At 36.5% G+C, this 144,179-nt stretch overlaps 3 protein-coding genes and 1 pseudogene across 7 annotated transcripts; all 4 read right to left on the bottom strand.

The window, feature by feature from the left end:
* Nucleotides 1–34,973: 34,973 nt before the first annotated feature.
* Nucleotides 34,974–35,072, bottom strand: LOC132315333 (small nucleolar RNA R71; annotated as a pseudogene).
* Nucleotides 35,073–60,701: 25,629 nt separating this feature from the next.
* Nucleotides 60,702–69,407, bottom strand: LOC132311161 (uncharacterized). Of its 5 annotated transcripts, none has more exons than XR_009482870.1 (6): nucleotides 68,839–68,977; nucleotides 68,569–68,690; nucleotides 67,653–67,794; nucleotides 66,777–66,817; nucleotides 65,792–65,865; nucleotides 60,702–60,985 (listed from the first exon to the last, which is right to left on the bottom strand). XR_009482870.1 is itself a non-coding variant. In XM_059808926.1 (6 exons), exons 2-5 carry the CDS (start codon nucleotides 68,850–68,852, stop codon nucleotides 65,800–65,802), a joined length of 243 nt encoding a protein of 80 aa, XP_059664909.1. In that variant the 5' UTR covers nucleotides 68,853–68,906; nucleotides 69,000–69,407; the 3' UTR covers nucleotides 60,702–60,985; nucleotides 65,792–65,799. The 5 variants fall into 5 exon arrangements, 3 of the variants coding, with proteins under 3 accessions (XP_059664909.1, XP_059664907.1, XP_059664908.1); XM_059808926.1 differs by lacking the exon at nucleotides 67,653–67,794 and adding an exon at nucleotides 69,000–69,407 and having other exon boundaries at nucleotides 68,839–68,906; XR_009482869.1 differs by lacking the exon at nucleotides 65,792–65,865 and having other exon boundaries at nucleotides 68,839–68,974.
* A 6,136-nt stretch (nucleotides 69,408–75,543) lies between these two features.
* On the bottom strand, nucleotides 75,544–80,801 carry LOC132311160 (loganic acid O-methyltransferase-like). Its single transcript, XM_059808923.1, has 3 exons — nucleotides 80,670–80,801; nucleotides 79,825–80,484; nucleotides 75,544–76,908 (listed from the first exon to the last, which is right to left on the bottom strand). Exons 1-3 carry the CDS (start codon nucleotides 80,745–80,747, stop codon nucleotides 76,540–76,542), a joined length of 1,107 nt encoding a protein of 368 aa, XP_059664906.1. The 5' UTR covers nucleotides 80,748–80,801; the 3' UTR covers nucleotides 75,544–76,539.
* Nucleotides 80,802–85,968: 5,167 nt separating this feature from the next.
* Nucleotides 85,969–87,102, bottom strand: LOC132313854 (uncharacterized). Its single transcript, XM_059812794.1, has 2 exons — nucleotides 87,031–87,102; nucleotides 85,969–86,928 (listed from the first exon to the last, which is right to left on the bottom strand). The coding sequence occupies exons 1-2, from the start codon at nucleotides 87,100–87,102 to the stop codon at nucleotides 85,969–85,971; spliced, it is 1,032 nt and encodes a 343-aa protein (XP_059668777.1).
* Between the last annotated feature and the right edge of the window lie 57,077 nt (nucleotides 87,103–144,179).

The raw sequence follows: 144,179 nt of genomic DNA, 5'->3' as shown, positions 1-144,179 counted from the left end.
TCGTGCCAACTGAAGATAGGTTATTCTTAACAAACATTCATGATTTATCTTATTAAAATTGAATTGAATAAAATGTTCATTCATTTAATTCTTGTTCATACATAAGTACTGAAAACCCTAAAGTTGAATCAGTTGACTATATTGAGAGGTTCGTGGTGAAATCAAGCCCTAAGTACTTCTCTCATTGATCTCAGTTTATTTTATTTTGCTTATTTTTTTTTCATGTTATTGAATACCATCACAACAAAAACAATATTTTTCTAAATTAAAATAGCAATTAATTTTAGACTTGATAAACCACCACAGTCCTTGAGATTTGATACCCTCAAAGTATTGCTAACTCATTGAAGGAATGTCTTACTTTTAAAAATGATTATCTTGAAATTGAATTGAAATCTGAACAAGATAAATTGAAAGGATTCAATATGTGTAAAAACAGTTTGAATAAGATAATCAACATAAGTAAGGATGTGAATGATAAAACTGGATTAGGATTTGTTAAAAGTTCATCTTGTAGTCAAGATAAAACAACTTTTGCTAAACCTTTTGATTATCATATGGCTGATTCATGTTTGCCTGATACATCACATTTTGATATGTCTTATGTGCCTAAATTATTGCACTGCACTTTCTGTGGTAAAAATGGACATAACTCATGCCGTCACAGGAAAAAGAAAGTCTTTTCTAAAATTCATTCTCAAAATTCTCATGCTAAGAAAAAGGTGCGTTCTAGGAAGAAAGAGAATGTGGTGACACGTAAGAATTCTAGAGCTGAAAATTTCCCTAAGAAAGAGGTAAAGGAAGTTAGAGAATTTCAGGAAATGAGAGTGAAAACTATATGGATAAAAAAATCTAATTTGATCAATTATTTGCCTGTTGAGTCGATGGAACTAAGTTCCAAAAGGACTTCACCTTCAAACCGAGTCCTATGAAATTCAGTGATCATGGCTTGTGTTTAAAAGAAAATTTTGTTGCCATTGGATCACTTGCTAGGGTTTGGTTTAGGTTTGAGTTTCTGATCATAGTCTTCATAATATATTTGTAAAAATTCTTCTATTAAATTTATGATCTATCTTTGAATGCAAATTGAGACACATATTTTTTTTGTTTTTTTTTTTTTTAAATAGATTCTTGATTTGTAATCTATACAGTGAAAGTTGATTTGTATTGATTATGAGATTTTTAGATTTGAATCTCTTAAGTATATAACCTTTTGTGCACTAGTCCAAATCTAGAAAAATTTGATTGAAAATCTTTCAATTGTTGACTAGGGTATATTGATCACAAAAACTATAAAGGTTATTGTCTAAAAAAGAAAAATTGGAGCTTAAAAAAATGATGAATATATTCAGCATAAAAGAAAAGAAAATTTTGAAATTTACTGAATACTTTGCTAAGGAAAAGACTACCTATTGAGATGTGTTTGAAATCGCCAATTAGACTTTAAAGAGGAGCTAAATGAGTAAAAAGAAAGGTGGAGACAAGTTGAATTGGGGAATTATTGTCTACTCTTTAGAGTGAAAGTCACCTTGCTTAAAAAAATTACTCAAAGACACTTGAATTTTGATACTTTTTGATCAATATGGTTTGGACAATGATTTATCAATAATTGATTGAAAATTGATGAGATGAATTGCACATATACACTTAAACTTGTTAGATTGATTTCTAAATGTTTCATTAAAATTTGCAAGTTAAAATTCGTGTTGTGATTATTTCCTTATAATTGAAATTGATTGAATATTTTGTGGAGTCGAGATTTTCGTTCATAGATATCTCTAAAATTTTCTGAAAATTTGGATCATGTGTGGACTTGAAAGACTTCAATTGACTGCTCAATGATTTGTTCTTATTTTTGCTTTAAAAAAAAAAAAAAAAAAAAAAAAAAAAAAAAAAATTGAAAAACACAATGAAAAATTCAAAAAGATTTTTGATTTTAGTTTATATTTTTGTTTTTTCTCATTAATCATTGAGTGATTTATAAGTCTGAAAGAAAAGTTTTCTAAAATTTTTTTCAAGTCTTTAAAATGTATTTTGTCATGTCCCTACCGGTTCAAGGTGCAAAGTAGCAAGGCCAAATCATTATGGCACTTGGCTACCGGTACCACAAGTTTGGTACCAATTCGAAAATGGTCCTCGCTTTTCAAAGGCTAACTGCCCAGTGGGAACCGGTTCCCAAATTGGCTACCAGTTCATAGCAGCGTGAAAGGGCTTTAAGTAACCCATTTTTACCTTGGTGGGTATTATTGCACACATCTATTCTCTTTCCATATTATGCACTCTCTCTCTATATAACCCCATATATATATATATATATATATATATATATATATATCTTCATATATTTTTTCATTCTTGCATCATTCTTATCATATATTGCAAGATTGAACATGAATCTTGGTGCCGCGCGTTGCATTCGTGCCAAATTGATGTGATCGTGGTCAAGTTTGAATTTATAATAGCCACTACCACTACTAACTACTAACGTAGCAAGAGTAAGTAAGGATCGTCCCAAGGGATTTGCAGATTACTTAGGAAGCAACATCGGATTAGTAGGTCGAATAATCAAAAAGGGATTTTTTTTGGTTAATTAAGCTAATGGTTCAATTAAAATGTTAAAATGTCAATCTAGTGATTAGGGAATAAAGAATGAGAGAGAGGTCTTGCGGCTTAGAATTCACCACTAAGTTTCACCTCACCAAACACTTAGCATTTGCGAATTTAGGAGGATTTCAAGTTGTAAAACCAAGTGTGTGTGTATGTGTGTGATTAATTGAAAACTAAGCATGGATGACAAATAAGTATAAATTGTCTAATCAATCTAGTCAGTAGCACAACCTATCAAATCTAACCATTAACCATTTAATTAAACCACAATTAATACACTCACAAAAATCTAGAGAAATGTAGTACTTGCACGCATAAGCATGGATCATCAAATAACAAGAATGGATTGTCTATCTATCTAGGAATTTAAAGCAATTACACTACAACTACACTAATGACATAGAAATTAAACTAATTAAGCTAATAAAATAGTATAATCCATCAAGAATAAGAATGATTCATCAGATAAACCACAAGAGTAATCAATTAAGCACCGTGCATTGACCATCACTAGATTTATAATTTCAACACACGTAGACATGTATCAAACTCATAAAACCTAGTGTAAGCACATGACCATTAATTCTAGCATATATAGACATATGGATAGAAATAAATGATCAATTGGAAGAATTAATCCATGTAAATTATGTAGGAATTCAAGATCTATATATATTCGTGGTTAAAACATCAATTAAAACTAAAATCCCCAAAAATTACAAACAACTAAAGTTTAAGAGGCAAGCCTAGGGGCTATCTCTAGCCCCAAGAGAAGGATCTAGCCACTCATAGTAGTGATCATGGAACCCTCAAGGGTTTTTTTTCAATGTAGGCACCATCTTCTTCCTCTTTGGTTTTCTCCAAAGCCCTAGTTCTAGAGAAAGAAACTCTCTATTTCTATAATTGGTAAAATATGAAATTGAACAACCCTATACAAATTGGTTCATTTAATTTAAATACAAGCCTCTTTGAGTAGGCAACAAGTCAGAATTAAGGCCTTTGATTGGTGCAAACTCGTAGCTATAAGAGTTGGTAGGGTTCAGGAGTGCTCAGGAATTAAATAGCTCACTGCCAGCAGGGGCTTCGATCAATCGAACACGGCTTCGATCAATCGAACACGGCTTCGATTGATCGAACACGGCTTCGATCGATTGAACACTTACTTCGATCGATCGAAGCTGACGTGGCAAGATATTTTGGATAGCTGACAATCTTATCTATTGAGCTGGCATCGCCTTCTTTTCAATCGATCAGCTTCCTTCAATCGATCAAAATTTTTGTAGTGCAGATTTTCTAACTTTCTCTTGATTTTCTCCTTAGCTACAAAACTGAGCTAAAAGGCTAATTTTATCCTGTTTGAACCTTATTGACCTGAAATTAGGGATGCAACTTAGGTTGGGTAACCTAAAATAATCTGAGCCCAACTCGATTTTTCATGGGCTTGAACAATCATTTTTACAATTAGGGTTGTGCTTGGGTTGAAAAATCTCAACTCGAATTTAATTTAGGTTGGGCTTGGGTTGGAGTGCTAGCAACTCGAGCCAGCCCAAACCTGAATTATAATACTATTTTCATATATATTTTTACTTTTAAATACATTGTATATATTATTTAAACTATGATTACTTTTTTTTTTCTTTTCAACTTCTTTTGTTAAATCTTTACTAATTGTATGTTAACAACATTTAGGAGAATTAATTTTCTAAAAGTTTGTTTGTAATTTATTAAAAATCTATAAAAAGTCTTTAAACTTTTTCTTGTTTAAAAATAATTTAAATCTAAAATTAATTCAAGATCATATTAAATTTTTGGTGTAAGGAATCAAGGATTAGCCATATGAGCAACCCAAATCAACCCGAAGTTTTTACCCAGAATCTAAGCCCGGGTTACAACCCCGAATTTAAAAGTAGAAGGATGGGTTGGGCTTGGGTTGATTAGTTAAGGTTGACGAAAGGGTTAGGGTTGGGCTTGGGTTTAGAATTTCATATGATGAGTTGGGCTCAAGTTATACCTTAAACCCGCCAAACCTGCCCGAGTTGCAGCCCTACCTGAAATAGACAAAAACACAAATAAGAACTAAAATATGAAAGTAAGATAGATGAATGGACTAAAATACCCTAACTTAGGTGCTAAAATGCATTACATTTGAGCACTTATCACACCCCAAAACTTAGATATTGCTAGTCCTTAGCAATGAACTACAAAGAAAAGAAAGAAAGAAACAAATATACAACTATGAACTAGAAAGCAATGAAACGATAACACCACTTTTGTAGGGAACACGATTGCATTTAGCATATGCAACAAGTCTTTTAAACCCCTAGGTTACCCCTAGTGGACGAGGGAAGTCTCATGAGGATTTTTAGAAATGATACTCACAAGCATTAAACTCTTTCTCACTTAAGAGGCACAAGCATACAAAATAAGCATTGGGAAAAAATAACCTCAAGTATGCAATTTTTCAACCATCTCTCAGCAACTCTCCCCAAATCTCAACACCAAGCAAACAAGTATGGTCCTCCACACATCAAGACAATGATTATGCAAACCAAAACAACTCTAGAATCCTTTTAAAGTGAACCGACATCAAATATGTTGCTATCTAAGACAATTAAAGAAATGATCACATCCGATCTCAAGCTAGCACACAAATCTAGTACCGATCATCAAGACAAATAATGAACCTTTTATAAAAGCTTTATTCATCTAAGTGCACGTATTCTTTTCATTTTTTATTTTTTAATTTTTTAATTTTTTTAGGATCAAAGATGGAAGCATAGTACAATGTCTTGATCTATTAAGCTTTCTAGAGATTCATAAGGCGAACGTTAGGTCAATAACTCCCAAACTGGACAGCTTTAGGGCACTAGGTGTAGAAACACCGCTAAGGGCTTACAAACTCAAATCCACTATGCTACAAATCAAAACAACCTCCATCTAATCATTTCCCACTTCTCACCTTTTGGGAGAAGTCCTCACTTTTATTTACTTTTGCAAATTTGCATTTTTTTTTAATTATTTTTTTTTGAATTATTAACTTAGAGTTTGGACTCTCCACCTTTCGGTGCGAGAAATTCAGTACTTGATGAGGCTAGAATCCCAACTACTTAGTGAAATTGGTTTGTTATCCACCTTTGTCAAGAATGAAAGCTTTCAAAGCACTACTAGCTCAATTGGGATATAACCAAATCAATAGTTAACAAAGCATGTACCCCACAAATGAATGCTAGTGTGCACCTGTGCTAGTGTAGAATCCTAGAGTGAATCTCAAAACAATCACAAAATCAAGATGAAGTGGACCACAAATGCAAGTAAGATATTAATCTTTCAAAAAAATTTACTCCTAAATGGCATCCACAAGGCATACAAGGAGTATTGGATTTTCAAGTCAAGCAATTTTTAAATTCTAAGTGTTATGATCCTCAAAAGATCAAAACCATGGCTTAGACTCTCAATTTATACCACATACATAAAAATTAAGTGGGATATGTAAAATATGCTAACCCACCCCCAAACTTAATCTGTACATTATCCTTAATGTACAAAGACACAACAGATAATGGAAAAAGTATACCGAATGGGTGTAGTAAAAAGGACCCGGTAATGGAAGTTTAGCATTAGAAGGCGCACCCCCAAACTTAGATTCTGAAAACCTGTCTAAAAATGGTCATACTAGCAACTGTCAAAGCATATGCATCAACGATATAAACGAGAGGTGGAATGGAGAACTAGACAAACATCATGACATATAGCAATATAAAGCTTAGAATATCCAAAACCAATATCAATGACATCATAAATCTCAAAAATCTATGTATAACAAGTAAATTTAAAACTAATATCAATGATATTATAAATCCAAAGATCCATATATGCAAATAAATCCAAAATCATCATCCAAAAACCAGTGTATATCAAATGCAGTGCAAAATATCCCAGAAATAACAGTATATCAAAATATCTATGTATCAGAACAGGTAATGAGTGAAGTAGGGTGAAACATCCGGTGCCATCATGTCGGTAATAACCTAGAGCATGTCGGACATCTCTCGGCTATGTTGAGTGAGAGATGTCTGAATGTCTGTCCGCAATGTGACAATTTCTCTCCTCGCCTCAGAAATATCTGTCCTCAAATCAGATCGCCAGATTAAATCATCATGCCTTCTCAACAAATCATCATGACGCCTCGTAATGTCCTCGTGCTGCCTAGTTATGTCAGCTCTAAAAGAAATAAAGTCTGTATGCAGCTAAATCAAATCAGATCTATAGCTGGAGTCTAAACTGGCATGACGGGATCGAGTGTCGGCCTATAGTATCGGCTTTGTAGGAGGGACATATGAAGGGCTAGCCTGCTGGTCATATGCATTAGTTGTCGGTTGTCCTCATCCATACGGAGGTGCTGGAAGAACAATGTAACCAACTGAGGATAGACTACAGTGTCTGCCGGAGTCATAATAGTATCGATGCCCTTGCGAGTGAGCTCATCAAAAGATCACTTGGTCTGCTCTAACTCAGCAAATAAGTCCCGGTCAAATCTGAACTCTGGCTCAAGTTTCCTGTTGAAGTAAAATGGTGTAGGCACTGCTCTGATAATATGACCTTATGCCTTCATGAAAGATGGCTCTAAATGGGCTGATGCAGATGCGGTAGCCTCAGAAAATGAAGGTAACTCCTCCTCAGGAGATGGAGGAGGCTGTGGAGATCTAGCTACTCGCTTTTTGGCAAGAGTCTTCTTTTTACGCGGCATCTGTAAAAGCAACAAGTAGAGAAATCAGTGCACAAGTATAGAATGAGGTAAGCATCTGATAAGAAAACACAACGTATACCTGAATCAAGTAGAAACAGAGAATAAACACATAGGAACATGCCTGCGCAATAAATGATCAAGATAGCTTCAAGAATTTTATTCAACATACTTCAACTAGACAAGAATATATCAGGGCACAATAAGCAATCTTAGGTATGCAAAACAATGCAATGATGGCATAGAGGGTATAACAGTCACTTTTGGAAACATTTTAGCAAAAATGGGGACAAAAGGACAAGCATAGGCTGTGATGTGCATAAAGGATGCAACGTGCATTCACAAACCTAAAACTTAAGAAGATTCTGTAATTTCATGACAAGTAGACCTTAGGATGACATCACATCAATTCCTAAGCAAGAATGTCTATAAATTCAACATTTACATCCAATAGAGCAAGTAGGATAACATGGAGGATATAATCATGGCAACTGTCAACCTAGGACACAAGAAACATGTATATCATGAAATAAAGACTAAGTGAATTGTATAGTTGCAAAACACTTTAATCTTAGGTATGTTATGATACACAAGTTCAAAAATGAATCTTGGACATGGTATGCAACTAAATGGCATGTATTTGAATAATGCACAAAGTCAAACTCCAGACAAAGAAATATCCCGTACTTTAATTTAACAAAATCAACATCCTATGATCACTCATGGCTCATGACCCCCTCTAAGCAATAAATAAGCAAAGAATGATCACTTATAGCTCGGACCCCCTTTAAAGATTAAAATGAAGCAAAGAATGGCAAAGACTAAGAATAGCAAGAAACTTACCCTTTTTGAATCAAAACATGTCCGGCAAAGAACTTCAGTCTTAAGCCTTTACTTGGCTTTCAAGAAATGGATCACAAATGTATAATAGATCAACTTTCCAAAACAAAGCAATATACCCCCAAACTTAGTTCAAATGACAATTTAAATTTGAAGTTAAGTTCAAGAATAGATGCTAAGGCCAAAGAACAACAATGACATCTCAAACATGCATTTTGAACTTCAAACATTTTCAATTCCCTTTCCCAAACTTATTCAAAGATCAATGCCAAAAAGATTTATTCAAAAGACACACATAAACTCTTAAAACCATCAATGTGAAAAAAGTGTGGGCAAAATTTGTATATATAAGCAACAAGTTGCCAATTATTTCAAAATGCACACAATTATTAAAAAAAGATCACATTTGACAAGTTTCGAGCTTATTAAGCAATATTGGAACATTAACTTAAAAAAGTTGGGTTGGAATAGCAATTCAACACAATTATCAAGAAAGTTCAAAATCCTGACAAGTTAAGGTCAAAAGATATCAAACTTATACCCTAGCATGACAAGAATCAAGAATTGAGCACAAACAAGTTCAATAGCACTTAGCACTTGCATTTGGATAGAAAGGGAACAAATGGAATAAGTTTCAACTCATTTAAGGACATTTTGGTTAACCTTGGAAATTTCGACACTTTTGGGGCAAAATTAAAATTTTTAAAATTTTGAGGTCCAAACATTCAAACGCATTGTAGAAAAGCTTCATAACAAGAATAATGCATTGAAAAGTTGACAAAGAAATGAATTAAACAACTCAACTTCTCATTTTCAAAACAAAGTTCAAAAATTCCCTTTTTAACATTTTAAAACCAACAAGTGTGATCATAAAGGTACTTCAAGCATTCAAGAATCAATTTGTTAAACCAATGCACCTTAACCATTAGCAAGAAGCAATTTAAGATTAAAAACTTCCAAATAGGTTTCATTTGAACTCCATTGAAACATTTATACATGACTTTGCACTTTCAAGTTTCAAAAGCACAAATTTCAAATTCAAGCCAAACTGTCATGCATTTAGAACAAACATCCATGCATTTCATACTCAAAACAAATGAACCAAGTTGAGAAGCATGCTCACAAGTATTCAAATCAATATGCCATTGCAACTTTAAAATTTTCAAGAAATTTTCAAGTTCAAGAAGTATCCATTTTCAATTCAAGTTTCAAAACAACTTCAAAACCATTTTGGTATTCATGATTCATTTCAAATTAACAAACATCCATTTCATTTTATGACATTTAAATTCCAAATTCAATCAAGAACTTCACATTCCATTTATAACTTGGAATTTTCAAAATAACTTTCCAAAAATTTTGTTTTTCTTTTCCAATTCAATTCAAACATTGAACTTTAGAGTTCTTTTCCAATTTTAAATTCAATTCAAGTTCACAAAGTTAGACCACATACCATTTAGAATTAAAAACCATAATTCAAGTTCATTTTTGCAAAATTTTGGCATGGATTCCCCTTAAAAATGAGCATTCACAAATTTTTCAAACAAAGAGATAAACATAGAAGCATATATACATTCAACAAAAATCAAAACTCTATTCAACACAGCATAAGGGACACTACCCATAGCACAAATCCACATTTTTAAGCTCATTCTCCTTCTATACTACAAGTCAAACCATATTCCATCCTTTATTCAACAAGGTACACAATCCATTGGTCCATTCTCAGTCCATTTCTTTTTTTATTTAATTTTTATTTTATATATATATATATATATATATATATATATATATTTTATTTTATGATTTTTGAAAATTTTGATTTTTCAAATTTATATATATATATATATTTTATTTTATGATTTTTGAAAATTTTGATTTTTCAAATTTGTGTAATCCTTGATGATTATAAAAATATATACAACATATATTTAAAATAAAAATAATAAAACTAAAAATGGAATAATGCAAAAATAAAAGAAAAATTAAAAAAAATAAATAAAAGAAAAATGAATAAACACCTACCCGACTTACAAATGAGAAGAGGTAATGTAGAGTGATTTTTGGGGAGAGAACGAGTCACCAGAGTGAGAACCGAATCCACCTTGGCCTAAATCGGCTGGAGACGAAGAGAATGAGAAATTCGGAGAGAGATTTGAGTTAGGGAGACGAAGGAGCTTGGCCCCTTTGGGTAAAAGCTTCGTCGGCTTCAATGGTGTGTGATGGCGATGGTGGGTTTAGTCTCCTTCGCCGGCGATGATGGGAGAAATGGTGAGGGTTTAGTTCTTCGCCGGAGATGGTAGGTAGGATTGAGATGAAGGATTGAGAGATTGAGAGGTGAAGAGGTTTTGAGAGGGTGAGAGGATGAGAGTTTCAGGAGAGAAAGAATACCGAGAGTTGAGGGAAGTAGAGAGAGAAAGAAATAAGAAAAAAAAGAAAAAGAAAAAGAAAAGAAGACAGAGAAAAATAAAAATGAATTAAAAATTAGGGTTAGAGGGAAGGCCAATGGCCAAAGCAATTTCTCAGAATTTGAAAAGACGCATTTTTGATCGATCAAAATAGTTTTCGATCGATCCAACACTTTATTTGATCGATTCAAATGGATTTCGATTGATCCAAATGAGCTTCGATTGATTGAAGTGGAAGATGAAAAGTCATGAATTCAAAGGGTTCGATTGATTGAAGTGGGACTTCGATCAATCGAAATGGGCTTCGATCGATCGAAAAGACACTAGAAGTGCAGGAAATGCAAGAAACAGCCCAGAAATTGGAATTATCAACTTAAATCATATCTAGACGACGCAACAAAGAACAAAAACAAGAAATGAGGGGGAAATAGGGTTAGAAACCCTACGAAGTACTAGTCTTTAACGTCTCTAACAAGACGTTGGGCTCTTTTAACTCTGATCAAAGATCTTGTAAGACATCTCCTTCTCCACGGGATGAATGGAACTTCGAATCCCACCCAACAAATCATTCCCTAAGGAAATTATTGGATTTGGTTTAAGTACTTTCAATGGTTTTGATTAACAAAACTTTTGGGCTTTCATGCCCATTCAACATTGCAATTCAAGACATCTTTTGAAAATTCTTTTAAAGGAAAACCATTTGATTTTTTGATACAAAGTAAGGACTCATTATTTTCAACTTCATTTTCAAAACACTTTTCTACAACACAAATCTCTTCATGTTTGTCCATAGCATTGGGGGTTGGGTTAAAGATGTTCAACTTCACCTTCATGTTGCCAAAAGAGATCTTCATTATCCCTATCCTACAATTAATGTTGGCATTAGCGGTTGGCAAGAAGGGACGGTGATGAGCGCTGAAAAGTGCGTATTTAAACCCCTTAAGTTTAGGCATTCTAGCACCTTTATCTATCTTACTTTACCGTTTTAGATTGATTTCATATTATTTCCATTTTCATGCACTTATCCTGAAAATAAGCTAACTCAGCCAAATAAGAGTTTAATTGAAGCAATTCTAGGATTAAACAAAGAAAGGAGCAAAGTGGAGAAAGAAGGAAGCAAATGAAGCCAAAGGTGGGAAGCAGCAAAGTTCAATCGATCCAACTTCAAGGTTCGATCGATCGAATAATGATCGATCTCAGCACTTCAAGATAGATCCAAGCCTTGACCCAAAGCAAAAAGTCCAAAGTTCGATCGATCCAACACCACCCTTCGATCGATCGAACACTTTTATTCTTATTCAATGATTGATCCTATCCACAGTTGTACCACCCACTAACCACTTTTGTCCTTTTTCCCAAAAATTTCTCCCAAAATATCTCGGATTTGTCTTTCCTAAAAAGCTCAACCAGTTAGATCGATTCAGCCTAAGTTCGATGGATCTCAGCCAGTTCGATCGATCTAAGTCCAAGGTTCGATCGATCGACCTTCCTTCAGTGCGAAAAAATTAAATTTCCAGCTTGTTCAATCCGTCCTCTATCTAATCATTAGAGAATATACTTTGCACGACCCCAGCTCATTTTGTGTGTCACTTGACCTACCTATAAAAGGAATATGATGCACCTTTTGAGATATACACAATTCTAGGGTTTATTATCTTGGAGAGCAAGCTTAGAGGAAGAGGAGGCTAGAGACACCATTGGAGACTCTTCATCAACTAAGGAGCAAATTTCTTCCATGGAGTTAGCCCTTAAGGGTTGGAGCAACATCACCATAAGTGGCTAGACATCCTCTTGGGGCTAGAGTTAGCCCCAAACATGTTTTCTATATCTTAATCTTGTGTATTATTGAGGGATTAGTATTGTAATTAATGTTTTGACACTTTTACATATATAGATCTTGTTTATTCAATGATTTATGTGGTTTATTGCTTCCAATTGATCATTTCATTCTATCCATATGTTTATGTATGCTAAATTAGATGTTCATGTGCTTGTCTCTAGATTTTGTGTTATTGATGCATGTCTATGTGTATTGATACTATAGATTTAGAGATTGTCAAAACATAGTGCTTAAGGGAATGCTCTTGTGTTTTTCTTGATGGTTCATACATATTCCTTGATGGATTGTGCCTCTCCCCAAGTTTATTTTCATGCTAGTAGTGTAGATGTAGTGTAGTTGTAGTGTAGTGTTAAATGGGAGAACAATCCATGCTTGTTGTTTGATGATCCAAGCTTTTGAATACAAGAAGTATATGTCTCTAACCTTGTGTTGTATTTGGATTGTGAGCTTAATGAAATGATTAATGACTTGTTTTGATCTATTGTACCTTTCACATGTTGTGTAGACAATATATGCTTCACCGCTTAGATATATTGGGTATTTCACATGATGTTTAGACAATACATGCTTAACTAGTCATCCTTGCTTGTTGAATTAACCAAATACACACTCACCAATATTGCAACACACCATTTGCCCTCATTAGTCACTTACCAATGGTATAGAAATGCATTGCTTAGAGGTGACCTGTAAACCCCAAGATTTTTCTCTCTCTTACTTACTCTTAATTACATTCTTTGTTATCACTTAGTTTAATTTAGTTGCTCTCTAATCAGCCAACCAACCAATTGCTTGATCACTCGACCTACTAGCCCTAATAGCGATTCCACGACCTTATTCGATCCTCACAATCCCTTGGGACGATCCCTACTCGCCCTAGCTATATTTTTAGTGAAGGTAGTAGTGGCTTCTATAGATGTAAAACTCTTGGCCCTCGCCTTAATGCACACACTCTCTCAAGCTTGGTGGTAGTGCAGCCTCCGATCCCATCAGTTTTTTGCGCCGTTGCTGGGGATTGATGGATTGATTGATTGATTTGATTTGGCAACGTCAGATTTGTGGAATTGATTAGGATTAGTACTCTTTTGATCGTGTCTTTACTTTACTTTTATTTTTCTTTTTGGTTACTTATTATGTTGTTCTTACTTAACTAGGTGTATTGTTGGAGAGGAAGCAAGCAAAGGAGCATTCAAGCTAAGCAGGCAAAGAAAAAAGCTAAAAATTAAAAAAATTTGCTAAGCTAAGCTTTAAATTTGGAGTTGAAGTGCTAAAGGACCTTTGTGAGACTTTCTTTACTCAATCCCTTAGTTAAATCGTCGGCTGGCGTGGAGGCTTGTTCTTAATTGTTCTTGCATCATTGTTGTTAAAGCATGGGAGTATGAATTAAGTGTTTGTGGAAGAAGTCTAATTGCATCGTTGTGAAGGCATAGTGTTTGTCATTCTTTGTGCTTATTGTGTTTTGCATTGTGCATGCATGGACGTCGTTCATTGAGACCAACTCTTGTCCCTCTTGATTTGCATCTTGAATCCATCATTAGAAATCCTAGGGGAAGAGGAAGTTCAAATAGAACCAATCTATCAATGGATGATCATAATGATGATCATGTTGAGGACCTTGGTCACATAGACCAACAAGGTATCCTTCATCCTAATGTGCACAATGAGAACATACAAGTACTATTAGGCATGCTTAGGCCATTCATTCACCAACCACCACAGCAACAAGGACAAGTTCCATATGGAATGCCAAGGCCAATGTATGCTCCACAACCTCCCATCATCAATCAAGGAATTTAAAACCAAGATGTTCATGTTGCACCTCAAGTAGCTAATCCACCTCTTGCTTTAAGAGACCATTATGTGCCTAACGAGTATAATGCACCTACATGCCTCCAATTGCCTCCATTTAGAGCACATCATTATGAAATTAAGCCACAAACCATTCAAATGCTTCCTAACTATCATGGACTTCTAAGTGAAGAACCTTACAAGCATTTGGATGAGTTTCTTGGAGTATGTTCCACCGTAAAATATATGGACATGCCAGAAGAGGTTTTAAGACTCAAACTTTTTCTATTTACCTTAAAAGACAAGGCAAAGTATTGGTTTAACAATCTTAGGCCTTTTTCAATCACTTCTTGGCAAAAATGCAACAAGAGTTCTTGAAGAAGTACTATCTGGTTTCAAAGACCAATGTCATGAGGACCTCAATTCGAGAATTTTTACATGGGGATGGAGAAACGTTTCATGAGGCATGGGAACGCTTCAATGAATTGCTTAGGAAGTGTTCACATCATGACATGCCCAAATGGAAATTGGATCAATATTTCTTTGAGAGCTTATCGAACAACTATAAGGGTATGGTTAATGCTTCCATGGGTGGCTCATACATTGATAGGCATGAGGATGACGTGTGGCATCTTTATGAGAGCATGAGTGAAAATTCTTTGCATAGAACACTATCATCCAAGAATGGTAGAAATTCACAAGGTAGGAAGAGTGTTGGCTTACATCAAGTCGACCATTCAAATGAAATAGCCGTCGAAATGAAGTCTTTATCTCAAAGGTTTGATCAATTTTTAATTAACCAAAACTCGGTGAACCAAGTATCTTCCTTCCCTAACCATTCTCATCGTGCATCAAATGAAACATGGATGACTTGTTCTAGTGTTCTTCATTTTACTTATCATTGTCCTCATGGACAAGTGCAAAATGAACCTAATGAACAAGTCAATGCAGCTTTTGTGAACCAAGGGAACATCCTTATGGTACTCACTATAATCCAAGTTGGAGGAATCATCTGAATTTCTCTTTGAAAAACCAAGGAGAGGGCTCAAACCCTTCCCAAGGCGGTTTTCAAGGGAAGTATATTCCACCTCCACTTCAAAACTAAGGATCCCAAGGTTATAGACCTTATCAATCACAAGGGAATCATGTTGCTAATTCTCATTTTCCTAACCAATCTTATTCCCAAGGAAATACTAGAAGTCCCGCCTTTGAAGAAAAAGTTTTGAATGCTTTGGACACTTTAGAGGCTAACACACAATTGCTTCATTCTCACTCTCAATCTATTGCGAAGCTAGAAACCCAAGTAGAGCAAATAACAAGCACTCTTAATGCAAGAGAGAAGGGAAAGATGCCCATTAATGCCCCACCTAAGCAATAATGTGTTGTGGAAACCCATTCCTCATCAGAAGGCCACACTATTGAACATGTTAATGCGGTGACTACCTTGTGGAGTGGTAGGATTGTGAACAATCAAGTTGAAATGTCCAATGAAGAGAGTGAACCGGTGCAACCTCAAGTTGTCACCCGTCCCGTTTCACATCCCATTCCTCCTTCATTGCATATACATGATCTTGTGAATGAGAAAGTCTTGAAAAATGTGTTTGAAAAAGAAGTTTTAAAAAATGAAGTTGAAAAAGTTTTGCAGAAAAATGATTTGAAACAAAATGAATTAAAAACTTCTTTCGTTGAAAATTCTGAAAAAGTGTTTAAACCAAAAGTTCCATTTCCGGATGCCTTAAAAGGATCCATTTCAAAAGACAAGCAAAACGCAAAAACCAATGAAATTATAGAAATGTTTAGGCAAGTGAAAGTTAATCTTCCACTATTGGATGCAATTAAGAAAATTCCGGCTTATGCCAAATTCTTGAAAGACTTGTGCACCCAAAAGCGAAAGAACAAGAGCCAAGCACCAAGAAAAGTGGTTTTGACTGAGCAAGTAAGCTCAATTTTGCAACGTACCACTCTTCCAAAGTTTAAGGACCCTGGTTCACCCACTACATCATGCATTATTGGTGATCATATCATTAATCGGGCACTTCTTGACTTAGGAGCAAGTGTTAACCTTCTTCCATACTCGGTTTATGTCAAATTGGGCCTAGGTGAATTGAAACTAACGTCGGTAGTTTTACAACTTACCGAACGATCCATTAAGAAGCCTTGGGGTATAATTGAGGATGTTTTGATTAAGATTGACAAATTTTTCTTTCCCGTTGATTTCGTTGTCATAGACACGGAATCGGTCCCCAATCCTAAGAGTTAAATTCTCGTTATCCTTGGCCGTCCTTTCTTGGCAACCGCTAATGCTAACATCAATTGTAGGACGGGGATAATGAAGATATCATTTGGCCACTTGAAGGTGAAGTTGAATATCTTTAATCCCACACCCAATTCATTTGACAAATATAAAGGAGAGGTTAATGTTGTAGATAAATATCATGATCTTCAATGTTAAGGAAATGAGCTTTTGTGTAAGACCAAAACTTCAAAGGGATCATCTTCAACCTTGCATTCTCAAAGTCTTGTTTCAAATTCTTGATTTGAAAGGGCATGGAAGCCCAAAGGTTATAATTGCATAGACAAAGGATCAAAAGTTTCTTTTGAGCTTGATCCAACAAGGTCATCAAAGAACCATTTGTTGGGTGGAGTTCAAAGCATCTATCACCCCAACAAGGAGGGGATGCACTATAAGATCTTTGATCCAGGCTAAAAGAGCCCAATGTCTTGCTAGAGACGTTAAAGACTAGCAACGACATTTCGTAGGGTGTCAAAACCCTATTCCTCCCTCATTTCTATCTTTCATTTCATTTCTTGCAAAGTCTAGATACTTGTTTTTGGTTCTCATATGCATTGAAAGGAGCTTTGGTAAGGATTGCATGAGCTTTCATGTCATTATTGAGCATTCTGCATAGTTCAATCGATCTCAAACCTGAGTTCGATCGATCGAACTCCATTCTGCATCCAACACTTAGAAAATTTTTCGACTTGTAGAAACCTGCATCCAAATCACCTCTCTGTCTCATCGATCGAAACATTCCAAGATCGATCTGAACTTCTTCGATCGATCCAACTTCCAAGTTCGATCGATCTTCAAGTTCCAACACTTAGCCAATTTTTTGAGCCAAAAACCTGCATATTCTTGCTCTCTGTCTGATCGATCGAACTCTTGTTTCGATCGATCTCAGTTCTTCATCTCATTATTTTGACTTTATTTTGACTTTTCAAATTTTAAAAATCCAAAAATATTTTTATTTTTATTTTATTTTATTTTCATTTCATTTCATTTTTCAAAAAGTTTTCAAAAATTCAAAAATATTTTAATTTATTTAGTTTTTAATTATTATTGTTTATTCAATTAAAATACAAAAAAAAAAAACCCAAAAATATTTTATTCTATTTTATTTTAATTCTAATTTTTAATTTTAGTTTTTCATTTTTCAAAAATTTCAAAAATTTTAAAAATCCAAAAATACTTTGAAGAGAGTTCATCAAAGTTCGATCGATCTCAGTTGAAGTTCGATCGATCGAACTCTGTCGGGAATGTTTTTAAAATAGACCTGGAGGGTCTCAAGATCGATCATTTAGATCGATCCAACCCTCCAAACCCCAACCCCTCTTCGTCGCCACTGTGCAATCTCATCTCCCTCATCTCTGGCGAGTTCTTCGGCGAGATCTAAGCCCCAATCTCTCTCTCTCTTCTCGGATTCATCTTCACTCGTTCATATCTCCATTTTTCTTATCAATTTGGGTAAGATTCGAATCCATCCTCTGTGATTCAAGCTTCAACCTTGTGTATACATGACTTAGATGTTGCATCCATGCTTTACTTGTTGCATCCATGATATTGAGATGATGAAACCACCATTTTTGAAGCTTTGAAACATTGTGTGCACATGTATATATATATATATATATATATATATATAGATATATAGATATATGTTTTTATGTATTTGTGTATTCTGATTTAAATTGGGAGTTTGGGTTTTGAAAAGTGATGGAATTGATTGATTTGTTGTGTTGATGGGCCCACGAACATGTTCGTGTGGGCCCTATGCTTCCAAAGTCACAGATCTGTGACTGTTTATATTCGTCACACAGTTCGATCGATCAAAATTGTATCTCAGATCGATCTTGAGAGATCGATCGAACTCATGTCTCAGATCGATCGAAGTTGTGAGATCAATCTCACTTATTTTCGATCGATCCAACTTTTGTGATCGATCTCACTCCTTTTTGTGATCGATCGAACTTCACAGATCTTACACACACACTTCATTCTTCATATCTTATGTTCATGCTGTCTCATATATGCCCAATTCCTATGATATTCCACATTGTATACATTTCATACTTACATTGTTTAGCATGCTTCACATCCTGCCACTTGCATAGATTCATGTCATATCTGTTTTGTCTATTTTTACTTGACATACATGTTTCTATATTGTGCTTAAAATTTCTTATTCTGGCACTAACTCCCATTGTAAGTTTTTCTTTCTCTTTTTGCAAGCCATGGTTAAGAGGAAGACCGTTGCCAATAGGCAATACGGGCCTTAATGCCATATCAGACCACGTACAGAGGAGCCAGCAGAGCCCTCTCATGCACAGGAGGAGCCAGCACAGGCTACCCCACCTCAGTCACCATCTTATGAGGCTGGGGATGACCATATGCCATCTACCTCTGTGGCTCATCCTGCATTTACTCCATCACCATCTCCACCACATGCTGGAGCTGAGCATTCACCAGTACTATCTCCACCAGCTCAACCAGCTCAGGAGCGTGATAGGCCCGTGCCTAGATATGCACATATGGCAGTAGACCATGAGTCGGTGTTCGACATAGACTTTTTCTTCAGATCGGTGCTGACCCGATCAGCTTACTATGACATAATTCAGAGGGGCCTGGCAGCTATTCTTGCCCTAGTCACAGAGCCAGTCTACCTGCAGCTGGTACGGTTGTTTTACCAGAACCTCCGACCATCCCCGCGTACCACAGCAGAGCTGATCACTTCTGTAGATGGCTATCAGATCACCATCACAGTGGACTCACTAGCCTGCTCTTGCCACTGCCCACACAGCTGTCCTCCAAAGCTTCAGGAGACATATCCGAGGCTATACGGGCCTTTATATGTCGACATGGCAGTCTTTCTTACAGGTCACCATGCCGCTGGGGAGACCTTCGCCACTCAGACATTCCTTCTAGATGACCTTTGGTTCACTGATTCCGTGCTCTTCCGGAACATCTACTTGGCCGAGCATAAGATTCAGAGGATGGGAGATTATTTGATAGCCCTCTACGCCTTCTACACCGGGCACTGGGTGTCCATTCCCGCGCTCATCTGGAGTGTGATGAGGAAGCTATATGATGAGTACATTAGCAAGGAGACGCCCAGACGGGCTAAGTCTCTCCCATTCAACCACCTTATCACCTAGATTCTTATAGACCAGCGTTACCTTATTCATCCTCGGGAGCACCCCGAGAGAGGTTCCCGTCACTTTCTGAAAAAGGACTGGACCAAGAGCTACAACGCCATTATTACTAGACTGTAGGACCACGCAGTAGTGGCTGCAGAGGAGCTAGAGGCTAAGGAGAAGGCAGAGGCAGCAACTCAGGCAGCCGTAGCAAATCCCATAGTGGATGATGCACTAGTCGATCTAGCTGCTGAGCATATAGATATTGACTTAGAGTGCCCTACAGTTGCCACAAAGCAGTACTCTCCAGCTGGATCGCCCATTCACGAGCAGGACCAAACTTAGGAGCTTTCTTCTGATTTATCTATGCCTGAGATTCCAGATCTGACCCCTGGCTTTAGAGTACGCCTATAGACTCTTGAGGATTCTGTTGTTGCCATACGAGCTGATTTTGCTGCCTTCCGCACGGATATCGCGACTATATTCTTAGATCTATCCAGAGATATCTGCGGAGCCCAACCTGCCCGTCCTACCTCATCCTCCTGAGTTCCCAGTTCCTTCTATCTCATGATCCCTCTCTACTATTAATACTTTACTTTTGTCACTGTACACTATTATTTTTGCAGCCGGCCTGTCGGCTTTGATATTTTTGTTGTACCTGCACTTTATCTATTTTATATATCTGTTTTTGCTATGGATGTCATATGATTATATTCTCATATCTGTATGTTTGACTCCATCAGGTGCATCACAGTGACTTCAGTGAGAGAGTGCTACCCGATTTTCAGGACCACCCTTATCCCTCTCTCATCTATTCTATCTGTTTATCCCATTTACACTTGCATGTCCACTGTGCACTAATTATCCCATTTTGTTATCTGATAAGTTTATCTAAGTGCCAATTTTCAGGACTATAGTTCATCCCGAGTTTGGGGGGGCCATGCCACCCACTTCAGATACTTCAGTCCCGATCATTCTTGCTTAGTTGCACTGGTATACTCTTTTCCTTATTCTCTTGCACATTGAGGACATTGTGCCATTTAAGTTTGGGAGGAATGGTGCTTTGTAGTGTTAACTTTAAAATTCAAAATTTTGAGCATGACTTGTGTATTTGAGGGATATTTCTATAATTGGTCCATATCTAGCTATGCTTTTGATCTTTTGAGGACTATATTGCTTAAAATTTAAAAATTGCTTGACTTGAGAGTCCAATACTCCTTGTATGCCTTGTGGAAGCCATTTAGGAGTAAATTTTTCGAAAGATTGATATCTTGCTTGCATTTGTGATCCACATCATCTTGATTTTGTGATTGTTTTAAGATTCATTCTAGTATTCTACACTAGCACCGGCGCACACTAGCATTCATTTGTGCGGTATATGCTTTGTTAATTATTGAATTGGTTATATCCTAATTGAGCTAGTAGTGCATTGAAAGCTTTCATTCTTGATAAAGGTGGATAATTTTCACTAAGTAGCTGGGATTCTAGCCTCATCAAACACTGAATTTCTCGTGCCGAAAGGTGGAGGGCCCAAACTTTAGGTTAATATTGAATTCAAAAAAAAAAAAAAGAAGTTGCAAAAGCAATAAAAAGTGAGGACTTCTCCCAAAAAGGTGAGAAGTGGGAAATGATTAGATGGAGGTTGTCTTGATTTGTAGCCTAGTTGATTTGAGCTTGTAAGTCCGTAGGGCTATTTGAATGCCTAATACCCTAAAGCCATCTAGTTTGGGAGTCATTGACCTAACGCTCGATCTCAAGAATCGCTAGAAAGCTTAATAGATCAACACATTGCACCATGCTTCCATCTTTGATCCTAAAAAAAAAAAAATAAATAAAATAAAATAAAATAGTGAAAAGAATAAGTGCACCTAGAACAATAAAGTTTTAATAAAAGGTCCACTTTTTGTCTTGATGATCGGTACTAGATTTGTGTGCTAGTTTGAGGGTAAGGATGTGATTATTTCTTTAGTTAGCTTAGATAGCTACACATTTGATGCCGGTCCACTCAAACAGGATTCTAGAGTTGTTTTTATTTACATGATCATTTTCTTGATGTGTGGAGGACCATACTTGCTTGCTTGATGTTGAGATTTTGGGAGATTGCTTAGAAATGTTTGAAAAATTGCATACTTGAGGTAGTTTTCTCCCAATGCTTGTTTGCAATATTGGTACCTCTTTTGAAAGAATGAGCTTAATTTTTGTGGGTACCATTTCTGGAAACCCTCACGAGACTTCACTCATCCACTAGGGGTAACCTAGGGGTTTGAAAGGCTTGTTGCACATGCTAAGTGCAATCGTGTTCCCTACGAAAGTGGTGTTATCCATTTATTGTTTTCTAGATTCATATTTGTATAGTTGTTCATTTCATTCGTTTACATTCTAATTCATTGCTGGGGACTAACAATATTTAAGTTTGGGGGTGTGATGAGAGCTGAAAAGTGCATATTTAAACCCCTTAAGCTTAGACATTCTAGCACCTTTATCTATCTTACTTTACCGTTTTAGATTGATTTCGTATTATTTCCATTTTCAGGCACTTATCTCGAAAATGAGCTAACTCAGCCAAATAAGAGCTTAATTGAAGCAATTCTGGGATTAGACAAAGAAAGGAGCAAAGTGAAGAAAGAAGGAAGCAAATGAAGCCAAAGGTGGGAAGCAGCAAAGTTCGATCGATCCAACTTTAAGGTTCGATCGATCGAACAATGATCGATCTCAGCATTTCAAGATAGATCCAAGCCTTGACTCAAAGCAAAAAGTCCAAAGTTTGATCGATCCAATACCACCCTTCGATCGATTGAACACTTTTGTCCTTATTCAAATGATTGATCTTATCCACAACTATACCACCCACTAACCACTTTTTTCCTTTTCCCAAAAATTTCGCCCAAAATATCTTGGATTTGTCTTTTCCTAAAAAGATCAACCAGTTGGATCGATCCAGCCTAAGTTCAATGGATCTCCAGTTCGATCGATCCAAGTCCAAGGTTCGATCGATCGAACTTCCTCCAGTGCGAAAAAGTTAAATTTCCAGCTTGTTCAATCCGTCCTCTATCCAATCATTAGAGAATATTCTTTGCACGACCCCAGCTCATTTTGTATGTCACTTGACCTACCTATAAAAGGAATATGATGCACTTTTTGAGATATACACAATTCTAGGGTTTATTCTCTTGGAGAGCAAGCTTAGAGGAGGAGGAGGCTAGAGACACCATTGGAGACTCTTCATCAACCAAAGAGCAAATTTCTTCCATGGAGTTAGCCCTTGAGGGTTAGAACAACATCACCATGAGTGGCTAGACATCCTCTTGGGGCTAGAGTTCGCCCCAAGCATGCTTTCTATATCTTAATCTTGTGTGTTATTGAGGGATTAGTGTTGTAATTAATGTTTTAACACTTTTACATATATAGATCTTGTTTATTTAATGATTTATGTGGTTTAATGCTTCCAATTGATCATTTCATTCTATCAATGATCTTGTTTATTCAATGATGTATACTAGAATAGATGTTCATGTGCTTGTCTCTAGATTTTGTGTTATTAATGCATGTCTATGTGTATTGATGCTATAAATTTGGAGATTGTCAAAACATAGTGCTTAAAGGAATGCTCTTGTGACTTTCTTGATGGTTCATACTTATTCCTTGATGGATTGTGCCTCTCCCCTAGTTTATTTTCATGCTAGTAGTGTAGATGTAGTGTAGTGTTAAATGGGAGGACAGTCCATGCTTGTTGTTTGATGATCCAAGCTTTTGAATACAAGAAGCATATGTCTCTAACCTTGTGTTGTATTTGGATTAATGACTTGTTTTGATCTATTGTGCCTTTCACATGTTGTTTAGACTATATATAATTCATTGCTTAGATATATTGTGCCTTTAACATGATGTTTAGACAATACATGCTTAACTAGTCATCCTTGCTTGTTGAATCAAGCAAACACACACACACACCAATATTGCAACACACCATTTGCTCTCATTAGTCACTTGTCAATGGTATAGAAATGCATTGCTTGGAGGTGACCTCTAAATCCCAAGATTTTTCACTCTCTTACTTACTCTTAATTGCATTCTTTGTTATCACTTAGTTTAATTTAGTTGTTCTCTAATCAACCAACCAACCAATTGTTTGATCACTCAACCTACTAGCCCTAATAGCGATTCCACGACCTTGTTCGATCCTCACAATCCCTTGGGACGATCCCTACTCGCCCCAACTATATTTTTAGTGAAGGTAGTAGTGGCTTCTATAAATGTAAAACTCTTGGCCCTCGCCTTAATGCACACACTCTCTCAAGCTTAACGGTAGTGCGGTAGACCGGTCAAACGGCCAAGGATAGCGGGTATTTGGCTCTTAGGATTACGAGCCAGTTCCGTGTCAGTGACAACGAAATCAACCGGGAAGAAAAACTTGTCAACCTTATTAAAAATATCATCTATGATACCCCAGGGCTTTTTAATGGATCGGTCGGCTAGTTGTAAAACTACCGACATCGGTTTCAAATCACCTAAGCCCAATTGAACATAAACCGAATAAGGAAGAAGATTTATGCTTGCTCTTAAATCCAAAAGAGACCGATTGATAAGATGGTCACCTATAGTGCATGATGTGGTGGGTGAACCTAGGTCCTTGAATTTAGGAAGAGTGTTGTGTTGCAAGAGAGAGCTCACTTGCTTGGTAAGAACAACTTTTCTTAGTGCTTGGCTTTTGTTTTTCCTCTTACGAGTGCATAGATCTTTCAAGAACCTGGCATAAGCTGAAATTTGTCGAATTGCATCCAAGAGATGAAAATTGATTTTAACTTGCCTAAACACATCAATGATTTCATTCATTTTACCTTGTTACTTTTCAAAAGATATGGATGCTTTCAAAGCATTTGAGAATGGAGCCTTCGGCTCAAAAGATTTTTCAAAAACATTTTTTGAAACATTCTCAACAATTTTGTCCTTTACACTTAATGAAGGAGGAATAGGATGTGAACGGGACGGGTGTCAACACTAGGTTGCACTAGTTCACTCTCTTTGTTAGACTCACCAACTTGATTGTCAATAACCCTTCCACTTCTTAAAGTAGTCACCGTATCTACATGTTCAAGTGTAGGACCTTCCGAAGGGGAAGTGGTCTGCAGGACAAATTGTCGCTTAGGTGGTGGGTTGCGAGGCATTTTTCCTTTCTCTCTCGCATTCAACGTGCTAGCTATTTGCCCTACTTGGTTTTCTAGCTTTGCAATTAATTGGGATTGAGAATGAAGCAATTGAGTATTTGCCTCCAAAGTACCTGAGGACAATAAAACTTTATCTTCAAATACGAGACTTCTTGAATGACCTTAAGAGTATGATGGTTGATTTGGAAAATGAAAATTCGAAAATTAGTTTCCATTTGGTGCTTAGTATGATGGACGATAGCTTAGAGAATTTTGGCTTTGCATGTGGGGTGGAACATACTTACTTTGGAAACCACTTTAGGGTGGGTTTGAGCCTTACCCTTGGCTTTTCCAAGAGAAATTTGGATGGTTTCTCCACCCGGCATTATAATGAGTACCATAAGGATTATTCCCTTGATTCACAAAAGTTGCATTCACTTGTTCATGGTACTCATTGTTCACATGTCCATGGGGGCAATTGGAAGTAGTATGCAAAACACTTGAACAAGTCATACATGATTCATTGGAATGGTGATGATGAAGAGAAGAAAAAAACACTTGATGGGCCGAATTTTGGTTGATCAAACCTTTGAGATAGAGACTTCACTTCGGCAACTATACCATTAGAATTATCTAATTGAATAAACTTGAATTCTTCCTTCCTTTTAAATTTCTACCATTTTTAGAAGACAAATATTGGTGCATTGAGTTTTCACTCATGCTTTCATATAAATGCCACACATCATCTTCATGTTTATCTAAATAGGAACCTCTCATTAAGGCATCAACCATGCCCTTATGGTTATCCGACAAACTTTGATAAAAATATTAAACTATTTGCCACTTAGGAATGTCATGATAAGGACATTTCCTAAGCAAATCATTCAACCATTCCCATGCCTCGTGCAACATTTCCCTATCCCCTTGTGAAAATTCACGAGTTGAAGTTCTTATGACATTAGTTTTAGACATAGGATAATACTTTCTCAAGAACCCTTGTTGCATTTCTGCCCAAGAGGTTATAAAAAGAGGTCTCAAATTGTTAAACCAATATTTTGCCTTGTCTTTTAGGGTTGAATGGGAAGAGTTTTTACCTCAAAACTTCTTCCGGCATGTCTGTATATTTTACGGTGGAACAAACTTTAATAAATTCATCCAAATACATATATGGTTCCTCTTTAGGTAGCCAAAAATAATTGTGAAGCATTTGAATAGTTTATGGATTGATCTCATAATGATGTGCTCTAAAAAGAGGAAGACGAATGCATGTTGGTGCATCGTCCTCATTAGGCACATAATGGTCTCTTAAAATAATGGGAGGATTCACAATTGGTGGCTCTACATAAGCCCCATTATTAACTTGGACATTAGGAGGTGGAGGTGGATAGTATGGCCTTGGTATTCCAATTAGGACTTAACCTTGTGGGAATTGAACTTGTGGTTAGGGAACAAAAGGTCTAGGCATGCCTAAGGGAACTTGCACATTGTCATATTATTGCACATTAGGGTGAAGAATACCTTGTTGGTCTATGTGACCAAGGTCTTCAACATGGTCTTCAATATGGTCGTCCATTGATGAAATGGATTCACTTGAATTGCCCCTACCCCTTGGATTATGAACAATAGACTTAAGATTAAGATTCAATGGGACAAGAGGGCGATTTAGAGACCTACCACCATGCATGCATAATGCAAATCAACAACAAATAACAAACAACAAATAGTAAACATTTCTCTTCCACAACACAAATCAATCAACAACAACAAGCCTCCACATACAATGATCCCATACTCCCATGATTTTTCAATAAATGTAAGAAAAGTAAAATGCCTCCACGCGGGCCGACGATAAAGAATGAAAATAAATGCCTCCATAAGGGCCAACGATTTAACTAAGCAAAAGGAGTTAGAATAGCTCACAAAGGATCCTTAAGCAACTTCAAGATATTTTTAAGCTTTTTGTTTTGCTTTGCAATTTTGTTATTTTTGTTTTTTATGCTTTTCTTTACTTGCTTTCTTGCTTTGAGATTCCTTTGCTTTGCTTCCCTTGTCTCCAAGTACCTAGCCAATCAAGAGTAAGCACAATAAGAAAAAAAAAATGAAAATAAAGTAAAACAAGGATCAAAGGAGTACAAATTCCTAATTAATACCTAGTAATGCATTGTTAATCCCCGGCAATGGTGCCAAAACTTGGTGTTACGTGTCACATACGCGCCAAATTGATATGCTCATGGTTAAGTTTGAATTTATAAAACCCACTACCACTACTAACTACTAATGTGGCAACAGTAAGTAGGGATCGTCCCAAGGGATTTGCAGATTACTTAGGAAGCAACATTGGATTAGTAGGTCGAATGATCAAAGAGGGGTTTTGTTTGGTTAATTAAGCTAATGGTTCAATTAAAATATGCAAATTAAAATGACAATCCAGAGATTAGGGAATAAAGAATGAGAGAGAAAGGTCTTGTGGCTTAGAGTTCACCATTAAGCCTCACCTCACACCAAACACTTAGCATTTACCAATTTAGGGGGATTTCAAGTTATAAAACCAAGTGTGTGTGTGTGTGTAATTAAATGAAAATTAAGCATGGATGATAAATAAGCATAAATTGTCTAATCAATCTAGTGAGTAGCATAACCTATCAAATCTAACCATTAACCATTCAATTAAACCACAATTAATACACTTACAAAAATCTAGAGAAATATACTAGTTGCACTCATAAACATGAATCATCAAACAACAAGAATGGATTATCTACCTATCTAGGAATTTAAAGTAATTACACTACAATTACACTAATGACATGGAAATTAAACTAATTAAGCTAATAAGATAGAACAATCCATCAAGAAATAAGAATGATCCATCAAATAAATCACAAGAATAATCAATTAAGCACCATGCCTTGATCATCACTAGATTTATAATTTCAACACACATAGACATGCATCAAACTCATAAAACCTAGTGTAAGCACATGACCATTCATTCTAGCATACATAGACGTATGGATAAAAATAAATGATCAATTAGAAGAATTAATCCATGCAAATCATGTAGGAATTCAAGATCTATATATATTCATACTCAAAACATTAATTACAACTAAAATCTCCAAAAATTACAAACAACTAAGGTTTAGGAGGCAAGCCTAGGGGCTATCTCTAGCCCCAAGAGAAGGATCTAGCCACTTATGGTAGTGGTCATAGAACCCTCAAGGGTTTTTTTCAATGTAGGCACCATCTTTTTCCTCTTTACTTTGCTCCAAAACCCTAGTTCTAGAGAGAAAAACTATCTATTTCTATAATTGGTAAAATATGAAATTGAATAACCCTATACAAATTGGTTCATTTGATTTAAATAAAAGCCTCTTTGAGTAGGCAACAAGTTAGAATTAAGGCCTTTGATTGGTGTAAACTCGTAGCTATAAGAGTTGGTATGGTTCGGGCATGCTCAGGAATTAAATAGCTCACTGCCAGAGGGGGCTTCTATCGATTGAACATGGCTTCGATCGATTGAACACTTACTTCGATCGATCGAAAATAACATGGCAAAATATTTTGGACAGCTGGCAATATTATCCATTGAGCTGGCACCACCTTCTTTCCGATCGATTGTAGCTTCTTTCGATCAATCGAGACTTCCTTCGATCGATCGAAACTTCAATAGTGCAAATTTTCTAACTTTTTTTGGATTTTCTCCTTAGCTCCAAAACTGAGCTAAAAGGCTCTTTTTAGCTTGTTAATTTGAACCATATTGACCTGTAATTGACAAAAACACAAATAAGAACTAAAACATGAAAGTAAGATAGATGAATGGACTAAAATTCCCTAGCTTATGTGCTAAAATGCATCACATTTGAGCACTTATCAAATCATCTCTTGGATCTTGAGATTTGAAGATTGAAGCTTGAGTTTTGAAGAAATTTTGTGGAGTTTGGGTTTTTGACAAAAACTTAGAGGACTTGGTTGAGATTAGATCTTTGGGTCACTTTGTTGAAGATTAAGACTTGGTTAGGTTGTGATTGAAGATTTGTGCTTGTTGTGTTGTAAATTATTGGGGGTTTTGAAGATTCAAATCAAACTTTTCCAAGAACAAGTGTTGAAGCGTATTCCAAGTGTTTGACAAAATTACCAAGTGAACTCTGGGGCAATAAACCAAAATAGTTTTTAATATAAGATGGCTCCAAAATTGTCTAGGAATGCCAAAGGAAAGGGAATTGTTACTCCTCTACCTTCCAAGAGAGCTCGAACGACGATTTCCATCCGGGAACCATAAGAGGGTTCACATGCTTTAAGGGATGAACCAAGTTCGCCTATACGTTCTTCCTCGCCTTCATTGAAATACCAACTGGGTATCCTTTAGTTTCTGACATTGGGAAGGTTGAGTTCGTGAGAGAACACTTCTATAATAAACATGCATGGAAAGTATACACTAAAGTGTATAAAGGTCGCCCAATTAAATCAGAACGGAATGTGAACTTAAAGAAGCTCAAAGAGAGTCCAGGGAAAAAGCTCGTTGACTACATTGAGAAGCACAATTAGTTTTTCTTTACGAGGATGGAGAGTACTTATAGTCCAGATATGGTATAGTACTTTTACTCTAATATCCGAAAAGTCTATGATTCAGGATATTTTGAGATTTCTTTGTTTGGCAAGGACTATGTTGTTGATAAAAAGGCAATTGGAAAATTCTTGGTACTCTGAAGAGATATACATTGACGAGATATTGTCTTCCACTTGACAAGTCAAGATTGAAATGGGAAGATATTTGCAATGCTTTGTGTGTTCCAGACTCGCCGAGATACTCCGATTATATACCATCTCGTTATCTTACAGATGAGGCGGCATTTCTAAATTTGTTTGCCATCTTCAATCTTGGTTACTTCAGGAAGAAGGACATCATCTCCTCATATAGTGCAAAGGCATTATATCTTCTAACAATACCAAGAAGAAGTCATCTCCATTCCCTATAATTATCATGGGTCTGTATCAGAAGTTTGAGATTCCACTTCTACCCCGAGCTCGTCATAGTGAGATTATGTCTAAAATGGATGTTAGGGCTATTAACAAGTTTAAATCTGCTAGGGCTACAATTAGGAAGGTTAGCAGAGGTTCAGCTACTTTGTCATCTCTTCTAGAGATTTCTTAGATTTTTCCATCTAAACGGAACTTCACAACAGAGGATGTTAATCTGATCTACTCACTGATTCTTTAGAATCAAAAGACAATGCTTGATGCTAGTTATAATCTACGGGCCAAGCTTAAATTTTTTAGAGAGCAGAGGATGGGTTGTCCTTCTGAAGATGTCTACAGACCAGCTCCTCCTAATCCATCACTTGTTGCTGAGGATGATAAAGAGGAAGATGAGATAGATAATGATGAGGTTGGTCGTGGTAGTGACACTGATGGTGGTGGCGAGGACATTCCGACTACTACCGTTCCATTTGTTGGAGATATTGATGCTTGATTTTATGTTCATATCGTACATGCATCATATTTTTGTTCAATTTTTTACATTGTCATGCCTTGATATTTTTGGATATTTTCTTTTGACTGCGGACATGTAATAAACTGTTTATCTGTTTCTCTTTTCATTGTTTCTTCACTCTGTTGATTTCTTTGTCAATTTTGTTCCAAAAAGGGGATTAAAAAATTAGATAATTTATTCAGGGGGAGTTTTTAACATATTTTTATAACTTGTTTTATTAAGCTTTCACTGGAAGTTTTGCTTGATCCATGTGCAGGAAATCAGGTAAGATTTTGTCCAAGGAAAGAAGAGAACAGAGATATAATATTCCGTGTTTCCTTAAACAGTTGTAATTTACTTTTCTGCTTTGGGTAGATTATTAAATTGTTTTTAGAGTTTTGTCACGAAATTGCCAAAGGGGAAGATTGTGAGATATATTTTTGTAATTGGCTAATTTTGGAAACAAAACAAGTCCTAGTCGAGTTGTAATTTCAAGTTACCATATCAAAATCGACATCCACTGTAGAATATGGAAGGTTGTTCAGAAGAAGAAAATACGGTTGATCATCGAAAAGAAAAGAATAACATATTAGGAAGTTGTTTCCCACTTAGGACACAATTAAATACCTATAAGGTATATTTCCAGAGTTTCCAAAAACATAAAATCCAAGTTCAAATTAGATTCTGTCAAGTGGGAACCAGTACCTGAATTTGGGAACTGGTTCAAGAAGCTGAAATTTGAGAAATTCCATTATGTCCTTTGGGAACCGGTACCACATATTGGGAACCGGTTCCAATAGTCCTTACAGCATCAGGTTTTTAGTTTCTTTGTTCTATTTAATTCCTTTTTTATCCAACTTTCCTTCTAAGTCCTATGCACAAAATTTCATTTATTTTCGGAAGGAATAGAACATTGTAAACCTCTATATAAACCTTGTCATACATATAGGTTTATTCATGGCTTTTGCACTATCAAGTTATTATTTTTAAAAGCTTTAGGAAGATTATTCTTGCAGAAAATCTAAGAGATTTATCTGTCATCTTTCTAGAACACATACACATAAACACATAGTTAGTTTAGAGTTGTGGTGTTCAAATCCTGATTGTGATCATACAGTTGTATCTATATCGATCAAACAAAAGCAGATATACTTCTACATCGAATTCACATGATTGAAGAACAGAAGTAAAATCGAATACACTTTGAAAGGGTTGGAGCATTCGAGGAGTGTTGTCTAATATACTTGCTACTCTTCTACAAATATCAAGCATAAGCCTAAGGTCAAGTTGTTATTGGACGAGGAGTCACAAAGCCAATGGATTGACAACAATTGGTGTTTGGTAGTTCAATGTACTTTGTTTTGAGCGTAGTGGATTGGTTTACTTTAGACTGCACAGTCCATGAGGTTTTTCCTACTCAAACAGTTGACATATTTTATCAACTGGGATTTGCTCGGTAAAAGTGTCTAGTGTCACCTATAACTTTTACTTTGCTTTATTTTATTTGCATGTGATTAATTGTTTAATCACTAAAATAAAGAAAGTTAGAAAAACACAAGATCTGTTTTCAAAATAATCAAAACTTTCTAAACATTCCAACGCGTACGACTCACAAGCAAGATAAGAATGCCATGTCAGCTACGATCGATAGTGATGAGCGCTGAAAAGTGCACATTTAAACCCGTTAAGCTTAGGTATTCTAGGACCTTTATCTATCTTATTTTCTCGCTTTAGATTGATTTCATATTAACTCCATTTTCAGGCACTTATCCCCAAAATAAGCTAATTCAGTCAAATAAGAGCATAATTGAAGCAATCTTGAGATGAATGAAAGAAAGGAACAAAGTGGAAGCAAAATGAAACAAGTGGTGGAAGTTTAGTAAAGTTCGATCGATCATAGAATTTCTTCGATCGATCTAACATAGATCGATCTCTGTACTTCCAGATGGATCCAAGCCCTTTTGTCCTTATCCAAAGATCCCACAATGTTCAATCGATCCAACATTTATCAGATCGATCGAAAAGATTCCATCTTATCCTGTTGTACCACCCCACCTACCACTTTTGTCTCTTTCCCAAAATATCTCAAAAATATCTCAGATTTGTCTTTATCCAAATAGGTGCAGCCATGGGAGGATCGATCCAGCTAAAGTTTGATAGATCTCAGCCAAGTTTGATTTAAGTGCGAATTAAATCAATTTCTAGCTCATTAAAAGTTGTCTCATGGTGCAATCATTGGAGGAGCCCTTGTGTATGAGCCTAGACCATTGGGTGTGACATTTGAGCTACCTATATAAGGATTATGAGCCACTTTCACGTATATGTTTTATGTTTTTAGATACAACATTTGATATAATTCTTAGGGAGGAAGAAAAGAGAAGAGGAGGCTAAAGACATATTTTTGGGAAGTCTTCCATCTATCTCAAGAAAAAGAGCATTTCTACCATAAAGATAGCCCTTGAGGGTTGGAGTACATCAACCATGGGTGGCTAGACATCGTCTTGGGGCTAGAGTTAGCCCTAAGCATGCCTTCTTTACCTTGATTTATGTATTTTTGAGGCGATTTATGTTGTAATATATGTTTTGACATTTTTATATACATAGATCTTGTTTATTCAATGATTTGTGTGGTTTAATTCTTCTAATTGATGATTTCATTCTATCCATATGTTTATGTATGCTAGAATAGATGTTCATGTGTTTATCTCTAGCTCTTATGTTGTTGATGCTTGTCTATGTGTGTTAATGTTATAGATTTAGAGATTGTCAAGACATAGTGCTTAATAGAATGCTCTTGTGATTTATTTGATGGTTCATACTCATTTCTTGATGGATTGTGCCTCTCTCTTAGTTTAATTAGTTTAATTTTCATGTCATTAGCTTAGATGTAGGGTAGTTATCTTGTTAAATGAGAGGACAATCCATGCTTGTTATTTGATGTTCCATACTTATGAATGCAAGTAGTATATTTCTCTAATCATGTGATGTATTTGGATTGTGAGTTTAAAGGAAGGATTAATGGCTTAGTTTGATATGTTGTGCTATTTATTGTGTTGTTTAGACAATATATACTTAATTGGTCATCTAAACTTGTTGAAACAACTGCATACACTTACTATTGTTACAACATATGTTTTCCCCCTCATTAATTATGAATTGAGTATATAGAAAGGTAGTGCTTAGTGGTGACCCCTAAGTCCCGAGACCTCTCTCTCTTGTTTTCTCTATCCTTTAATTACTTATTTTATACTAAGCTTGTTTAGTCTTAATTGTAGTTTAATAAACCAAACCAACCACATTTTGATCACTCGACCTACTAACCCTAATCTTGTTTCTATAATAGCACGACCAATCCCTTGGGACGATCGCTACTCACCCTAGCTATATTTTTAGTTAGAGGTAGTAGTGGCTTTTATAAATTTAAAACTTGGCCACATTGCACACTCATACTCTTAGTTCATCTCTTTACAAACTTTTCCGATCAACCAAGTTTTTTTTTTCACCATTGCCGGGGATTGATTTTAGGCAACATTGTATTGTGGAAACAATTAGGAATTAGTACTCTTTTGATCGTGTCCTTACTTTATTTTTATTTTTGATTACTTATTATGTTGGTTCTTGTTTGACTAGGTACATTGGGCTAAGGAAAGTGAGCAAGGGAGCATTCTAAGCAAGGAGCTAAGCAAAAGAAAGGAAAAAGCTAAAAATCTAAAAATTGCAAACCTAAAGTTGAAAAATTAAATTGAAGTGCTTAAGGACCCTTTATGAGATCTTCCTAAATTCAATCTCTAGTTAAATCATCGGCCCGCGTGGAGGCTTGTTTTTCATTTCTAGATAAATCGTGAGCCTGCATGGAGGCAATTTACTTTTCTTGTATAATTGTTAAAAGTATGGGAGTATGGGATCATTGTATGTGGAGGAAGTTTGTTGATTGATTTGTTGCAAAGGTGAAGTGACTGCTTACTATTCGTTGCTTGTTTGTGTTTTGTTTGTGCATGCATGGTCAAAGATCATTAAATTCTACTCTTGTCCCACTTAATTTTCATCTTGAATTCGTTATTCAAAATGCTAGGTGAAGATGTAGTTCTAGTCATTCCATTTCATCAATGGAAGACCATAATGAGGACCATGTGGAGGACCTTGGTCACATAGACCAACAAGGTATCCTCTACCCCAATGTGCATCATGACAACATCCAAGTTCCATTAGGCATGCCGATGCCATTCATTGACCCACCATAACAACAAGGCCAAGTCCCATTGGATATACCTAGACCAATGTATGCTCCACAACCTCCCATAATCCAAGGCAATCAAGGTGCTCATGTAGCACCACCAATTGTAAATCCCCCTCTTACTTTGCGTGATCATTATGTGCCAAATGAATATAATGCACCTATATGCATTCAATTGCCACCATTTACAGCACATCACTATGAGATTAAACCACAAACCATTCAAATGATTCCTAACTATCATGGACTTCCAAGTGAAGAACCTTACAAGCATTTGGATGAGTTTCTTGAAGTGTGTTCCACCGTGAAATACACAGACATGCCGGAAGAGATTTTAAGACTTAAAATTTTTCCATTCACTCTTAAAGACAAGGCAAAATATTGGTTCAACAATCTTAGGCCTTTTTCAATAACTTTTTGGGCAGAAATGCAACAAGAGTTCTTGAAGAAGTACTATCTGGTTTCTAAGACCAATGCCATGAGAACCTCAATTCCAGATTTTTCACAAGGGGATGGAGAAACATTTCATGAAGCATGGGAGCGCCTAAATGACTTACTTAGGAAGTTTCCACACCACGACATACCCAAATGGCAATTAGTTCAATGTTTCTTTGAAGGTTTGTCGGATAATTTCAAAGGAATGGTTGATGCTTCCATGGGTAGCTCTTATATTAATAGGCAAGAGGATGATATGTGGTGCCTTTATGAAAGCATTAGCGAGAATTCAATGCATAAATCATTATCTTCCAAGAATGGTAGAAATTCAAGTGGAAGGAAGAATGTTGGCTTATATCAAGTCGACAACTCTAATGAAATAGCCGCCAAGATGAAATCCTTATCTCAAAGGTTTGATTAATTTTTAATCAACCAAAACTTAGCAAACCAAGTGTCTTCCTCCCCTAATCATGTTCTTCATCGTCCATCTAATGAATCATGCATGACGTGTTCTAGTGTCTTACATTCTACTTCCAATTGTCCCCATGGACATGTCCAAAATGAGCATTATGAACAAGTCAATGCAGCATTTGTTAATCAAGGGAACAATCCTTATGGCAACCATTACAATTCTAGTTGGAGGAATCACCCAAATTTCTCTTGGAAAAGCCATGGGGAAGGCTCAAACCCTCCCCAAGGTGGTTTTCAAGGGAAGTATATTCTACCTCTAATGCAAAGCCAAGGATTCCAAGGATTTAAATCGTCATATCAATCACATGGAAACCAATTCTCTACTTCTCATTTTCCAAATCAATCATATTCTCAAGGAAATTCTAGAAGTCCCGTTTTTGAGGAAAAAGTTTAACTTCTTTGGGCACTCTAGAGGCAAACACTTAATTGCTTCACTCTCATTCTCAATCCATTGCTAAGCTAGAAATCCAAGTAGGGCAAATAGCTAGTACTCTAAATACTAGAGAGAAAGGGAAAATGCTTTTGAATGCCCCACCAATGCAACAATGCATTATGGAGACTCATTCCTCATCGGAAGATCACACAATTGAGCATGTTAATGCAGTGACAACCTTGAGAAGTGAGAAAATTGTGGACAACCAAGTGGGTATATCCAATGAAGAGAGTGAACCGGTGCAACCAAGAATTGACACCCGTCCCATTTCACATCCTATTCCTCCTTCATTGCATATGCATGATCATTCAAATGAGAAAGTGTTAGGAAGTGATTTGAAAAGTAAGTTCAAAATTGATTTGAAAAATGAATTCAAAAATTCTTGTGTTAAAGAAACTTCAAAGAAAACTTTGGAAAAAAATTTTGAGCCAAAAGCTCCATTTCCGGATGCCTTAAAAGGATCCATTTCAATTGACAAACAAAAGGCCAAAACAAATGAAATCATAGATGTGTTTAGGCAAGTGAAGGTTAATCTTCCACTTTTGGATGCAATTAAGCAAATTCCGGCTTATGCCAAGTTCTTAAAAGATCTTTTCACGCAAAAGAGGAAGAACAAGAGCCATGCACCTAGGAAAGTGGTCTTAACCGAGCAAGTGAGCTCAATCCTGCAGCATAACACTCTTCCAAAATTTAATTGGTGACCATGTCATTAATCGGGCTCTTCTTGATTTAGGAGCAAGTGTCAATCTTCTTCCATACTCGGTATATGTCAAATTAGGCTTAGAAAACTTGAAACCGACATCGGTAGTTTTGCAACTTGCCGACCAATCCATCAAAAAGCCTAGGGGTATCAGTGAGGATGTCTTGATTAAAATTGATAAATTCTTCATCCCGGTCGATTTCGTTGCCATTGACACGAAACCGGTTCCAAATCCCAAGAGCCAAATTCCCGTTATCCTTGGCCGTCCTTTCTTAGCAACCGCAAATGCCAACATCAATTGTAGGATGGGGATAATGAAGATCTCATTTGGCCATATAAAGGTGAAGTTGAATATCTCCAATCCAACCCCAAATTCATTTGACAAGCATTAAGAAGTAAGTGTTGTAGAAAAAAGTCATGACAATGAATGTGAAAGAATAGAGTATTTGCTTGAAACCAAAACTTCAAAAAGTTTATCTTCGACCTTGAAACTAAAGAACGATGTTTCAAAAACTTGCTTTGAGAGGGCATGGAAGCCCAAAGATTACATTAATGAAGGACCAACAATCTCCTTTGAACCTAATCCAGCAAGTTCTTTAGGGAACCATTTGTTGGGTGGAGTTCAAAGTACTTATCACCCCGTCAAGGAGGGGATGCACTACAAGATATTTAATCCGAGCTAAAAGAGCCCAACGTCTTGCTAGAGACGTTAAAGACTAGTGCATTTCGTAGGGTTGACAATCCTATTTCTCCCTCATTTCTGTTTTAACTTTCATTTCTTGCGACATCTAGATATTTGTTTTTGGTTCATATACATGACTAGGAACTTTGATTGAGGATTGCATGCACTTTCAGGTTAAAAATAAGCATTTTGTGCCTGTTTGTTCGATTTCGAAAGAGGTTCGATTGATCGAACTTCCATACCTGCATCAAATCACCTCTCTATTTAATCGTGAGAAGAAAACTTGCATATTTTAGCTCTCTGTTCTATCATGCGAACTTCAGTCCTGATCAATCTTAAGTTCAAAGATCGATCCAACTTCCTCTTGGATTGATCTTCAGTTCCAACACTTAGAAAAATTTTGAACCCTATGAAAACAAGCTCTCTTTTGCATCATTCGAACATGTATGTAGGTTTTTGCATGTTCGATCGATCTGAGCCTCTTTGAGATCGATCTTGGATTGATCGAACTATATTCTTTGTTCAATATTGATTTTGACAGAGTTTTGACTTCTAAATTTCAAAATTTATTAAAAAAAAAAAAAAAAAAGAGTTTTCAAAATTTTCAAAAATTCAAACAAAAATTATTTTTGTTTTGTTTTAATTTATTTTCCAAAACTCCAAAAAGATTTTTATTTTTATTTTTACTAAAATCCCAAAAATATTTTTCCTTTACTTTATTTTATTTTAATTTCATTTCCTTTTACCTTATTTCCAAAAATCCAAAAATTAACTTTGATTTTTAATTTTAAATTCTTAATTTTCAAAAATTCAAATTTTATTTAAAAAAATACTTGTTGTTTAGTGAGGGGAGATCAATCGCAAGATTTTTCAGATCAATTTGAGTTCGATCGATCTGAGTTCCTTTCAGATCGATCGAACATTCCAGAGATCGTTTTTAAAATAAAACCCTAGGGTCATTAGATCGATTTCAAAGATCGATCCAAGACCCATCTCTTCTCCCGTCGCTACAATCCACCTCTCCCAACTCCGGCGAACCCTCCGGCGACCATCCCAAGCTTCCACATCATCTCTCATCTCCGATTTCATCATCTCTCTCGATTTCCACCTCTCTCTCTCTCTCTCAGATTTGGTAAGTCCCGAGTTTTTCTTTTGATTTCGAGTTTTAATCTTCATGAATCTGAGCTTTACATGTTAGATCTAGAGTTTCCATGCTTAATCCTTGCCATATTTGAAGATTCCATGTTTATGTATATATGTGTATATATATGCATATAGATTTCTATATATTTTGATTCCAATCATGTATTTGGGGGTGACGGGCCAAAGAAAGTGACCAATCTTGTTGTGTTATTGTGTAGAAGGGCCTACGAGCTTGCTCGGGAGGCCCTCGTGCCATCCACGTGACAGATTGTGACTTTTTGAATTTCACATCACAGTTCGATTAATCGAACTTTTCTCATATCGATCTAAAAGAGATCGATCTCACATTTTTGTGATCGATCGAACTTCACAGATTTGCATCCCACACTTCACACACCCTCTTTTATGATTCTATGCTATCTTATACATACCCAATGCCTGTGTTTTCCACATTGGATGCATTCCATACTTTTATTGTTTAGCATGCTTCACTCAATGTCACTTATTCCTTATGACTTGTATAGATTCATGTCTTTTATACTATGTTGTCTATCTTATTTGACAAACATGTTTCTATATACTGTGTTTTAATTCTTTTTACCTGTACTGACTTCTTCTGTAAGTGTTTTTCTTTCTGTTTTGCAGGCCACGGCTAGGGTAAAGACTGTTGCCCGTAAGCATTATACACTCCGAGTGAGGCAGACGATAGAGGAGCCAGGAGAGCCCTCTCATATTTAGGAACAGCCTGCATCACCAGCTCCAGCCCAGTCCTCATCAGACAGTAGACTACACTCTTCTGCTTTTGCATCATCGTCATCATCTCATAATGAGACTGAGCATGTCCCATCTTCTTCACCACCACCTGTAGAGCCAGGCTGGGTCAGGGACAGACCTACTCGAAGATATTCAAACCTTTTAGTGGCTCATAAGTTAGTGTTCGACATTGACTTCTTTTCTCGGTCTGTCTTGACCCAGGCTGCATATGATGATATAGACTGCAGGGGTATTTCTGCTATTCTAGCTCCAGTTACATACCTGGTTTACCCGAGGCTTATGCAGATGTTCTTCCAAAACCTCCGCCTGCCCCGAGTAATTTGGCGGAGCTGCGCACTACCGTAAACAGCCATCTTATCAGTATTATAATGGAGACGCAGGCCCGATCTTCCAGATGCCTGCATGTCTGCCCTCCCGATCTTTAGCTTGACTATCCCCAGATGTGGAGGCTGTCTGGCGCAGACATGGCTGTGGCACTTACAGGCCACTACAGTGAGAGCAAGACATTTGCTACTTGGACCTATTTGCCCAATGATCGGTAGTTCTTTGATTCGGTCTTGTACCGAAATGTGTTTATTGCTGGCCACAAGATTCAGAGGTGCTGTGTAATACCCTTAATTTTAAAAAGGATAGTCTTGGCATTTTTATTATTATTTTATGGCATTTTTATTCTGATTAATTACTTAAATGTTTAATTATTTTTATTTTATTGAATTATTGGTTATTTTTTTTATTTTATTTAAATTCTTTGCTTAATTGTTTTATTGAATTGAATTATTTATGTACTTAAGGATATGCTTACGCGGTAATTTAATTGTTTGTTTTCATTAAATGTTTAATTAGGGTTTTATATCTATTTAGGTAATCACGTTTTAATATAGCCGACTTTGATGTAGAATTATTTATTTTTCTTTTCCATCTCTAAATTAAATTAGAATTAGGGTTCGTGTTGTTCTTAAGTCTATAAATATAACAGTAAGTCTGCCAAGTGTTTTTAGAACCCCTATTCATGTACTGGAGGCAGAGAGAAACAGAGAGGGACTTGAGAGGAAAAACTGAGTGTGTCGGTTGGGGTTTTGGCCATAGTTAAAGGTCGGACCAAAGAGAAAGGAAGGTGATTGCTCGTGGATCAGAACCAAGGGCAACAGAGGAGTCAGGAATAGTAGGAACCCCCGAAAAATCTAGGAAGACGGCGTAAAGATTTTAATTCAAAATCTCGCAGGCAAGTTCTATTCCTAACTCTTTCTCTTTGACTCGTGTTCTTTACATGCCTAACACAACTCTAGGAGTAAACAAACATTAAAGATTAATCTGGTTCGCATGTTAGTTTCAATTATAACAGTATGCCTTTACATGAATTGGGGTTTGCTTGTTTTTAAATTTTCTTGCATAATTCATGTTTTAATTGATGTCGATTAACAAATAATGAATTTAAATATTTCCTGGAACACACTAGACCTAGTTTTAGACACCTAGGAACTTTAGGAATGGAGGACAGATGATCAAAAAATCTAAAATTAACTGGCGTCGGAGAAGACGGAGGCTGGGAGGAGTGGAGGCGGCTTCACACCTTATTGGAGGCGGCTCCATGTGGTGGAGGCGGCTCTACATTTTTGGAGCCTGCTCTACATTTTCATGGAGCATGCTCTACATTTTTGGAGTCTGCTCTACATTTTCTTGGAGCATGCTCTACATTTTTCGAGCCTGCTCTACACTTTCTAGGAGCATGCTTTACATTATTGGAGCCTGCTCTACATATTATTGGAGCCTGCTCCTTTGTGGATTTTTTTTTTTTTTTTTTAGTTTTAGCGATGGTTTTGCTTCGGTACTTGGATTTTGAAGTTCCAGTTTAATTAGAAACCATCCTGGAGGATTTTCAGAGGTGTCCTAAGCTTGTTTAAAACTCGCAAGGCCTTGTTAGTGCATAATAATCCACCTTGTATTATGGTTTTGAACATTATAAGATTTTTACACAAATTGGTATACTATGTTTGGATGAGGAGAATTTAAATTGTTCAACATAATTTTTAACAATTTTTCGAGAATGATTCTATAGTTTAATCATGCTCCAGTGTTATAAAATAAGCATGTGAATTTATATATTCTATTATGTTTACTTGGAATTAATTGATGTTTACATGTATGATCTGTATTATCAATTATTGGACTATGCGGAGTAGTATCAAATAAGCCAGTTAAATTATAAAGTTTTATCATGCTTAGTATGGAACAATTGATATTTATATTTAATATTTTAATTATCAATTGTTGGATGTATGGATTAGTTGATATTTACTTTCATTATCTGTATTATCAACTACTAGATGGATGGATTGTATGCACCGGTATAGGACGGGGGCATACTAGGGACGGATTAGTTTCAAAATACTAAATCCTACCTATACGGAATAAGGGAATGGATTATAAAATAAATCCTACTTATATTTAAGTCAGATCGGCTAAAATAAAGTTGAATGACTAACTGGATTACTTGCTATGGATACGTAAGTCAGTTCAGCTGAACAAGCTGAACAGCTTACTGGATTTCTTATGGATGGATAGGATAGGACTTTAAATATATTTTTATGGTACTGCGATATGAGCTTGAGTCTCAGACTCGACGGTTACGGAGCGTATATGTAGTAGGATGCGTAGCTGGCTATGTTGGTTGAGGTATACCCTATTAGGCTTAAGTACTCATGCCCACTCATGTGCGTTTTGTATTTTTCCTTCTATTCAGGTTGAGACCCTCTTCATAGTCTAGTGAGAGTCCCATAGTATAGATATATATATGTACGGACTACATAGCTATTATTGAGTTGTTTAGGATATACATGCGTATCGAGTCTCTGCTTGGATTGTAGTAAGATAGAACTTGTTCGTGGGCCTGACCCACTTCTATTTTTCAGGTGTTCGACAGTTCCAGTCGTTGGCTTGATCGTGCTGAGCAGAGACTATCATTCACTCTTCTGATGATGTAGGACTTACCTTTATGGTTGAACTTTGGATGTTCTTTTAGTTTACTTTCATTGCAGTTTGGTTTTAATTAGGAGTCCACTAGAGATGGATTCCCGAGTTGTTTAAACTATTGGAAGGATTGGCTTTTATTAAACTTTATGGTTTGAGATTTTATATTTAGAAATCTTTCAGTTTTATTATTTTATTCTTCTTTCATTTTGTACTCCGTGTTCATTTATATATTAATTATTCGATATTCCCTCAGGTTTTGGTTTCAGCTTGATCAACCCATGTCTCGGATCTGAGGGGTATCACACGCGGTGACTATCTAACAACCCTTTATCCTTTCTACACAGGGCACTGGCTTTCTATTCCGGCCCTATATTGGAGCATCATGATGGAGCTTTACACAGACTATATCAGCAAGGCCAAGCCCAAATAAACTAAGTACCTTTCCTTCGGCCATCTTATCACTCAAATACTCCGGGATCAGCACTACCTATTCCATTCCCGGGAGCATACTGAGTCTAGAGCCAGCCATTTTCGCCGGAAGGATTGGAACAAAACTTATAATGCCCCTTACAGGAGGATGCCCTTATAGCTGCAGAGGAGGCAGCTGAGGAGGAGGCAGCAGCAGCAGCAGCAGAGGCAAATACACCAGCAGCAGCGGATGATTCAACAGTTGATTCGGCTGCCGTACATATGGAGATCGATTTGGAGTAGGAACCTCCAACAGAGGAGTTACCGCATCACTCTCCAGTAGGGTCACCATTATATTTCCAGGAGCAGGCTCAGGATACACATCATTCTCCTGATCCAGTGGTACCTGAGGCTCCAACACCGACACCCAGCTTTGGAGGATGACATAGTCTCCATCCGCGCTGACATTTCTTCCCTGTGTACGGATGTCATGGCTGCACTGCAAGACATTTTCAGAGACATACGCGGATCGCGCCCTGCCCGTCCTACCTCCTCAGCATGATCTTCACATCTTTCTTTTACCTTCTCTATATATCTGTAATATCTGCTATTTTGATACAGTTATATTATTTTTACAGCCAGCCTATTGGCCTAGACACTGGATGTACTATTTACTTTCCCTATTTTCTTTATGCATGGTTATATTTTGGATGTCATATCTTTGTATTGATATATCTGTCTGTGATTGACTCCATTAGGTGCATCCCAGTGACTTCAGTGAGAGAGAGTGCTGCCCAAATTTTCAGGACCACCCTTATTCCTCTCTTATTATTTCATTTGACTATCCCATTTACACTTGCATGTCCACTGTGCACTGTTATTATCCCTTTTTGTTATCTGATGAGTTTTATCCCAGTGTCATCTTTTTAGGACCACAGTTAATCCCAAGTTTGGGGGTGTTACACGACCCACTTCGGATACTTCTGTCCCGGCCTTTCTTTGCCTTAGTTGTACTGGTATACTCTTTCCTTTTGTTCTCTTTGCACATTGAGGACACTGTGCCATTTAAGTTTGGGGGTAATATGTGCTTTGCAGTGTTTTGTTTTTAAATTCAAAATTTTGAGCATGACTTGTGTATTTGAGGAATTTGCTATGATTGGTCCATGACTAGCTACGATTTTGATCTTTTGAGGACTATATTACTTAAATTTAAAAATTGCTTGACTTGAGAGTCCAATATTCCTTGTATGCCTTGTGGTTGCCATTTAGGAGTAAATTTTTCAAAAGATTGATATCTTGCTTGCACTTGTGGTCCACATCATCCTGATTTTGTGATTGTTTTGAGATTCACTCTAGGATTCTATACTAGCACAAACGCGCACTAGTATTCATTTGTAGGGTACATGCTTTGTTGATTATTGAATTGGTTATATCCTAATTGGACAAGTAGTGCATTGAAAGCTTTCATCTTGATAAAAGTGGATAACAAACCCTTTTTCATTGAGTAGCCGGGATTCTAGCCTCATCAAGCACTGAATTTCTCGTGCCAAAAGGTGGAAGGCCCAAACTTTAGGTTAATAACTTAAGAAGAAAAAAAAAAAAAAAAAAAAAAAAAAAAAAAAAAAAAAAAAGGAGAAGAAAAGAAAAAGAAAAAGTTATTGCAAAAGCAAATAAAAAAAGTAAGGACTTCTCCCAAAAGAGAAGTGGGAAATGATTAGATGGAGGTTGTTTTGATTTGTAACCTAGTTGATTTGAGTTTGTAAGTCCTTAGGGGTGTTTGAACACCTAGTGCCCTAAAGCCGTCTGGTTTGGGAGTCATTGACCTAACGTTCGACCTCATGGATCGCTAGAAAGCTTAATAGATCAACACATTGCACTATGCTTCCATCTTTGATCCTTAGGATTAGGAAAATAAATAAATAAAATAAATAAATAAATAAATAAAATCGAGTGAAAAGAATAAGCGCACCTAGATCAATAACGCTTTACTAAAAGGTCTACTCTTTGTCTTGATGATCGGTACTAGATTTGTATGCTAGTTTGAGGGTAAGAATGTGATCATTTCTTTAGTTGGCTAAGATAGCAACATATTTGATGCTGGTCCACTCAAAAAGAATTCTAGAGTTGTTTTGATTTGCATGATCATTTCCTTGATGTGTGGAGGACCATATTGCTTGCTTGATGTTGAGATTTTGGGAGATTGCTAGGAAATGGTTGAAAAATTGCATACTTGAGGTAGTTTTCTCCCAATAATTGTTTGTAATATTGGTACCTCTTTTGTGAGAATAAGCTTAATGTTTGTGGGTATCATTTCTGGAAACTCTCATGAGACTTCACTCATCTACTAGGGGAAACCTAAGGGTTTAAAAGGCTTGTTGCATATGCTAAATGCAATCGTGTTCCTTACGAAAGTGGCATTTTCCATTTATTGCTTTCTAGTTCATAGTTGTATAGTTGTTCATTTCATTCATTTACTTTCTAGTTCATTGCTAGGGACTAGCAATATTTAAGTTTGGGGGTGTGATGAGCATTGAAAAGTGCGCATTTAAACCCATTAAGCTTAGGTATTCTAGGACCTTTATCTATCTTTTTTCCCGCTTTTGATTGATCTCATGTTATTTCCGTTTTCCAACACTTAACCCTAAAATAAGCTAATTCAGCCAAATAAGAGCATAATTAAAGCAATCTTGAGATGAATGAAAGAAAGGAGCAAAGTGGAAGCAAAATGAAGCAAGTGGTGGAAGTTCAGCAAAGTTTGATCGATCACAGAATTTCTTCGATCGATCTGGCGTAGATCGATCTTTGCACTCTAAGATGGATCCAAGCTCTTTTGTTCTTATCTAAAGGTACCATAATGTTCGATCGATCCAACATTTATCAGATCGATCAAAAAGATTTCATCTTATCCTGTTGTACCACCCACCTACCACTTTTGTCTCTTTCCCAAAATATCTCAAAAATATCTCAGATTTGTCTTTATCCAAATAGGCGCCGCCATGGGAGGATTGATCCAGCCAAAGTCTGATAGATCTCAGCTAAGTTTGATCAATCTCAGCATAGGTTCGATCGATCGAACCCTCTCAAGTGCGAATTAAATCAATTTACAGCTCATTGAAAGTTGTCTCATGGTGCAATCATTGGAGGAGCCCTTGTAAACGAGCCTAGACCATTGGGTGTGACATTTGAGCTACCTATATAAGGATTATGAGCCACTTTTACACATATGTTTTATGTTTTTAGATATAACATTTGATATCATTCTTAGAGAGGAAGAAAAGAGAAGAGGAGGCTAGAGACACATTTTTGGGAAGTTTTCCATCTATCTCAAGAAGAAGAGCATTTCTACCATGGAGATAGCCCTTGAGGGTTGGAATACATCATCCATAGGTGACTAGACATCCTCTTGGGGCTAGAGTTAGCCCTAAACATGCCTTCTTTACCTTGATTTATATATTTTTGAGGGGATTTGTGTTGTAATACATGTTTTGACATTTTTATATACATAGATCTTGTTGATTCAATGATTTATGTGGTTTAATTCTTCCAATTGATCATTTCATTCTAACCATATGTCTATGTATGCTAGAATAGATGTTCATGTATTTATCTTTAGCTCTTGTGTTGTTAATGCATGTCTATGTGTGTTGATGCAATAGATCTAGAAATTGTCAAGACGTAGTGCTTACTAGAATGCTCTTGTGGTTTATTTGATGGTTTATATTCATTTCTTAATGGATTGTGCCTCTCGCTTAGTTTAATTTTCATGTCATTAGCTTAGATGTAGTGTAGTTACCTTAGTTGTTAAATGGGAGGACAATCCATGCTTGTTGTTTGATGTTCCATACTTATGAATGCAAGTAGTATATTTCTCTAATCATGTGATGTGTTTGGATTGTGAGCTTAAAGGAAGGATAAATGGCTTAGTTTGATATATTATGCTATTCATTGTGTTGTTTAGACAATATATACTTAATTGGTCATCCATGCTTGTCGAAACAACCACACACACTCACTATTGTTACAACATATGTTTTTCCCCTCATTAATTATGAATTGAGTATATAAAAAGGTAGTGCTTAGGGGTGACCTCTAAGTCTCAAGACCTCTCTCTCGTGTTTTCTCTATCCTTTAATTACTTGTTTTATATTGAGCTTGTTTAGTCTTAATTGTAGTTTAATCAACCAAACCAACCACATTTTGATCACTCGACCTACTAACCCTAATCTTTTTTCCATAGTAGCACGACCCACCAATCCCTTAGGACGATCCCTACTCACCCTAGCTATATTTTTAGTTAGAGGTAATAGTGGCTTTTATAAATTTAAAACTTGGCTACATTGCACACTCACACTCTTAGTTCATCTCTTTAGAAACTTTTCCGAACCACCAGATCACAGAATCGGCAATCGATCGAGGAAATCTGCGATTAATCACAGATTGCTGGCAGCGAGCTATTTATTTCCCGGTTTCGCCCAAACTTCACCTAACTTTTGGCTACAGGATTAGACCTGTTAAGGGCTTGTTTCTGACCTACTTTGGGCCCAAAAGGACTTGTATAAAAGGTAGAAATGAACCATTTGTTAGGGGTTCACTAGTTTAATCATTATTATTCATTTTTACATTGCAATTTTTAGTTCTCTCTCTAGAAAAAGTTAGAGATTTGGGTTACAAGAAAGAGGGAAGTGGAGCCACAACCAAGAGCACATCTCAAGATCTATACATTCTCTCTCTAGTATTTAACAAAGAAGAAGAGGAAGAAGATGGAGCCATGTTTGGGGATTGCTCTTGAGCTTTCCATGACCACATCCACCCCCTCCATTGTTGGCTAGACTTCTCCTTAGGGCTTGGATGGGCCCCAAGCTTGTAATCTAAATCCTCATCTTTCATCTTTTTGGGCATTTATCTTGTGATTAGTGTTTTAGCTTTGTGTATAAAATGAATCTTGGGTTCTCTCTTGATTTCAATGTTTAAATTCTTCCTATTGATTCCCTATGTGATTACATGTTGTCTTATGTGTGATTATTTGGGAATAGATCTCTACACTAGATTCTTTATGTGGTTGCATGTCTATGTGTAATTAATTGAGGATTTAGTGATGGTTATACATGATTTTCATTGAATGGATTTGTCAATTAATTTGATGGATTATGCTTAAGCTTGAAGGGTTGCACTACATTAGTTTACTTGTTGGTTAGGTAGACAATCCATACATGAATTTGATGGTCCATGGCTTATTATTACAAATTCCATGATTCTCTAGATTGATGTGTGATACAATTGTCAATTAATTTGGTGGGTTATGGTTTAGTCTTGATTGGTTGTTTGATAAGCGTCAAATATTGCATATTTAAGCGCCCTTAATTGCATGAGTTAAGCCTATTATTTGATCTTCGTATATAGATTACCTCTGCTTTTATGTTTTTGTATTTTTGCAAGTCTAATTACGAAAAAGGAATAAAAATAAGGTTTTAAGGGCTTTTAGAGCACAAGGCATATCCGACCTAAACATCAATTGGTTTTCTAGAAGAAATGGCCCAAATAGGCGATGGATATAACCAGCATTGTAGAAGAAAAGAAGAAGTCAAGCATCAATACCTAGCATTCAGATGCAGGACCTCACGTCCGGATGCCAAGCATCAGCACTTCGCGTCCAGACGCGAGTTGTCATTAGTTCTACTCACCTTCGGTAAAAAGGCCATAACTCTCTGCTCTGAACTCCAAACGATGAACCATTTGATTCTGTCAAAAAAAAACTTAGAGCTCTATGCTTGGTATGTTTTAATAGAAGTCTAATTCCCATGTTTCAGATGTCAAAAATAGAGAGCAAGAGGACACCAACATGCTGCCAAGTGGCAGAACTCAACTTTGCACTCCTGTGGTATTTTGACCATATCTCTCGGGTTATAAATCCAATTTCTAAATGGTTTAATGATTTAGAAAGCTGACTCATAGCACTATATTATCTATGTTCAAAGGAAAGTCTAATTTAGAAAATTGATAGGTCAAAAATATAGAAGAATAACATGCTAATTCTGCTAAAATGCTGAGCTGTCATACTTTGATTTAGTCAAAGTTTGTTTCCTTGATTTTAGGGATGTCTCTAACTCTTTTAGAATTTGAAAGGCTACAAATATGATCTCTTTGGAGTGCATTTTTAGTTTATATATGAACCACCCATCATTATCTATCTCTAAGTTGGAATTGGGTGAAAAATAGAGAGAGAAATATTAAGAAAGGGAGAGGAAGAAGAATGAGGTAGAATTCTGAGCTCATGGAGATGGACTCTTCATTATCAATGGAGGATTACACCTTGCACATGAGAGGCTAAATCCTTTCCTAGGGATTTGATCTAACTCTTACCAAGTAATTATGTCTTGATTGTATCTAAATTTGGGGAACTTTGTATATTTATGACAAGTTGTATAATCTAGAGCCTACACTTTGATGTATTTGTGCTTCATTCTATATATAATCTTGTCGAGATTTTTATCTTATCTTAGAAATTGTTTCTTCATGATTATGCTACTTACATTCTTAGAGTGACAATAAGGATGAGATTATGCAATGGTTATATTAGTATGGACCATGCTACATCTTTAGATTAATTTAGTTAGGTAGATGATCCAAACCAACTGAAGATAATTTATGATATATGATTGAATTTAATGTGCTGCAATATACACTTGAAAGACCTTGATAGGCCATGCCTAGGGAAGGTGGTTCATTCCACAACCTAGTCTAGGCAGATGAACCATCCCAACCAAAGATGGGTTATGCTTAGTCCTGAAATGTATGATTTTCTGGAAGATATTGTAGTTGTTTTGCATTTCTACATATCGTGGTTACATGTATAAGTTGTTCCCCAAGTTAATTGCAATTAGGCATGTTTACAAGGCTTGTGGTGAAGTCATTTCTCTAGCCCTTATCTTTATTATCTCATTTACTTATATTCAAATTCTGTTTTAGTAATTTTAGTTAATTTTAGTTTATGTATGTGACAAACAAAACAATCCATCAAATATATTTCACAAACCAAACCGAGAATTAATCTTACAATCTTGATTGCCATAAGTTAGCATTCCTTGTGGTTCGACAGACCCTTATAATAGCCTTACTCTACATTGATATATATGTGCTATTGTTGTAAGTGGTAATTTAAAGTGGTACACATTTGTACATATCATTGTTCTATACTTTAATTCATACTTGTAGGTAGGTAGACAATTTATACTTGATTGGACAATCCATGCTTATTGTTGAGGTTACTATTACCATTTTGATGAGTGCTCTTATTAGATGCATTTGTGAATTAGTAAGATGGGTTAGGCCTTAAGATTGGTGGGTTGTTCTACACCCTAGTTTACATGTTGTTAGGTAGGCAATGCATTACAGTGAATTGGATAATCATGCTTATAATTGCAAATTATGCTAATGCTCGTAGCTATATCTAGATTACAAGAATGTTATCCTCAATTACTTGAAAGTATGTGGTTTGGTAAATGAGCTTGGTGGTAATTCCACCGCTCTAAGCCTCGCTTCTCATCTCTTAAACCCCTAACCCACTTAGTTTAATTTAATTGTATGTCCATTTAATTGCACTCTAGAGTAATCAAACAAATAACCCTCTCTTTGTAATCTTGTGATACATTCGATTCGAAGTTAAATTCCAACTACGGGTTTAATCCCTGCGGATGATCCCAACTCACTATACTTCATTAGTAGTAGTAGTGTTTTTATAAATGTAAATTTGACTAACAAAGCTTCTAAAACCACATTCACATTTTGACCTTGTGAAGCGACCTTGTGACAACCCTAGATTTTTCAACCCAGTGTGTCCTGTGATGACCTGAACTGGATCCAGAATACGAAAGCAAAAGATGAATCAACAGTCTATAGAGATACAACACATCTCTAAGACACCAATGTGACCCTCAACAAGGTCATAGAACTCAAAAGAAACAAATGCAGAAGCGACATTTCAAAAACGGATAAGAGTGAACCTAGGGGAAAAACGGTAATTTCCAATATAAAAGTGGGTGCCACTGAGCATACCATTGGAAAGACAATGAAAAATTAGTGAACTTAGACTCAAGAATCATTTGATTCAGAGTCCAGATGAAGAAGATATGGCTAACGGAAGAAGAAGGGGCAAAAAGGTCAAAAGGAGCCAACCCTAGAACATCTAACCGGTTACCACACCTTCCTAACCGGTTAGTAGGCCAAAAATCACGACCACAACACTGCCCAAGCACATCTAACCATTTAGGAGACCCCTTCTAACCGGTTACGAAGCAAAAAAACAGAAGCGTCAACAAGGAAACCTGGCAGCAGGGGTTTTTCATCAAAAATTGGATTTTTGAGGGCCAAGATGACAATTTTTGGAAAATCACAAAGAAAAAATCCCCCTCAAAATTGAGTTTTCTACATGAAAGCATGGAAGGAATCGAAAAAAACTCAATGTAAGATGCCCAAAATGCCCCTCCATGAAATCAGGTCATGAGGGTCCAAAAAGCTGCTAAATGCAAAACTAAAAGCTGAACTTCGTGAACGATTTCCGGTACCAAGATGACATTTTCTGAAAAAACATGAAGAAGAAACTCCTCCTAAAATCATGTTTTCTATTTAACCATATTCAAAGAAGAAAATAAAACTATAGTGAAAAGTCAAGAATGCCCCTAGATCATATTATGTAATAAAAAAGCAAAATGAGTCCATAGAAGGCTCAAATCACAAAGGATGAGGTTTTGCCCGGAAACAACCATGCACGCAAACGTAACTTACCTATTTGGATGCGCTACAATGGTCCATGGCTTAAAAATATAGCCAATACAAAATCCGACCCCCCAACGGCCAAAATGACAAAAATGGAACTTGGAATGAAAACTCGGAATTCAAAATTATGAAATGGTTTCAAAATACCATTTGGCCCAATCTCACACTTCATACATGATTAATGAGACCATATAGAAGAATCAAAATGGAATTCCCACACCCGATGCAAACATGGTGAAGCAATAACTCAATATTTTTCAATATTTTCATAATAATTCCATGAAGTCAAAATTTACATAGGAAACAAATCACATGTCATTGGCCTCCGGCCTCATCTCATACATGTCAAATACATTGTAAAGAGTGTACTTATGTACAGATTACATTAATTATATGAAATATACACATTTTCACAAATAAGGTTATAAGTGGCATTTCAAGCCAACCGTTACAAGAACTAACACCTTCAAATCTACAATCATCCGAGCAATGATGAACATCACGAACCAAGTCTTCATACATGAAATAGCCCCCCAGTAACTTCGAGGTGAGTAAACAAATTTACTCGTAGAGAATGAGCATGCATCGACTCGATTTCTTTAGAGATTTTTACATTAACTTGAAACAATTCAAAAGGGTCATACCACCTAACGTCTATGTCAAAGTGTGACTCAGGTTTCATCCTAAGCTACTCATGCAATTGAATTGAACTACCTCATACAAGTATACATGCTCCAGTATACAAAACAATGTTAAAACATGTTATACGACATTCAAGCATACATTTCAAGTATACTAAACCATATTAAAACAAATTATGCAACGTCCAAGCATATCTACTCAAGTATACATTTAATATGGAAAACTCGTATATCAAGTACACAAACACAAGTATACTAAGCCAAACGAGATACGCATAAGACAAGTATACATGGCACAATTATACTAAATGCAATCAAAACTCACAAAGCAATTATACAAGTTCAAGTATACTAAATAGGATTCAAATACCCAAAGTAAGCATCAATTCTCAAGCTACAAGTAATCCATGATTAACAACTTAAAATTAAATGCAAAAACAAATAGTGGAAAGACTAGGACATTCGGTCACTAGAACAAGCAAGTATTTTTGGGTAATTACGACCTAGTGCGCACTTATAACTTAGAAGACTCTTGTCTCCGTACTAGAGCCAAACCCTAGCCATCACATAATTTATGTCCTCGCAAGCTTTCCAAAATCAATAAGTTCAAAACTTATACAAAATCGAATGCAAGTTACCATATTCCATGCACAAGTAAGGTTGAATCCACACAATTCATATCCTAGAATTCAAGTCTAAACAGCATATGATAAATCATGTCCACAATATGCAATTTATACATAAAGCAAGAATATTTTACAACAATTGAGCTACATTACCATCCTAAGCCACAAGAACTAAATAAGCTTCAATTTAGTAACTAGCTTCCAAGGTAGACAATTTTAATATTCTAACAAGCTATATACCTACACACGAAACATTTAAACAAGCTTTGCAAATCAATGATGACGGGATGAAGCCATTTCTTGTATGCCAAAATAATGTAGTGAATGTGCAGTTTAAGAAAAGCCTTTTGGGTCAAGTTTAAATTTATAAAAACCACTACCAACAGTACTACTAAAGTAGCAAGAGTGAGTAGGGATCGTCCCAAGGGATTGGAGTCGTACTTGATTGTGGAATCGCAATTAGGGTTAGTAGGCCGAGTGATCAAACAAATGGTTGGTTGGTTAATTAAACTAGAGAGTAACTAAATTAAACTAAGTAATTGAATGTAACAAAAAGTAAGTAAGAGAGAGAGAAATCTTGGGGTTTAGAGGTCACCACCAAGCAATGCTTTTCTACACTTCCAACTAGTGACTAATGAGGGTAATGTGTGTCGCAATAATGGTGTGTGTGTGTGTGTGTTTGGTTGATTCAATTAGCAAGGGTGACCAATTAAGCATACAATGTCTAATCAACATGTGAAAAGCACAATATATCTAGCAATTAAGTATATATTGTCTAAATAGCATGTGAAAACATAATATATCTAGCAAGTCATTAATCCTTTCATTAAGCTCACGCCAAATACACCACAAGGTTAGAGACATATGCTACTTGCATTCAAAAGTATGGAACATCAAACAACTAGCATGGATTATCCTCTCATCTAACAACTATGCTATCAGATATGAAATTAAACTAATTAAGCTAAGGAAGAGGCATAATCTATCAAGAAATGAGCATGGACCATCTAGAAAATCACAAGAGCATTCTTTTAAACACAATGTTTTGACAATATCCAAATCCATAGCATTAATACACATAAACATGCATTAATAACTTAAGAAATAGAGGCAAACACATGAACATCTATTCTAGCATACATAGACATATGGATAGAATGAAATGATTAATTGGAAGCATTAAACCACATAAATCATTGAATAAACAAGAGTATATATATCAAAATGTCAAAACATTAATTACAACACTAATCCCTCAATAATACACAAGATTAAGATATAGAAAGCATACTTGGGGCTAACTCTAGCCCCAAGAGGATGTCTAGCCACTCATGGTGATGTTGCTCTAACCCTCAAGGGCTAACTCCATAGAAGAGATTTGCTCTATGGTTGACGAAGAGACTCCAATGGTGTCTCTAGCTTCCTCCTCCTCTAAGCTTGCTCTCCAAGAGATAAAACCCTATAATAGTCTATATGCTCAAAAAGTGCATCATATTCCTTTTATAGGTAGGTCAAGTGGCACACAGAATGAGCTGGGGTCGTGCAAAGAATATTCTCTAATGATTGGATAGAGGACGGATTGCACGAGCTGGAAATTTAACTTTTTCGCACTGGAGGAAGTTCGATCGATCGAACCTTGGACTTGGATCGATCGAACTGGCTGAGATCTATCGAACTTAGGTTGGATCGATCCAATTAGCAGAGCTTTTTGGGAAAAGATGAATTCGAGATATTTTTGGGAAAAGGACAAAAGTGGTTAGTGGGTGGTACAGCTGTGGATAGGATCAATCATTTGAATAAGGACAAAAGTGTTCGATCGATCGAAGGGTGGTGTTGGATCGATCGAACTTTTGGACTTTATGCTTTTGGGCCAAAGCTTGGATCTATCTTGAAGTGCTGAGATCGATCATTGTTCGATCGATCGAACCTTGAAGTTGGATCGATCGAACTTTGTTACTTTCCACCTTTGGCTTCATTTTCTTTCTTCTTACTCCACTTTGCTCCTTTCTTTGTTTAACCCCATAATTGCTTCAATTAAGCTCTTATTTGGCTGAGTTAGCTTATTTTTGGGATAAGTGCCTGAAAATGAAAATAATATGAAATCAATCTAAAACGGTAAAGTAAGATAGATAAAGGTGCTAGAATGTCTAAGCTTAAAGGGTTTAAATATGCACTTTTCAGCACTCATCAAATGATATTCTTTATCATGTTAAGTCCAATTACCATTTTAAGAGGCCACAAGTACTAATTATACATCAAGTTAGTAGCATGCTCACAAGGTAATTAGAATACTATATTTTAAGAGATTTTTAACCTAATCATGGAAAGTTTCTAGATTTCAAATCTATCCCAAATAACCTCAAATAAATATATGTTAAACAACAAAGTATGCTAATTGCATATATCAAATCAAAAGAGCAAAATAAGCAAGACATCATCACGTAGATTTTAATTAATTTAAATTAATTAAATCTCTAATTGTTTCAAAGTTGGTCAATTGATCCCAAATAAATATATGACAAGAACTAAGTCATGTCCATGCCATATATCAAGTCAAAAATGGAAAACAAGTAAGGTACAATTAAGTAGAATTTAAATCAAATTAAATACATTTAAATCTTTAGATTTGAAAACTCATTTAAATGGCTCCAATTAATTATATAACAAGGATCAAGTGAAGGCCATGCCACATACCAAGTCAAAAGTGAATTATATGCAAGTTACAACAATCATTAATTTTTCAAATTAACATTAAAACATGCATATCACTTGTATTCCATTACAAAAGTAATCAAAATGACTTGGAAAATAAACTATAACACCCCCTACCTCACAAGAGGATTGTTCCCCTTGAATCCAAGGCAAATCAACAAAAAATGGCAAACCCTTCAGGGTTATGAAGAGGAGGATGAGGGGAACAAAAAGTATTCGCAAGGTTAAGCTTGGAAATCAATGGAAAGCTCTCAAAAATCAAAGTCAAAGCTTAAGGCTTTAAGCTTCATCCATAGAGGCTTGGGTTTTTGGTGAGGAAGATAATGAAAACAATTAATGAAGTGTGAGTGGAGGAAATAGAAATCCTCCACTCACTATGTGATCTTACACCATGGTCAACACACACGAGTTTGGTCAATTGCATAAGAAACCCTTCTTTAAAACCATAATCCCAAAGTGGCCCAAAAATAATTGCAAGACTTAATTGTGAACCTACACTTGTCATAAATCCAAGGTTCCTTCCTAGGCTTAATCTCAAGCCTACACTTGTCAACCATCTAAGCCAACAAGTGCACCAATCCTAAGCCAACAAGTAGGTGAATCTTCACCCTCCAAATGTCATAAGATGATGCATCCAAGTCAGTCGACCACAATGCCAACAAGTGACACCATGAGAATGTGACACTTGTCACATTTTCCAAAAATTGCAAAGAGATCCTTTTCCAAAAATTTTTTCAAATTAAACTGCAAAATGGTCCCTAAGACGAAAAATAATTACTTTATTTAATTACACTAAAACCCCACAAGTTAAGAATAATTATAATAAAGTATGCATCCATACCCTTTACAAGAAAAGTAAACACTTAAAATGTTTTTCTAAGAAAGTAAAAATACACATGGTATGGAATTTAAATATTACGGATGCATGCAAAACCGAAATCAAATTTGAACACAAAAAGTGAGGTTGTGCAAGGAAAAATGATAAACGAGAAAAAGACGAAGAGTGAATAGTGTTCGAAAAAAATAAAAATGTGAAAATGACACGATCCTCAAAGGAAGTTATCAATCCAAGGAAAAGAGTCTTGGAAATCATTCCAGAGCACTCGAGACGACATCAAGTGATGAAAAAACCAAACGCAGAAAAGAAAAGACAACGAAAAAAAATATTCGAAAAAATCTTAGAAAAGAAAAGGAATAAAAATGACCAGGTCATTACAACTTTCCTACCTTAAATGGATTTCGTCCCCGAAATCCAGCCCTAACAAAGCAAAAGGCGAAACCAGGATAAGTACATAGTACATCTCCGAGTATCACACACAACATGCTACGAAAGTAATCCCAAAACTGAAAGACAATGTACAAACCAATGTTATTCGCACCCACGTGTTCATGACAGACAACCTCTCAAAAGAAAAGTGACCATACGGCCACACCACAAGTCAAAACTCACATAGAACCCAAAGTCAAACAAAGGAACAGAAGGCCACAACTGTAAGCATCCTTCCTGACGAACCATAATACGGATCCGAAAACAACCACTAAAAGAACTCCAAGATATCCACGTATCAAATCAAGGTACTGAACAAAGACAACGTGGTAGCACGAGTAGCGACCAGAACCCGCCCACGACGTCTCAAATGTGTGGTAGCAATGACAGTGCCTAGTGCCCGCCCACACTCACTCGTCAGTAAAGTAGCATCGACGGTAACTCGCACCCACCCTCCGCACACAACCTGTACGGTAGCATGACAGTATAAGGCACCAATTCATAACCTTCCCCCACTAGGTCTACCCACGAAACCTCTCGATACAAATAACATCAATGTCCAAAATGATCATTACCAAAAGCACTACGGAGACAAACATTTTGTGAGAGTTGAGATATGGTCCAAAGATGTCCGGTCGGACCATTCTGGCCAATCCTAAAACTCTGACAACAATGCCATAGGTACCGCTACGCTTAGGGCCTTAAATCCTCAATACAACAAGACCAACAACTCTAACATCTCAAAACACTACTATCAACATCATTAATCACAAATCCAAAGCCTGACAAGCAAAACAGCGTCTCCAAAATCGTAGATACCATCCTGAAATAGATCAATTATAAAACTACTCACCGTAATCAAACATCAGATCAAAATCCCTATCACGAATAACTAGATCCTCTAAATACAAGTCCACCAAGTGGCACACACATCAAAATCCTGACAACTAATATCACAAAACGAATCTCTCGAAACCGTGCTTGGCATCACTAAGCCAAATCAAAATTTCTCAATTTCGATCCATAAACAATCACTAGAAATACGATTCCTCAAAACTATGCCTTGTCAAAACTAGGACGAGAAAATTCCATAAACAAGCCATATTCAACAACGATCCTCCAAAACTCCTCCTAAGAGTCAACCACATCAAGATCTCCAAAACTGAACTAAGTCTCCAAAAGACATTCTCAAAAAAGCATCGAGCTCACCTCATGAATCAAACAAATCCTCAATGATATGGACATAATCCCTGTAAAATGATCTCACACCAATCCACTCACTCTGAGCAACACAACCCGTCAACAACCACGACAAAAACTCCCCAAAGGAAGACACGAAAGAAAGGAAATCACCAGTCCTAAAAGGATAACACCACGACTATATCTCCAAAGGAAAGACAACAAGGTTGAAGACTTCACCCCCTACATGGAAGTAAGTCGACCAAAATCAACCAAATCCTCACCAAGGACTCAAGACAACAATGGTGATCCTCACGGACCGACCAAACCCCAAAACCTTGCACAAGGCAACGAAGAAAAGAGACTCACTCCTTGTGAAGTCCCTTACTCGAACCAAGAAAAAGAGGAGAAACCTAATTTTCCCATAAGCGGCAACACGACGAACACGAAAATGGAGCATTCTTCCCACCTTAAAGGAAGTAGACAACTCCAGACAAAACAAATGTGACAACTCCTCTACAAGGAATTTCACAACGAAACCATTGCAGAAACCAGCACACAAACAACGTGCGACCGAAGGAAACAAAAGGGAAAACCAAACATTGAAGTCATGCAAATAACAAAGAAATGCAACTACCAAGAAGGTAAATCTACTCACATAGATAAAATCAAAGGTACATGCAACACGTCTCCACGTAAGCACAAAAGTTATGTCACAAAAACATAGTAACAACATGGCATCTCTAAGAATATAAGGAAGGTATGCTAATGCCACACAACAAGAAAGCAAATGTGGACACACTTCCACCTACTCATGCATTACAATATCATAATTCACACTACTAACATGGTAGTAAACAAAATTGCAGAAGATAAAACGATGCGACCACAACTTGTCTCAAAACAAACATGAGCCCTTACCACAATAGTAAGACTTTAACGATCCATCTCCGAATCTAGAGGTGACACTACAAGTGACACTAATAGTGCAATGTTCTCTCTGCCCAAAACATCAATCAATCGACTTGATCCCAAAAGCGTCATCACGCAAGGAGGACTCAAAGAAAATGGCAACTATAACCATACCAACAACAACCAAATCAATCACTACGACTGATCTCCAAAACAACCATCATCATCATCGATTAAAAGGACAACGCCTATCAAAACAACACCAACATTGATTCCATCTGAACTGCACTTGTAGCTAGCCAATATGGCAGCATGATAGTGCCATGCACCCACCCACAAACGTACCCCCCTACGAAAATTGCAATCCCAATCTCGAACAACCAAGGATTCTAAGAGGTCCATAACCTCATCATGGCCCAAAACCAACAAATCCAACACTACGGCAACGTTAAATGACTCACCTCACGAGAGCCTAAACAAAAGGTGACTTACCACCTACCCAAAACCAATGCTAGGTCGACACCAACCTACACTACTACAAAATTGTGACTACAATCACCATCAACCTCAACTCATGCCTCAATGACCAATCACGTGTCATGTCAAATATACAACATAGTTATGCATATACAAATCTAATCTAGCATACATCAGATGTCATGCTCTTTACAAAAAAATTAAATCATGCTAAACAAATGACATGTCACATATAGCACATAGGCCTATAAACATGTTATCAAATAAAAACATGTTATCATGAAGCACATAGAGCATGGCAACATAAGCATGATATACACCCAAAACCCATTGTCTATAGGTTTTCGAACCTAGGAGCTCTGATACCACTTGTGACGACCCTGGATTTTTCAACCCAGTGTGTCCTGTGATGACACGAACTGGATCCAGAATGCAAAAGCAAAAGATGAATCAACAGTCTCTAGAGATACAACACACATCTAAGACACAAATGTGACCCACAACGAGGTCACAGAACCCAAAAGAAATAAATGCAAAAGCGGCGTTTCAAAAACGGACAAGAATGAACCTAGGGGCAAAACGGTCATTTCTAATATAAAAGTGGGTGCCACAAAGCACACCATTGGAAAAGACAACAAAAAATTAGTGAACTTAGACTAAAGAATCACTTGATTCGGAATCCGGAAGAAGAAGATATGGCTAACAGAAGAAGAAGGGGCAAAAAGGTCAAAAAGAGCCAACCCTAGAACATCTAACCGGTTACCACACCTTCCTAACCGGTTAGGAGGCCAAAAATCACAACCACAACACTGCCCAAGCACATCTAACCATTTAGGAGACCCCTTCTAACCGGTTACGAAGCAAAAAAACAGAACGGCCAACAAAGAAACCTGGCAGCAGGGGTTTTTTCGTCAAAAAATAGATTTCTGAGGGCCAAGATGACATTTTTTGGAAAAAAAAAAAAAAAAAAAAAAAAAAAAAAGAGAAGAAAAAAAAAGAGAAGAAACCACCTTTAAATTTGAGTTTTCTACGTGACAGCGTGTAAGGAATTGAAAAAAACTCACTGTAAGATGCCCAAAATGCCCCTCCATGAAATCTGGTCATGTCCAAAAAGCTGCTAAATGCAAAACTGAAAGCTGAACTTTGTGAACAATTTCCGGTACCAAGACGACATTTTCTAGAAAAACACGAAGAAGAAACCCCCCCTAAAATCACGTTTTCTATTCAATTATATTTAGAGAAGAAAATAAAACTACAGTAACAAGTAAAGAATGCCCCTAGATCAGATTAGGTAATAAAAACACGAAATGAGTCCATAGAAGGCTCAAATCACAAAGGATAAGGTTTTGCCTGGAAACGACTATGCCCGCAAACATAACTTACCTATTTGGATGTGCTACAATGGTCCATGGCTTAAAAATATAGCCAATGCAAAATCCGACCCCCCAACGACTAAAATGACAAAAATGAAACTTTGAATGAAAACTCAAAATTCAAAATTATGAAATGGTTTCAAAATAATATTTGGCCCTTGGCCACACTTCATACATGATTAATGAGACCCTATGGAAGAATCAAAATGAAATTCCCACACCTGATGCAAACATGGTGAAGCAATAACTTAATATTTTTCAATATTTTCATAATATTTCATGAAGTCAAAATTTACATAGGATACAAATTACATGTCATTGGCCTCCGGCCTCATTCCATACATGTCAAAGACATTGTAAAGAGTGTACTTATATACATATTACATTAATGGAATCAAATATACACATTTTGACAAATAAGGTTATAAGTGGCATTTCAAGCCAACCTTTATAAGAACTAAGACCCTCAAATCTACAATCATCCGAGCAATGATGAACATCACGAACCAAGTCTTCATACCTGAAATAGCCCCCCAGTAACTTCGGGGTGAGTAAACAAGTTTACTCGTAGAGAATGAGCATGCATCGACTCGATTTCTTTAAAGAATTTTACATTAACTTGAAACAATTCAAAAGGGTCATGCCACCTAACGTCTATGTCAAAGTGTGACTCAGGGATTATCCTAAGCTACTCATGCAATTGAATTGAACTACTTCATACAAGTATACATGCTCCAGTATACAAAACAATTTCAAAACATGTTATACGACATTCAAGCATACATTTCAAGTATACTAAACCATATTAAAACAAATTATGCAACGTCCAAGCATATCTACTCAAGTATACATTTAATATGTACGTAAACACAAGTATACTAAGCCAAATGAGATACGCATAAGACAAGTATACATGGCACAAGTATACTAAATGCAAATTAAACTCACAGAGCAAGTATACAAGTTCAAGTACACTAAATAGGATTCAAATACCCAAAGTAAGCATCAATTCTCAAGCTACAAGTAATTTATAATTAACAACTTGAAATTAAATGTGAAAATATATAATGGAAAGACTAGGACATTCGGTCACTAGACCAAGCAAGTATTTTTGGGTAATTACGACCCACAAGGTACCACCCAGTGCGCACTTATGACTTAAAAGACTCTTATCTCCATATAAGAGCCAAACCCTAGCCATCACATAATTTATGTCCTCGCAAGCTTTCCAAAATCAATAAGTTCAAAACTTATACAAAATCGAATGCAAGTTACCATATTCCATGCACAAGTAAGGTTGAATCCACACAATTCATGTCCTAGAATTCAAGTTTAAACAGCATATGATAAGTCATGTCCTCAATATGTAATTTATACATAAAGTAAGAATGTTTTACAACAATTGAGCCACATTACCATCCTAAACCACAAGTACTAAATAAGCTTCAATTTAGTAACTAGCTTCCAAAGTAAACAATTGTAATATTCTAATAAGCTATATACCTACACAAGATACATTTAAACAAGCTTTGCAAATCAATGATATTCTATATCATGTTAAGTCCAATTACCATTTTAAGAGGCCATAAGTACTAATTATACATTAAGTTAGTAGCATGCTCACAAGGTAATTAGAATACTACATTTTAGGAGATTTTTAACCTAATCATGGAAAGTCTCTAGATTTCAAATCTATCCCAAATAACCTCAAATTAATATATGTTAAACAACATAGCATGCTCATTGCATATATCAAATCAAAAGAGCAAAATGAGCAAGACATCATCATATAGATTTTAATTAATTTAAATTAATTAAATCTCTAATTTTTTCAAAGTTGTTCAATTGATCCCAAATAAATATATGACAAGAACTAAGTCATGTCCATGCCATATATCAAGTCAAAACTGAAAAACAAGTAAGGTACAATTAAATAGAATTTAAATCAAATTAAATTCATTTAAATCTCTAGATTTGAAAACTCATCCAAATGACTCCAATTAATTATATAATAAGGATCAAGTGAAGGCCATGCCACATACCAAGTCAAAAGTGAATTATATGCAAGTTACAACAATCATTAATTTCTCAAGTTAATATTAAAACATGCATATCACTTGTATTCCATTACAAAAGCAATCAAAATAACTTGGAAAATAAACTATAACACCCCCTACCTCACAAGAGGATTGCTCTCCTTGAATCCAAGGCAAATCAACACAAAATGGCAAACCCTTCAAGGGTTATGAAGAGGAGGATGAGGGGACCAAAAAGTATTCCCAAGGTTAAGCTTGGAAATCAATGGAAGGCTCTCAAAAATCAAAGTTAAAGCTTAAGGCTTTAAGCTTCATTCATGGAGGCTAGGGTTTTTGGTGAGGAAGATAATGAAAACAATGAATGAAGTGTAAGTAGAGAAAATAGAAATCCTCCACTCACTATGTGATCTTACACCATGGTCAACACACACAAGTTTGGTCAATTGCACAAGAAACCCTTCTTTAAAACCATAATCCCAAAGTGGCCCAAAAATAATTGCAAGACTTAATTGTGAACCTACACTTGTCACAAATCCAAGGTTCCTTCCTAGGCTTAATTTCAAGCCTATATTTGTCAACCATCTAAGACAACAAGTGCACCAATCCTAGGCTAACAAGTGGGTGAATCTCCACCCTCCAAATGTCACAAGATGATGCATCAAAGTCACTCCACCCCAATGCCAACAAGTGGCACCATGAGAATGTGACACTTGTCACATTTTCCAAAAATTGCAAAAAAGTTCTTTTCCAAAATATCTTCCAAATTAAACTGCAAAATGGTCGCTAAGACAAAAAATAATTACTTTACTTAATTACACTAAAATCGGACAAGTTAATAATAATTACAATAAAGTATGCATCCATACCCTTTACAAGAAAAGTAAACACTTAACATGTTTTTCTAAGAAAATAAAAATACACATAGCATGGAATTTAAATATCAGGAATGCATGCAAAACCGGAATCAAATCTGAGCACAAAAAGTGAGGTTGCGCAAGGAAAAATGATAAATGAGAAAAAGACGAAGAGTGAATAGTGTTCGGAAAAAATAAAAATGTGAAAATGACACGATCCTCAAAGGAAGTTGTCAATCCAAGAAAAAGAGTCTCGAAAATCATTCCAGAGCACTCGAGATGACATCAAGTGACGAAAAACTGTACGCAGAAAAGAAAAGACAATAAAAAAAAAAAAATATCTGTAAAAATCTGAGAAAAGAAAAGGAAGAAAAATGATCGGGTCATTACAGCCCTCTCACACTAAAATTGGTATCTTGCTAGAGGCCTTGTCAAATACCAATCCCCATTGCCATCCCTTTTGAACCCCATCAATCTAAGGGTAGTGGAGTTGATTTTGCTGTTATCATCTTACGTTTGTTCAAGTTCAACATCAAGGGGAACTCCTTTGGAGCTGAGAATTAAGGTAAGAGGCATGGCATAAAAAATGTGCTCATGTGAATTCTTCTTGCAATCAATCATGTGGTGATACATCAGAAAGGCAAGATCAAATGGTTTCCCATTGAGCACACACCAAATAAGGAAAGCTAAGCGACCTCCTGATTTAGGAAGAATGGCATAGATAATTGATGGCACTACAACAAATTTGGCTTTGACGACAAAAGAGTTTCTCGCCAAAAGTGCATATTTTGTCGCAAAAAGATTATCTCGACAAAAAAAATTTTGTCCCCAGTTTGTCGCTAGAAGCCGGTCACAATATGTTTTTCGTGACAAATATTGTTTTGTCACTAGAAGTACAATATATTGTGACAAATTCTTTTTCGTCACAAAATGTGGAAAAATTGCGACAAAACATTTGTCGCAAAATATTTGATAATTGTCATCTTAAACACTATAACACTTATGAAATTTGTCATTATTCGTCACTATTTTGTGACAAAGAATTTTTTTGTCACTATATGTATAATCTTTTGTGACAAACATTGTCGCTATAGGCTATTTTATTGTGACAAAATATTTAATCGCAATATATGTATCATGTTGTGACAAAAACATTTTCACTATAAACTATTTTGTTGTGACAAAATATTTCGTCGCAATATATTTATCATGTTGTGACAAAAATATTGTCACTATAAGCTATTTTATTGTGACAAAATATTTTGTCGCATTATATATATCTTGTTATGACAAAAATATTGTCACTATAAGCTATTTTGTTGTGACAAAATATTTTGTCGCAATATATTTATCATGTTGTGACAAAAATATTGTTACTATAAGCTATTCTATCATGACAAAATATTTTGTCGCAATATATATCATGTTGTCACAAAAATATTGTCACTATAAGCTATTTTGTTGTAACAAAATAACATGTCCTACAACAAATACAATAATATAATTTTGTTTTTACCTATTTGGAACCTGTAACTTAAATTAAAATATTAATAAACTAAACAATCTAAACTAAGATCCAAGCATCTCACACCAAATCAATATATTTGATAATTAATCATAGAATATAAAACACATTCCATTAAGAATTTAGATATTAAAATGTACAAATCATCCAAAATCTAAAATAATAATTTTAGTACATGTCAAAATGCTAATATCTAAATCCAATATTACACAACTAATCAAATTCACATATCAAAATTTCAAAAAAAATCTAAGATCCGAATCCAAAAAGGGAACTAGATTGCAATCAATGTTAAACTTGCAAAATAAAATAAATAAGAAAAAAATTGAGATTAGAATTTCAAGACTGAAATAAATTTTTTAAAGGGTATTTTAGAAAACTCGATATCCGGGTGAGAACAAGATATTCCTTTGGAATTATGCGACTTGGCTTTTCTTATTATATCAAGTAATTTACACACACACAAAACTCAGTATAATGTATTTAATTTGATAACATATAGACAAATGAAGAGTTGAATAAGAAGACTGTATAGTATGTATAAGAAATTTTGGCTACCAAATTTATTACTAATACGTATTTTGTGCAAAATTAACTGCTATGTAAGTTAATAATGCAAGAATTAGAGTTATTATAATCTGTGTTGGAGTTATTATGAAGCATTTAAATCTTTATAGAAGAAGAGAGAATAGTAAGTATTGCAGCTTCCTATTGTTAAAAATTATCATATATCTATCCTATATATTGGCAATAAAATCTTGTGTTAAAAAAAGAAGAAGTAAATTCAAGGGTATTTTTAGTAAACTTTTGCTACATTAATCGATATATCATAAGAAGATTCAAGTTTGAAGCAATGAATTCATGAATATATATCAATCGAAGAAATCCAGAATGATGCAGATGCAAATTACCGATTTACTCATAGACTCTTTGGCATAGAAGTTGGTTTGTGTGGTCTAGAGTTCGAGGATTGGTGGTGAGAGAACTGAGCAAAGAAGAAACAGATGCAAATTTTTCAGAATTATGCGATAAATGCATTGTTGTCTAATTAATTGAACATTGATATATGACATTTCAATATTTCCTTAATACAAGCTATTAACTTATAATCAATTAATATACAGGCAATCTTATATGGCTATCACATGTCATAAGTGAAGAGAAAAAATAATTCACAAACTTAGAAGCTACTTAGCAGATCAAAACCCAAATCAATTCCAATCAACTGTAATAGAAATAAATTTTGAGAGAGTGATTGGGTGGCCTCTTTGAAAGAGTGAGAGAACACATAGTGATACGTGTCTGTGCTAGGCGGGTTCATTTGGCTGGCCAAAAAATTTGGTTAGTTTCAAATTCATTTTTATGGCGAAAATGGAAACGGGCCCTAAGAAGACAAAGCTCTGCAATAGGGTTTTTTTTTTTTTTTTTTTTTTTTTTTTTTTTTTGGCACGGTCATAAGAAACAAAGATTCTTTTTACAGTTAAATCAATAAATCAACATCCATTTCCTATCAGATTAGTGTAATTTATTGTGAAGGGAAGCCACATTCCTATTCTTTAAGGGAACCTGTATCCCCTTCTGTTTAGGGATCCTGTGCACTATTGCAACACATGTACCTCAAAATGTAACGAAGTTACATCACTATATTTGGGGTCTGAGGCAGGGTCTCCTATTAAACCACTTCTTTTTTCTTTTCTTTTCTTTCTTTTTTCATTTTTTTACTTTTATGGATACTTGCTTTGAGCACTGACAGGGAAATTGCACAAACAAATCCATTTACTAAAAAAAAAATCACTTACTTGAAAGAAAATAAAAAATAAAAAAAAAAATCTACATTTGAAATTGACAGCATCTCTAACGTGAATACTGAATTGCATGATAAGTTTGCTAACATACCAGCTTAATCGCAACTTCTTCTCCATTCTGTGTATTAACACCTGAACAAATCAACCCACAGAATAACTTTAAAGTTCAAAGAGTTGATTCACAAAAACTATCAAAACACCAAAATGAAAATCATTAAAGCTTCAATAAAACCAATCTAAAAATTAGCAACACAAACCAACCAAGATTAGGAGTTCGGAAGCAGTTTGAACAAACCTAAGACATAAATTCAAATATAAATTTTTCAACACCATTGGTGTGGTGTGACAAAGGAAACATAGCTTCAGAAAAAGAAAAATAGTAATAAATCCAAGTAGTATTTCATTCCCCAAAAACAAACACTTCCTCCATTACACTGCACACCACCAAAAACAGAACCACAGAAACACCTTCTAGTTGGTACCCCCATTTACTCTAGTTTTCAAAACTAGTCCTATAAATTACCCTAAAAATATATATAAATTTAACAGGAATACCAACTATGTAATACAAATATACAATTAGATTGCATTTTCACTGCAAAGCCATCAAACAATTATACTATAATCACCTAAAAATAATGAAAAATGAATATCATATTAGATGTAATTGTTCCCTTTCATGTATTAAAATATTTATAAGGACACCAGAAGAAGTAGAGAAATGGTTCATGACTAGTTGCTAATGAATGAACCATCAACTAAACATCAAGCAAAATAATTAATTAAATCTCACACAACTATGTTCCCTTTCATGTATTCATAAAAATCATGTGGGGTAATCAATGATCACACTTAAAAGAGCAAAAAAGGTGCAGCAAATCAATCATAGGCCTAAAATTAGTCGCATTCAATTTAATGGTCCATCCTTCTTTCAAACAAACGATAGCAGAATAAAGTACTAGTATACCCCAGAAGCCACGAGACACTTGAAACCTCTAAACACTATAAGAAAAATGCAGATCTCTTTTATCACTAATGGACTTGATCTGGTGTTCAAACCCTCCTAAGTAACCAATGACCTCAATTTGAAACCTTCACCTCCAGAGAAACTGTAACATGAAAGGGGAAAAAAAATAAAATTACAACCAAAAAATCTGAAACTTGATAAGAAAATGCTTTTACATATAACAGCAACTGGCAACAGAAGAATCAAAATTTCATTATAAATGTCTCAGGCATATCAACACAAGAAACAAAACATTTTATCACAATGCATAAGAAACATAACATTTTAATTTTCCACATGCACAATCAACTCTTAGTTGGCCATTAATTCTTCATCAAACTACTAATTTACATAAGCGTGGCTTTCTTCTACAGATTGTCGAATTTGGTTCAATTTGAGATGGCTATAGTTTTCTGCTGACAAAGAGAAAAATAAAGTGACTTTAATTTCTTCCTGAAAATTAAATGAACTACTCATTTTGTAGGTAATACAAGAACCACTCCTAGGCACAAAAAATAAGAAAATTTATGTTGAAAGAACTTGATAACTTCTAAATGAGAAATTATAACACCATAGTAGAGCATGGTTCTGAATAAAAACCCTTAATACATTGAAGGAATAAACATGATAAATTAACACAAAATGTTAAAAAGGATAATATTATATGCACAATTATTGACTCAACTTTGAGAGGGTTTTGCAGAAATCCAAAGTTTTACATATTCAAAATCAGAACAATTTTTTCCCAAATTTCCTGTGCATATCAAAAAAAAATATGTACATACACATATATATGATCCAAAGTTTTACTTCCTTTACAAATTCAGAATACAAAATTTGAAGCACATAATTAGTTTGAGGAACTCAAAATTCTCACCCCCACTGGTCTTTGATTGTGTTGCTGCAGCTGGAAGAACCTTTTCCGTCATATTGGAAGGAAGTGGAGGCATTTTCAGATTTGTCTGCGTCGGCAACATCCGATACTGCGGAGCACTCACTCTACAAACAGAACACATAAAATCAACATCACAATCTGACTTGGGCAATTTTCTGTAACTTCCTTTATATCTCTCATTAACCAAAGGGGGGAGCAGCCTTAATCAAATTATAAGAAAATTACAGAAAAAAATAAAACGTTAATCCAAACCTTCCAACAACCATAACTAGGGTTTTGATGTAACTATCGATGATCTGGTCCCTGGAAGTGTCGTCCTCCTCGTGTTTTTCCATCAGAACAAGCCAGTGATTAATTGATTTAAAAAAAAAAAAAAAAAAAAAAAAAAAAAAAAAAAAACGAAGCATACTTACAAGTTAGCAGTTGCAGAAAGAAAGAGGGGGGCAAGCTTGAGAGTTGAGAGACAGCGGCTGAAGCTTGTGAACGGCGAACCCAAACTGGAACAGCGGGCGATGGGAACTAAAAGATATGGGTTTTGATTTTTTGAACAATTTGGCATATCAGATATGGGTTTTGATTATGTAATAGGTTTTGAACTTTTGATTCTTGCAGACAGATAGATAAACTGAAATATATGGGTTTTGAACTTCTGATTCTTGTAGATTTTCTAGTTAGCAGTTGCAGAGAGAGAGGGGGGGCAAGTTCATCGTTGAGAACGAGAATAGAGATGGAGGCGATTGGGGAGTTGCAGAGAGAGAGGGGGCAAGTTCAAAGTTGAGACTGAGAATAGAGATGGAGGCGAATGGGGAGGCTGAAGAGAAAACTAGGGCTCGGATGAGATAAGGTTAGAAATAAATGGAAAATTAACGAAATAAAAAAGTGAAATAACATTAGAGCGCCAATTTTTCCCGCCCGCACTAAATTTCACACTTACCAACGCTTTAAAAAATACTCCTATACTTATACCATGGTAATTAGTACACAACACCAGTGCTCATTAAAATCTTTAAAAAAGCGCTGGTGAATTCCTAATTTGTTGTAGTGAGAAATAGATAATTTGTGGTAGAGTGTTATAAAAATTATTTTATTTTCTTTAAATATATCTTTATCTAACAAATAGATAAAGTTTTAGAAAAATTATTTTATTTTCTTTAAATATGTCCTTGTCTAATTAGATTTTCTTTTATTAAAAAACTCATAAGAAATAGATAAATACTGGTTATATGTGATAGAGTTTTATAGAAAATAAAATAGATAATTTGTGGTAGAGTTTTATATAAATAGGTAATTTGTTGTAGAATTTTATAGAAATTATTTTATTTTCTTTAAATATATTCTTGTTTAATAAATAGATAAATAGGTAATTTGTGTTAGGGTGGTAATTAATTTGTGGTAGAGTGACGAATGTAGGTTTATGGATTCTGTCAACACTTCGTGCAAAAACAAAGAAAATCCTATAAAGACTAAATTAAATATTATATAGTGATAAGTACGGTCGAACTACTCTCAAATTAGATTCCGAACATAGATTCAAAACATCAATTAAAAGGAATAAAGAAAAAAAATTTAAAACAATTTGATGATTTTTGAATAATGAACTAAAAATAAATAAATAAATAAGACTAAATAATTTCTGATCAAATAATAGAAAAATCTCAAAGGAAAGAATCCACCACCACGGCTTAACATTTAATTTAGTCTTTGGTGACAAATTTACCATTTGTTTCTCTAACTTACCAACTCATTCGACATTACGAACCCTAGGCTTGTCTTCAACCTCCGCAATCGCCTCTATCTCTATTCTCGTTCTCAACTCTGAAGTTGCTCTCTCTCTGTCCCTGTAACTGCAAACTACAAAATCTACAAGAGGAAAAAAGTGTACCAAATGATTTATAGACAAAATAATAAAAAAAATTTACCAAATAATAAAATAAGTTACTAATTAAAATAAATCATATAAGTTATCAATTAAAATAAAAAAGTTACCTATTAAAATAAAATAGGCAATTATTTAATAAAATAATTTACCAAATAATAAAATAAATTATTAATTAAAATTTAATAGGTAATTGTTTAATTGAAATTCAATCAAGATGTTTCAAATCATTAAATAAATGAAAATCTAATTATACAAGGATATATTTAAAGAAAATAAATAATTTCTATAAAATTTTATCACAAATTACTTATTTTATTTCAATAAGACAATGATATATTTAAAGAGTTTCTATAAAACTTTAACACAAATTACCCATTTCATTTTCTTTAAAACTCTATTATATATAACCTGTATTTATCTATTTATTATAATTTTTTTAATAAAAGGAAATCTAATTAGATAAGGATATATTTAAAGAAAATAAAATAATTTCTATAAACTCTAACACAAATTACCTATTTTATTTTCTATAAAAGTTAATCACATTAGACAAGGATATATTTAAAGAAAATATATAATAATATAATAATACAAATAAATAAAATATAAAAGTGTAAAGAGTTTTTACATTTCAATATTTATTTTTTAATATAAAAAAATTTATTAATTAGTACAAAAAGATAACTCAATAACATATAACCCCTAGATTTATCTATTTATTATGAGTATTTGAATAAAAAATATATACAATTAGATAAAGATATATCTAAATAAAATAAAATAATTTTTATAAAACTCTACCACGAATTACATATTTTTTTTCTCTATAAACTCTATCACATTAGACAATGATATATTTAAATAAAATAAAATATAACCTAGGGTTTTTCAAAAAACCACAAACTCCATTTAATAAATTTTTATATCAATTTCAATTTAATGCATGATTAGTATAATTGAATTTCTATTTTAAAATTTAATTAAAAATTAATATAATGGAATTTCTATTGTAAATGTAAAATTGTGACGACCCTGGTTTTTAGGCCAGTGCGTCAGTGATGAACCGAAAGTATGATCCGATAACGGATCCGAAATGCGAAAGCGAAAATGGAAAACAAGACTCTAAAAAGTCAAAGTGACCTTCCATAAGGTCATGGAACTCAATGAGAACTGATGCGAAAGCAAAAGGTCAAAAATATGACAAACAAGCCCCCAGGGGCAAAATAGTCATTTTACATAAAAATGACATCTCTAGAATGTAAATTATTCTCGAGACACATCCATGACTTCCCATGAAGTCACAGAACTCAAAAGAAAGTAGCGGAAGTGAATTACAAGAAAACCGGACAAAAATAGCCCCAAGGGCAAAATGGTCATTTTTGAAAAAATATAAAATCGGGTGCTACCGAACATACCACTGGGAAGGCAGCGAAAAATTAATCAAGTTAGACTCAAGAATCACTTGATTCGGAGTCCGGATGGAAGAGAAAGTCAAAACAGAGTTTTAACGTCGCCGCGGCCATGAATAGTAACCTGGGCAAAATGCTGAAGTTCGTGTGCCGTTTTGAGATACTAAACGATATTTTTTGAAAAAACACGAAGAAGAAACCCCCCTTAAAATAATTTTTCCAAGCTGACCATGTTGAAAGAAAATTTTATTTTTGAAGTAAAATCCCCAAAATACCCCTACAACAGACTTGTTCAAATAGTGAAAATGTGCATAGGAAATCAGATTTTGGCGCGGGGTTTTCGGGTCCGAGATGACATTTTCTGGAAAAATATTGTGAAGAAACCCCCCCTAAAATCATGTTTTCTATGTGACCATGTCAAGACCGGAATTTATTTTTCAAAGGAAATTCCCGAAATGCCCCTAAATCAGAACTGGACAAGAGGGCAAAAGTTGCTACAGTGACTGTCCTGATCTGAGAGCGGAAACGGGCTAGAAGATGAATTTTTCTGGAAAAACATGAAAAAGAAACCCCTCCTGAAATCGAGTTTTCTACATGACTCGCAAGAGAATTCCAAAAAAACTTACTGTAAAATGTTCAAAATGCCCCTCCATGAAATCTAATCATTGAAGGCCAAAAAGCTGCTAAATGCAAAATTGAATGCTGAACTTCGTAATGGATTTCCGGTACCAAGACGACATTTTCTGGAATAATGCAAAATACAACCCCCCCCCCCCCCCCTTAAAATCAGGTTTTCTAAGCGGCCATGTCAAAAGAATAAAATAAAACTGATGTGAAAGGTCTAGAATACCCCTAGATCAGATTATGCAACAAAAGTGCAAAATGAATCCCTAGGATGCTCAAATTGCCGAGGAAGAGGTTTTTCTTGAAAACATCATGCACGCAAATGTAACTTACCTATTAGGACGTGCTACAATGGTCCATGACTTAAAAATACCATCGATGCAAAATTTGACCCTCCAACGGCCAAAAGGGCGAAAATGCACATGAAATGGAAAATTTGAAATTTAAAATTGACAAATGATTTCAAATTACCGTTTGGCCCTTGGCCACACTTCATGCAAGTTTAATGAGACCTAGTAGAGGTGCTGGAACACACTTTGCACCACCTGATTTGAAAATAAACCCTTAAAAGCTTGGTTTCTACTATTTTAGCCCAAAAATGTAATATGTGAACTAAGATGCAAAAATTGAAACTAAAGTATTTGGCCCTTGGCCACACCTTATATATAGAAAATGAATGCTAAAGGATGAATTACATACACAATGCATACACCGGTGCGAAAATGACATAATGAAACCCAAGTTTTCATGTTTTTCTCATTAAAGGCAAAATTCTACATTTTTCAATATACATGGATTACAAATGAAGTTTGGCCATTGGCCACATATCATATACATAGAATAAATACCAAAAAGTGTGCTTAAGCACATAATACAAGTTTGGAATCAAATATACACATTTGACAAAATGGCTACAAATGGCATTTCAAGCCAACCTTCACAAGAATGGAAATCTTCAAGTTCACAAATCATCCAAGCATAATGAGAATCTCAACATTGATTCCTGTACCTGAAAAATGTCTCCACTACGTGGGTGAGTAACATAAAGCTACTCGTAGGAGATGAGCATGCATCAACCTAGCATTTTACAATTTTATCACCTTATGGTGAAACATGTTAAAGGGGTTCATGCCACCTAACGTCTATATCAAAATGCGACTCAGGAAACATCCTAAGCTACCTTAGAGTGTTTCTAGCATAAATCACATCTTTCATGCATTTCAACAACATAGAAACATGTTATACAAAGTAACAAGATATAGATTTTCAAAGTCATCAACTTGAAACCTAAAATACGAAAACAACAAGAGTGGGTCATGCCACCTAACGTCTATGTTCAAAATGAATCTATAAGATCATTCCTAAATTACATTTGAACATCAAAACACAAATCATGATATCGATACAATTTAACCAACATTGGAACTTCCAATACAACGCATAAAGCATGATTTCTCAAAGTTAACATCTTGCAACTTAAAATGGTAAATCAAACAAAGAACAACAAGTTACGATATCATCTAGTTATCAACTTGAAAAGAAATGCGAAATCAACCAAAGTGGATACTTGGACGTCACGCCGGATCAGACCGACACCATAGTTACTTTTAGGTTACTAGCCCATGGGTAACCTCTCTATGTGCGCAATAGACTATATAGAGGGACAATCTCTCGTACTAGAACCAAGTCCTAGCCGTAGCCTAACAACGACATCCCCAAGTTTCCAAAATCAACAAGTTGTGTAACAACTTATATATCAACATGTATATGCAAGATATCAACTATCTACCAAGCACAACCAACTTTGGAAACACATACAATACATATACTAAGTCCACAACTACTATGGCATGACAAATGTCGAATCTTCAGTGTGCGATTCGTTACACGCTATAACAATATCTTTCAATATTGAAAACACAAGCTCATAAATTTAAATATAACAACAATGTTATCAAATGCTCAAATTTAACCAAATGAATACACAACAAGTCTAAGTCCATGATTTAAACATAGAAACAACTTCTCAAGACACAATTAAATCCATGGAGCAATTAGATGGAATTTAATTAAATAAACACAATTAAATTCTCTAGATTCTAATTCAATTCCAAATAACCTCAAATTAATACATATTAAAGGACATAGCATGGTCATCACCAATATCCATTCTAAAACTCAATTAGGTTGTTGGAGCAATAAAGTGGAATTTTAATTAAATCATGCTAATTTAAATCCCAAGGTTCTAAAGCAACTTCAAATGGTCCCAAATTACTATATGCTAGTAAACAAGTCATGGTTATTACAAATATCAAGTTAAAAACTTAATTAAGCCAATGCAACCATTAAATAGATTTTAATTAATCCTTTTAATTAAAATCTGTAGAATTTCAAACTCATCTAAATGTTCTCAAATTAACATATGTTAGGGAACATGCCAAGGCCTATTATAATATTACATTAGAAGCTTATTTCATGCAAGTTACATCTATGTAAATTTAACTTTCACCAAAAATAAATATTAAATAAAAGTTGCAATTCTCATTCAAATGATTCTAATTTTATATATGTTAACAAGTATACCAAGGCCTAAATTTCTAGCATGCCACACTTTAATTCCAAGTTATATATCATCATGAGGATTAAACTTCAAACAAATAAATTAATTAAATGAAATGTTTCAAAACCTAATCAAATATTCTAAATTTAATATATGTGAAAGTATATGGCATGCACATCAAGAATATCAAATCGGAATTTCAAAGAAATGAATAGTGCACTTGGAGCAAATTAATTAATCAAATTAATTAATAATTACTAGATTTCAAAACATCTCCGATTACTTTCAATTTCACATATGTTGAAGAGTGTATTAAAGCATAACATAATATGGTAACACATATTGATTTCAAGCTAGATAAGGCCACATGAATTAAATATTTACTCAAGAAAAATATTAAATAAAATCTTCATTACTTGTCCAAAAATTCTCAATTTAATATATATCAATGACCATATCAAGGGGTAATATAATTCCATGCCACATGTTTAAACAAAGTTATAATCAACCGGGAAAATCAAATCCTTTACAAGAAAAATGAATAATAAAATCTCTAAATTTATTACCAAAGCATGTAAATAAGTTACATAAACATCACTAGCATGCAATATGACAAGAATAATAACCGATAATACCCCCTATCTCAATTTGAGATGAAAATCTCAAATTCCCACCGAAAGAAAAATGCTCCGAATCCGACGATATCGAAGGGTTTTGTCGGGGACAACACAATGAACAAGAATACCCAAGAAGCCCCATGAAAATCACAACTTGACTTCAAACCCGAACTCAAAATTTGGCCAAAAATGGGTTCTAATAAGGGGGAAAGGTGCGCAGCGTCAAGGCGAACAATAAACGTTAAGGCCGAAGGGTTTTCTACCAATGAAATCAAGTGGAGGAGAAGAAAGAGTGAAGGCAGCCCCTTGGGCTCCCATGGCTGCCGGCCAAGAGGAGGAAGAAGGTCTAAAAATCTGATTTTAAAAAATTAGGGCAACCTATTTATAGAAATCTCAAAAAGTGCCCCGCTGGTCTAGAAAAATGGAATTTGAGCAGACACGCTCAAACAGCAAAACTCTGTGAACAAAAAAGATTCAAAATGAGAAAATATGAACAACGAAATAAACGGCGTCAAAAACTGTGACCCAAGCAGAGAGATATTCCCTGAATAAGTTCAGCAGGGTCAAAAACTCTGAAACTGGAGAAAAACGACCAGAAAGAAATTCTAGGAGTACACAACTCAACAAAATGTGAAAATGAATCCCGTACAAGGATACAGGCTCCAGATGAGGCATTTTGCAATAACTTTCGTTAATTGCACAATGGCCCCTACAAAAACGGTTAACTGTGAAACTGCCCAAAATTAAAATATCTTCCAAAAGATATTTTCTTAGATACCCCTAAAATAAAATATCTTCAAAAGATATTTATAAAAAACACCCCAAGAAAAGAAAAAGATTCTGAAGAATTGTGCATCCATACCCCTATGAACACCGAGAGCAACCAGAGTATTTTCTTGCAAAAGTAAAGATACGTATTTCATGAAAATCACTTAGGATGAAGGCACGTGAAGTCAAAAACCAACTCCAAGCATAAAAATTGAGGTTGTGCCAAAAACTAACAAATAGGGAAAAGACAGAATAGGGAAAAGAACGAAATAGGGAAAAGGACAAAAAGTGAATAGTGTCCAAAAAGTGAAAATATAGAAATGACTCGGTCCTCAAAGTGAATAACACGCCGGCCTTCTCTATGGTAAAACACTTATTCATGTCTACCACCATTTCTAGATCCTCAATTAATGGATGGTACTGAGGCACGTTGAAGGTGTCCACTTTTTCTTCAGTTGTATACCCCTGCAATAATAATGGACAACCCACTTAATTAATTTGTTTAATGAATTATATTAAAATAAACAGGATTAATTAGTTCCAACAATATATAGATAGTGATTCACTGCCAAATGAAAACCATTCTTTTTCCTAGATATTTTTATAAGCTATTTATATATATGCTGAAAAGTATGAAAAGTAATTGTAGTTGAGGGATTCTAGTCCAATTGCAGCACCTTAACTCATTCATATTGGAGAGTGAAGTGTCTCCTCGCTGTTGTCGAGGTTTTCTCTGTATAGAGATCGTCTCGTTTAATTGAGAGTTAGAGTGTTTGCGTTCATCACGATCTTTTTGGTGGTGTGGGTTGTTGTTTGCTGTTGTAGATCTGTTTCTAGAGTTGAGTGTCTGTGTGTTTGGTGGCTGAGTGATTCTAGTTTTGTGGATCTTTGGGTTTCTTGCAAAATTTTTGTTTTGAGTGTGTGGATCCAAATCAGGTGATATGTCGCTGGCGTATAGTTATTCTAGGTTTCGTATTGAGACCGCTAAATTCACCATATTCCTTTGGATTTGGTGGAGTTTTCTGCCATTGTTGCATCTTAAGTTCTATTTTCCTTTAGGTTTTTTCCCTCTACATGGTTCTGGGATGCTTGTCTTGGGTGAATTTGTCTTGGGTGAATTTGTGTTGTGTGTTTGGCCGATGATAGTGATTTGGCAAATTTGTGGTGATCGTCACCATTGGCTGGGTATTGTTTGGATTTGGGTTTGGATGCAACTTGCTTTAGCTGATAGCGGCGTTTGGCTTGGGATTCCACTGGACCTGTTGGGAATCCGATGGAGTGGGGCGGTGTGGAAGGGATATAAGTGTGGCGTGTTTCAACCAGGGGCGGTGGTTTGGTTGACGGTAGGGTTTTCTTAGCCGGCGTTGATCTGTTTTGTTTGGGGAGAAGTATGGTGGTGGTGCTCTCTGGAAGCTTCGGCGTGGAGTCTTGGACGCGGGTGTCACGTGGAGGGGCAGACTCAGTGGCGACATGCGGAGGTGATGTTCTCGGGTCGTCGAAGATGGATCTTTCTGAATGATCCTCTTTGGAGCTTCTATTTTTGGAGTGCTTTGCTATGGGGGGAAGAGCTGAAGCAATCGAGAACCATTCCGGCGTCCGATGTCTATGGTGTTTGCAATGTTGTGCTCGGCAGTTTCTCGGTAGGTTGGCTTTGGAAGTCGGCTGTTGGGTATTCGGTTGGTGAAGTTTTAACGTCATGGCTGACGTGTGGTGATGATAATTTCCAAGTGATATGTTGGTTGGTGGTGGGCCAAGTCATTAACTATTTAAGGGCTTTGTGTAAGGTGGTGCAGATTCTATCTGTAGAGTTTAGTTTTTTTACGATTTCACGTCCAATCATTTATTGAGCTTTATGAAGTGTGTGACTAAAGGTGAGTAGCGTATTGTCTACGCTTCTTATCTTGAAGTCCTAGGTTGCCTTTTTATATTTACTGTTATTGATCTTTAGGGTCCACTACTTTTCTATTTTCACTTTCTTCCACTTACTACTTACGTTTCTTTCTTTTTGAGCTCCTACTGTGTTAAGCTTTCTTCTGTTTCTTGCTGGGCTGGGAGTCCTCTATGGTGGGTTATTGTGATATTCTGGTTCCACGGCATGACTCTGACTCAGATGGAGAATGAGCAAAGCATGTTGTTGGTGGAAGATTCTGACCAGAGTGAACCACTGTGTCGTTCTAGTTTATTCGGCAAGGTGTAGACCTCTACCACAATGACTATGGTGGGGGCTAAGTTTAAAACAACGAATTAGAAAATCTGGTGTTCATCTTGGGGATGCCTTTCATTTCGAGTCTCTCAGCCTTTTGCCACTCAGTTAGCTTTGCTTGTGGGTGCTGGTACTCTCGCTTTCACTGACACCTTTTCATGCAGGTTATTGTCAAGGCTGTTATCTTGACATTTGTGGGTGTTAGTTTTGGATGTATTGTGTTTGTTGATGCTGACTGTGTTTGCTTTGACAATGGTACCTCTGTAGATGCTGTATGGCTGTTTTCATGCCAGGGTAAAATAATAATAATAATAATAATAAACAGTGACCTAGCAAGTTATTTGCTTCAATTTTTGGATCTCGTCTTAGAAACCCAAAACATGGTTAATTAGGTATCTTAAATCTTTTCTGCTCTTCTTCTTCACATCCTTTCATGTCCACTCAAATACGACATACAGATTTGTTTATATTGATACTTAAACTCTCAAATATTTCATTTGAATAGATAAAATGGTTAAAACTCTTTTGTGGATCTTTCTTATTTTATTTATTTACTTCCTTCTTAGATGCCATGTCATGGAGGTAAATTTCACTTATATCATCTAAATTTTGTAAATATTTCACATAGAGTCTCCATACGTTTCATAATTTCACATATTTCTCATATCAATGACTTTTTTTAATCATTTTGCCCACAAAATGTTTGTTATCATTTCTAGTATTAAGAGGGCAAAATGACGGGATGGGAGAATCTATTACATAAATTACAGTAAGTGAAATTATAAAATTTTGAGAAGACTATGCGAGAATTTATCCTATATCAAAGTGTATAAAGTTGATATTGCTTAATTTTCTTTTTGGTTTGGACAGTGAAGTGAGACTAGCTAATGGTTATATGAACAGACCAATGTTTTGGGCAGCTAATATGTACGAGGTGGAGGCCAGACTGAAAGGCATCCAGTACTTTGTCAAATTCCAATAAGAAAGGATCGCTGATTGAGGCTACCTCCATTTGGGCATATCAATTTGACAAGAAAGAACCGGATCTTCTTAATTTAGAGATCGTACTCGAATAATAATAATTACCAAAATTTTAAGATGAGTCCAATTGGTACCAAACTTATTAATATGACCCAATGATGTTTAACTAATTTTGAATAGAAGTAATTGGTTCTTACCATTTTAGCCATCTCAACAAGGCAAGATCCCAAGATGAAATGGATCATACCAGCACCAGTCTGAGAGAAAAGGCCTCCATTCCTAATACCAGGCAACTGAATCAGCATCAAGCCTCCCCCAACCATTTCCTGGGCTCGAGCTTTCAAGAACCCATCCATGTCCTTCTGAAACTGGCCAAAAAATGCCTTTGTCACATGCTCATCACTGCCTGTGTAGTGAATTTTGCCTTTGTTCCAAGCAGGAGAGTCTCTATCCAGGACTTCCTTGGGAACCTTGGAGAGCCACTGCAGGGCATAGGAGGAGTGAAGAAAATGGAAAGTGTTCTTTGGAAACAACAAGGAACCGGGCACTCCAGCAGCGAAGTAACCCGGAGATGCCCCGGTGTTATGAGGGAGGGATCTGAAGAGAACGTTAAAGTCATTGTCTGTGTGGTCATTGAAGAAAACAAGGAACTCCGGGGAGGTTTGAGGGATGGACTGGTATTTGAGTTTCACTGCTTCGACTACGTTTTGCATTGCAAAGAAGGTGTTTGGTCCTGTAGAACAGCCAAGGTCTGCAATCCGAAATGGGTTTGAAGAATCAAAACAAGGGTTTCCTAGGTCGAGCTTCTCTGCAACTACTTGAAAGATCACATCCCTTGCTGCATCTACCACCCCTTTCTGTGATGAATAATTAAGAAAAATATTGCTCACACATATAATGAGTATTATTTTGTCTAGTAGTACTGTGTAGTCGGTATATATATAAACACACTAAATAGTAAGTATTGTGTTGACACTAAAAATACATTAGAGAAAGCATGACAACTGAAGCAAACGTACTGTAATAAAATGCGGTATAATACCTGATAGCTGGAATTCTGAACATAGCTATATGGGCCATGACCACCGTTCATCGGATATTGGACTTCAATGGCATCCATTGTTGTAGTTCTCTCTGTCTCTGTATTTGCGTGTGTGTGTGAGAAAGAAGAGATGAAGTGAGCTGGGGAGGAAGGAAGCTTTATATAGGCAACCACTTCCACGTCAAAGATGTTTTTAATTAACGTTGTGGGGGTTCGTTTTCGTAACACAATAAAATACATATAAATGGTGATATCGTACACAAATCTGAGTGATTCAGATAACATAATAGGATCCGAGGTGGACTGAGAGAGGTGGAAACACAAGCAAACTCGAGAGAGAGAGGGTGAAGATGGCAGTGTCATGGTAGATGTTACAGGGCTAAATTACACCACGAATTTTTGCCTCTGTAATGGCACTTGGGGCCACCAAGTCTCAGCCAACACAACAACACAATACACACAGTATAGAAATGTAAAGACGGCACACACAGTTTACAGGGACAAGTCCCAACCTTTGCTCATATTAAACATATTACAAAGGAACATGAGTTCGAACAAGAACAACCAAGGCTCACACCCTCCTCTCTATCCCCTCTACAAAGCCCACCTTAGCATTATATAGGCCACTCTCAAAACCGCCCATAACTGCCCACTAAGATGATGGATGACACCCCCATCCACCTAGGGTCGTGCTGGTACCCTCTAGATGTGCCAGCACTATAATGCAGTTGACAAGCCCAACTGCTAGACTTGTTGGCATGTTTTACTCATGCCACACAACCACAAGAAGTTACATTCTGCATAGTGGAAGAAACCACCCTTAACCGCCTGTGTGTTGGTCCTCTCAGAATTGTGCCACATGCTTAGGAGGTTACTCAGCACTCCCCCACTTCCCATGATGAGTGGGAAGTGCTAGTAACTTCCCCCAACCGACCGAGCCCACTAAGCCACCACCTCTTGTAACCGCAAGCCATGACTTTGTGTTGTCCATGCTCTAGCCACATCTGAGTCAACCTTGTGAACCTAGCCCAAGCCAAGTCCACCAATCTGCACCCACATATATATGTCTCTGAGTGCACGGTGTGCCAAGCCATGCACGCCCGTGCACACGCTCGGGTGCACGCCAAAGTGCACGTCGGCGCACACACTAGTGCCCTTCTACGCGCCCCATGTTTGAACCCTCATGCGCCCGTGGCTGTACGCTCGCCTAGATGCCCATGCGCACACCGAGCTACACGCTCGCGCACACTAGGTTGAACGACTGCCCGCGCGCCCACCTACACCCCCGCACGCGCGCCGCTACACACCAGCACGCGTGTCGGTGCCCACTTGTCTGCCCTTCAATATCTTGGATGCTCCCCACTTGTGCAACCATCTTGGAGTGGTGCAACACATGCCTATGTATGTTGGCTAAGCCCTCTAAGCAAGCCATGCCATAACCCAACCGATGTGCTCAACAGACCCCTCCCTAGTATAGTCTTAAGGAAATCCAGCACTCTGACAAGAGTAGACATCACCCATGCTTGAGGAGTCATAATGGCCTTTCAAGCCTTTCCCGACATCCAAATTAAGTGTCGTCTGTGCTAACCAGCTTCTATGGACTCAAGGTACCTCCCATAAAGATCCCGAGTCAAAACTCCAAGTTTCACTTTTCGCCATATTTACGAAAGTACCACTGGGCACCCCTAGTACACGCCGAGCATCCTTTTAAGCATCTTGTGTGCACGCTGAGCATCTTGTGCACGCTGACAACCCACTGAGCATCCTCATGGCTGTCTAACCAAAGCCAAAGTATTCCCAAGACATGGCATGGCCTTGAAATGCCAATGTCTTCCCTTGGACAACCGTCAAGGGGCTAACAAACCACCCCCACCAGAAGAAGTCGACGCCCTCGTCGACTTGTCCAAGTACTCCCTTACCTATTTCTCAAACTGCCATAATGTCACATCCCTTTCCCAACTCGCCTCTGTTTCACTGCATCCTTTCCATTGCACCAAGTAATCAGTTCTGTGATTTTTCTTACTCTGACCTGGGTTCGGTGAGACAACATCTTCTCCACCTCCTTGTTAAACTGCAACTGAATAACAGGTGGGGCTCTCTTAGCCTGCTGTCTTGATGTATCTGTAGTGTCCTCATGAAAAGGCTTGAGGAAACTCACATGAAAAGTAGGATGGACCTTCAGTCTCTCAGGTAACTGTAATCTGTAAGCAACATTCCCCACTTTCTTCACAACTTCAAAGGGACCATCATACTTCTGAATCAGCCCTCTGTGAACAGTCTTGCTACTTATGTTCTTCCAAATCTGTGGAGTCAACTTCAACAGAACCTTGTCTCCCACTTGGAACTCTAATGGCCTTCTCCGTTTATCTGCATACTTTTTCATCCTTCTCGCAGCCTTGGCAAGGCTATCCTGTGCCTCCTCCACCATCTCTTACATGGAACGGGCATATCGGTATGCTGTAGGGCATCTTCCCCCAGTCCTCTGCACTGCCACCTCCTGTGGTGTGCAAGGTTGTTGCCCTGTTGCCAACTCAAAGGGACTCATTCCTGTTGCTGAAGACCTGTGCAAATTATAAGAGAATTGTGTAGTGTCTAACAACTCCAGCCAATTTTTCTGACTTGTAGTGACATAGTGCCTTAGATATTCTTCCAATAACTGGTTCATCCTTTTAGTCTGTCCGTCAGTCTGAGGATGGTTTGCTATGGAGAACTTCAGTTCAGAACCCATCAAGTCAAATAGCACTGTCCAGAACCTTCCCGTAAATCTGGTGTCACGATCACTAACAATATCTTCAGGCAAGCCAAAATATTTCACCACAAACTTATTAAATAAACCAGCAGCAACTTCCGTTGGGCATGCATGTGGTGTAGTAATAAAAATTGCATACTTAGATAATCTATCTACTACCACAAAAATAGATCTCATACCTTCCACCTTAGGAAAACCAGAAATGAAGTCCATTGAAACTGACTGCCATGGACGCTCTGGTATAGGCAAAGGTTGCAGTAGCCCTGCCTCCTTCTTCCTCTCATGCTTGTCTTTCTGACAAACCAAGCAAGTCTTGACATATAACTCTATGTCATCCTCCATCTTGGGCCAGTAATATGATCTGGATATCAACGCCAGCATTCTATCCACCCCTGGATGTCCAGCCCACTGAGGATCATGCATTTCCCGCATTAGTTCCCGTCTCAAACCTCCAACAGGAACATATAATCTACCTCCTCTGGCGTAGAGTAGATTATCTTCAATCCAGTACTTTCTGACTTCACCATTAGTAACCTGTTACTTAAGTTTCTGATAGGCATTGTCGGACTGAGATTGCTCTTTGATTCTGTCAAAGAAATCAGTATAAACCGTTGTCAACGACGCCACATACTCCTGCATTGCTTTCCTACTCAAGGCATCAACAACCTGATTCTGCTTTCCAGGTCTATGAACCCACACAAAATTGAACTCCCCAAGAAACTCTTGCCAACGAGCTTGCTTTAGAGTAAGCTTTTTCTGTGTTTTGAAGTAGGTATTGGCCACATTATCAGTCACCACTGTAAACTTGGTACCCAATAGATAGTGCTTCCATGCGTCAAGACAATGTATCACTGCAGTCATCTCCTTCTCGTGAGTTGTATACCTCTGTTTAGCATCCTTAAGCTTCCTACTTTCAAAGGCACATGGGTGTCCTTCTTGGACTAGGACCCCACCAATTGCTCTGTCAGAGGCATCAGTATACACTTCAAATGGCAAACCAAAGTCAGGCAGTCTTAAGACCGGTTCTGTAGACACTGCCTGCTTAAGCATCTTACAAACATTCTAGCACTCCTCAGACCAAACCCACTGTTTGTCCTTCTTCAGCAAGTCCGTTAAAGGACTGACCTTCTTGGAATACCCCTTTATAAACTTTCTGTAGTAGTTTGCCAACCCTAGAAAAGATCTCAACTCTGTCACTTTGGTAGGTGCAGACCAATCAAGGATGGCTTTCACCTTTCTCTCATCCATTCTGACATGGCCCTTACTGATCCAATGACCCAAAAACATCACTTCTTGGCGACAAAACTCACACTTCTCCTTTTTGACAAATAACTGAAACTCCTTCAGTTTTGAGAAAACCAATCTCAAGTGTTTTAAGTGATCTTTCAATGACTCACTAGAGACTATAATGTCATCTAAGTAAACAACAATAAAGCGATCGATGTAATCATAAAACACATTATTCATTAAGTTGCAGAAGGTTGTCGGGGCATTAGTTAGCCCAAACGGCATTACAAGAAATTCATAAGACCCAAAACGAGTTACACATGCAGTTTTGGGTTCATCTCCTTCTGCTATACGCACCTGCCAGTAGCCTGCACGTAAATCCAGCTTAGTAAAGTAAGATGCCCTTGACAACCTGTCAAATAAATCTACAACATTGGGCACTGGATACTTGTTCTTCACAATCACCTTATGCAGAGCCCTATAGTCCACACACATCTGCATTGAGCCATCCTGCTTCTTCTGGAACAACACTGGCGCGCCATACGGTGCCTTGGATGATTGAATATAGCCAGACTCCAGCAACTCATCCAACTGTCTACGCAGTTCAGCCAGTTCTGAAGGCGCCATCCCGTATGGGGCCTGAGCAGGAGCCCTAGAACCCGGCTCCAACTCTATCTTGTGATCAACAGCACATCGAGGGGGCAATTGTTTGGGTAGTTCTGGTGGCATCACTTCTGCAAATTCCTCTAGAATTTCAGTAACAGAATCCAGAACTTCAATAAGCTGGTCCGATTTGATCTCTATCATGGCTGTAAGAAAGGTAGAGTCTCCCCTCTTCAAACCAGTTTTCACTTGCAATGCAGAGATTATTTCGATGCAGCCATATTTACGATCTTCCTTCTTTTGGTGCCCATAAAGAGCCACTGATGGAATAAAACATGGACAACTCCCGTCCCAAATAAAAACTCCTCCCAAATATGGCAAAACTACCACTCTGGCTTTCGTAAGGAACTCAATTCCAAGAATTAGATCAAAATCATCTAAGGGTACAGCCATAAGACTAACTATGCCCTCCCAACAACCAACTTTCATAGAAGTGGTGGCCATGCCTAAGACAGGCTTGGCTTCAGAATTCACAGCTTTCATCTTATTAGCATGTGGAATTAACTTTAAATTAAAGTTACTTACTTCCCTCTGCGCAATGAAGTTATGAGTGGCCCCCGTGTCCACCATTGCCAAAACTTCCTTGCCGTTCAGCGTCACCTGAATGAACATGAGCCCTTTCAACTCCATGGAGTATTCTTCAGTAAGAGCATTCAGCATTTACAGAGGATTAACTCCAGTTGGACCAGATTCCGAGTCTGAGTCTCCTTTTGAATCAGCGACAATAGCACTCAGTTTCTCCCTCTTGGGACAGTCCCTAACACGATGGGGACCATTGCAGATGAAACAACCGTAGTTGGGCTTAGTCCCACTACTACTCCCTTTGTTATTGTAATCTGCCTTGGCCTTGACAAAGCCACCGCCTTTATCCTTCTTTTGATTCTTGTCCTTGAACCTGAAGGACTGGCCTTTGTCTTTCTTCCCCTCCTTAGACTTCTTCTTGTCTTGTGTAGTAGACCCAGTCATCTTGAAATCTACAAGACAATCTGCCGCTGTCATAGTAGTAGGAAGGTCCCTCACACCTTGCCTACGGAGTTCTGCTTGAGCCCATGGTTGCAATCCGGACATGAAATTGAACAGCTTGTCCTCCTCTGACATATTTCGAAAGTCCAGCATTAAGGAACTAAAGTCCTTCACATAGTCACGAACGGTACCTGTGTGCTTCAATTTCTTCAAAGATTCCCTTGCAATCCATGCAGTGTTCTGAGGTAAGAACTGGTCCTTCAATTCCTTCTTAAGGGTCTCCCAAACTTCAATCCGAGGCCTACCCGCAGAAGCATCGTCCTCTGTCCGTGTGCGCCACCATAGTTTTGCATCACCAGACAGATACATGCTTGTAATGGTCACCTTCTCACCATCGAGGATCCGAGCAGTCTTGAAGTACTGCTCCATGTCCCATAGGAAATTCTCCAACTCTTTGGCATTTCGGGTACCACTGAAAGACTTGGGATCCGGCACCTTAATCTTCTGTGAAAGAGGATTACCACCACCTCTGGAACTCCCATGAATGGCCTTCTTCACCAAGGACACTTCATCTTCAAGGTCTTTCAGGATCTTCTTGAAGACGTCAGTCAATGACTCAACATCTTCAGAGATACGGGTCAATTGCTCTTTGATGGCCTGCATGAAGTCACCAAACCCATCAAGATCAGTCTTCAAGATCTCCACTTCAGAAGCCAAGTTTTCAATTCAAACAACAAGGCTCTCTGTACTATCTTGTACCTCTATTTCTGTACGAAAACCCATGAACTCTTCCAAACAGGAAACTCTCTCACGAGTATTACCTCCAGCCATCGTAGAACGGGGCTCTGATACCAATTATTACAGGGCTAAATTACACCATGAATTTTTGCCTCTATAATGGCACTTGGGGCCACCAAGTCTCAGCCAACACAACAACACAATACACATAATATAGAAATGTAAAGAAGGCACACACAGTTTATAGGGACAAGCCCCAACCTTTGCTCATATTAAACATATTACAAAGGAACATGAGTTCATACAAGGAACAACCAAGGCTCACACCCTCCTCTCTGTCCCTCTACAAAGCCCACCTTAGCATTATATAGGCCACTCTCAGAACCGCCCATAACTGCCCACTAAGATGATGGATGACACCCCCATCCACATAGAGTCGTGCTGGTACCATCTAGATGTGCCAGCACTATAATGCAGTTGACAAGCCCACTTGCTAGACTTGTTGGCATGTTCTACTCATGCCACACAACCACAAGAAGTTACATTCTGCATAGTGGAAGAAACCACCCTTAACCGCCTGTGTGTTGGTCCTCTCAGAATTGTGCCACATGCTTAGGAGGTTACTCAGCACTCCCCCACTTCCCATGATGAGTGGGAAGTGCTAGTAACTTCCCCCAACCGACCGAACCCACTAAGCCACCACCTCTTGTAACCGCAAGCCATGACTTTGTGTTATCCATGCTCTAGCCACATCTGAGTCAACCTTATGAACCTAGCCCAAGCCAAGTCCACCAATCTGCACCCACATATATATGTCTCTGAGTGCACGACGTGCCAAGCCATGCACACCCGTGCGCACGCTCGGGTGCACGCCAAAGTGCACGTCGGCGCACACACTAGTGCCCTTCTACGCGTGCCATGTTTGAACCCACATGCGCCTGTGGCTGTACGCCCGCCTGGACGCCCATGCGCACACTGAGCTAGACGCTCGCGCACACTAGGTTGGACGCCTACCCGCACGCCCACCTACACGCCCGCAAGCGCGCCGCTGCTCACCAGCGCACATGTCGGTGCCCACTTGTTTGCCCTTGAATATCTTGGATGCTCCCCACTTGTGCAACCATCTTGGAGTGGTGCAACACGTGCCCATGCACATTGGCTAAGCCCTCTAAGCAAGCCATGCCATAGCCCAGCCGATGTGCTCAACAGACCCCTCCCTAGTATAGTCTTAAGGAAACCCAGCACTCTGACAGGAGTAGACATCACCCATGCTTGAGGAGTCATAATGGCCTTTCAGGCCTTTCCCGACATCCAAATTAAGTGCCGTCTACGCCAACCAGCTTCTATGGACTCAAGGTACCTCCCATAAAGATCCCGAGTCAAAACTCCAAGTTTTACTTTTTGCCATATTTACGAAAGTGCCACTGGGCACCCCCAGTGCACGCCGAGCATCCTTTTAAGCATCTTGTGTGCACGCTGAGCATCTTGTGCTCGCTGACAACCCACTGAGCATCCTCATGGCTATCTAACCAAAGCCAAAGTATTCCCAAGACATGGCATGGCCTTGAAATGCCCATGTCTTCCCTTGGACAACTGTCAAGGGGCTAATAGTAGACCATTGACTCCCTTGATGAAGGTGTATGGAGAAAGCATAAAGGTTCTTTTCTCCTCCTTTGTTGCTCTACCTTTACTTGGTCTTGGAACACTTCCTCATATAGGCCAAGTAAGAGTTTGGGTGATGTCATATGACATCATATGTGGGGCCCATTAACATTATAAAATAATGTTAATTAAGATGGGTCCAGAATGTATGGGAGTCAAAATGGTATCTCTCTCTGCGAGTCAGGTCGAGTGCTAATTCAACGAGCCCTGAACTTCATCCACCAAACCAAGAACCTCGTCGGATCCCAAATAATCCTGAGTCCTGCTCCCAACTCAGGTCTTCTAGTCTTCGATCTTTTATTCGAGGTATACTAATAATGTGGTAAATGGCACGTATCTTTGACCGTTGACCGTTTGATTTGTGAGCCATCGTTGCTAATGTGGCGTAGTCTGTTGACTATTTAACCAAGCTATGTGGTCATTGTTGATGATGTGGCAGAATTCTTTGACTATTTGACCAAGTTATGTGGTCCATGTGGGCTAACATATTTTGGACACCTACAAACGTTAAGGGTTATATTCATTAAAAAAATAAAAAATTTAAAAATGAAAAAATCATTACTCAATTATTGCCATTTATACGTATACTAACTTTCTTAAGGAATGTGAGTAGATGGAGTGAGCTGGGGGAGCAAGGAAGTTTTCTATATAAACAATCACTTAGGTGACAAATTTGAACTAAGCACTTAGGAGTGTAAAAGTCCTTGACATTTTTACTCAGACTAGCCAAAAAATGAATTCAATCGTGGTAGCATTCTTTTTTCCTTAGCATTCTAATTAATCTGGTAGTATTACTCTTATGCTATGTTTGCTGTGCAGAAATGAAATGAAATAGAATGTACATTTCAACCACTCATTTGTTTGGTATGCAATTTAAAGTGGGAATGACCATTTCATTGTTATAAAAATCCATTCATGTAAATAAAAATTCATTCCACAACTAAACCTAAGGAAAGAAAATTCCATTCTCAAGTAAATTTTTTAAAAAATCAACTTTCCAAAAAAACTCTCATGCTTCCAGTTCAAAAACCACCACTATCACCTCCGCCTTTCACCATCACCACTGACTTCCACCACTACTATCGCATTCCACCACCACCACCACCACCACCACCGACTTTCACCACCGCACACCACATTCCACCATCACCACCGCCACCTCCACCATAACCACTATCATCGCCTTTCACCACCGCCACCATCCACCACCACTGCCATCGCCTTTCACGACCACCGCCATCACCGTCTTTCACCACCGCTACCTTCCACCACTGACGCCGCCTTTCACCATCATTACGCCTTCAACTGCCACCACCTTCATCACCATCACCACCACCACCACTGCCGCCGCCGCCGCCGCCACTGCCACCTTCCACCCCCTTCCACCAACTCCATCGTATTTCACCACCACCATCGACACCGCTATCTCCTTCGTCAACGCCTTTCACCACTACCACCTCTATCGCCTTCCACCATCGCCACCACATCCCACCTCCACCGCCGCCATTGCCTTCCACCACCACCACCACTACCATCATCGCCTTCCACCACCTTCCACCACCACAACCATCACCACCTCTACTACCTTTAAGGCTATAAACGAACAGAGCCGAGTTGAGCTTTGGGTTGCTCGGGCTCGATTCGTTAACTTTGGAGAGGTGCTCGGGCTTGGGCTCGTTTATATACACCCTCCAAATTTGCTTCCTAACTGTGCATAACAAGATGTGTCACAACATGTATCAGATTCAACTAAAAAAACAGAGATGTGTCATAGATTCAGAGAACATATTTTTACTAAGATCTACGACTAGAGAATTATCCATAGAAGGCAGCCAAGAACCAGAGCATCTGCGATTGTTTTTTTCTTCTTTGCGAAAAATTCAATATACTCAAGTAGTAAAATGAATTCCAGATTCAAAAAAAGAATTAATCTCTTATATGAGATTGCATCTAAATCTCCAAGAAAAAATGAAATACAAAATAAATAAATAAAGAACAATTTTTCAAGATAATAATCAAATATTACCAGGTTTGCATACTGTAGTTCCATCTTAAGATCCATTTGAGAGATAGGCATGTTGCTTGTAGAGTGATGTCGTGTTATACTCCTCGATTCTGGAGCCACGGGTAATCAAGTCCGAGCACAGATCCGAGAGATACCAACTGTCAATATGTAAACAAGCAAGAATAAAAACTGAATTAACAATAAATTAATAATACGCTGAAAGAAATCTAAAATAAAAATCCTCAAACTTTAAATAATAAATTAATATAATTTAAATCCTTTAAATCCATACAACTCGGGAATCCATTTAATAGACTCCTAATAATTCCAACAGATAAAACGTTTACAAAATTAAAATCCAAAACCAAAAATAGAAAGGAAGTCTTATGTAAGCGGAAGAGTGAGTGTCTGTATCTGCATCAACACGATCAAGCTCTAAGCCTGGTACTGACGAACACCTGAAAAATAAGAGTGGCTCAGGCCCACATGCAAGTTCCAATCTACTACAATCCGTACATAAACCCGATACACAGATACATCCTAAATAGCTCAAAAATAGCTAAAGTAGTCCATATAGATATAAGTACACACTATAGGATGTTCGCTAGTCCAGTAGGTCTGTCTTAGCCTGAGTAGAGATACCATGCAAATCACATATAATGTGGTCATGTGTACCTAGACCTACCAGGGAACAACACCAATGTCCAGTTATCCATAATAGGCGATATACGCACCCTAACCATGATCAGGAGACTCAAGCTCATACCACGGTACCATAAATATATATATAAATTCCTTCCTAAGATTGAAAAATAAAACAACCATCCATTATGTCATTCAACTGTCTTAGTTGACAAGACATGCATCCATGTAGGAGTTAACTATTTTAATTAATCCATTCCGTATGTATGATTGGGTTGGAATTAGCGTTTTGATCTAATCCGTCCCTCCGTATATTACCGTCCCATACAAGTACATATATGCATATGATCTACAGATGATGCACATTCAAATGAACATCAAATATATCCAGAAACAAACATAATAGTAATCAAATGTAGACAAGATCCTATTATGCATCCAGTATATGATTATAATCATAGATCCTCCTTTTAAATTGTTAAAGTACTAATAAACAATTTAAGCCATCCATTTCCATATAATTGACAGCACAGAAATTATGACAGTTCAGCAATTATCATCCATAACATAATATAATGAATATTAGAACTATAAACTGCACATTATACTAGAATTCCCAACCAATACATCCATAATAGTTCATTTACATTATTAAAACGAAGACTAGCATTTAAATCCTCCTCAATCCTTGTCGGCATGCAAATTAATATTTAAATCCCACGGCGTCTATTTAATCCCCAATTATAATCCGGAGTGTGATATAAATGACATACAGACATATAAACTGGCACCTACACTCAGATTCCATAACCACACTCCTATTACTCCGTTTACTTTGTTAAAACAACCAAAAGCACTAAACCTTCCATATTCCGAGACGACATGCAAATTATTACTTAAAATTTCATGAAGTCTATTAATTCGGTGTAAACCAACTTCCTGGCCCTTATATAAAATATAACATTGATATAACAGCCCAGAGAACAACTTCCATTCTAGTCCAGTTACTTTGCTAAAACCACTGCCATCAACCATCTTCCTCCTTCCTCAACAGTATGCCTAGTCATATGTTTATTTTTTTTCATGCTCAACCTTTTAAGATTAGTACACTAGCTTGTAATAACTATTTCCATGCTTAAAATAGATTAATTTTAAACTTATAAAACCTCCCACAACTTCCCAGAATTCACTTCTAAGCCCTTGAAGTCCAAAAACCATAAAAACCCACGTACTGGGCATTTAGAAAATTGTAGCCGCCTCCAATTTTAAGTTGAGCCGGCTCCACCCATATTGGAGCCGCCTCAATACTCTGTGGAGCTGGCTCCACTTCAATGGAACTGCCTCCATTGAAGTGTGGAGCCGCCTCCACTTCCCCAGCCTCCGTTTTTCCTTCTCTGCTTCCTCTCTGTTGCCTTCTTCGTGTCTGGCAAAGCCCCAGCCCTCTGTCCCCCCTTTTGTTAAAGATTTCTATGGTCAAATTAAGTCCTAACAAGCCTAGAAACTTCTTTAATTCCAGTAAGAATTACCTAGCAAAAGCCTAAACCATGAACGCAACAGTTTATGTTTTCTCCGTTTGTCTTCTTCGCGTCCGGCGAAGTTCAACCCTCTGTTCTAAAATTTTTCTTATATTCCTAGGGTTAAATTCAAGTTCATTAAATCCAAGAAACTCCTTAAATTCTCCAGTGAAATTAATGACAAAAATTTAAAACAAAAACACAACAGTTCATAGTTTCAAAAGCGAATAGGGGTTTAAAACTGTACAGAGACTCTATCACGCATAAACATCCATTTTAATAATTAAATTTGATTCCTGGAGACTATAGAGAATGCACAGAACACAAGTTTATAGAAAGGAGATAGAATGAAACTTGCCTTTAGGTTTCGGTTTGAAACCTTTCAACGCCGGGTTTATAAATTCCGGCAACCCCAACACTGTTCTCCTCCTCTGGCCACCGTTCCCCTCCTCTGTGACTTCTTGATTCTATCTAGAACCAACCCCTTCATTCTCCTTTAGCCTCACAAGCTGTCATCAAAACCCTCTCTGTTTCCCCTTAAGCTTCTCTCTAGTTTTCATCTCAAGACCTCTCTTTGGTTTCCTCTTAAAACCTTATTATGTGAATAGAGTTCTTCCCAACCCTAGCAGACGTATCAGGATATATATATAGGCATCCCAATCTTAAGTCTGATTGTATCCGTATCTCTATAGGCTTTAATTAAACCCTAATATAAGTCGGCGACCTAATTATACAAAAATAATAAAACCCTACGACACAAATAACTTATAAAAGCTACCAAATATAATCTACCAAAGACACGTTAATTAAAACCAATAAATCAAAGAAGTAAATTTAATCACAATTAAACAATTAAATAAAACCAACCAACAAATAATTACAATTAACCAATTAAATAAAACAAATACATAATAACAATTAGCCAATTAAATTAAAATAAATTCCCACTAAATCAACTAAGCAAATAAACCACATAAGTCACATAATTAAATCAAAATGCTATAAAAACAAAATTAAATTCCCTTTTTATCCTTTTGAAAACTAGGGGTATTACATTCTCTCCCCCCCCCCCCCCCCCCCAAACAAAAGAAATTCCGGCCTCGGAATTCACGAAACTCTAAATTATTGTCGTTTTAAAATTCATTTCCGTTTTCGTGTGGTATAGCCTCTTTTAGGTAAGCTCTACCAAATTCCCAACATAATCAACAGTATACTAAGTTTCCATGTAAAAGAAATATAGCATAAATGTACAACTCCTAGGTTGCTTCTATGAACGATCCAATCATACCCATATTTAGCGAAGGTTAACAATCCCTATTCCTTCCAGTTCCATAGAACAAACACATAAAATTCCTATACATCCAGCGCTTAACAAGTTGGTAACGCTAAACAATAAGCTACTGCCTAAACCAATAACCAAAATCCGTGAAGAGTCAGTGCGATACGTGAACCTGACCTTCCTCCAAAAGATAATGTTTTGCCATGATCCGATTTCCTGTCTAGAGATGCGAAGCATAGTTGTTGCTCCCACACCTTCAAAAAGTCCGTTGACATAGTAGTGTCTAACTCTTATAAGAGATAACCACATACTATAACTCCATTATCAGCGCAATGTAGAATTGACACAACACATTAAAACAAACCCGACTAACATTAATGTCCACAATCGAACTTACTTGATCCACGACTCCTAATCCATATGGAATTAAAATTCCAACCAATGGCGGTACTATCTACCAACCATCCACCTCCTGATGAGTCTTACTTCCCTGTTGAGATAGGGAGTGGCTAAAACCTCCAATGATATCCAAGAATCAACTTTCCAACTTGTTAACGGGCGACACTTGGAGACTGTGATATACATATATTTATCCGTACCGGCTCACCAAGACGAACATGATAAGTCGTACTGTAACTCCTATCCATTTGATTGCACTGTAAAATTTATAAATATTACACCGCAGTCACTCCGACCTTCCTAGAATCAGAACGACAACTACCAATCCTCCTTCAGTACCCTAAACTCATCGGAGTAAAGTACAACCTCCTGTGGGGTCAGCTCAAACATTCTAAGTTGACCGCCTCTATGTCCCTAGTAATAGCAAGTGTTATTATTTCCACGTGCTAAAATGCAACGTATTGCGCAATAACCACCACAGGTTCAATTACCATATCAGTTGATATGATCATCCTCCTCCCTATTACTTCCACCAGACGAAACTTAATGCAAAGTGTGACTCACCACATCTATCCAACTAAGCCGTCACGTGATCCGCGCTATTCATAGGAACTAATATCTTACTAGTTCCAAAATAGACAAAATGAAGCTGATATAATTTTATCAGTCAAGCAATATCCTAACCAGAATCCTGACCCTTGTGTAGAATCAGCAATATCTTAACCAAATCCGTGGAAACAACTCTGTCATTCCTTCTGTTGTAAGAGAAATGGCTATAAGGATCTAGCGATCGCTGATGGTCTATCTGAATTTATCGAATAGATATCAGACTTTGAGACAAACTTACTGTGTCCTTCCTCCTGCCTATCCTCCAAACAGCTGCTTCAAGCCGTAAAGCATCATGTTTTCTCCACGATAAACAAGGAACTAAGAGTTGTGAACCTCAGTTCTCACATCCTCCTTCCAATTTGTCTAACGACCATATCTTTAGTCTGGTAACACTAGCTTCCATATTTAGATGTTTAATCTGACCTGCAAGTCTTTGACATCCTACTTCCTTAACACAAGTAAGTGTCTGTTAGACTTCTTGTCTAATTTCAAGGAATATCTCCTAAAAAGTCAATAATTCTCAGCAACAACTATTTGTTGCGAGATGTGACCTAAAAATTTTTTTCCATATTATTTGTGCAAATGAAGAGACCTTGCTTCCTCCTTGATATGCAACTCCAGCAACTCTTCCTAATGACACCCCCTTATGAACTAAAATTCTTAATTAAGAATTGACTGATGACTAGTTAGTCCATCTATTATTCTCAGTCGGTGCCATTCTAATAAGTACTTAAACTAGTACAAAATCCTCCTACTGACTTAGAAACACCTGTTTAAAACTTTTGAGAAGATATTCAGCCAAGTCAGTTCCTCCGATAAACCATCGCGGCTTTACCATTTATCAAATGAATTTATATCATTTGACTCGAACTGCTGGTCTACTTACCCCATCCTAAAAACATACGATAACCACGCATGTCTAGGTTCATTAGATTGGCTTAAGGTAGGTATACTTACCAAATCCTATGACCACAAGCTCAAAATCCTAGCGTAACTAACGTTATTCCTCCAAAACGGTACTTGGCTGATCACACATTTGTGCCCCCAACTAAACCGCATTCCCAATCCTGAATAATTTACGAAAAATGCCACACATAATGCACACACAATAAAACACAATAGAACCCTACGTAAAACATCGTCCCTCCTAGCAAAGAAAATTTCTTTTGGAAATCAACTGTACCTGATTGGTTCACAATCTCCTTTTCCAGTTCTAGAGGTAATCATCCAACCTCAAAACCTAAGCTCAAACCATAGCTCAAACAACATCCATTTGCCGCAGCAAATTCCAAAGGCTTAACCGTCAACCTCCTTATACACGGAATGCAACCCGTCAATGTAGTTGTATAAAGCAACTTAGATCATCACAACCTAATCCCCTTACTCCCCCGGAACGTGCTATATAATCTTTGCTGCATTCCAATAAGAAATCCATCCGATCCTAAACTCCTGAAGAGTTCTCTTTCTCTACCTCGTTTAAAGGAAATATAAAAGGTTAATTATATGTAGGTCAATCCCTACCAACACCACCAACATCAGTCCATTTTCTGTTAGTGAACACGAGTGATCAATACGCGATCCCTGATTATCAAAATTCAATTCCCTCTTTCTTGGGTATGTTGAAAAGTCCTCCACTAGAATCCTCTTCGGACTCCCATTCCTCGGTTGTTTTCTTTAGGAGAACAACTGAAATCGTGTTGGTCCCTTTATATGGTGACCTAAAACATATTCCTAAATTCTTCCATGGCTTATACTTCTAGAAGTAATGCCAACCAGAACTAAACTTTCGATCCCAAGTTCTGCTTCTGATAGAGAACTCGATAACGTACTCTTCTACTCCATCGGGTCTGATTCGCTGTCATAGCGAACCCCATCCTTCTTCTAGTGTCAACCATTCCATAATTATGGAATATAATTGACATCTGCTCTTCCTAATGAACTGTAAAAAAGTACTATGAATCTTAATATGACTCTAAGTTTGTAAGAGATGCAACGCGGAAGACTTCTAACGAAAGACACTCCTAAGGACACCAGAACCTGGAGTGCTCTGATACCAACTGTAATACCCCTTAATTCTAGAGCCACGGGTGATCAAGTCCGAGCACAGATCCAAGGGATACCAACTGTCAATATGTATACAAGCAGGAATAAAAACTGAATTAAGAATAAATTAATAATACGCTGAAAGAAATCTAAAATAAAAATCCTCAAACTTTAAATAACAAATTAATATAATTTAAATCCTTCAAATCGATACAACTCGGGAATCCATCTAATGGACCCCTAATAATTCCAACAGATAAAACGTTTACAAAATTAAAATCCAAAACTAAAAATAAAAAGGAAGTCTTATGTAAGCGGAAGAGTGAGTGTCTGTATCTGCATCAACACGATCAAGCTCTAAGCTTGGTACTGACGAACACCTGAAAAATAAGAGTGGGTCAGGCCTACATGCAAGTTCCAATCTACTACAATCCGTACATAAACCCGATACGTAGATACATCCTAAATAGCTCAACAATAGCTAAAGTAGTCCATATAGATATAAGTACACACTATAGGACGTTCGCTAGTCCAGTACGTCTGTCTCAGCCTGAGTAGAGATACCACGCAAATCACATATAATGTGGTCATGTGTACCTAGACCTACCAGGGAACAACACCTATGTCTAGTTATCCATCCTAGGCGATATACGCACCCTAACCAAGATCAGGAGACTCAAGCTCATACCACGGTACCATAAATATATATCTAAATTCCTTCCTAAGATTGAAAAATAAAACAACCATCCATTATGTCATTCAACTATTTTAGTTGACAGGACATGCATCCATGTAGGAGTTAACTGTTTTAATTAATCCATTCTGTATGTATGATTGGGTTGGAATTAGCATTTTGATCTAATCCGTCCCTCCGTATGTAACCGTCCCATACCGGTACATACATGCATATGATCTACAGATGATGCACATTCAAATGAACATCATATTTATCCAGAAACAAACATAATAGCAATCAAATATAGACAAGATCCTATTATGCATCCAGTATATGATTATAATCATATATCCTCCTTTTAAAATGTTAAAGTACTGATAAACAATTTAAGCCATCCATTTCCATATAATTGACAGAACAGAAATTATGACAGTTCAGCAATTATCATCCATAACATAATATAATGAATATCAGAATTATAAACTGCACATTATACTAGAATTCCCAACCAATACATCCATACTAGTTCATTTACATTATTAAAACGAAGACTAGCATTTAAATCCTCCTCAATCCTTGTCGGCATGCAAATTAATATTTAAATCCCACAGCGTCTATTTAATCCCCAATTATAATCCGGAGTGTGATATAAATGACATACAGACATATAAACTGAGCACCTAAACTCATATTCCATAACCACACTCCTATTACTCCGTTTACTTTGTTAAAACCACCAAAAGCACTAAACCTTCCATATTCCGAGACGACATGCAAATTATTACTTAAAATTTCATGAAGTCTATTAATTCGGTGTAAACCAACTTCCTGGCCCTTATATAAAATATAACATTGATATAACAGCCCAGAAAACAACTTCCATTCCAATCCAGTTACTTTGCGAAAACCACTGGCATCAACCATCTTCCTCCTTCCTCGACAGTATGCCTAGTCATATGTTTATTTTTTTTCATGCTCAACCTTTTAAGATTAGCACACTAGCTTGTAATAACTATTTCCATGCTTAAATAGATTAATTTTAAACTTATAAAACCTCCCACAACTTCCCAGAATTCACTTCCAAGCCCCTGAAGTCCAAAAACCATAAAAACCCACGTACTGGGCATTTAGAAAATTGGGGCCGCCTCCAATTTTAAGTTGAGCTAGCTCCACCCATATTGGAGCCACCTCAACACTTTGTGGAGCCGGCTCCACTTCAATGGAGACGCCTCCATTGAATTGTGGAGCCGCCTCCACTTCCCCAGCCTCCGTTTTTCCTTTTCTGCTTCCTCTATGTTGCCTTCTTCGTGTCCGGCAAAGCCTTAGCCCTCTGTCCCACCTTTTGTTTTAGATTTCTAAGGTTCAAATTAAGTCCTAACAAGCCTAGAAACTTCTTTAATTCCAGCAAGAATTACCTAGCAAAAGCTTAAACCATGAACCCAATAGTTTATGTTTTCTCCGTTTGTCTTCGTCGCGTCCGTCTAAGTTCAACCCTCTGTTCTAGAATTTTTCTTACATTCCTAGGGTTCAATTCAAGTTCATTAAATCCTAGAAACTCCTCAAATTCTCTTGTGAAATTGATAACAAAATTTAAAACGAAAACACAATAGTTCATAGTTTCAAAAGCGAACAGGGGTTTAAAACTGTACAGAGACTCTATCACGCATAAACATCCATTTTAATAATTAAATTAGATTCCTGGAGACTATAGAAAATGCACAGAACACAATTTTATAGGAAGGAGATAGAATGAAACTTGCCTTTAGGTTTCGGTTTGAAACCTTTCAACGCCGGGTTTATAAATTTCGGCAACCCCAACACTGTTCTCCTCCTCTGGCCACCGTTCCCCTCCTCTGTGACTTCTTGATTCTATCTAGAACCAACCCCTTCATTCTCCTTTAGCCTCACAAGCTATCATCAAAACCCTCTCTGTTTCCCCTTAAGCTTCTCTCTAGTTTTCCTCTCAAGACCTCTCTTTGGTTTCCTCTCAAAACCTTATTACGTGAATAGAGTTTTTCCCAACCCTAGCAGACGTATCCGGATATATATATAGGCATCCCAATCTTAAGTCTGATTGTATCCGTATCTCTATAGGCTTTAATTAAACCCTAATATAAGTCGGCGACCTAATTATACAAAAATAATAAAACCCTACGACACAAACAACTTATAAAAGCTACCAAATATAATCTACCAAAGACACGTTAATTAAAACCAATAAATCAAATAAGTAAATTTAATTACAATTAAACGATTATATAAAACCAACTAACAAATAATTACAATTAACCAATTAAATAAAACAAATACATAATAACAATTAACCAATTAAATTAAAACAAATTCCCACTAAATCAACTAAGCAAATAAACCACATAAGTCACATAATTAAATCAAAATGCTATAAAAACAAAATTAAATTCCCTTTTTATCCTTTTGAAAACTAAGGGTATTACATGTCGGCAGATTTTAGGTTGGTGTTGATCCGATAGATTGATAGAGAGAGAGAGAGAGAGAGAGAGAGAGATGGCTTCTCGAAGATTATGCGTTGGAGCTATAAAAATTATGTTTAGCAATGTGTCTTGCGGAGAGTGATGTCGGTAGACTATGTGGCTGTAGTGTTTTTAGGGTTTAATTCTGATCTCTGAGCTCAACGGCTGAGATAGTGAGGTGAGTAAGTAATACTTGATGATGGGCTAATAAATGTAACTCTTTGGGTAGACTAATAAAAGGATTTAAGTTTGGCCAGATTAATAAAAGGATGTGAGTTGGGCCTGTTATATATATGTGTGTGTGTGTGTGTGTGTGTGCGCGCGCGCGTGTGTGTTGCCCAAGAATGGACTCTAAAGGGGGGTGAATAGAGTCATTGTCCAATTATAGTAGAATTTAAAACTAATTAAGCAAGTTATAAGCAAATTCAATTTCACAGATTAATACTTAAGCAAGTTCAGTAAATGGCAGCAAATGAGAACAGAATTGTAAAGAGATGTGTTAGGGAGAATACATACATAAATACAACGATTTTAGCGAGGTTTGGAAACTCCTACTCCTCAGTTCAAGAACCCTCTTGAGACTTCCCAATCAAATATGGCTCCTCTTTACGGGTGGAGAGCAAACCATAATTTAGAAGCAACTCCTTGTTTCTCCTTGCTAAGAGACAAACCCTTTTAGTCTTACTCAAGGCCAAACCAGCCCTTACAATAGCTTTACTAAAAGAACTCCTTCTCTTAGGCTTACAATGGAATATAGAAGTGATTTTACAAATATCTCACTCTCTCAACTTGAAATTACACTTAACACTTTCTAGAGAATCAAATGATACAAATGAAGCTCACTCTCTAAAAAATATGAATGTGAGAGAAATGAATATCAGAAGTACAGCTCAGAAATGAGAGTGACAAGTGTCTGAACTTTTTCTGTGTGAGAAGATAAGAATATTCCTTTGTGTATTAAGGGTTAAGCACACTTAATGCAGACATCTCTTATCAGCATATATAGAACTTCTTGGTCAAATAGCCGTTGTAAACCCCTTCCAGACTAAGATACGTCAATACTTCATTTGGCAGAGAAGCTTCTGTGTTTTAGCAGACTTCTAATTTGGAATTATGTATTTAGATATTTTATAGACAATATAGTTGTTGTCCTTAAGACAAAAGCATTAACACGGCTACAGAACAGTCAGCATGTTAGTATGTACATGTAAGAGAAACTGCAAAAGCATAAAGTGACACCTAGATCAAAAGACAAAAAAGTCTACAGCAAGTTTTGGTTGACTCACCAAATAAGTTGACTTAGTTGAGAACTAAGTCAACTCAATTCAAGAATGAGTTAACTCAGTTGACAACTAAGTCAGCTGAGTTGTCTATTCTCAGAGTTTTAAAAATGATGACTCTCGGCCCAAACAAGTTGACTAGGTTTTTAGAAGGAGTCGACTCAGTTAAAGATTGAGTCGACTGGATTGATAATTGAGTCAGCTCAGTTGTTTATCTTCATGGTTTTGAAAATGATGACCCTCGGCCCAAACAAGTCGACTGAGTTTTTAAAGGAGTCGGCTCTGTTGAAGATTGAGTCAGCTGGATTGATAAATGAGTAGACTTAATTGAGCTTTATTCAATTTTCTTGTAGCTCTGTGATACCTTTGTGATAGGATGCTTAATGACAGATATTATGTGAATGATTAGCATCTCAAATAGCATGATTGTCATGGATTGTGGTGTGTGAGTGATGTATGATCCTAGAATGAGCTTCAATTGGTTTCATGGATTCTTTACACTGAGTTCCTAATTCTCTCACCAACCTGTCTACCCCATAAGTGAGCATTGTTGTTCTTGGAGGCTTCCTAGACTTCCTTGTGCCAATTGTCAGTTACTTTGGTGACATGATACAGAGTGATTGCAGCTTTAATGTCTTGGAAGTGATCTTGTGTTTGACTTTTCCTTCCTTTTTCTTAGTGTTTCTTTTTTTATTATTATTATTATTATCTAGAATTAAACTCAATGTAAACATTAGTATTTTGAACATCATTAATGGTTTGTTATCTTTAAAAGTACTGGATTATACTTAGGAAAAATCCATAGGGTCAACAATCTTCTTATTTTTTTTGATAACAAAACATTGATGTGTTCTTTATAAACGTTGGAAGGGTGTTCCTCCTGTCAATAAGCATTAGTTGGAACGCAGTGTGTAAAACGTGCTTTGATATTGAAACTGTGAATTATTTTCTTTAGGCATGATATTTATGTGAATAGATATTTTCAATCTTCCCCTGTCATTTTGCAAAATCATATTAAATTTGAATGAAACACATAAGATCATATATTACCAAAGACAAGTCAATTCATTTAATATGAAATTCAGTACATGATTGTCATTGTTACAAAACAACTAGCATTTAGGAAAGTCATAATGAAAGTTACCACAAAATGTCCTATGCTAGACCTAAAGTGAGATTGCCAAAACACTATCCTAACATACTTATACTTAGGCTAACACATCAACCACTCTATTTTCCCCTTTTGGCAACATCAAAAAGGAGGGAGGTCCAAACTGCCACGAATCTCAGCAAGGTTGTCCTTCAACTCTTCATAGTTGAAAACCAATGTGTCGACACGATGAGTGTGTGTGTCTATCTTTGCTTCCGACGGGAGATGGCAAGCTGCTCAAGGAGAATGTCTCATGTGGATGGCTCATTGGGCGGGACAGATTCTGCATCAAGCTGAGGATTAGCTCCTCCATCATCTAAGGGCTCATCATTAGAGCCTTGATGCTCTTCTTGATTTTCCTCATCACTATCATCATCAATAGGTTCTTCTCCCCTTGTAATGGCATCGTCCCATCTTTTCTGCCTAGGGTAGAACCATTTTCCCTGCTCGTTTTTCTCAAGCCCAAAGAGTTCCATTTGAGTGGAACTAAATTTGTTTCTAGGCTCAAGTAGTTTGGATTCTTCAAATTCAAGAGGGAACTTCCATCTCGTGAATAAAAGAGTCAAAGGCATGGCGTAAAAGAGAAAATTGGCCTTTTTGTTCTTGCATTTGAGCATGTGATGAAGCATAATATAGGCAAAGTTGAACAACTTGCCATTGAGGACACACCACATCAGAAATACTTCCATTCTAGAGACACTTGAGTGACTTCCAGACTTAGGAAGGAATGTGTAGGTGATTATGTTGTTGAGGACGCGGGCTTCAAGAGTCAGCTGTTTAGTTTTAATACAGGAGATGTCGGTAAGGGTTTTATTATACCGAATTTGACGCACAGCCTCATATCTGTTAAAGTCATCCGCAACATACCAAGTGTGAGAGGAATAATGTTGAATTCCTCTGCTAAATATTTCCAATGCTGCCCCAAGCTTTTCCACACCAAATGTGTGTAACGCGAACCCTAGAAATGTGTGAATACCCTTAGTTCATCCAATACATTCAAGGTGACTATAGAACACCTTCATAATACGGGGGTAATAGGGAATATCTAATTTCATAAACTATTCTAGCACAATGTCTTTGAATAACTTGTAGGTAATGAGATGAAATTCATCACATACCTCCTCTGTTAAACATTTCCCTTGGTAACTTTCCTATTCATGAACTTGGTTTCGAATAGAATTTTGAAGGATGGCCCTTTAAAGAGACGACTATAAGGAATGGGCATGCCATGCACTTGCTCTAGTTCGGTTTGTTGAGGGGTTGGGTTGCTAGGGCCAGACTCATCATCATAAGCATGCCTAGTTCGTTTAGGATTGCGGCGAAGGGGGTCTTTGGTCACCGACAAACATGGTGAGATAATATCTAGGGTTTTAAATAACAGAAAAGTGATATCTAGGGTTTGATGTTATCAAAGAGTAAAACAGAGAGGAGTGACAATGGATGGTATCAATATACTCAGGATTGAAATTGAAGAGGAATAAGGGCCAAGAGACTTACCAATTTTAATGGAGAGGAGAGGGGGGATGGAGTTGCCTTTGAGACAGGTCTTAGAAAATGTAACAGTGAAATAAGGAAATAGAAGATGAGGAAGAGTTTTAACCACAGACTCGACAAACTTAGTCGGCTCAGTTACTAACTGAGTCAGCTCAGTTTGTAATCGAGTTGACTTAGTTAAAAAACTAAGTTGGCTGAATTTAGCTGAGGCACATATTCAGCGCAACAACTTCCCGCAGCCACATATTCAGTTTCCACCGTTGATAAAGCCACTGAATTTTGCTTCCTACATGACCAAGATACAAGGGATTGACCTAGAAGATGGCAAGTCCCATCGGTGCTTTTCCTATCTATTTTGCATCCAGCAAAGTCCGCATTGGAATAACCAATTAGTTCAAATAAAGTGTGTCTAGGATACCATAAACCAACATCAATAGTGCCACATAGATACATAAAAATATGTTTTACAGCACTTAAATGAGATTCTTTAGGATATGATTAAAATCTAGCACATAAGCAAACATAAAAACATAATGTCCGGCCTACTTGCCGTTAAATATAAGAGGCTCCTAATCATACCTCTATATTTTTTGGTATCCATATATTTCTCATCCTTATAAATTTTTAAGGAAGGACTCATTGGAGTTTTGGCATGTTTAGCGTCCTCCAAGCCAAATTTCTTTAGCAAATCTTTAACATACTTGGATTGGAAAATGAAAATGCCATCAAGTATTTGTTTGATTTACAACCCTAAGAAGAAGTTGAGTTCTCCTATCATGCTTATTTTAAACTCATTTTGCATGATTGAAGCAAACTCTTCGCATAACAAACTATTAATTGATCTAAAGATAATATCATCAACATAGATTTGTGTAATCAACAAGTTGCTATCAATGGTTTTGGTAAATAGAGTGTTATCAATTTTACCTCTAATAAAACCATTTTTTAAGTAGAAAACCACTAAGTCTTTCATACCAAGCTCTTGGAGCTTACTTTAAACCGTAGAGAGCTTTGGATAATTTAAACACGTGATTCGGCCAATCATAGCTTTCAAAGCCCGGGGGTTGTTCTACATAAACTTCATCATCTATGAAACCATTTAAAAATGCACTTTTTACATCTATTTGAAACAATTTAAAGTTCTTGTATGATGGAAATACAAGGAGCATTCTAATAGCTTACCTTGTTCCTTAAAATATTTCCCGACTCATCCTTTTTATTCCTAAATATCTATTTAGTGCCTATGATGGTCTTGTCTTGGGGTCTAGGAACCAATTGCCACACTTTGTTTCTTTCAAATTGATTAAGCTCTTCTTACATGGCCAAGATCTAAGACTCATCATTTTCTGCTTCATGTATATTTTTAGGTTCAATATGGAGACAAATGCCACATAGTTGCAAAGATTTTTAAGTTATAACCTTGTGCCTACCCCTTTAAATGGACCACCAATTATTTGATTAATAAGATAATCATTAACAAACTTCCATTCCTTAGGAGGGTTGTCATTAATAGATAGATTCTTACTTGCATACCTTTTTGGGAATGATCAAGTTCAAGTTTATCAATGTCAATGTTGTCATCACTTTTGTCAAGTTCAATTTTCTCATCATCATCATCATCCAAGGGGACAATTACCTATGGCAAATCAGTTTCATCAAAGACTAATCCAAATATTTTGATAACAACTTGTGTTCTTTTATTGAACACTCTATATGCTCTACTTTTAGAAGAATAACCAAAGAAAGTACTTTCATCCGATTTAGGTTCAAACTTTCCTATATTATCCTTATAGTTAAGCACAAAATACTTACATCCAAAAACTTTAAAATAAGTAATGTTGGGCTTCTTTTGATTCCAAAGCTCATAAGGAGTCTTGTTAAGAATTTTTCTAACAATAACCCTATTAATGACAAAGAAAGAAGTATTAACGGCTTCGGCCCATAGAGATCTAGGAGACAAGTGTTCCTTAAGCATACTCCTACCCATTTCTTGTAGAGACCTATTCTTCCTTTCAACAACTCCATTTTGTTGAGGAGTCCTAGGTGCCGAAAGTTTATGATCATATCCATTTTCATCACAAAACCTTTTAACATCTTGATTGTCAAATTCTCATCCTTTATCACTTCTATTGCATTTGATCTTACATTCCTTTTCATTTTCAACTCTTCTACAAAATCTTGAAAAGATTGAAAAGGTTTCATTTTTGTGTGTAAGAAAAAAATACCCAAGTGAATCTAGAGAAGTCATCGACAATCATATAAACATATTGCTTTCCACCAAGACTAGCAATTCTTTCCGGCCCAAATAAATCCAAGTGAATTAATTCAAGTGGGCGTAAAGTAGTTATGTCCTTTTTCCTTTTGAAAAAAGACTTGTTTTGTTTGCCTATTTGGCAAGCACCACAAGTTTTGTCTTTAACAAAGTTAGTCTTTGGGAGGCCTTTCACTAACTCAAATTTCGACAATTTAAAAATTGAATCCATGTTAGTGTGACCTAGTTTTCTATGCCATAACCAACTATTTTCACTAGATGTTACAAAGAATTTAACTTTTTGGTCATGCAATTCACATAAAAGCAACATGTACAAATTTCCATTTCTAAAAGCATTAAAAATTTGAGTTCTATCTTTCTCAACGATGCATTTGTCAGATTTAAATATCATGTTAAATCTATTGTTGACGATGCTCAAATGTGACGCATTTTAACACCTAAGTTAGGGTATTTTAGTTCATTCATCTATCTTACTTTCATGTTTTAGTACTTATTTGTGTTTTTGTCTATTTTAGGTCAATAAGGTTCAAACAGACTAAGAAGAACCTTTTAGCTCAATTTTGGAGCTAAGGAGAAGACCCAAAAGAAGTCAGAAAAATTGCACCAGAAGGGACTTCAATCGATCGAAAGAAGTCCAGACCGATCGAAGAAAGCTACAATTGATTGAGATGAAGGTGGTGCCAGCTCAGCAATCCGAATAAGGCCAAGAAGATATTTTCATACCACATCAACTTTAATCGATCAAAGTAAGTGTTCAATCGAATGAGGTATTGTTCGATCGATTAAGAATATGATGGCAGAGAGTTGTTTTATTCCCGCGTTGGCCTAAACTTCACTTACCACATGGGATGCAAGATTGGACCAATTAGAAGCCTAATTTCTGACTTGTTCACTACTCCAAGGACCTTGTATTTAACAATAATTGAACCATTTTGTAATATATCATATCTTTTGTCTTCAATTTTATTTTAATTTTACATTGTAATAGTTAGTTTCTCTCTCTAGAAAAGTTAGATATTAAAGTTAGAAGAAAAGAGAAGAGTGGAGGCACCAAGAACACATCTCAAAATCTACACACATACTCTCTTTAGAATTCAACAAAGAAGAAGAGGAAGAAGATGGAGCCATGTTTGGGGATTGCTCTTGAAGGTTCCAAGATCAAATCTACCTCCTCCATGATTGGCTAAACTTCTCCTTGGGGCTTGGATGAGCCCCAAGTTTGTAATGTAAACCTCTATCACTTTCATACTTTTTGGAGAATAATATCACGTGATTAATGTTTTAGCCTTGTGAATTTAATGAATCTTGGGTTCTCCTTTGATTTTTATGGATTAATTCCTTCTAGTGTTTCTCTATGTGATTACATGTTGCCTTATATGTGATTATTTAGGAATTGTTCTCTACACTAGTTTTTCTATATTAATTGCATGTCTACGTGTTATTGATTGAGAATCTAGTGATGGCTAGTTATGGTTTTTATTAGATGGGTTTGTCAATTAATTTGATGGATTATGCTTATGCTTATGCTTGATGGGTTATTCTACAATTTAATTCATGTTTGTAAGTAGGTAGACAATCTATACTTGATTTGATATTCCATGGCTTATTATTGCAAATTCTATGATTCTATAGATTGATGTGTGCTACAATTGTGACTAGTTTGATAGGTAATGCTTAGAATTGATGGTTTGTTCTACACTTAGTTTATTTGTTGGTTAAGTAGACAATTCATTATTAAATTTGATGGTCCATGCTTAATATTGCAATTGGTAGTCGCATTTTGTTCATAAGAAAGTTTTCCCCAAATTAGTTGAAAGTGTGTGGTTTAGTGAACGAGTTTGGTGGCGACTCTAATGCACCCCAAGACCTCACTTCTCATCTCTTAAATCCCTGTCTCAACTTAGTTTTATTTTACTTGCATTTTAATTAATTGTTTTCTAATAATCAACCTACCCAACTCTATCTTTTGCAATCAATTGATACATTAGATTCAAAATTAAATTCCTACTCACTATACTTCATTAGTTGTAGTAGTGGTTTTTATAAATATAAATTTGACTAGAAACGCATCCTAAACCACATTCATATTTTGACCTTACGAAGCGACCTCTCACATTACAAAGTCCATTTTCTAAACACATAGAAAGGGGCTCGTCAAGTTTTGGCGCCGTTGCCGGAGATCAACGGTTTTGTTAGAATTAAACTAGACAATAGTGTTCATTTGATTGCTTCTATTTTTGTTTTATTTTCCATTGTATATTCATTTCTCATTCTTGATATTATTTATCAATTAGGTACTTGACTACAAGAAAGGCAAACTTTGGAACTTGGAGCAATCATTAGAGCTTAAAGCTAACATTGAAATTTGATGTTGTTTAATGAACTTTGTGAGCAATTCTTGGAACTCTTGTATTTTAATTGTGCACTTTTTTGTATGATTGTGATAGCCCTTGTTGAGGCTAATTTCATTGCTCTATTTTAAGTCCAAGCATCAGCCCGTGTGGAGGCTAAATTTTTTTCTTGCATTTGGATTTTTAATGTGAATGGAGCCATTGTTTGATCCAAGTTTTGGGGGTAATTTCTTCCCTTCACCTTATGCTCCTCCATCATATTTTAATCCTTATGAGATTGAGTCTAATTCATTTCATGTATCATCTTATTATGGACTTGATCACTCTTTTAATCATTTTTATGACTATTACACTCCCCCACCATTTTATGAAGAACCACCTCCATCAATTTATTCACCCGAGTTTCAAGAAAAAGTGTTAGCTTTGCTTGATGTGCATATTTCACAAACTCAACTTACTAATTCTCATTCTCAAACTTTAGCCAAGTTAGAAGCTCAAGTTAAGTAAATTGCAAGTACTTTTTCTCGTCAAGAGGAGGAAGAAGAGATAAATAAACAAATGGCAAGAACTTTAATTTATATAGATGAGGATAAAGAGAGTGAGGAAGAAGTCGTAAGTAAACAATTTGAGGAGTTGATGAGTCCACTAATGGAAAATCCAATAGAGCACAAGATGATTAATGAGGACTTTTGTTGTTTTGATTATAATTTTATCCCGGCCATTGCTACTTTAGAGAGTAAGGAGACAGTGACCATTATAGAGGTAGGAGAGGAGGAGGTGGAACTTGTTGAAGAGGGCCTTCCTTCTATTATCCCCAAAGACCTTCTTGAGACATGCCTTTTTGAAATATATAAAAATTGTGGTTTTGACCTTGAAAGCTCCAAAATGAAATAAACTCTCTAATGGACTCCTTAACTAACTTGGAAGGTGAGGAGATGGTGATTTTTGAGGAAGAGAAAAAGGATGAAGAGAATGTGTTTCTTGATATTCCAATTGAGTCTTTAAAAGATTTTGCCTTGCCAAGTTCAAGGCCACTCATTATTGACTTCATTTTCAAGGTCATGGATGAAAAGAAACAAATTGCATCTTTCATAATTTCTTTTCAAGTCAATCTTTTGGAGGATGTGTAAATTGTTGTAAGTGAGGCATTAAATGATAAAATGGAAAAAAAGGTCAATAAGGATGTTTTATATCCAGTCATTGATACTTTCGACTAGTGAGTTGACCCAACATCTTGCTAGAGACAATAAACACTAATATTCGTAGAGTTTTCAACTCTATTCCTCTCCCATTTCTTTTTATTTTTCACTTCTTACAGTGTCTAGATATGTTCCATTACACTTTATTATCAAAAATCAGGATTTTAAACCATATTCATGCATTTTGTGCCTAGGCAGCGCCCAGTTCGATCGATCGAAGACTTTCTCGATTCGATCAACGCTTATTCCGATTGATCAAAAATAGTCTCAATCAATCGAAAATAGTTTCGATCGATCGAAATTGCATCAAAATTTTTTGTTCCCAAGGCATCACTCTACAAGCTTTTCGATCGATCGAGCACCCCTTTCGATTGATTGAGCACTATGCGTAAAAAGAATAAAATAATATATATATATATATATATATATATATATTGGCATCCCTTATTTCCTTACATTTTCATTCATTGCATGTTTATTTGTTTTATTTTTGTGTATGTGTATATACTTGTTATGTCTAAAAAATAAATTAAAAAAAAAAAGAGTTTTTATTTTCATTTTTCTTTATTTTGTTTTTGCATCCTTTCTTACTTTTTGTTTTTCATTTTTTGCATTATACATATTCTTTCATTACATTTTACCTTCTTTATTTTTCTTTTTGTATTTTATTCATGCATTTTATTCTTTGTTTTTCGTGCATTTTGTCTATACATGCTTTCATGAAAAGAAAAATACAAAAATTTATTTTACCATTGTGCCCTTATGTGTAGTCATGCATACTTTATGATTTATCTTGGGCTTAATCTCATATCTCTCTTTCATCTTGTGCTATATTGTTTTAGAATGCTTAATTTACTTATCTTATCCCATTTGATATTTGATGTAAGTTTGTTAGTGTGGTTATTCAAGTAAGTTGTTGATTCTAAGTTTGGGGGTGCACTATTTCACAATGGATCACTACCGAGCTTCATGTCTTTACCACCATGGTATATTCTTTTCATCTTTTCCATTGTTCTCATTGCACATTGAGGATAATGTGCTGTTAAAGTTTAAGGGTAAGGTGACGTTGTTGCATTCTACATAAAATTGGAGCTTTAATTGCATGATTGAGATGTCAAATCCTTATTAGCGATGATTTTGATCTTTTAAAGACCATGATACTTAGAATTTAAAAATTACTTGACTTGAGAGTCTAATACTCTTTGTATACTTTATGCATTTGTGGTCCACATTGTAATACCCCTAATTTTAAAATGATAGTCTCGGCATTTATTTATTATTTTTATTGTATTTTTTCGTGATTATTTGGCTTAATTATTTTTATTTATTGATTTGATTTAATTGTTTTCCGATGTGTCATGTGTTTTAAATTGAATTAAGTTATCTTTTAATTATTTAATTGGGTTATTTAATTGGAATTAATTAGTTAAGTGTATTTAATTATTTAATTGGATTTTTAATTTAATTATGGTTTAAGTTACAGTTAGCTTTGGGTTGCAAATCACGTATAGGTACGTCGCACTATGATAACCTAGATTGCTATATGGGCCGATTGACTAGAGTTTTACATTAGGGCTCTGGCTTTAATTAAACAAGGATTAGGGTTTAAGTTTTTACGCCTATATATACATAGTTGTAATCTGTATTAAGGGTTGGAAAAAAAACCCTACTCACGTAACATAGATACAGAGAGTTACATAGTGGGGCATTGAGAGAGCAGAAAGTTACACAGTGAGGCTTTGAGAGAGGACCAAGGGAGGATTTTGGTGGATTAGATCAGAACCAGAGGAGGCTAGAAAGTTTAGAACAACGGCGACAAGGTTTTGGTTATAAAACTGTACAGGCAAGTTCTTATCTTCCTCCTTCCCTTTGGCTTGTGTTTTGTGCACCTAAACAGTCTCTAGGAGATTAATTGGCCTTAAACTGAACCATACATGTTTTATATATGTTTTACTTGATCGTTTTATCTGTGAAAAATTTATTTACAAAACAATTATAGCACGTATGTTTTTCTTGACTCTGTTTTGGCATAACGTCCCACTGTTCTAATTTTTATTTTGAATCTTACTAAAATCAACCAAGGTTTGATTGGATACTAGATGTAATTTAAGACTTCAAATTTAAATTGGAGGAAGAACAGAGGGGTTGGGATAAAACTGATGTTGCAATTTAGTTTCAGTGTTGTTCTTCAACAATGCTAGTTTAAATGGCTTGATTAAACTCTGTAATTGTTTTCAAAATTATTGTAAACAATCTTGGGGAATGCTTCTAGACTGAATTAAGGTTCCTAAGATTAGTTTTTAGAAACCAACAGAGTGGCAGGAATTGATCAGAGAAGGAGCGGACGGACTGAAACGAAGCAGCGGGGACAGAGGCTCTCAAAAGAGGTGAGAGCCGGCTCCATGGATGTGGGAGCCGGCTCCCACAATAAGTAGAACCGGCTCTAGGGAGTCCTAGAGCCGGCTCTAGGCTAGAAAAAGAGCCTGCTCCAAATTTTGGAGCAGGCTCCCTTTTTATTTTCTGATTTATTTTAAGTTTTTTTTATTTTCTACGTACTGTGTTCACTGTTGGAGCATGGAGACTATTTGAGTGAATTTGGAACTTTACAGAGGGATTAAGGAATGAATTTTGAGTGGTATTAAGACCCTAAATTGATTAAAGTTTAATTCTAAATTGTCGGGACAAACAGTGTAAAAATTAAGGCACTTCCTATGTTGTTAACAAATGGAAGTTGAATTAATTGTTGAATTAAATTTCAGCAATTTGATGGAATATAATGTGTTTATAAAACTTGTTTTAGAATGCATTCAAGTGCATGATAAGGTCATTTAATTATTAATTTTGATCTATGCATGCTTAGGAGGCTAGTTGCTAAATTATTAAATCGTTTCCTGCAACTATGTGGTTAATGTTTGGATTTAAATTGCCGAAATATTAAACAATCTTCTGAAATTGTTTTAGTAATTTATTGGATAATAATAGGATTATTTAACCTATTCACATGCATGATGGAGTCCCTGACATATTAAATTTGGTTTATGCATGCTCTGGATGTTAGTTGTTGATTTGTTAAATCGTCTCCTGCAACTATATGGTTAAATGCTTGGATTTAAATTGCTAAAGCTTTAAATATTTTTCTGCAATTATTTGGATGGTGGTTTTTGGGTCTGTAAATTATTGAACTGTTATAAATGTTATAATTTACATGGATATGGAGGATTGTATGTACCGGTATGGGACGGTGACATACTAGGGATGGTTTAGCTCAAAACGCATAAACCTAACCTAATGGATTAATGGAATGGATTGGAAGATATCGAATCCTAATTGTGACTAAGTCAGATCAGCTGTAACCAAGTTGGATGACTTCCTGGATTAACGGATGGTAGTTAAGTCATATCAACTGAATAAGTTGAGCGACTACCTAGTTGGTTTATTGTATGTCAGTTTAATAAATAGTTGAACTGCATACCTTGGATTTGGACGGACTTTATATATATGTTTATGGTACCACGAGTTGAGCTTGAGTCTCAGACTCGTTCGTTAGGGTGCGTATATGCGGTGGATGCGTAGCTGGTTATAATAGGTTGAGGTGTACCCTGTTAGGTCTAGGTACTCATACCCACCTTTGGGTGCGTTTTCGCATGTTGCCTTCTATTCAGGTTGAGACCCCTATTATAGACTAGTGAATGTCCCTTAGTGTGGATATATTTATACATATGGACTAGATAGATATTGTGAGGTATCTACGGTGTATCTGTGTATCGGGTCACTGTATGGATTGCAGTTAGATTAGAACTTGCTCGTGGGTCTGACCCACTCCTTTATTATTCTTTTCAGGTACAGGACGGTTCCAGCCTTAGAGCTTGATCGTGTTTGTCGAGGACAGTCTCACTTTCATCGAATTATGTAGGACTTTCCCTGATGTTTCTAGTATTATCTATTTTCAGTTTCAGTCTCAGTCAGTTGAATTTTTAGTCAGGGATCCATCAGTGGATTCCCAAGTTGTAACTTTGAAGTTTTGGAGGATTGGAGTTTCAATTTTCAGTTACACATGGAGGATTTTATTATTATTATTTCTTTCAGTTTTATTCTATCTTTATTGTTCTTTTTGTCATCTGTGTTCGTTTTAAAATACTTTAATTGTTTGATATTCCCTCGGGTTTGGGCCTGGGCCTGATCAACCCGTGTCTCGGATCCGAGGGGTATCACACACATCATCCTGATTTTGTGATTATTTTTATATTCACTCTAGGATTCTACAGTAGCAAAGGCACATACTAGCATTCATTTATGGGGTACATGCTTTTCTTGACTATTGATTTGATTATATCCCAATTGAGCTAGTAGTACACTGAAAGCTTTCATTCTTGACAAAGGTAGATAACAAACCCTTTTGACTAAGTAGTCGGGATTCTAGCCTCATCAAGCACTGAATTTCTTGCGCCAAAAGGTGGAGGGCCCAAACTCTAGGTTAAAAAAAAAAAAAAAAAAAAAAAAAAAAGAGTGAGGACTTCTCCCAAAAGATGAGAAGTGGGAAATGAATAGATAGAGGTTGTTTTGATTTGTAACCTAGTTAATTTGAGCTTGTAAGTCCTTAGGGATGTTTAAACACCTAATGCCCTAAAGCCGTCCAGTTTGGGAGTCATTAACCTAACGCTCGACCTCATGGATCGCTACAAAGCTTAATAGATCAACACATTACACCATGCTTCTATCTTTGATCCATTAGGTTAGAAAAAAAGAAGAAAAAAAAAATAGAGTGAAAAGAATAAGCGCACCTAGTTAAATAAAACTTTGATAAAATGTTCATTCTTTGTCTTGATAATCAGTACTAGATTTGTGTGCTAGTTTGAGGCCGGATGTGATCATTTATTTAGCTGGCTTAGATAACAACATATTTTATGCCGGTTCACTTAAAAAGGATTCTAGAGTTGTTTTGATTTGCATGACCATTGTCTTGGTGTGTGGAGGACCATACTTGCTTGCTTGGTGTTGAGATTTTGGGAGATTGCTTGGAAATGGTTGAAAATTTTCATACTTAAGGTAGTTTTCTCCCAATACTTGTTTTGTATGTTGGTACCCTCACGAGACTTCACTCGTCCACTAGGGGTAACCTAGGGTATCTAAGTGTCTCATGTATATACAGTTCAGTTCTGTTATAATTCCGCTTTGTTAATGTAATTGGTATCAGAGCCTACCTCGAATCTGGACCTCTGTAAGTTTTATGTTTCCATATAATAAAGTTTTCAGTATCTACGTTGTGCTTATGTTATATATCTCTTATGTTTGAATACTGTTGCAAGCCCATATTATCCTGTCTTTGCTTATATGTCAGTGTCTGTATGACCTTTGTGACTATTATTAAGCTGTTTACAGGAACTCTTGGTTTTAGGCACCAGAACAGATTTCAAACCATCTGAGACTCTATCACTATGGCACAAAATAGCTCTGTAAACTGTATCCGAAACCTTACCGGTCAGAATCTCGATAACTATCGCCATATCTCCCATTTTACCACAACAGAACCTGTTTCGTTTACTCAAGTGGGGGCAGGAATCAACTTTCTTGTCGACATGGTTACAGACTGGAAGATCGATTTCCAGCACAATTTAGAGGCAACCAATACCCATATGGCTTCCTCTTTTGATGATGTCCAACAAGGAATAATCTCCTTGAATGACAAACTCGAAACTCTTACCCAGATTTTCACCCTTTCATCTACCCCTGATGCAGCTCTTCAGGAACAAATAAATCAAATGACTATCGATTTAGCTAAACTTCAAAAAGCTAAAATGTCTGATTTATATCCACCTGATCCACCAGATCCTCCATCACAGGATTCGGCTCTTCCCTCCGACGGTACCTTTCCACCAGTTAACTCCTCTGTTGGAAAACCTACCCGTTACAAGGTTAAACCTTTGTTTTACGGACATGAAGACAAGGTTGAAATCCTTAAAGTCTTCTCTGAACCCTCTTCCTCTACTTATCGCCGAGATGATTATGAAAGCATCATAGATCAGCTCAATTGTTTACAAGCTCTATATGTCGACCCACAACTTACGTTCGACGAAAGCGCTCATATCATTACTCGTATGCGCCAGATCTCATTACAAAATGAGAATCTACTTACGCACTTTGGTTACACACCACAGGATAGCTCAAGTTCCTCTGATGAAGAAAATACATCCGAAGACGAACAAATTTACGCCTTTTCGGATAAATCCGATTCTTCTGAAGAACTCGATGAAACTATTGAGGCCGATCCTATTCCGACTTCCTCTTCCGAGACAACCCTCGACGAAGTCCCCGAACCTACAAAAGGAAAAACCAAAAAACGTCCATCTGATACGATTCTAGACGAATCTTTATATGGCAACTTTCCTACTGAAAACTTTCTCCCAGCCGAAGAAGTCTCTGGCTCAGGCCAAAAGACTGACGATGAAAAAGCCAAACCAGCTGAACCCAAAGTCTATACCTCCTCGTATAAATACGACTTTTCTACAGTCCCCACCTGGACAAGAAAAGATGATCTCAATAAGTTCTCCATTTCACAACATGGCACTTATTTAGACCTTACAAATGTTCCCTATAAAGATCATTTGAAAACTATAGACGAATGGGCACAGTCCCTAGCCATTCTCATCAACAACTACAAAGGAACCTGGGAACGTGACCGCTTCCTTGATTACCTTTCAGCAACCCTTCAAGGTGATGCTCTCGACTGGCTTAGACAATGGGATCAAACTCCTCAAGGCCAAAGACAAAAGGATGCCCTCTTAAATAACTTCGATAAAATCGATGGTGTTTTACGAGGTTTTGTCAAAATCCTTAAAGAAGAATTGGTTGGGCATACCGGTGAGCAACTCCTCACTGATGATGCAACATGTGCTCTTTCAAAAATCGAATTATGCAACATTTGCCAATTTCCAGAATACGTCAAGTTATTTACCAAATACTTTCGTAGACTCCCCCCAAATGCGATCGAACATTGGTTACCCCAATTCTTTCACAAACTTCCAAATCCATGGGATGAACTTGCAGCCAAAGGCTATCCCGACTTCCTTGTTCGCATCCAAAAACCTGATAACATCGGTTTCCGAACAAATTTTGTCTATCGTCTCATCAATGAAAAATGTCTTGAGACCAAAGCCAAAAAATAGGTAAAAAACCAGATTAATGACACTGCAGAAGGACAACGTTGTTGTGACAAGATTCTCCAGGAAACCTGGAAAATTGGTTGTGCTCCCTACAAGGCTACTCCTGCTAAACGCACCCAAAGAAAAACCTTTCGTTGGAAAAAATGGAAAGGACGACGACCGAAAGCTACCAAGAAGTATGTTACACCAGCTGCTTCTTCAAAACCAGGGAAAAAGAAAAAAGGACACAAAAAATCCTCCAAAGCTTCCAAGTCTATTGAAACCAAAAAGGATTGTAAATGTTATATTTGCAATGAAGCTGGTCATTACGCCACTAATTGTCCCCAAAAAGGCAAGAAGGCTTCCAAGATGGTTAAACGATTACAGACAGATAACCTCTGTGTAGTCTATGGTAGCGACATCACCGATCCCTCTACCATCCTATATGAACTCTCCAGTAGTGTTTATACAAGTAACAACTCGTCTAGTACCACCCCCAGCGATACAGACGAAGAAGCAACAGATATTGAAAGTATCTGCATGATGAACGTTACTCCTTCCCTCCCAGAAGAAAACACGAACATCAAACTAAGTGACATCATTGGAGAAGAAGTCCAGTTCACAAACGAACAACTGATTCAGTTCGATAAACTCCAACGAATCAAAAAAGAAGAAGTCTACAAAACTTCAAGATTTGCCATCTTTTCCAAACGAATTTTAGAACAATTCAGTGGAAATACAACAATTGACTATACAGCAAATGGTCAATGTGGGTTTAATATCCTCAGCAAGGATAAGATTGAGCGCTGGAAACAACAAAATCCTATCGCTCGTTATATTCATGTTGGACTAGTACAGATCAAGATCACTTCGCTATTTCGACGTGGCACTGATCAACCACTAATTGCACTCCTCATGGATAATCGTTTCCATAAACCCGTTGATGCACTTATTGGCGGTGTTCAATCGAATTTGGTTAACAACCTCATCTGGTTTAAAATCAAACCAAATTTTTTCCTTTCACTAACGGACCCAAACATCGAAAAGGTCCTTCAAGTTAAACTCCAATTGTCCAAACTACAAATGGATTATGATTCCCCTAGCCTTGGAATCCAGTGGAAAGTGCTCTATGAACTCACTAGAGAACCCGAAACTGCTACCGTTCCTACACTTGACTCCAAACTAGTCACCTTGTTTGAACCAAGACCCTTCGATACCATAATTGAGCCTAAACTTCTCAATTGGACAGATCTGGAGATCCCTAAAACTTGGTTATTTGATAACATCAATTCTGTACCCAAGCTACGTATCACAGAACCCACTGTGGCTACCATACACGCCTCTGGTTCCAATCTTTATATTACAAATAAAGCAAAACCGCCTCAGCTACAACGCTCTATATCTGAGAGAAATCTTGGCTGGGAAATAATCCTTCCCCCACGAAAGTCAGCAGAGGTACCTCCTCGACGACGTTTTACTTGGACAGAAAAAGGCAAAGCTCCTGTCGATCCTCATGATGCTCCCTTTTTGCCTGGTTCAACTCATAAACTTAACTCTGCAAAATTCTTCCATTTCTGCACCGGAAAAGATGAAATTTTGATTGCTCCTTCGCAAGGCAAAAAGCGAAAGTATACATATGTTAACGGCATTCTCAACTTCAAAGGATATAAACCCTATAGCCTTTGTGTTTTAATCGATACAGGTGCAACTACCAGTTGTTGCCGATATAATGCTCTGCCATCTGAAAAATGGCAGCAAATGAAACACCCCATTGGCGTTCAAGGCATTGATGCTGAAGCACCCTTAAATGTGATTCAGTTTAAAGCAAAAGACGTAGCAATCTGGCTTAATGATAAAAAATTCATTATCCCAAAAATCCTGTGTTTTCCATACATGCACGGTGATTTCATTTTAGGATGTAACTTTATCTATAGTTATCTTCCTTTACAGTTAAACGAAAAAACCATTTCGTTAACACGAAAAGATCAAACAGTCGTTGAAATCCCTATTCAGGAAAATTTAGCCTCTGTTTGTAATGAAAAGTTCTCTCCACCCAAAAGAGACTCAGATTTATTGGTGCTACAAGACACCTATTGGCTCTACAACTCACTTCGGCAAAACTTCGATGAAAATCCACTTACCTTGTGGAAAAGAAGTCCTCGTTTCTGTCGATTGCAACTCAAAAATCGCAATGTCATCATTAGGGTTAAACCAATGATCTATCTACGCCGCGACATTGACGAATTTGATGCACAGCTTCAAGAACTCCTTGAGAAAAAACTCATTGAGCGTACACGCAGTCCACACAGCAGCCCTGCTTTTATGGTTAGAAACCATAGTGAAATTAAACGTGGAAAAGCCCGCATGGTCATCAACTATAAAAGGCTCAATGAACATCTCATTTTCGATGGTTATTTTATCCCACGCAAAGATGTTCTCATTAATCAAACTCGCGGATCCACCATCTTTAGTAAGTTTGATTGTAAAGCAGGCTTTTGGCAGATTAAACTGCGAAAGAAGTCCAAACCTCTCACGGCATTTAGTACCCCTCACGGCCATTACCAATGGACCGTTATGCCTTTTGGTCTTAACACAGCACCTCAGATCTATCAACGTTGGATGGACTCTATCTTTAATGATCTTAAAGATTTTGTTGTTGTTTACATAGATGATATTTTAGTTTTCTCTAAAACCAGAGATGAGCATAAAAAACATCTACTCTGTCTTTCAGAAAAACTGAAAAAGTACGGCATCATTCTATCTCCAAACAAGATAGACGTTGAAAAAGAATCTATTGATTTTTTGGGATTAGTTTTAACCCACAAAGGTATAAAACTACAGGACCACATAATCATTAAGATCCGTGACTTCCCTGACATCCTTCAAGATAAAAAGCAGCTCCAAAGCTTTTAGGCATCTTGAATTATGGCCGTTCCTTTATTAAAGGGCTAGCACAAAAAGAACTCCCTTTACTAAAGAAGCTACAGAAAAATGTCACTTTTGACTGGACTGATAATGACACCACCATTATCCAACAGATCAAAGCTGATCTCGTCCATATCCCTGAAGTTTATTTTCCTCAAACAGGAGATAAACTTATTCTTGAAACAGATGCCTCCGAGCTCTGTTGGGGTTGTGTCTTAAAAGCTATTCCTCAAGAACAATGGACGGATGACACCCCATCGTCTCCTATGATCCGAGCTCGCAAAGCTCCCATCCCCAAACGCCTTCAAAAAGAAGAGTTAATTTGCGGTTATAATTCTGGTAAATTTAAACCAAATGAACAGAATTATATTATTTATGAAAAAGAACTTCTGGCAATAAAATTGGCAATTAAACGATTTCATATTTATCTCGCTCCAGAAGATTTTATAATTCGAACGGATAACCAAGCAGTTAAAGATTTTTTAATCAATAAAAGAAATTGCTTAAATGGTCGCCGTTTGAAATGGTATAATGTCATTGCTCAATATTCCTTTGCTATTGAACATATCAAAGGCACTAATAATTTTCTTGCAGATTTCCTGAGCAGATTTCCAGAGACATCTAACAAAGATTTATCTCTCTCTTTGCATATAGATGGCTGATCGACTTACCGATACAGAAGGTTGGATTACCATAGCTAAAAAAGCTGTATCCAAGCCAACTCCATCACAACCAACTCCATCACAACCAAACAAATGGTTTGTGGTTTTTGCGGGTCACCAGCCTGGCATCTATGAAACCTGGAATGACTGTCACAAACAGCTTCGTTCGTTTACAGGTTCCTGCTTTAAAGCTTATGACACACTTATAGAAGCCCAAACAGCTTTCTATAAGGTGGGGCAAGCTTCACAAAAAATGTTTTCCAAAATCCCAGATATTACAGAAATCAACAATTTCTATGATCCTGGACTTCCAAACAATTTTTATGATGAAATTAACAATGTTTGGAAAGCACACAAACTTTGTGCCAACAAGAAATTCAGACAACATCTGAGTTCTCTTACTTCCCTTATAGCTGAACAAACAGCTATGACGGATGAGCTTAAAAAGCTTTGCATCCAAATCTGTCTTACTATTGACTGGGAAAAAGATTTTTCTTTAGATCAAATAAATTGTTTTCTTAAACTTGCCCAGTTGGTAGGAGAACAAGATTTTCCACAAAATACATTTGCAAAAATCAATCGTATCTGTCTTCTTGAAAAAGCAAGAGACCTGTTTCCTCCTGATCTCTTTTGGATTATCTATCGCAAGATTGAAGATCACTATGAAATAATAAAAAATTATTATTCAATGTTCCATGAAGATATCAATACCTTTGATATGCTTTACAATGGCAAACGAGTTCCTAAGCTTACCTTTTTCATTATTCCTGGAATTAACTGGTCCATGGATCCAATTGATTGGGGATTAGTAAACAAAATTACTTTTTCCTCCCATGACTCCTATCATTTTTTCCCAGCCATGATCAAATCTATGATTTACAAAGTAAGCAAACACTGGCAATACAGTCGACATCTTACTTTCTGGGTTTCCAGTTCTATTGGAAGTTACGATAAAACTCGTTTCTTTCAACCGTATCAAATATGGTACCTCAAACTCACCGCACATGATGAGTATGAGCATGATCGCCTCTTAAATTCGGAAGAAATTGCTAACAGCATTGTTCCCTACTATTTTGAAATCCACAGTTTCTTACACCTACAAGATACTGCCCGGAGATTCCTTGATGGTTCTTATTACAATCAAGAACCGATTTTTTATTGTTGTGACGGACGCAGACTTTTTGTCACTACAATTACTTGTTACTACGGGGCTGAGATGAATGGTGAACACCAGATTCAGACTGCTACCGAATTCTTAAAAGATATCGTTCGCATGACACCCCTTGATATCCCCTCTCGGGTCAAAGATGGCGCTGATCGTCTTAATCTTGAATGGGATATTGCTGATGCACAGTCACCTGCTAGTACTCCTCCACTTGATGAATATGAACTCCATAATATCATCAATGCCATGGAAGGATGACCGACACTCTTCTCTACTCGACTGCAATCATGATCCAGCACACGACAGAAGAGGTCCTATCTACTTTTTCTAAAAGCTAAAGTAGTTGCCGACAGACTTTTATCAACAGTAAAAGTTGCTGCCACTCACAAGTCAAACAGTAACCGAAAAGATTCCTTCTTATCTTCTCCAGAACTGTTTTACTTTTTAGAACGCTATTTAAGCCGAAGCTCCAGAATGGTTTAGGCATCTTTGTTTTCCATGTTTTATCTAAGTGTCTCATGTATATACAGTTCAGTTCTGTTATAATTCCGCTTTGTTAATGTAATTGGTAAAGGTTTGTTGCATACACTAAATGCAATCGTATTCCCTATGAAAGTGGCATTATCCTTTTATTGTTTTCTAGTTCATAGTTACTGAGTTGTTTATTTTTTTCTTTTCCTTGTAGTTCATTGCTAGGGACTAGCAATATCTTAGTTTGGGGGTGTGATGAGTGCTCAAATGTGACGCATTTTAGCACCTAAGTTCGGGTATTTTAGTCCATTCATCTATCTTACTTTCATATTTTAGTACTTATTTGTGTTTTTGTCTATTTTGGGTTCATAAGGTTCAAACAGTCTAAAAAGAGCCTTTTAGCTCAATTTTGGAGCTAAGGAGAAGACCCGGAAGAAGTCATAAAAATTGCACCTGAAGGGACTTCGATCGATCGAAGGAAGTCCCGATCGATCGAAGAAAGCTACAATTGATCGAGATGAAGGCAGTGCCAGCTCAGTAATCCAGATAAGGCTAAGAAGATATTTTCACGCCATGCCAGCTTCGATCGATCGAAGTAAGTGTTTGATCGATCGAGGTACTATTTGATCGATCGAGAATCGAAGTAAGTGTTCGATCGATCAAGGTACTATTTGATCGATCGAGAATATGCCGGCAGAGAGCTGTTTTATTCCCGCGTTGGCCTGAACTTCACCTACCACATGGGATGCGAGATTAAACCAATTAGAAGCCTAATTTCTGACTTGTTCACTACTCCAAGGACCTTGTATTTAAAGAGAATTGAACCATTTTGTAATATATCATATCTTTTGTCTTTAATTTTATTTTAATTTTACATTGTAATAGTTTGTTTCTCTTTCTAGAAAAGTTAGAGATTAGGGTTAAAAGAAAAAAAAAAAGAGTGGAGGCACCAAGAACACATATCAAAATCTACACACACTCTCTCGCTAGAATTCAACAAAGAAAAAAATGGAGCCATGTTTCGGGATTTCCCTTGAGGGTTCCAAGATCACATCCACCTCCTCTATGATTGGCTAGACTTCTCCTTGGGGCTTGGATGAGTCCCAAGTTTGTAATCTAAATCTCTATCTCTTTCATACTTTTTGGGGAATAATATCTTGTGATTAGTGCCTTAGCCTTATGAATTTAATGAATCTTAGGTTCTTCTTTGATTTTTATGGATTAATTCTTTCTATTGATTCTCTATGTGATTACATGTTGTCTTATGTATGACTATTTGGGAATTGTTCTCTACACCAGTTTTTCTATATTAATTGCATGTCTATGTGTGATTGATTGAGAATCTAGTGATGGCTAGACATGATTTTTATTAGATGAGTTTGTTAATTAATTTTATGGATTATGCTTATGCTTAATAGGTTGTTCTACGATTTAATTCATGCTTATAGGTAATTAGACAATCTACACATGATTTGATATTCTATGGCTTATTATTGCAAATTTTATGATTCTCTAGATTGATGTGTGCTACAATTGTGACTAGTTTGATGGGGTCATGCTTAGAATTGATGGGTTGTTCTACACTTAGTTTATTTGTTGGTTAGGTAGATAATTCATTATTGAATTTGATGGTCCATTCTTAATATTGCAATTGGTAGTTGCATTTTGTTCACAAGAAAGTTTTCCCCAAATTAGTTTAAAGTGTGTAGTTTGGTGAACGAGCTTGGTTGCGGTTCCAATGCACCACAAAACCTCACTTCTTATCTCTTAAATCTCTATCTCAACTTAGTTTTATTTTACTTGCATTTTAATTAATTGTTTTCTAAAGTAATCAACCAACCCAACTTTCTCTCTTTTGTAATCAATTGATACAGTAGAGTCGAAATTAAATTCCAACACGTATAATCTTTGTGGACGATTCATACTCACTATACTTCATTAGTTGTAGTAGTGGTTTTTATAAATATAAATTTGACTAAAAAGGCTTCCTAAATCACATTCATATTGTGACCTTGTGAAGCGACCTCTCGCATTACAAAGTCCGTTTTCTAAACACATTGAAAAGAGCTCATCAACTGTTACATAATTAACTAATGCTAAACAAATTATGTTTAAGACCTTTAACAAGTAGCACATTATCAATAGATAAAGTTGAAGATATACCAATAGTTCCAATGCCTATTACCTTTCCTTTTAAGTTATCACCAAAGGTAACATTTCCCCCATTGTGAGGCCTTAGTGCTGACAATTTTGAGCGATCCCCGGTTATATGATGTGAGCAGCTAGCACGATGCTTGTCGCTTAGCACGCCCAAATTGTGCATGATAGTGAATGTGATTTGAGAAAAGCCTTTTTGCTCAAGTTTAAATTTATAAAAGCCACAACCACTACTACTACTGATGTAGTAAGAGTGAGTAGGGATCGTCCCAAGGGATTTGCAAGATACTACGAAATTGAATTCGGGTTAGTAGGTCAAATGATCAAAGAGGGGTTTGGTTGCTTGAATTAAACTAATGATTCAATTAAAACATATAAATTAAAAGCAACCTAAAGATTAGAAATTAGAGGATGAGAGAGAGGTCTTGGGCTTAGAGTTCACCACTAAGCTTCACCTTACTAAACACTTAGCATTTGCCAATTTAGGGGGATTTCAAGTTGTAAACCAAATATGTGTGTGTGTGTGTGTGTGATTAATTGAAAACTAAGCATGGCTGGCAAATAAGTATAAATTGTCTAATCAATTTAGTAATTAGCACAACCTATCAAATCTAGCCATTAACCATTCAATTAAACCACATTTAATACACATACAAAAATCTAGAGAACTATTCCACTTGCACTCATAAACATGGATGATCAAACAACAAGAATGGATTGTCTACCTATCTAGGAATTTAAAGCAACTACACTACAATTACACTAATGACAAGGAAAGTAAACTAATTAAGCTAATGAGGTACTACAATCCATCAAGAAATAAGAATAATCCATCAAATAGACCACAACAGTAATCAATTAAGCACCATGCCTTGACTATTATTAGATCCATAATTTCAACACACGTAGACATGCATCAATCTCATGAAATCAAGTGTAAGCACATGACCATTCATTCCAAGATACATAGACATATGAAAAGAATCAAAAGGTTAATTGAAAGAATTAATCCATATAAATCATATAGAAACTCAAGATTTATATAATCATAGGTCAAAACATCAATTATAACTAAGATCCCCAAAAATTACAAACAAACTAAGGTTTAGGAGGCAAGCTTAGGGTCTAGCTCTAGCCCCAAAAAGAGGATCTAGCCACTCATAGTAGTTATCATCCAACCCTCAAGGGCTATCTTCAATGTAGGCATCGTCTTCCTCCCTTGCTTTGGTCCAAAAACCCTAATTCTAGAGAGAGAATTTTTCTAAAAGCTATATCTATAATTGGAAATATAAAACTTGAAACTATTCTTGGAACCTTATACAAATTGGTTCGTTTGTTTTAAATACAAGTCTCTTTGAGTAGACAACAAGTCAGAAAAAAGGCCTTTGATTGGTGCAATCTCCCAGCTACAAGAGTTAGTAGGTGTAATGACCCGGTCATTTTCTTTCCTTTCCTTTTCTTAGATTTTCACGGATATTTTTTTTTCCATTGATCTTTTCCTTTCTGAGTTCAGTTTTTTGTCACTTAGAGTCATCTTGAGTGCTCGGGGATGGTTTCCGAGACTCTTTTCCATGAATTGACGACTTCCTTTGAGGACTGAGTCATTTTCACATTTTCACTTTTGTGACACTATTAACTTTTCGTCTTTTTCCCGGTTGTCACTTTATTAGCACAATCTTGCTTTTCATGTTCGGATTTGATTCCGATTTTGCATGCATCCACGATATTTAAATTCCATACTATGTGTATTTTTAATTTCCTAGAAAAGCATGCTAAGTGTTTACTTTTCTTGTAAAGGGTATAGATGCATAACCCTTTTGTAATATTCTAAACTTGAGGGGTTTTTGTGTAATTATGTAAAATAATTATTTTTCATCTTGGGGACCATTTTGTAATTTAATTTGGAAGATATTTTCAAAAAGGATCTTTTTGCAATTTTTGGAAAGTGTGACAAGTGTCACACTCTCATTGGTCCACTTGTTGACATTTGTGTGGAAACACTTTGATGCATTGGATGATGAAATTTGGAGGGTGAGGATTCACCCATTTGTTAGCGTAGGATTGGTGCACTTGTTGGCTTGGATGGTTGACAGGTGTAGGTGTGGGATTAAGCCTACGAAGGAGCCATGGATTGGTGACAAGTGTAGGCTCACAATTTAGTCTTGCAAATATCTTTGGGCCACTTTGGGATTATGGTTTTAAAAAAAGGTTTTTATGCAATTGACCATAGATGTGTGTGTTGACCATGGTGTAGGATCACATAGTGAGTGGAGGATTTCTATTTCCTCCACTCACACTTTTTCACATTTCATCTCTTTCTTTCTCATCACAAACCCTAGCCTCCATGGATGGAGCTTGATGCTTAAGTCTTGACTTTGATTTTTGAGAGCCTTCCATTGATTTCCAAGCTTGAACTTGGGAATACTTTTTGTTCCTCTCATCTTCCTCTTCATAAACCTTGAAGGGTTTGCCATTTTGTGTTGATTTGCCTTAGATTCTAGAGAGACACTTCTTTAGTGAGGTAGGGGATGTTATAGGGTTGTATTTTTGTTTCTTGCATGCTATTGATGCTTTTATAAGTTGTATGCATGTCTTTTGTTAATTTGAGAAATTAGTGATTTATCATATCTTGCATTTAACTCATTTTAGACTTGGTAAATGGCATGGCCATGAGTTGATCTTTGATATATATTAATTTGGGATGATTTAGATGAGTTTTCAAATCTAGAGATTAAATGGATTTAATTTGATTTAAATTCTAGTAAATTGCATTTTACTTGTATTCCATTTTAGACTTGAGATATGGTATGACCATGATTTGGTGCTTGATATATATTAATTTGGGATCATTTGAATAACTTTTGAAATCTACAGATTTGATTAATTTAAATTAATTAAATTCTATATGATGCTATCTTGCTCATTTGACACTTTTGATTTGATATATGTAATAAGCATGCTATGTTGTTTGACATATATTAATTTGAGGTTATTCGAATTTGATTTGAAATCTAGAGAATTTGATTATCTTGTTTAATTAAATTCTATCTAATGGCTCCATGGATCTATTGGTATTTTAGAAGTTGTTTCTATATTCAAATCATGGACTTGAACTTGTTATGTATTCACTTTGTTGTGTTTTGAGCATTGGATAACTTTGTTGTTATATTTATATTCATGAGAACATGTTTTCGTTATGGAATATATTGATGCCATGTGTAATGAATTGCACACTTTGTAATTTACATTACATATACCATTTTATAATTGAAACTCTAAGACATGGATTGTGTGGTTTCAACCTACTTGTGCATGAAAGGTGGTTTTTGTGCATTATATAAATTACGTATAACTTGTGAACTTATTTGGATTATTTTGGAGTTGTTTGGGACATTGTTAAGCTGTGATGGCTAGTGTTTGGCTATAGTACGGGGACAAGAGTCCTCTAAGCCAAAAGTTTGCGCGTTGGGTAGGCTGCCTGGGAGTTAGTAGCTCCAAATTAGCCATATAACGTTCGCGCGTTGGGTAGGCTGCCTGGGGGTTAGTAGCCCCAAATTTGCCTCGTCTCGACAGAAATCCGAGCTTTGATGTCCAAGTCTTCCACTATTTGATTTCGCATTCATTTCCAAGTTGACAATCATGTTTAATTGTGACTTGTGGTTTTAGCTATTGGCAATTGATGTTGTTAAGTACATCCATACTAAATTGTTATATTTAGTTGTTTTCACACTTTTAGATTTCAAGTTGATAACTTAGAGAATCTATGTCTTAATGTGTGGTATTAGAAATTCTAATTGTACTAAATTGTTATATTTAGTTGTTGTTGCATTTCAGATTTCAAGATGGTAACCTTGAGAATCTATATCCTGATACTTGTGTAACATGCTTCTATGTTGGTTAATTGCGTAGATATTGTGATTTGTGTTTTGTTGTTCAAATGTGACTTTGGAATGATCCTATAGATTCATTTGGAACATAGACTTTAGGTGGCATGATCCACTATAGTTGTTTTAGCATTTTAAATTTCAAGTTAGTGACTTGAGAATCTACATCTTGTTGCTTTGTATAGCATGCTCCCATGTTACTTGAATTGCACGGATGATGTGATTTGTGCTAGAATGATCTTAAGTAGCTTAGGATGCTCTCTGGGTCACACTTTGACATAGACGTTAGGTGGCATGAGCCCCTTTAACATGTTTCACCTTAAGGTGATAAAGTTGTAAAAAGTTAGGTCGATGCATACTCATCTCCTACGAGTAGCTTTATGTTACTAACCCACGTTGTGGAGATATTTTTTCAGGTACGAAGACTTGGTTCGTGATGCTCATCATTTCTTGGATGGCTTGTAGTTTTTAACTTTCCATTTCATGCAAATGTTAGCATGAGATGCCTTTTGTAGCTTCATTTGACAAAATGTGTATATTTGATTCCATATATGTAATGTGTACAAGAGTGCACTCCTTAAAATGTATTTGACATGTATGAGATGAGGCCGGAGGTCAATGACATGTAATTGTATCCTATGTAGTTTTGACTTCATGAAATATTATGAAAATATTAAAAAATGTTAAGTTATTGTCTCACTATGTTTGCATCGGGTGTGGGAATTCCATTTTGATTCTTCCGTAGGATCTCATTAATCATGCAAAAAGTGTGGCCAAGGGATAAAAGGTAATTTCCAATCATTTGTTAATTTTGGTTTTCAAAATTCCCATTTCAAGTTCATTTTCGCCTTCGTGACCGTCGGGGGGTCGGATTTTGCATCGGTCGTTTTCGGGATCCGTGGACCATTTTCGCATGCTCAAAATCACTTATTACATTTGTGTGCATATTCTTTTTAGCCTAGAAGTGCATTTGGGGTCAAATGTATGTTTGGTGCAGACTTACATTTTTGTCGTTTTGAGCCTAAACTGAGCATAAGGGCATTTTGGGGTTTTCACATGAAAAATAAAGTTTTCTTTTGGCATGGTTGGCTAGAAAACATGATTTTGAGGGGGGGTTTCTTCTTTGTGTTTTTTTCCAAAAAGGCCCAGAAAGTCCTCAAAATTGCATTTCAAGTTGGCTTTTCAGGTGTAGCCTACAGCAGTTCGAGCGCTCTAAGGAGGCTACGAGTGCTCGAAGATGGGGCAGAGAGTTTTGGCCCATGGGCATGTACCATTTGAGCGCTTGAAGCCCTTGCAGGAGCACTCAAAGTACTATTCATGTGTATGTGTGTTTGTGTCTTGGTTCAGCACTACACCTCCGACTTCAAACTATCATATCTTCTTCATTTTAACTCCGAATTGGTCCATTCTTGAGTCTAAATTGACCACGTCAAAGTAAGCTTTCCAATGGTACCAATTAGAGCTTCATATTCTTCTTATAACTAAAGTTATTCAAGTTTTAGAAAGTTAGTGTCTGTTTTTGGTTCGAACCGGGATAGGGTTTCCCTTCCTTCGACTTCAGAACTTAATATCTTTGTCGTCCGGATTCTGAATTAGGTGATTCTTAAGTCTAAATTTATTAATTTTTTGTTTTATTTCCAATGGTGTGCACAGTGGCACCCATTTCAATGTGGAATGACAATTTTACCCCTAGGTTCATTCTTGTCTGTTTTTGAAACATTGCTTCCGTATTTGCTTCCTTTGTGTTTCGTGACCTCGTTGAGGGTCACATTGGTGTCTTAGAGGAGTGTTGTATCTCTAAAGACTATTGTTCTATCTTTTGCTTCCGCATTTTGGATCCGTTTTGGGTCATTACAGGACACACTGGGTTGAAAAATCCAGGGTCGTTACAGTAGGGTTCGGGCGCACTCTAGAATTAGACAGCTCACTGCCAGCAGTGGGTTTGATCAATCGAAGAGGACTTCGATTGATTGAACACTTACTTCAATTGATCGAAGCTGACGTAGCAAAGATATTTTTACAGTTGGCGACCTTATCCATTGAGCTGGCACCATCTTCATCTCAATCAATTGTAGATATCTTCGATAGATCCTGGCTTCTTTTAATCCGATAGAAACTTGAACAGTACAGTTTTTTTGACTTTTTCTGAATTTTCTTCTTAACTTCAAAACTAAGCTAGTAGGCTCTTTTTGGCCTGTTTGAACCTTATTGACCTGAAATAGACAAAAACAAAAATTAGAACTAAAACATGAAAGTAAGATAGATAAATGGACTAAAATACCCTAGCTTAGGTGCTAAAATGTATCACATGTGAGCACTGATCACACCCCCAAACTCAAATATTGCTAGTCCCTAGTAATGAACTATAAAGAAAAGAAACAAATAAACAACTATACAACTATAAACTATAAAATAATGAAAGGATAACGCCACTTTCGTAGGGAACATGGTTGCATTTAGCATATGCAATAAGCCTTTTAAACCCCTAGGTTACCCCTAGTGGACGAGTGATGTCTTGTGACGGTTTCAAGAAATGATGCCCACAAACATTAAGCTCTTTCTCACTTAAGAGGCACCTACATACAAAGCAAGAATTGGAAGAAAACTACCTCAAGTATGCAATTTTTCAACCATCTCTAAGAAACTCTCTAAAATTTCAACATCAAACAAATAAGTATGGTCCTCCACACACTAAGAAAATGATCATACAAATCAGACAACTTTAGAATCCTTTTTAAGTGAACCAGCATCAAATATGTTGCTATCTTAGCCAACTAAATAAATGATCACATCCAGCCTTAAGCTAGCACACAAATCTAGTACCGATCATCAAGACAAAGAATGAACCTTTTATTAAAGCTTTATTAATCTAGGTGCACTTATTCTTTTCACTCGATATTTTTTTATTTTTTATAGGATCAAAGATGGAAGCATGGTGCAATATATTGATTTCTTAAGCTTTTTAGAAGATTTATGAGGCGAGCATTAAGTCAATGACTCCTAAACTGAACGGCTTTAGGGCACTAGGTGTAGAAACACCCTTAAGGACTTAAAAGCTCAAATCAATTAGGCTACAAATCAAACCAACCTCTATCTAATCGTTTCCCACTCCTCACCTTTGTTAAAAAGTCCTCACTTTATTGGCATTTGCAAATTTCCATTTTTTTTTTTTAACCTAGAGTTTGGGCCCTCCACCTTTCGGCACGAGTAATTCAATGCTTGATGAGGCTAGAATCTCGGCTACTTAGTGAAAAAGGTTTGTTATCCACCTTTATCAAGAATGAAAGCTTTCAAAGTACTACTAGCTCAATTGGGATATAACCAAATCAATAATCAACAAAGCATGTACCCCAAAATAAGTACTAGTGTGCGTCTATACTAGTGCAAAATCCTAGAGTGAATCTTAAAGCAATCACAAAATCAAGATGATGTAGACCACAAATTCAAACAAGATGTCAATCTTTTGAAAAATTTACTCCTAAATGGCATCCGCATGACATACAAGGAGTATTGGACTCTCAAGTCAAGCAATTTTTAAATTCTAAGTATCATGACCTTCAAAAGATCAAAATCATAGCTAAAAACTCTCAAGTCATATCACATGCATAGAAACTAAGTGGACATGTAAAATATGCTAACACATTCCCAAACTTAATTTATGCATTATCCTCAATATACAAAGAGAGTAACAGATAGTGGAAAGAGTATACCAAATGGATGTAGCAAATAGGACCCAGCACGGAAGCTTAGCATTGGGAGGCGCACCCCCAAACTTAGATTCTGAAAACCTGTCTGAAAATGGTGACACTAGCAACTGTCAAAGCATATGCATCAATGATATAAATGAGAGGTGGAATGGAGAACTGGGCAAAATCCATAACATATAGCAGTATAAAGCTCAGAATAACCAAAACCAATATCAATAACATCAACATCTCAAAAATCCATATATGGAAACGAGTCTAAAACCAACATCCAAAAATAATATGTATCCAATGCAGTGCAAAATAATATCCAAAAATATCAATGTGAATGCATCAGAACAATGTAAAAAAATCCCAAAATAGCAGTGTATCAAAAAGTATCAGGGCAGGGAATGAGTAATAGAGATAGAGATAGAGAGAATGGTGGAATCATGGTGCAGCATCTAGCTTAAGCATATTGACAATGGCCTATAGCATATCTGACATCTCCCGGCTATGTCGAGTGAGCAATGTCTGAATGTCTGCCCGCGATGTGGAAATGTCTCTCCTCGCCTCAAAAAATTTGGTCCTTAAATCATTAGGTCGCCTGACTAAATCATCATGCCTCCTCACCAAATCATCGTGACGCCTCGTAATGTCGTCATGTCGCCCTATCATGTCAGCTCTGAAAGAAATAAAATCTGTATGCAGTTGAGTCAAATTAGCTTTGTAGCTAGAATTTGAACTGGCATGATGGGATCGAGTGTCAACCTGTGGCATCGGCTTTATAGGAGAAACATATGAGGGGTCGGCCTGCTAGGATGGATTGTTATACACCCATACCCACTTCACCTTTTGCGCGAGAGGCTCTGGAATCTCTACTGAATTGTAAGGATAGCCCTGGTTGAACAATAGCTGTGTAATCAAGTAGCTGATTGGTAAATGCCAAGCATCAGATCTAGAATTGTGATTGAAGATAAGATTGTCCCAATATTTGTGAATAATCTCCTAGATAGGAGCAGGAATGGAGATCCAGCAGCCCTGACTCAGACAGTATAGAGCCTGTAGAACCCCCTCCCACCTCTGTGCACGATAGTAAAAAGGAAATGCATATGCATTAAGATGTAGCACAGAATCCAAGAACCATTAACGAGGATCAATATCAACCCGGTCTGTAAATATATTGCCTTCCAAGGTAGCCTGTGGAGAGAGTGTAGCAACCATGGTCATCTCAGCAGGGTAAGCTAGAGTGATGGGGTATAGTGGATCCTCAGAATCAACGACTAATGGTGAGAGAAAAGGGCATCAACAGGCAGCAGCAATGGCAGGGATAGAGATATCAATGTCCTGACTGTCCATAGTCATATGCATCAACTTACAGTCATCCTCATCCATCCGGAGGTGCTGGAAGAACTGAGCAACCAACCGGGGATAGACTATAGTGCTTGCCAGAGTCATGATAGCATCGATGCCCCTGCAGGAGAGCTCCTCAAAATACCATCATGTCTGCTCTAACCCGATAAATAAATCTCGGTCAAATCTGAACTCTGGCTCCAGTTTCCTGTCGGAGAAAAATAGAGTAGGTACTACTCTGATAATGGGACCCTATGCCTCCATGAAAGATGGCTCCGAGGATGCAGATGCAGTAGGCTCAGAAGATGAAGATAACTCATCCTTAAGAGATGGAAGAGGCTGTATTGCTCTGACTATTCTTTTTTTGGCAAGAGTCTTTTACGTACGCTGCATTTGCAAAAGCAACAAGCATAGAAATCAATACACAGGTATATAACGAGGTAAGCATCTGATAAGAAAACACAAAGCATGCCTGAATCAAGTAGAAACAGATAATAGATATATAAGAACATGCTTGTGCAACAAGTGATCAAGAAAGCTTCAAAAGTATTATTCAACATGCTTCAACAAGACAAGAATAGATCATGGCACAATAAGCAATCTCAGGTATGCAAAACAATATAATGATAACATAGAGGGCAAAAAAGTCACTTTTGGAAACATTTGAGCAAAAATGGGATCAAAAGGACAAGTATAGGCTGTGATGTGCATAAAGGATGTAATGTGTATTCACAAGCCTAAAACTCAAGAAGATTCTGTAACTTCATGGCAAACAAACCCTAAGATGATATCGTATCAATTCTTAAGCAAAAATGTCTACAAATTCAGTATTTAAGACCAATTAAACAAGCAGGATAACATAGACTATATAATCATGGCAACTGTCAACCGAGAACTCAAGAAGCATGTATTTTATGAAATAAAGACTAAGTGAATTGCACAGTTGTAAAACACTTCCATCCTAGGCATGTTATGATATACAAGTTCAAAAATGAATCCTGGACATGGTATGCAACTCTATGGCATGTATCTGAATGAAACAAAAATATCAAAGTCAAACTCCAGTCAAAGAAATTTCCCGTACCCATTTCAACAAAATGAACATCCTATGATCACTCATGGCTCGTGACCCCCTCTAAGTAATAAATAAGCAGAAAATTGATCGCTTATGGCTCATGACCCCTTTAAGCTTAAATGATAGCAAGAAACTTACCCTTTTTTTAATCAAAATCATGATCGACAAAGAACCTCGGTCTCGAGCCCTTACTTGGCTTTCAAGAAATGGATCACAAGAATATAGAATCAAGCAAATGGCATTTTCCAAAAACCTTTTCAAGACAAGACAAATATACCCCCAAACTAACTTCAAATGATAGTTCCAAATTCAAATTAAGCTCAAGAATAGATACTAAGGCCAAAGAACAACAATGACATCCCAAACATGCATTTTGAACTCCAAACATTTATTTCCCTCCCCCAAACTTATTCAAAGATCAATGCCATAAAGATTTATTTAAAATAAGCACATAAACTCTCAAAACCATCAATGTGACAAAAGTATGCAACAAGTGTATATATAAGCAACAAGTTGCAAATTATTCCAAAATGCATACAATTATTCAAAGAATATTATATTTGACAAGTTTCAAGCTTATCAAGCAACATTAGAAATTTGACTTCAAAAAGTTGGGTTAGAATGGCAATTCAACATATTTTTCAAGAGAAGTTTCAAAATCATAACAATTTGGGGTTAAAAGATATCAAACTTATACCCTAGCATGGCAAGAATCAAGAATTGAGTACAAATAAGTTTAAAAGCACTTAGCACATGCATTTGGATGGAGATTAATCAAATGGAACAACTTTCAATTCATTTAAGGGCATTTTGGTCAACTTTGGAATTTTTCAACACTTTTGTGGCAAAATTGGAATTTTTTGAAAACTTTGAGATCCAAACATTCATATGCATTGTAGGAAAGCTTCATAACAAGAATCATGCATTGAATAATCAACAAAGGAAGGAATTAAACAACTTGACTTCTCATTTTCAAAACAAAGTTCAAAAACTCCATTTTACATTTTGAAACCAAAAAGTGTGATCACAACGGCACTTTAAGAAATTAAGAATCAATTTGCCAAACCAATGCACCTTAACCATGAGCAAGAGTCAATTTACGATCAAAAACTAGCAAAACAGTCCATTTGAAATCACACTTTTTAAATTAAACATGACTTTGCATTTTAAAATTTCAAAAGCACAAGTTTCAAATCAAGTCATGCTTACATCCATTTAAAACAATTTAGAATCAAACAACATCCATGCATTGCATACTCAATACAAACAAATGAAACAAGTCGGGAATCATGCTCATAAGTATTCAAGCTTTTTATGCCATTGCAACTTTAAAATTTTCAGAATTTTTCAAGTTCAAAATGTGCCCATTTTCAATTCATTTCTTTCAAATACTTCAAAACAATTCCTTTTTGGCATTTACGTTTTCATTTTAAATTCCAAAGCAAACTTTCAAAAGTTCATAACATTCAAATTCCAAATCTATTCAAGAATCACAAGACAAATTTCCAAAAAAATTTGTTTTATGTTTCAATTCAATTCAAAAATCTAACTTTAAATTCCTTTTCCAATTTCCTTTTTCAATTCAAGTTCAAACAAATAAACCAAGTGCCATTTAAATAATGTAAACACAAGTTTAATTTTTTTTTTTTAATTCGGCCTGGGTTCCATTAAAAATGTGCATTCCATAAATTTTCAACAAAGTCAATCATAGAAGCATATATTCATTCAATCACATGTCAAAGTTTCATATAGCTTAATCAAGTCAAAAATCTCACATTCGATTCAACACGACAAAAGGGACACCGCCCACAATCACAAAATCCACATATAAATTTGCCCATTCTCCTTCTACACTACAACACACCATACTCCACAGTATTTTAAACTACAAACTTCAAGGTTGTCCCAATCCTCTATTCAACATGGTATCCAACTTCAACATCACAGTGAATACTTTCAAAGCAAAAGTTTCAAGTCCCATGGTTCCATTCAATCCATTTTTATTTATTTTTTTTTATTATTTTTCTATATTTCCAATTTTTTAAAGGTTTGATTTTTTAATTTTATATTCCATTTTCCATTTTCCATTTGAACTATAATGTATATACAAACATAAATTCAAATAAAAATAAAACTAAATTGAAAAATGCAATAATAAAAAGAAAAATTAAAATCAAAGATAAAATAAAATTAAAATAAAAAATGAAAAATGAATATCTACATACCCGGTTTGAAAATGAGGGGAGGAAATGGAAAGAGAGATTTTTGGGACGAAACCAAGCTTTTCGGCCTAACCGTAGCCGAAAGAGATGACCGGAGTCTTGCTGGAGACTCGCTGGAACCTGCAGAGTGTCACCGGAGTTGGATCGAGTTCTTATTGGCCTAAATTGGCCAGAGAAGATGAGAATAGATGCTTCTAAGGGAGAATAAAGCAAGGAGAGAGATAACGAGCTTGGCCGAATAGCCAAAGCTTCCGCTAGATTTAATGGAGATCGGCAGTGACGGCTTGAACATGCTTGGGGCTCGCCGAAAAAGATGGACAAAGGTGGGGTGGGGTGGTCTTCGCCGGAGTTGGGAGGTGGAGATAAGGGAGTGATGAGAGATGAAGAGAGGTAAGGTTCGGGGAAAGAGATAAGAGAAGGCTGAGAGTTGAGAGAAAGGTAGAGAGAGAAAGAGAAAAAAAGAAAAGAAAAGGAAAAAAAGAAGGGGAAAAGGAGGAGAAAGAAAAAGAAAATAAAAAAAAAAGGGTTTGGGGAAGGCCAACAGCTAAAGTAGTTATCTCAAAATTTGAAAAGACGAAATTCTTCGATCGATCGATCACTTACTTCGATCAATCCAAATGAACTTTGATCAATTGAATGGAAGATGAAAAGTTGTATTTTAAGAACTTCGATCGATCCAAATAGACTTCGATTGATCGAAGTGGTAAGATCCTGAGAGCAATTTCCAAGGCAAAATGGGCCTCTGCAAAATTCGATTTATCGAAGAGGTGTCTTCGATCGATCAAAATGACACTGAAAGTGTAGGAAATGATTCAAACTACCTGGAAACTTAAATGATCAACTCGAAACTTATCTAGAAGACGTAGAAAATAAAAAATAAAAAAACAAGAAATGAGGGAGGAATAGGGTTGGAAAACCCTACGAAGCACTAATCTTTAACGTCTCTAGCAAGACGTTGGGCTCTCTTAGCCCAGATCAAAGATCTTGGTAGACATCCCCTTCTCAACGGGGTGAATGGAACTTCGAACCCCACCCAACAAACCATTCCCTATGAAAATTATTGGATTTGATTCAAGTGCATTTGATGGCTTTTGATTAAAGAGACTTTTGGGCTTCCATGCCCGTTTAACATTGGAATTCAAGACATCTTTTCAAAACTCTTTCAAAGGCAAACCATTTAATTTTTTAACACAAGGAGAGGACTCATTTTTGTCAATTTTGCTTTTAAAACATTTTTCCATAATATAAATCTCTTCATGTTTGTCCATAGCATTGGGGGTTGGATTAAAGACATTCAACTTCACCTTCAAGTGGCCAAAAAAAGATCTTCATTACCCCCGTCTTACAAATAATGTTGGCATTAGCGGTAGCCAAGAAGGGACAGCCAAGGATAACGGGTATTTGGCTCATAGGATGGGGAACCGGTTTTGTGTCAATGACTACGAAATCAACCGAGAAGAAGAATTTGTCAATTTTAATTAAAACATCCTCTATTATACCCCGGGGTTTTTTAATGGATCGGTCGGCTAGTTGAAAAACTACCGACGTCGATTTCAAATCACCCAAGCCTAATTGGATATATATCAAATAAGGAAGAAGATTTATGCTCACTCCTAAATCCAAAAGAGTGTAATGACCCGGTCATTTTCATTCATTTCCCTTTCCTCAAATTTTACAGATAATTTTTTTCCGTTATCCTTTCCTTTCTGTGTTTGGTTTCTCATCGCTTAGTGTTGTTCTGAGTGCTCGAAAATGGTTTCTGAGACTCTTTACTTTGGATTGACAACTTCCTTTAAGGACCGAGTCATTTCCGCATTTTCACTTTTCGGGACACTTTCACTTTTCATCCTTTTCCCTATTTCGTCATTTTCCCTATTTTGTCTTTTCCCCGTTTGTCACTTTGTTAGCATAACCTCACTTCTTGCGTTCGGAGTAGGTTTTTGACTTCACATATCTTCATTCTAAGTGGTTTTCACGAAATACGTATCTTTACTTTTGTAAGAAAGTACTCTAGTTGCTCCCGGTGTCCATAGGGGCATGGATGCATAGTTTTTTAGAATTTTTTTCTTTTGTTGGGGTGTTTTTCGTAAAAATATTTTAAAGATATTTTATTTTAGGGGTTTTTAAGAAAATATTTTTGGAATATATTTTCATTCTGGGCCATTATTGCAGTTTTCACTTTTGGATGGGCCATTGTGCAATTAATAAGGGTTATTGCTAAATGCCTTATTTTGAGCCTGGATCCTTATACGGGATTCATTTTCACTTTTCGTCGAGTCGCATACTCTTTGAATTTCCTTCTGGTTGTTTTTCTCTAGTTTCAGGTTTTCCGACACCGGTTGCCACCGAACTTGTTTGGGGCATAATTTTCTGTTCGGGACTTAGTTTTTGACGTCGTTTCTTTCGTTATTCATATTTTATCATTTAGAATCTTTTTGGTTCATAGAGTTTTGTTATTTGAGCGTGTTTGCTCAAAATTCACTTTTCCGGACCCGGCGAGACCCTTTCGGGGAACTTTTTGAGATTTTTTATAAATAGGGGGTCTTAAGTCAAAAATCAGATTTCCGTCATCTTCTTCACCCTCTTGGCCGGCAGCCATGGGAGCCCAAGGGGCTGCCTTCATTCTTTCTTCTCCTCCACTTTATTTCCTTAGTGAAAACTCTACGGCCTTAACGTTTATCGTTCCCCTCGACGTGCTCTACCTTTCCCCCTTATTAGAATTCATTTCCGACCATTTCTTGAGTTCGGGTTTGAAGTCAAGTTGTGATTTTGATGGGGCTTCTTGGGGGTTCATGTAGATCGTGTTGTCCCCGACAAAAACTAGAAGTTTCGTCGGATTCGGAGCGGTTTCATTTTGGTGGGGATTTGAGATTTCATCTCAAATGGAGGTAGGGGATGTTTTAGGATTTTATATGTGTTGTATGGAGTGTTTTCCATGACTATACAACTTATATGCATGTTTTTGTTTAAGTCCTAGAATTTAATTTAATTAATTCTATGGTTAGGATTTAATTTTCATGATGATGTATAACTTAGAATTAAATTGTGGCACACTAGAAAGTTTGGATTTGATATGTTTATTAACATATATTAAATTGAAATTATTTGAATAACAATTGGAATTTTTATTTAATAATTATCTTTGGTGAAAGTTTAATTCTTATGGCCTTACCTTGCATGAAATTAACTTATGATATGTTTTTAAATTAAGTCATGGCATATTGTTTAACATACTTTAATTTGAGAGCATTTGGATGAGTACGAAATTCTAGAGTTTTTAATTAAAAGGATTAATTAAAATCTATTTAATGGGTCCATGGGCTTAAATTGAGTTTTAACTTGATATTTGTGATGACTAGGACTTGTACACTAGCATAAGTTAAATTGCGACCATTTGATGTTGTTTTAAAATCTATGAATTCAATTATCATGATTTAATTAAATTCCATCCTATTTTTTAATGACCTAATTAAGTTTTTCATGTGGTATATGTAACGACCATACTATGTTGTATAACATGTGTCAATTAGGGATCATTAAATCGAGACTTGAAACTTAGATAATTAATTAGGTTATGTAATTAATTTCAGTTTTTATTGCGTTAAAGATTTAATCATGTGTTTAACATTGGTAGTATGTTTGAAGCATGATTTTAGACTTGCAATGGATTTATAAGTTATGCTTTCAATATTGAATTATATATTGTTATAGCGTGTAATGAATCGTACACTGAAGATTCGACATGTGATGTTATTATAGCGCGTAACGAATCGCGCTCTGAAGATTCGACATTGTCATCCTATAGTAGTTGTGGATTTAGAGCATGTATTGTATGGTTTCAACCTACTTGTGCATGGAATGTAGTTTCGTGTTGTATATATATATATTTCGTATATAAGTTGTTAACTTATTTATTTTGGAGTCTTGGGACATTGTTACTGTGATATAGCTAGAGTTTGGCTCTAGTGCGGGAGGTATGAGTTCTCCCCATTGAGATAGTGTGCACTAGGGTAGTTTTCCCAGCGGGTTAATGCTCGGAATAACCATTTTGTTCTTGGTTTAGTCCGATACGTGATGTCCAAGTCTTTTACTATTTGTTTTTGCATTCAATTCTAAGTTGACAACCAATGCTTAATTGTGACTTATGGTTTTGGGATATTGGCGATTTAATGTTGTTAAGTACATTCATGTTTTATGATTTTTAATGAATCATTTTAAATTTTGATGTTGCTAAGTATGTCTATGCTATATTGTTCAAATGTGACTTAGGAATGATCCTATAGATTCATTTGGAACATAGACGTTAGGTGGCATAACCCACTTTAGTCGTTTACACACTTCTAGATTTCAAGTTGATTACTTTGAGAATCTATGTCTTAACGTGTGGTACTAGAAATTCCAATTATGCTAAATGGTTATGTTTAGTTGTTTACACATTTTAGATTTCAAGTTGATGACTTTGAGAATCTATATTTTGTCGCTTTGTATAGCATGCTCCTATGTTGTTTGAATTGCATGAATGATGTGTTTTATGCTATAAATGATCTTAGGCAGCTTAGGATGCTCCCTGAGTCTCACCTTTGACATAGACGCTAGGTGGAATGAACCACGATGTTTAAATCATGCAAACATGTAAAACGTTAGGTCGATGCATGCTCATTTCCTACGAGTAGCTTTATATTGCTCACCCCAAAGTTACTCAAGCATATTTTAGGTACAGGATACAAGATCTGAAGATTTGCACTTGCCTTGGGTGATTTGTAGATCGAGGTTTCTTTTAATGCGTTGTTGTTCATATGCAAGTGTTAGCATGTTTAAGTTTTGCCTATGAAATGTAATTTTTCTAACTTGGAGATTTGACATGTCAAATGTTGTAAATGAATTGTAATAAGGCCATAGGCCATTGTACCATTTTACACTTGCGTGTATGCTTACATCATCATATAATTAAGTTTGATCATGCCATGGGGAATTCAAATAAGACTTAGGAACTCATTTCAACCTTGATGCATAGCAGGTTCATTTTTCACGTTTTTGACCAATTTTGGTAGACCGGTGGCCTATTTTGGTCGATTAAACCCCTCTTGGATTTCATTATTCAGCAAAAATCCCAACTCTAGTAGCCATTTTCACCACCGAGGCTTATTGCGGTCGATCGGTTCTCTACATCGGTCGACCGAAACTCATTTTTTTATCTCGAGCCTTAAACCGATTAACCAGTTTGTCACTTTGGTCGACCGAACTGAAAGCTCTTTTCTCTTCTTTTTCCAGGCTTATTTCGGCAGACCGATGCTCCATTTCAGTTAACCAAAATGGAGCTGCCTTGTTGATTTTGTTTGGGTTCTATCTCTTCAGGCTTGCACCAATTAGTTTATTTGCACTCAACTTCGTTAATCATGTTTGGGTCATGTAACGGCATATGTGGTCTAGTTAAACTAGGATTCGTTTCCCTTGGTTGTCATTGGTGCCATAGGGTACCAATTTTCTCTTCTAGTCTCCACTTCTAGTTATTTCTTTGAGTTTCATGACTTCATAGAAAGTCACTTGGGTGTCTTAGAAATGATTGATATCCCTATAGACCTTGTTTTTGGTTTCGCTTTCGCATTTCGGATCTATTATCGGATCAACTTTTGGTTTATCACTGACACACCGGGTTAAAAAACTTGGGTCGTCACAAGTGGTATCAGAGCTCCTAGGTTAGAGAACCTTAGGACGACGAGTTTTGGGAGCATATCATGCTTGTGTTGCCATGTTATATATGTTTATATGCTTCATGATAACATGTTTTGGTCTGATAACATGTTTATGTGCTTATGTGCTACATGTGGTATGCCGTTTGTTTAGCATGATTTAAATTTTATTGTAAAGAGCATAACATATGATGTATGATAGATTTAATTTGTATATGCATGATTGTTTTGCATATTTGGCAAGACTTGGGATTAGTCATGGGATGTTCGAGTTGAGGTTGAGTCGTTTGGTGAGTTTTCACTTATTACGATGGTTGGTGTGTTTGGTTTTGTTTAGGCACTCTTCCATAAGGTTGTTGGTGATTGTCGACATGGTTTTATGGTAGTGTAGGTTGTTGTCGACCTAGCATTGGTTTTGAGGTAGGTGGTGAGACACCTTTTGTTTAGGCTCTCGTAAGGTGAGTCATTTAGCGTTGCCGTAGTGTTGGATTTGTTGGTTTTGAACCATGATGAGGTTATGGACCTCATAGGATCCTTGATTGTTCGGGATGATTCCTCTGGGATTAGAATTTTCGTGGGCGGGTGCATGGCACTATCATGCTACCGTACTTGCTAGCTACAAGTGCAGTTCGGATGGAATCGATACTGGTTTTGTTTTGATAGGTGTTATCCTTTTGATCAATAATGGTGATGGTTGTTTTGGGGATCAGTCGTAGTGATTGATTTGGATGTTGTTGATATGGTTATAGTTGCCATTTTCCTAAAGTTCTCTTATGTGATGACGCTTTCAGGATCAAGTCTATTGATTGGTGATTCGAGTAGAGAGAGCATTGCATTGTTAGTGTCACTTGTAGTGTCACGTTTAGATTCGGAGATGGATTGTTAGAGTCTTACCATTGTGGTAAGGGCTCACATTAGTTTTGAGACAAGTTGTTGTCGTGTTGGTTTTTGGAGTCAGGTTATGGCTAGGACTGGTCTTTCCTTTCACCTAGACACTCTAGGACACGATGTCCATAAGGTTCATTATTGTATCATTTTTTTCTTCTGTAGTTTTGTTTACTACCATGTTAGTAGTTTGATTTATGATATTGCGATGCATAAGTAGGTGGAGGTATGTCCACATTTGCCTTCTTGTTGTGCGGCATTACAAACCTTCCTTATATGCTTAGAGATGCCATGTTGTTACTGTACTTTAGTGAAATGATTTTGTGCTTACGTAGAGCCGTGCTGCATGTACCTTTGATTTTATCTATGCGAGTAGATTTATTTATTTGGTAGTTGCATTCCTTGTCATATGCATGACTTCTATGTTCAATTTTCCCTTTTGTTTCCTTCGGTCACACGTAGTGTGCATGCGGGTTTCCACGATGGTTTCATTGTGAAATTCCTTGTAGAGGAGTTGTCACATTTATTCTGTCTTGAGCTATCCACTTCCCTAAGGTGGGAAGAATGCTCCCTTTTCTCATTTGTCGTGTCGACATTTGTGGGAGAGTAGGGTTTCTCCTCTTTTCTTGGTTCGAATAAGAGACTTCACAAGGAGTGAGTCTCTTCTCTTCATTGCGTTGTGCACAGTTTTAGGGTTGGTTGGTCCTTGAGGATCGCCATTGTTGTCTTGAGTCCTTGGTGAGGAATTGGTTGATTTTGGTCGACTTACTTCCATGTAGGGGGTGAAGTCTT

Source organism: Cornus florida, unplaced genomic scaffold (genome assembly GCF_030987335.1).
Source record: "Cornus florida cultivar Cherokee Brave unplaced genomic scaffold, ASM3098733v1 CherokeeBrave_3.0.0_Hap2_Chr06, whole genome shotgun sequence".
NCBI lineage: Eukaryota > Viridiplantae > Streptophyta > Magnoliopsida > Cornales > Cornaceae > Cornus > Cornus florida.
The sequence above is the reverse complement of the archived record's forward strand: the minus strand, read 5'-3'. Positions and strand labels throughout refer to the sequence as shown.

What these genes read in the sequence shown, in the direction of transcription:
- LOC132311161 (XM_059808924.1), bottom strand. Translation starts at nt 68,921, where the DNA reads ATGGAAAAACACGAGGAGGACGACACTTCCAGGGACCAGATCATCGAT. An exon ending in CTAGTTATGGTTGTTGGAAG is followed by an intron (nt 68,691 to 68,838) that starts GTTTGGATTAAC and finishes TTCTGTTTGTAG; the next exon opens with AGTGAGTGCTCCGCAGTATC. An exon ending in ACAATCAAAGACCAGTGGGG is followed by an intron (nt 66,818 to 68,568) that starts GTGAGAATTTTG and finishes TGATTTGTTCAG; the next exon opens with GTGTTAATACACAGAATGGA.
- LOC132311160 (XM_059808923.1), bottom strand. Translation starts at nt 80,747, where the DNA reads ATGGATGCCATTGAAGTCCAATATCCGATGAACGGTGGTCATGGCCCA. An exon ending in TTCAGAATTCCAGCTATCAG is followed by an intron (nt 80,485 to 80,669) that starts GTATTATACCGC and finishes TATTCATCACAG; the next exon opens with AAAGGGGTGGTAGATGCAGC. An exon ending in TTGTTGAGATGGCTAAAATG is followed by an intron (nt 76,909 to 79,824) that starts GTAAGAACCAAT and finishes TTATTATTGCAG; the next exon opens with GGGTATACAACTGAAGAAAA.
- LOC132313854 (XM_059812794.1), bottom strand. Translation starts at nt 87,102, where the DNA reads ATGGCTGGAGGTAATACTCGTGAGAGAGTTTCCTGTTTGGAAGAGTTC. An exon ending in GTTTTCGTACAGAAATAGAG is followed by an intron (nt 86,929 to 87,030) that starts GTACAAGATAGT and finishes GACTTCATGCAG; the next exon opens with GCCATCAAAGAGCAATTGAC.